General features: G+C 36.1%; 4 protein-coding genes across 4 annotated transcripts; 2 read left to right on the top strand and 2 right to left on the bottom strand.

The window, feature by feature from the left end:
* The first annotated feature begins 1047 nt into the window (after nt 1-1047).
* On the top strand, nt 1048-45835 carry LOC126968889 (thioester-containing protein 1 allele S3-like). The gene is made up of 26 exons (XM_050814026.1): nt 1048-1235; nt 7086-7142; nt 8802-8985; nt 12092-12270; nt 15396-15552; nt 15983-16119; nt 16592-16919; nt 17704-17880; nt 19020-19226; nt 19701-19859; nt 20311-20484; nt 21398-21514; nt 23141-23195; nt 24482-24629; nt 28319-28623; nt 30704-30864; nt 31764-32006; nt 33906-34048; nt 34495-34705; nt 36147-36324; nt 37706-37902; nt 38693-38830; nt 41667-41839; nt 43147-43249; nt 43542-43710; nt 44491-45835. The coding sequence occupies exons 2-26, from the start codon at nt 7090-7092 to the stop codon at nt 44718-44720; spliced, it is 4326 nt and encodes a 1441-aa protein (XP_050669983.1). The 5' UTR covers nt 1048-1235; nt 7086-7089; the 3' UTR covers nt 44721-45835.
* Nucleotides 45836-45848: 13 nt separating this feature from the next.
* LOC126969002 (peptidyl-prolyl cis-trans isomerase, rhodopsin-specific isozyme-like) lies at nt 45849-51296 on the bottom strand. Its single transcript, XM_050814267.1, has 6 exons — nt 51173-51296; nt 50898-51102; nt 50208-50327; nt 48786-48868; nt 47517-47656; nt 45849-45986 (listed from the first exon to the last, which is right to left on the bottom strand). Exons 1-6 carry the CDS (start codon nt 51236-51238, stop codon nt 45890-45892), a joined length of 711 nt encoding a protein of 236 aa, XP_050670224.1. The 5' UTR covers nt 51239-51296; the 3' UTR covers nt 45849-45889.
* A 3262-nt stretch (nt 51297-54558) lies between these two features.
* Nucleotides 54559-55858, top strand: LOC126969022 (enhancer of yellow 2 transcription factor-like). Its single transcript, XM_050814295.1, has 2 exons — nt 54559-54757; nt 54896-55858. The coding sequence occupies exons 1-2, from the start codon at nt 54699-54701 to the stop codon at nt 55116-55118; spliced, it is 282 nt and encodes a 93-aa protein (XP_050670252.1). The 5' UTR covers nt 54559-54698; the 3' UTR covers nt 55119-55858.
* Nucleotides 55847-100054, bottom strand: LOC126968883 (multiple epidermal growth factor-like domains protein 8). Its single transcript, XM_050814013.1, has 21 exons — nt 99592-100054; nt 99306-99497; nt 98241-98467; nt 96716-96907; nt 94694-94793; nt 88546-88985; nt 86740-86904; nt 83942-84312; nt 79336-79472; nt 77487-77709; nt 73208-73746; nt 70332-73053; nt 69828-70262; nt 68154-68318; nt 66932-67545; nt 65029-65277; nt 63576-63853; nt 62204-62451; nt 60631-61271; nt 59696-59829; nt 55847-58604 (listed from the first exon to the last, which is right to left on the bottom strand). Exons 1-21 carry the CDS (start codon nt 99763-99765, stop codon nt 58496-58498), a joined length of 8355 nt encoding a protein of 2784 aa, XP_050669970.1. The 5' UTR covers nt 99766-100054; the 3' UTR covers nt 55847-58495.
* Nucleotides 100055-121896: the final 21842 nt, after the last annotated feature.

Here is a 121896-nt window from a genome sequence, read left to right as displayed (position 1 = left end):
AACAGACGTAATATAAATCTTTAAGTATAGGTTTACTTTTAAGCATTCTATATTTATAGGGCGTTCAGAAATACGAAATAGGTTGAAATGTTGATTCACACCCGGTTTTTAATTCCTCGCCTGTCACGTAAGTGTTTGTAAAAATCAAAACTTCCACGTTTTGTCGCATAAAATCGTATATGACAATTTAATTGATATTTTTCATAATATTACAAAGACTTAACAAAGTCTAGTATACTCCGAGTGGTACCGCCGCTAGAGAACATTGTACTACTTAGTGAAAACAAGTTTGAAGGAATGCACAACGTTCTTGTAGAGTTGCAATTCGTTTGTTTTATTGCTCTTGTCTGGCCGCACCAACCATTGATGGCTCAACGCGATATAAAATCTAGCCATGAATAATATGTGATATATTCACAAATCAGGAACGATTATTTAGTTCCGTACTTCAATACATATTATTATAAAATGAACTCATTCAAAGATTCAAAGATAATATTTATTTTACATGTAGGACACAAAAAAAATCTAAACTTATATCTAATGAGTTTACCTATTCATCGTGTCTATCTGTCCGTTCGCGATAAACTCAATAATTACTGCATTGGTTTTAAAGCAAAAATATTATATTGCAACAAAGCTGTCATATTAGAAGTGAGAATTGGACACATTTTTTTATATACACCCTGCCCATTACAATGCAGTGCCGCTCAGGATTCTTGAAAAACCCAAAAATTCTGAGCGGCGCTACAGTTGCGCTCATCACCTTGAGACATAAGATGTTAAGTCTCATTTGCCCAATAATTTCACTAGCTACGACGCCCTTGCCAATGCTTACACATTACTGATTCATGGCAGAAATAGGCGTCGTTGTTAAATAAAGTTAAAACATATGACACAATATAAACAAGACAAGGTCATCTTTTATGGCCGAATACTGCGACAACGTCACGAGTAATCAAGTAGGTTTTGTATTATGTTATGACGGTGCCTGTTCGCAAGGCTTCTCGGCTCCCCACCTGAGGCTGCGTAGGCGCCTATGCCTTGCGCTCAGTAACGCTATGGTAGAGCCGGTCGTCACGTTACTGCACGACCAACAGATATTCCGAATAACAAATAAATTACGAGCCATATTATTTACATCGAAATACGAATTCTGTGATATAGTTTTAAGTGTTTTTAGAAAGTGAAGGCGCTTCTAAAGTGACAACTTGGATTTTATTAACAGAAATCACGTAAGTGCTTAATGAATCACTTATAAATATACGATTATATTTTTATATATACCAAATCTATTTTCTTTAATCTTAAATGCATTTCGGTGGGAATTTTCAAAGTCACCGTGGCTCAGTATACTAACAATAGTAAGTTTACAAAACCAAATTAATTATGATAATTGACAATTAAATCAGTAACCGTATTTAACGACTAAACATTAGAAGTAACTCTTTCACTATGTTAATTTGATACTAATTTGATGAAATGAATATATGAATTGAAAAATAACTTTAACAGGAGAAAGTACAAACGTCTATACAAATCTTTGTTTTGAGTTCTACTTGGCCTGTCTCACGCGTTTCTTTTTGTATTTCACAAGCCTGTTGAATATATTGACAAATTTCACGTGGGTTTAAGAGCTATCTATATATATTTATAATTGATAATTTACATGTCCATATACAGAAAAAAGGTTGTTCCGCCAACGCAATGCCAATATTGTTTATTCGGTGAGTCAGAACTGTGACACAAGGACAGTGAGCTCAACAATAAGTAGGAAAATAATACATGTTGGTATTGAGTAAAAAGAGAATATAATTATTATAAATGCATTAAATTTGCTAAACATTGCTAGTGAACCTGACACTGCATATAATTGATTAAAGCCAAAAATCAAATCAAATTATTCATGTAGGTCAAGGAAATGACACTTATGAATGTCAAAAAAATTATACATACTACATATTGAATCTACCGCTACTTCGTAAAGGGTTGAGCTAATGAGAAGAAGTAGCAAGAAACTCATTGCCACTCTTTTAAATCCAGATTTACATTTTCATTGATTTACAAATCATTGCAATTACAATATAATATTATTTAAAGTGATTCAACAAACATACTCAAACGTCAAATAGTTAAATAATAGTTATTTTGTAATTCATAAAGTTATCACAAAGACCGGCACCGCTCCTGTGATCACTTCACGATGGTTAGTAAATATTCTTACAATAAAAAGTTTAAGTTACAATACAGGCTAATAATGATTATAAGCAAATTTAAAGCTTCGCCTTTTATATCATATTCAAATTCAAATATTTTTATTCAACTACTTAAAATCACTTATTGAACGTCAAAAACTATAATATTGTGCAATAAAACTGATTACATTATATATATATACTAGCTGACCCAGCAAACGTTTTATTGCCGATATTAAAATCGCGTTACAAAAGTAACTGTTAATCGTAGATGGGTAAAAATTTGAAGTTGTATGTATTTTTAATGCTCATAATCAAACAAATTTAAAAAAAATGTCAAAAAAATAAAAAAAAATTGGCGTGGACCTTAACGTATAGGGGGATGAAAACTAGATGTTTTCCGGTTCTCAGACCTACCCAATATGCACTCAAAACTTCATGAGAATCGGTCAAGCCGTTTCGAAGTAGTTTAACTACAAACACCACGACATGAGAATTTTATGTATTAGATAATATTAGCAGGAAGGGCAGTCATTAAAAAAAGTAATTTAGGGTATAGTACCTTTACCACACAAATGTTTCTTAACGGTTCTTATATGAACATTATCAAGAATATATTGAGATACAATATTTAAAATTTTTACAGTTAATATTAGCTTTTTCCTGCGATTTTATCAGTAAATAAGGGGGGTTGGGGTTGGGTAAAAAAATACGAGTCAATCTGTATTATAAAGTTTGTTTTGTATTAAAAAAATCCGTTCAAATCAGTGGTATCTGCGTTATTAAGTTACAATGATAAAAACCTTTCACATTCGTAAGCACCATCTACCATGTGTGACTTTCATCTATCTTTCATTTCTTAAGAAACTTTCTACCACGTACAATCGAACCGTGACATGAAAGCCTCAAAGATTCATGAAAATAAAGATTTTGAAGATAATTCGCTACTTCAGTAAATATGACCGACTGCAGTTCTTCAAATTATTTTCATATTATCATATTGTATACGAAAACTGTATTTATTTTCGAAAAATCGAACACACATTATTGAACACCTGTTATGCGAAGCCTTGAGGTGCTCTACTCTCACACATGTCAAAAAATGGAGTTTTCTCTAAACTGAAATTGTTTTTTTTTTTATATATATTTTACGCACTTACAGGATAATTTAAGTGGACTTATATCAAGTCACATAATATGAGGTAAATAAAATATATTTCAACAACAAATTATTTTCAAGTATTTTCAAGTAATTAAAAACCGCGTCAGACTGTCATGGCATCTCGTATAACAATTCCGTGTAAAACTGTGTCGTGTATGTTTATAGTATTTAAAGTTACCATATTTTTTTCCGATTAAAAAGAATTTACAGCTTCGTATTCATGCAAAGTTGCGTATTTTTTTTGAAAATTCTCTATTTATTTTGCAAAATCTTGATTCATTACAGAACAGAATTACCAACACAGATTTAATGAAGTCGAAAATACGAAATATTGCATGTAAATGATTCTTAATGAGAAGTAGTTAGGAGACAAGCAACGGTTCAAGTGATTCATCCTGATGGTAGGTGACGACCTGTTCATTACAATGCAGTAACGCTCAGGATACTTGGAAAACCCACGGCTATGAGCGACGATACAATTATTGCGCTCGTGACCTTGAAACAAAATATGTTAAGTCTCACTATCCCAGTAACTGCCCACTTGTGCTAAAAGGTAGCGGCGACAGGGTACAACAACAAAAATATATTTTCAATTGCGTTGGTGTTTACTGTGTACTGTGTACTGATGGATATTTACTGTCATGTGACAAAGTCTATTCTAGCAGAATGTAATTTCGTATAATATCATGACTTACCCCCCCTACAGCCAGCCCCCCCCCCCCTGGCTGTTCATCGCTATGACTTACCAGGTGCATGTGATACTTTTATGATTTGTTTAGTCACCGAGTCGCATATAATGCATTTTATGAATTAAATAAATAATTAATTTCTTTGTTTCTCATATATTTATATTCATTCATTCATTTATTTGCTATTAAACAGGTTAATACAAATTTAGTCTTACAATAGCTTAAAGTATCTCCTATTTAGCCATTACCAATAGCTTGCAAACCTGGTCTTGGGCAAACATTTTATTACAATATAAATTAATTTATTTTATATTACACAAAATTATAATTTTATACAATACAAAAAAAATATTAAAATCAAGATAAGAATAATCCACTTAGAATACAATGTCAAAATCCTTTATGTATATCCTATAGAATTTTAGTTTATTTATATTATTAATTTTAGTTTTTAATTTATTAGAATTGGTCCATAAACTCTTCTATAGAATAAAATGTGTTTTGAAGAAGTCAACTGTAAAAGGATACTTTAAATCTTGAAAAAAGAAACAGATTAAATGAATCAGGGATCTTATTAAAAATTTTCATGCCCAAATGTATAGATCGGGCAGTGTCAATAATTTCAGTGACTTGAAAAAGGGCTTGCATGAAACGTCAGAATTAATACCACAGATTGATCTGATGCACTTTTTCTGTGCATTAAATGCTTTGTTTATCATTGAAGAGTTGCCCCACAGTATGAGACCATATCTTAGTATGGACTCAACGTACGCATGGTAGGTAATTAAGGCCGTTTGCCTCGAACTAACTTTCGTCAACTTATAAAGTGCAAAGGAGAAACTGTTTATTTTGCTACAAACTTTACTTACTTGATGTTTCCAACTTAGATCTCTATAGTCACACCAAGTAAATTTGTACTTTCTACATGGGTTATCATATTTTGGTCAAAATGTATATTCATTGAATCGGAATTGTCAATATCATTATTTTTTTTATTGAAATGTATATATGTCGTCTTATTAAAATTTATCTGTAGATTATTTTGATTAAGCCATAATATGTTTTTTTATTGTGTTATTAAGTTCTGATTCATGGACACGTAATCTATCTCGTTTATCTGTAGTAACAATAACAGATATATCATCCGCAAATAGGACCGCTTTGTGGGATGTTACTTCTGGTAAGACATTAATGTAAATTAAAAAAAGAAGAGGGCCCAGCACACTGCCCTGTGGTACTCCAAATTTATTAACTTTAGATTCTGATTTAAATTTTTCCGGTGCATGATTCTCATTAACTTTATATTTATATTGAGCTCTGTTAGACAAATCTCTAATACATATATAGGATCTTATCCAACTTTGTGCCAAACCTCTGATTCCATTATGTTCTAGCTTAGATATAGCGATCATGATTAATCTTTAGAACTTAAAACAGTGGCCAGCGTCATCACCCTCGTATTATAATGTTTTATAATTGTGGAATAATAGAAAATAAGAATTTATAAATTATTATTATTTTATACTTTAATAAAACGGCGTGAGCCAAATATAATATTAAAGTAAGTAATTAATTACAAACAAACAACATTACATATTACACAAATAATAGTAAATAAATAAAAATTAACTGTGTATTTAATTAATTAAAAAAAAATGTACCAAAATTAAGATACATACAAAGTAATAAAAGTTTACATGATCTTAACCTTAATTGTGAATATTTGAGTATATTGTAGGCTATTTGTACTGAATGGTGGCTCTGCACTAAGCAAGGTGCTTTATGACACAGAAGCCGGAAAGCAAAGTTACTAAAAAAATTTTTACTTCTATTTGACTCACGGAACATAGCACGGAAATAGTAAAAAATAATACTAAATTAGTAAAATAAATGAAATAAAATAAAAACTTCATAACAAACAATAATATGTGTGTGTGTGTGTCTAACTAACAATTAATAGACATCCAAATACCGTTCATCCATTCCTCCCACAAAAACGCAAGCATTGTGTTAAAATCGTCTGCATCCATCCGTAAATATATCACAAGCAGGGTTGGTGAGAAGAGCGTTGAGAGCAGAGAGAGACCTCGGTGTAGGTGAGTTGTTGCGAGCCACAGTACGATGTGTCGGGCTCGCGAACAATATATGCCTGCCCTTCAAACAATAATAACTGTCCGGTACAAAGATTCTACATAGCTCATCATGTAAACTCGGCGCATCTATATTACCTCTTAGAACTTTGCACATAACTGTGAGCTGCTGTCGCTTTCGCTTAAGCTCGAGGGAGTTGTACCCTAATGTACCCAGAAGAAATGATGTGATACATATAGGCGTATTATCCGTGCATACGTTTGTAAAGGTACCTAAGAAATGCTTTTTGTACCTTTTCGAGGAGGACATAAGTACTTTTATGTGGATTCCACACTACTGTTTCTAGCTTGCTGCGCACTAAAGCACCATATAAAAGCCGTATGACATGTTCAGATATGAAATCACCAGATATCCTTAAAACAAAGCCAAAAATTCTATAGGATTCCTTTTGCCAGAGCAGTAGTATGATCACGGAAGGTTAACTTTCGATCGAATGTGGCACCCAGGTCTTCGGTAGACATATCAAATCACCACCTATCTTATAATTGAAATAGTGGGCACCACTTTCGACCGAAAGTAATTTTGTAAGGTTTTAACAGTGGTTATAGTTTTATTTGTTAAAAGTTTATTAATTTATTAAATCTGACTCTTAAATCAAGATATTATGAGCAAACAATGAAAAGAAAATTCAGATATATAATATTCGCATATAAAATACATAAGTATTTAACTTATTTGAATAATTATTAATGTCTTATGTTCAGCTAAATACATCAAAAGAGTATTGTTATATAAAAAAAGCCCGCTGAGTTTCTTGCGCCCGTTCTTCTCAGGTCTGAGGCAGTGCATTTTGAATGGGTGGTAATTTCAACGTTCGTTGAATAAGTCATTTTCATTCCTATTTTGAATAAAAATATTTGAATTTGAATTTTTAATTTTTTGTTACAGTAAGATGTCGCACCTAATAGTCTTCACCATCTTTACCATTTTGGGGGCAGTGCAATCGTAAGTAATATATGTCAAATATTACGAATATATCATATATGTGAATAAAAATTTTATTGTTCATTTTAGGATTATATGAATTCTCATCAAACTTCCACCATAAGCGTGGTAATAAAAGAATTATGATTAAATAATTAAAATGATTGTCATTTTTGAATTTAAAAGTAGCCAAATACTGTTAATTCAAGGTGGTAAAATATTACTAAATATCCATATTAGTAATATTTTACCACCTTGAATTTTTATTTTGAGTAACTAAGTTTCTATTTTATATATTTTGTGATTGGTTTTCCGTTTCCCCGGAATATTCTTACCATTGTTGTTGAGTGTCACAGGCTTAGCGAAACGCATGTAAACGCATGATCTGTTTTGTCCGTGGCTTCGCTAACATCATATATTTATCCGTAATCACTTGATAAATATACAAAATTCGCGATATTCCTATTGAGACATTAATAACCAATACACGCTACGCCAAAACGGCGCCTATTTCTGCCGTGAAGCAGTAATGTGTAAGCATTAATGTGTTTCAGTCTGAAGGGTACCGTAGCTAGTGAAATTACTGGGCAAATGAGACTTGACCACTTATGTCTCAAGGTGACAAGCGCAATTGTTGTAACGCTCAGAATTTTTCGGGTTTTTCAAGAATTCTGAGTTCTGAGTGGCACTTCATTGTAATGTGCAGGGCGTATCAATTACCATCAGCTGAGCGTCCTGATCGTCTCGTCCCTTATTTTCATATATATTCATATAAAAACGCTCATATTTCTTCCTTAATATTTTTAGTCTAGCAATATCTTTTGTATGAGTCTATCCGACCGTGTCGTCACACAGTGTAATCTATGTCGTGACACGTCTATATACACCATAAATGCGATTCCGAAGTATAAATACGATTCACACGAGCAGTAACTTATCTAACTAGGCGTTTAACTTAAATGATAACGACTGAAACTAAAACAAATATTATCACAAAGCAAGCTGATGTATTCGTGCTATTTTATATGTTTGCAATTGTATTGAAATAGGTTCACTTTAAACTGCATTTAAGTTATAATACACTTATATACTTCTTACCTATTTTAATATTTATTAAGTGTAATGGCATTTTTGTCAACTTTTTCCAGTTATCACTTATTATTGCAAAATTAAATAATGAATGTACTCTGCATAGTTATGTAATTAATGTTGGTTCATCTATCATGCTATAAATACACAGAAGTAAAACAACAAGTAAAAAAAGTGTTTTTTTTTTTAAATTAAAATAAGGGTCGAGACGAGCGGGACGTTCAGTTGATGGTTATTGATACGCCTTGCCCATTACAATGCAGTGCCGCTCAGGATTCTTGAAATACCTAAACATTCTGAGCGGCACTACAACTGCGCTCGGCACCTTGAGACACAAGATGTCAAGTCTCATTTGCCCAGTAACTTCACTAGCTACGGCTTTCTTCGGATCGAAACATAGTAATGCATAAACGTTACTGGTTCACGGCAGAAATAGGCGCCGTTGTGGTATCCATAGTCTGTTTTGTATTTGCCTTAATAAAAATATTTTAAATTGAGTATATTTTGCTAACGAGCTGTCCAAGTTTCGCTGTTATGTTATGTTGCAAGATAACATCTCAAAGTAAGACTTGTAACATATTTTTTTTTCAGAGTATCAGTTTTAGGACCGCGAGTACTTCGGCCACATAGTTTGTACAGAGTATCGATAGCTGGAGGGTCGAAGGCACACAACCTGTATGTAGCTGTTGAAGGGAAAAAAGCCACTGGAGAACAGTTTAACCAGGGTAGAGAAGTTCAGGTTCCAGCAGCTAGCTCCAAGCTAATTAATATTGAGGTTAGTGGCCAGAATTATGAGAAATCTATTTGATTTTGTTTTGTGATAAAAGATAATTAGATATGTATGTATGTATAGGTAGTTTTTTAATATTTTATTGGGTAGGTAATATTCTAGGACATTACTGTTATTGTATTTAAATAAATACTAACTAAAATATGAATATGAAAATGTTATGTTTTTAAAGTGATAACCCTCACACAAATATTTGTTAGAGCACAGTCAGATAAAAGCGCTAAACCATTTAGCGGGGATTAATTGAACTTTCACTCCTTACTTATATAGAAAGTAAAAGGTTATGTTAAAAGGGGTAATGATTTAGGACTCCGCGTCCAAAAAAACGGGAGTGCCGGCAGAAGTGAAATCTTGAACATTAATCCTGGCCAAAAATCTGGGGAACAGACAAATCCCAAACGAAGTCGTATGATGACAGAAGTGAAAAGTTTATTTTGTTTTTTTTTGAGGAAAGAACTAGTGCTTAGAGGGGATAAAGGGTTGGATACAACCATAGAATTTACCTTTAGTTTGTTTTGTGGTTTGCCATAAAGCATTCCATGATTCAACCAGAAAGGGCTTAGATATAGCGCGTAGATGTAGCGCGAGCTCGTCGCTCGAGGAAAACAGTAATTAAATTTTAATGCTCCGGACTGAATCGCGTCTTTAGCGCACGAGTCTGTAATTTCATCGCCAGTTATCCCTAGATGGCTAGGTATCCAAGCTAATGCAACTTCTATTCCCATTATGTGACATCTGTACAGGGATGCCCTTGTTTTTAAATTAATTGTGAAGTTGTTTGAAGATTTGAAAGGATTTTTTGTTAGGTCCAACAAGCAGCTTAATGAGTCAGAGAGGATTAAAGCCTTGTTGATCTTATGTGATTCAACATATGACACCACCTCTGACAGGGCAATTGATTCGCCAGTAAAGATGGAATAAAAGTGCTAGCATTTATGTGGTTAAGTATTCATTCATTGCGCTATTATACACAAAAATGACAATTTATATTTCATAAAAAAAATTAAGTACATTTCAGAACTATTATTATTATTTTACATTAAAATGTTTATCTCTCAGAAAAATTGACTTCAATAATCAACGACTGTCTTACGAATTTTCGATCAGGTCACGTGTCCTGACGCGAGTTTAATATTTTATACCCAAGAAAAGTGATCAACGCCGCTAAAGAACTTTTCACTTCAAAAAGATGAAATAGCAAACATAATCAATCTATTCAACGATAAGACTGCCATGGGCATATCTACGCTACTATATTTATTATATTGATAATTCCAACCATATTCTAACATGCATTCAAATGTAATAATGACATCACAGCCCGATGACAAGTGACAAATGACTAACACCTTAATAGCTACGTTTGCCTTACAAACAGCATTCTAGAACAGTCCATATCTTATATCTGTAAACGAGCAATTCTTGTATACATAATTTGAATCTCGGAAACAATAATATTAGAATACAAAGGTAAATTTCGCCACTATTTTTTACCTACAAGACTGTAATAGCTCAGATAGGACATTGGGTGATCCGGAAAACAGAAGACCCCGGTCCGAATCCAGATGTCCAATTAGTTTTTTTTGTTCAAGATTTGTGCATTATTGAAAATCCGAGCAAAGCTCGGTCGTTTCAAAAACATTTCAAACGGTGGCTGGGTAATGCCCTTTTATGCCGTTTTTGTTCAGTTTGACTTAAACTATAAAGCAATCCTTTAGACTAATTATATAAGTCGAATAAGACTAACAAACCATGATCCCGAATAAGGATACAAACGAGCGTAGGGAACAAGTGATGGTAAGAGATCTCGCCGCGTATACTCTCTTCTTCTTCTTCTTCGTCGTTACACTCTTGACAGAGCGGTCGTGGTCATCACGAAGTGAAATCTTTTAGGACAGATGTGATTCGCCCACAAGAATTCGCTACTTTTCCCTGCTGACCGACAGTCTGATGCACTCGTTCAATGGACCGCCCGCAGCAGACTCAATTTGGTCGGTGCATCGCATGGGCGACCTTCCTCGCCCTCTGGTGCCCTCCACTTTGCCCTGCACGAGAAATCGCTGAATGGACTCACTTATATATATCTATACTCTCTAGAGTCTAGAAATACCGGAAGGATCACAGGAGATTTTACAATTAGACATATTATGTATTTTACGGATCGTAATATTCACAACATTGCCCCCCTAAGATAGCTCAGTCAAACAAGTGCTATAAAATCGAATAATTCATAATAACTCACATACGACTTAGGTCACTTTTTGAATTCTAGTTAATTTCCTTTATGCAATACAATATGTCGACTCTTAATTACAAATTATAATTAACTCTAATTGCAAGGAAAAATCAACAAATAATGAACAGAAAGAAGGCGCACATTGCCCTTTTAAAGAGCGGGCGACTGCGCAGACTTTTGAAAAATTTTTGAATTGTATTAATTATAATAATAATTTTTATTTAGAGAGCAACCCTTTGAAATTATAACTATGTAGCAGTATTGACCATTAACCTCATATGCCTTACTATTCTATAAAAATAATAATAACAATGAATTATTTAGGTTTAAAGAGTTTATTTCTCAAAAAGAACAAAAGTTCACTTACATGAGAACAATAATTTAAAACAAATATAAAAGAAAACCATAATTTTTATAGTTACGGTAAGTTTAAACAATAATAAATTCAAAATACGCTTCGTTCTAAGATAACAAACTATTGAGTTTGATAGTTCGTTTTCAATTAAGCTTTAAATTTAGGATAAGATTTTCCCTCAAATATATCTTTCGGCAAGTCATTATATAGTAGGGCTCCCTCAAACTGTTTAGTTTTTGTACCATAATTTGCCCTAGCTTTCGTTAATTGTAGTTTGTTTGTTTTGGGTACCGTGTTTATGTGATTTTATCTTAAAAGTGATTTGTGTATCTACGGAATCTAAGAGCTTTTTACTACTAGTATGCATACTTTGTATTTTTTTAACTGACATATAGTTAGTTGATTAGTTTTCTTATATAGTTCTCTAGTCGGGATGTGATAATCGAGTTGGTACAAAACTCTTACAATATTTAACCCAATAATTTTTTAAATATTTGTAGATAAGTGACCCCGGTCCGGGATCATACAAGCTGGTAGCGAGGTCGACCTCAGGTTCGCAGTTTTCTGCGTCGGCCGCCTTGGTGTATCAACCCAGGAGTTTTTGCATATTTGTACAGACAGACAAACGGGTGTACCAACCGGGTGACACGATCAACTTCAGAATAATTGCGCTGACCAAGTAAGTTTATAAAATACGCACAGAATAATAGATTTTTACCATTTGTCAATGTTTGAACAGGTATATCAAATTCAAACTTGGACTAAGTAAGTTTTAGTTGAATAAATGTCTCTTTTGATTGTGTTCAACATTCAAAGCTGGTCAGGAAACTATGTTACTATGGTATAAGAGGGTCTGCGCTCGATCTTCTGATCTCATATTTAAATAATAGAATTCAGAGGGTCGGTGTAAGCTCCTGGGACTCCTCTTTGTATGGGGGTACCATAAGGGTCTATTTTAGGACCCTTCCTCTATCCATCTACCTAACCTAGAAAAAAACCACAAGGTGGTATTGTTTGCGGATGACACTTCATTCATCCAAACGGGAAACTTACCACTTTATAAATATATCAGCCGTCAAGTTATGATTGCACATTTAAGTCTCAATTTGAGAAACCTTGAGGGGCTTTAATGCTCGACTGGCTTGAGATCAAGCTTTAGGTTAAAAACCATTGAAATTTCTTATCTACGATTCGATTGTTACGTTGCGAATATAAACCAGTTGTTTTTTCTAGTTGTTGTAACTCGCTTCACACCGCAACGATCTTTCCATTTCGCTGCTTCAACGATTACGTAAGGAATTACAACACTATTGCGATTATCATTATCACACGTAGTACTCACCAACTGTATAATATTTTGATGGTAGAGTGGCTACAATGATGCACGGGAAGTTAAGTTCCTGTGAACTGTATTGTCTAGAGGAGAAGAGGGCATCCATAGTACTCCGTCATCTTGTAGGGTCTTCAGTTTCAAGTTTTACTTCGCTTCAGTTCTTCCCAATAGCTTTCGTTTTTTGGGGACTTCAATTTAGAGTTTGCCTAAAAAATTATAGAGATTTACATACATTGGTGCCAAAATGAGAAAATTATGTTGATTTATTCAAAAAATTCATTCATGAATCTTAGATAATGGTATTGTTTTCCTTTGATATGATATAGCATGATAGCGAACCGTCTGGTATCTTATGTTGCAAAAATAGCAAATAGTTTCTACAGATGTTTATGTTATAGATTTACTATCGAACAAACCACTAACATCCAAATCAAGTTTAAGATTATTGATAACAATGTACGTCAGTCTTGATCGAGTTTCCTGGCTATCCGATATAACCGAGCTAAATAATGAATAAGAGAACAATGTAAAGAAAGTAACATATCTACAAAATATTATTGATAGTATTATGTATCTTCATAGGCACATTAGCAAATTTTCTAGAAACTGAAGAAGAAGATCATCATAATGTTAACATCATAAACAAACATAAGCTTGTTATGCCTACCTCTCGTTGAGTTAGTAAGTCTTTTGTTGGGTGAAGTATTGCTGCAAATGTGTTACATAATTTAAAAGATTTTTTGAAAACGTTTATATGGTACGTATTAAATGTTACTATTATTTATATGAGTTCCTAACACTAACTAGCTGACTATTCAAATTAAGAGGAAGCCCGCTAAGTTTCTTGTGCCCGTTCTTCTCAGTTCTGACACATAAATTTTCGACTGGGTTGTTCTTTGACGTTCACTAAGCGATTTCAAATCCTATTGTGAATAAAAATATTTGAATTTGGCGTGAACGTTTTCTGGCAAGCTCTCTTATGATTAGTAAAATAGATGTGGTTTACAATAAGATTGCCTTTCCTAACGCCTCCATCTTTGTTCGCCTACAAATCTGTAAATTTACTTTTAAGCGTCCTTCCTACATCACTAAGCACTCTGCATCTAATAGCATCTTATAAACAGTAGACATCGTAGACTCAACTCCTTCTTTGAGTTCCCTCTTAGGGGGCGAGATACGTCTACTTTGGTGCTTTACGTTTAGATATTCTTACTTAGTTAATTAAATAATTAAGGATTCATATCTATACTTATATTAAAAATGGGAAATTATGTATATTTAATACTATATCCCGCTAAAATGGCTGAACAGTTAATGAAATTTGTCAGATTCCGCCAGTTGCCGAAAGCATCCTTAAAGTTAATGTTTCATTAAATATACTACCAACACTTTATTTTTCATTTTGACAGTCAGAGATAACATGTAATATAACGAAACATTAACTTTTGATATGCTTTCTGCAACTGGCGGTAGATTATGAGCAGCTGATATTGTTAAAGAATATATTTATTAATGTCATGTCACCGCGGCCAAAGTGGCAGATAGCAGCTAGTGTTACAATAATTTCGGAGTGCATTACCAACTTTCGATTTCAAAACGAAGGTTCGCTCGCACGCATCTGATTGCGTATTACGACTATAACGACACGGTCAACGACCTCATCAACTCACTCTTGTAAGCTGTTTGTAGCTAGAAACTGTACCATTATGATACAAAAGCATTTTGTACTACCCACAAAGAACAATGGCGAACCTCCATACAAATTTTTGTTAACTTCTTCTTAAGCGTATTAGTATGAAAAATATGTAATAATATAGAGCTTGTATTGCTGAGTTGATTGACGCTAAGAATAAGACTGTAGCAAGTCTAGAAATAAATATATTTCAGTTTAAACTTTTTGAGGTTATCACTGACCAAAGAGCATCTTATGAAATAAAACAAAATATATACAGTATTTTTACATGTAAAATAATCTATAGAGTTTATAGATGCCACCAGTCGATTTGGAACGCCAAACCTATTTAATAAATCATGTGAGGAATGATCTATTGAAATATTCTTGTCTTAGTATTCTGTAGTCTCTTTTGAAATATCCATTGACCACTTCCACCACCCATCTGCAAATGGTAACACAACGACTTTGATTGGCTTGAGCTGTTGTCGTTTTAACCGTGTTCTTCGGCCTTAAGAATAATTACGTGGCACGGCTGCGTGGGTACATCCAGTCTTATTTTTTCTTATCTTTATTTTTTTTTTCCCAGCAGTCTTATGACCTCTAGTAGACTTTTTGAATATTACACTTAATACTCAAAGGGGAAACATGGAGTCCTTCCTCCTATTATTCAGTAACAGGGGTTGCTAAAAATATAAACATATATTAATAATTATACATTTTATAATAATTTTCTTTGGTACCTACTGAACTCTGAATCAATTAGTTGAACGCTCATAACACTGTTATATTTGGACAGGTACCTCCTGCCACTACCAAACACGATAGATGTTAACTTATTGGATACAGGCGGTTCTCCTGTGAGGCAATGGGCTGGAGAGACCCTTGATCGAGGTGTTTTTAGTACTGAGTTTACATTAGCTGACGAACCTGCACTAGGACATTGGACTATCCAGGTAATTATCGCAAGAGAATAATACTGTGAGGAAACTTTATGCGAAGAGACTGATAGTTTTATGAAGAATGCTGTGGTATGTTACTATTATTATAATTTTACTGCAACTGCAAATAAGGAGTTAATAAAGCATTTGCTCGTATTTACAATAAAACCACAAAATTCATGCTTTTAAATATTTCAACCCAATATCGTCACCTGTACAGAAGCAAGTTTTAAGTGAACATTATTAGTTGATATATAATGCCAAATAAAAATAAAAAAGGTTGTTTAATGAAATTCTCTGAATAATATTTATACTTAATACATAATACCTCTAAGTAAATAACTTTTAAAGTAAAAAGCCAGCTGCGTTCGCCGACGACCTTCCACGATTTTAATTAAAATAATGCAGAAAATGTTTGTGGACATTAATAGCAATCTTGTTATAGGTGGAAGTCCAGGGCCAAATATATTCAAAGACGGTCATGGTCGCAGACTACGTACAACCCAAATTTGAAATGGAGATGGTAATGCCTAAGGAGATACAGTTTAGTGAAAGAAAGTTTAATATCAACATAACCGCCAGGTAAGATATTATCCCTACTAATATTATAAATGTGAATGTTAGTTTATTAGTTACGCTTTTACGCAACTGTACCGATATTGATGAAATTTGGTACAGCGATAGACTAAAGCTTGGGAATGGACATAGGCTACATTTTATCCTGGAAATATTCATGGTTTCCGCGGGATTTGTGAAAAACTGTAATTCACGTCGATGAATCAACTATACCAATAGAAGGGTTACTTTTCCATAGCAATCTTCCTCGAAATAAGATTTATATAATATGTTGGGAACGGGAGCGAAAACTGAACTGGAATAGGACATGAGATAATCTTACATTCCAAACTTGCCTATTATTTTTAAATACCCTTTATCTACGCGGACGAAGTCGCAGGCATCAGCTAGTACTATCATATATTTAATCAACTATTGGTCTATTAATTTTAGCATAAAATATTAATTATTTTCATTAACTAGATCATCATTGTTACAGACATTTCAACGGTCTGCCAGTGGTCGGTGAATTAACAATATCTGCATATGCGGTATTCTTTTCAAATCTGCTTCAACCGGTGTTTTCAACACCTACACGTAAAGTAATTGATTTCAAAGGAACCATAAATGTCCCATTGAACTTGAAAACTGATCTCGACTTAGCTGAAGACGCTGCCCGACCTTTAGTTGTCGAAGCTGTTTTGGAAGAAAAGGACACTTTGATACGACAAAATGTATCGTCGAGGATACTACTGCTCAGAACGCCTTACAGGCTTAAGGTCACAGCGCCCGATTATTTTAAGCCAAGGTTACCTTATAGAGTACAAGTGAGTAGATAATCTGCATTTAAAATTGGATTCATTAAGTGTTATGTAAGAGTAATTACTCGTATGTTAGCTACTAAATTCGAGGTTACAATCTAGATACTGACTGGTAATTAACTTCTTTGATTGCTGCGGGATATTTACATAAAAAATAAATATATAAAATTAAAAGTGAACCAGAATTTTATTAATAGGGTAGGGTAGGGTAATAAGTAAGAACATATTGTTGGTGATTAATATAAGATTAACTGTATACTTTTATCAATTTAAAAAAAAAATAAGAAAAGTATTTTGAAAGTGGCTTTTTCCTCAACTTAAAAAGGAAAATATATTGGTAATAAAGTAGCGAAGTTAGTCAGTCGAAATGTAATAATATGGATACAATAATTACTTTAATTTGTAATGTTTTTTAAAGTGATAACCCTCATTTCTGGGATTAATTACACAAATAACATTTTAAAACAAAATTTTATGAACGATGCGGGACTCGAACCCGCGACTTTTCGACCTAACAAATTGTTTCTATTTGCAAAGCGACATCTCAAGTATTTTTCCTAATATGTAAATATTGAGGTTAAGCAAGTTATCAACTGTCAAGTAGATCCTGTAGATGAAGCCACAACCTGAGAGTTGAACAAAGCATACAAGATTTTATCAACGATACGTCATACGGTTGGCTCAGTTGGCGCGAGAGGTTGCGGGTTCGAGCATCATTGATAAAATTTTGTTTTCAAATTTTATTTGTATGATTAGTTTAGTCAAAATAACTAATGGCATTTGTTACCAGATTGAAGTAGTTAATTCAACGGGTCACATTATGGACATATCTGACGATGTCACAGTGGAGAGGCTGTGGGATGACGGAGCGCCAGTGAACGTCACAACTCTCACATTGAGCGACGGAGTTGCAGAATACTCTATGACACCTGATGTCGCCCACACTAACTCCACTCTTAATTTAGTTGTAAGTATGTGTGGGTAAAATAAGTGTAAAATCTTCTCGTCCCTTATACCACAGTGTCTGAAGACGAAGGTTTTCAACACACTGGTTGTTGCCAGTGATTACTTACGGTACGTAGATTACGGTCGCTAACTATGGGCTCGATGAGAAAGCTCATGGTCACTCAGAGGGCAGTGGAGAGGGCTATGCTCGGAGTTTCCCTGCGAGATCGAATCAGAAATGAGGAGATCCGTAGGAGACCAAAGTCTCCGACATACCCCAAATGATTGCAAAATTGAAGTGGCAGTCGGCAGGGCACATAGTTCGACGGACAGGTGGACGGTGGGGAAGAAAAGTCCTCGATAGGCGGCCACGTGCCGAAAGACGTAGTGTTGATAGGAGTTCCCCCTACAAGATGGACGGACGATCTGGTCCAGATCGCCGGAATACGTTGGATGAGGGCAGCGCAGGACTGAACGTCGCCGTCGAGGAGATCTCTAGAGGAGGCCTTTGTCCAGTGGACGTCTTCAGCAGTGGATGATGATGATGATGCCCATCATCATGATCATATTGGTGTCCCACAACACACTCATCTATTTATTATCACATAATAATATAATCATTATCAAAGGACCTGTTTGGCTGAAAATAATGTTAAAAAATGTCTTAGTGTGTGACATGTACCTACACTCCATAATGGTGTATGATGCGGGTACCGAAAAATCCAATAATACGTATACTACTTACTAATCATAAAACAATGAAATTGGATGGTAAAAATGGTATTACGAATGACAGTGTAATAATCATGTTTAAATGTAAAAATATTCCCATTTTCATTCATACTGCTAAAGAAAATGGTCATGTTCATATTTTAATGTTTATATTATATAATTTATATGTCTAAATAGAGTTTTTTTGCTGTTATACAACAGATAAAAACCAGGAATATTAGTTTAGTGTGCGTGACAAGCAATGACTTACACTCGCGATTTGTATGACTTTTTGTGTTAGTGTGCGTGCATTGTTCAAAATAGAAATTCTAAACTCATTTTTTTACGACATTTTCTCATCTATCATAGTCTATATAGACGTATAAATGATCTAAGTGTTAATGCTGTGATGTATTTATTCTAATGACTTGATTGTTTAATAAATAATAGGTGAAATACAAAGAGGTATCTGAACGCGTAGTAAATGTACAAAAAAGTATATCTCCTGGAGGGCAGTACATAACATTGGAACTATTGACCCGCGACACAGCCGTCGGTGATGTCATCCATGCGAGTATTGTTGCTACTGAGCCAATGGACATTGTACATTATGCTGTTATTGGTCGAGGGGACATATTGGTCGCGAAAACATTAGAAGTAAGATTTTATTAATTGATTTGTGTTTCTTACATAATACTAACTATAACTTCAGTACATAATAAGTATATATTACTAGTGATTCATAATATGACATGCTTTGGCTGTTAAAATGATTTTTTTTTTTAAATATTCAAGTACTTGGGTATTTTTTGATTATATCTTTATTGAATCCTGTAAATTTATCTTAGTAATTTGTTTTTGTCTTCTTTGGAACGATTCTATTCAAATTTAAAAATTATGCTAAACTATCATCCTGTGAATTAAATTAAATTTTAATTCTCAATACTTACCTAAATCAACAAATTCCACCTGAACAAAGTGAGATATTTTGTGGATTCTTATTGATTTAGATGCATAATTTTTTTAAATGGAGATCGTTTTGTTACATAGAGAGAGCAAATTTGCAAAACATTGAAAAATATTGATCCCATTCCATTATAAATATTCTGTAATTTAGTTGTTGTTCTGCAGTTAACACCAGCAGTCCGCAGCACCGATATATCTGTGCCAGTGACGTTTGCTATGTCACCTGGATGTATTCTGATCGCCTGGTACCCTCGGGTAGACCCCACCGACAAACTGCTTGTCGCTGCTGTCTACGTACCCAACGATAAACTATTACAGCATGAGGTAAGTCATATCTTACAACATCTTATATCTAAACGAGCAATTCTTGTATATATACAATCTGAATCTCGGAAACGGCTCCAAAGATTTTAATGAAATTTAGTATACAGGTAGTTTCGGGTTCGAAAAATCGATCTAACTAGGTTACAATTTAAAAAAAATTAGTTTTATCCGTGTTTTAATGAGAAACAGCTACAATAACATTAGAATACAAAGGTAACTTTTGCCACTATATACAAGACTATAATAGCTCAGATGGGACATTGGGATTTGGATGATCCGGAAAGCAGAAGACCCCGGTTCGAATCCAGATGTCCTATTAGTTTTTTTGTTCCAGTTTTGTACATTCTTAAAAATCCGAGCAAGGCTCGGTCGTCCTGTTTAGATACTGTTTTATAAGATAATAAGTGTTTATTTTCTTTTAATATATTATTTAATTATTATATCATTTTAGGTGTCAGTAACACCAGTGTCTTCAGGATCAGTATTTCGTCCAAATGGATTAGTAGAGTTCCGAGTGTCAGGAGAAGCTGGCTCTCAGGCCGGTTTGTTGGGAACTGACGTTGATTCGATATCCAACGGCTTGACCTCGTCTGATGGTCTTGGAAACGGACTCGACTTGAACACGGTAATTGTTGTAAAATGTTTGGTATTTTTAAAACGAAAAGTGACCATATGAATAGGCGATAAAATGTTTGGTTTTGGTGAGTTAAAAAAAAAGTCGCTCTTAGTAATGTTTATTATTAATATTGTATTGCTCCAACACATGTAAAGTTTGGAGGCGATTTCATTTTTTGGAATAAAATCAAAAACGTAACTTAACTTAAAAACACAAAAATACATAAAACACTTTTTGAGCATATTGCGAGCATGGAGTAGTTCTAAATTTCTCATAATAAAACTTTAATAATATAATAAAAAAATGTACAAAAAGATTCATGGACTCTGTTTATTATCAATGCTTTAAATTAAATTAATCTATCCATTTATACATATTTTTGTCATGACAATATCGTTATCCAGGAAACAAAAATATCACAGTACAGAATTCTATACATTATCTTTGCAGCCATTTGACATTAAAAATATGAATGAGGACCATTTGTAAACATAAATTTTACTAAAATTAAGAACTTAAAAGTTTATTTAAAGAGTTAATTATTGAAACAAAACAAATCTTATAACTATATTTCCAATACTATGACTACATAAAATGAAAACTATCATTACGTGGAAGCGTACCAAGAATACTGGCAGCATTTCCGCGTTGGATAGCTAGGCTGAGCCATTGACCGAAATAGGTGCCAGCGCTTGGGTTTCCAGTAGCCTTATTTATTGAGGCTCGAAGATAGTAGATACTTTCTACATTCTCCGCGCCTCTAGACCCCACGGACCAACTGTCTCGACACCAAACGGCAGATAGATGATAACTCACTGAAACCAACATATTTGCGACGCTTGCTGTCTTCGGCAGTCGAAGCAACAGCCCCAGCACCAACTGACGTAACTAAGACTAATAAAAGAGTTTGTATCCATTTCAGATTCGACGAGAAGTTGAAAGCTTCAGCGGTTTGAAACATTCAGTATTTAAAAATGAGGACCACATTGCGGGAATGGGGGTCGACTTAGGAGGGATGACGGCCACAGATGTTTTTAAAGTAAGACCTTTTTGTTTTTGGCTTAAATTTTACACGTACATAAAATCATTTTAAAAACTTGCATTACGGATTGGTCGACGCTGAGCTACAACTAGATACCGCACTAACTAAGAACAATAGCATTTTTATTACGGCTACTATTATATGCTTGTGTGCATCATGACTCAATGGTATCTTTTAAATATTTGTAACATACGCTTCGTGTTATTTTATATTGAAGGTAGTAAAAAGTTTGACAGAACATGACATTGTGACACGTCAACGTCAAACATTAAGAGTTCACCTACGGGCGTACAGTATTAGTTGCCGCACTTTACGACGATGCATATGCTATCTAGTTGGAGCTCAAGGGAGACGAATCATTAATTACTAATGCAATGTAAACAAAACAACTAATGTTACATTACCGAAATATATTTTAAAGTCTAGCTACATTAATACCAACTTTATTCCTCTTATTTTTTTTTAAATGTTTGTGTTAATCAAAGAAAATAGCGAGGTTTAAACTTAAACAACTACGAATAAAGACGAGTTACCTTAGAAATTGAAACTTGTTTTTTCTCTATTATTGATAACAAATTGTCTGAAGCCGGTTCCATGAAATTACATTATCTACATAAGTACATTATTACATCATAATTGCTCTACATCCCCATACTTATTATATTGTTGGTTTGTGTTTAACTTCTTCATAATAGAGGTCGCGATAAAAGGCATAAAAGGCATAAAGGGCATAAAGGCATTTATTTTCTCAAAATTGATTCCTTTAGAATTCTTTTTGATGTCATTTCTTATACTACTAGATACTCCTACCGCTTCGGAAACAAATGGCGCTCTGAGAGAGAAGAAGCTGCGCAAGAAACTCTCCCAAGATTCTTTTTTTTGCGCTCTTTTCAATAAAAATATACAATATTGTACAGTCATTTCTATCGCTATAAAATAATCACAATCTAGTCCCAGGCTGTCCGATCTGTTAGATATTCAGCAGTGGAGTAATAGGATTTACGACAGAGCCATTTTTTATAAAACATTTAAATTTATTTACAAATAATGCCTGAACAGTGGCTGGGACTTTATTGTAGAAGTGTATACAATTACCTTTAAAGCTATTATGTGTCTTATGAAGCCTACTAGAATTAGTTACAAGCAATCCCTTATTTCTAGTGTTATAATAATGAAAATCACTATTAAGAGCAAAATGGTGACGATTATTGTGAACGTATATTAAATTTTCATAAATGTACTGACAATGAACAGTCATGATATTTATTTCTTTAAATTTTTCTTTGAGAGACTGTCTATAACCAAGCTGATATGCACGAACAGCTCTCTTTTGCAGTGCAAACACTATATCAATGTCAGCAGCATGACCCCATAGTAATATACCGAACGTCATGATGCTGTGAAAATAACTAATGTACACTAATCTAGCGGTTGCAACATTCGTGTACTCTCTAATCTTTCTAACTGCATATGCCGCAGAGCTGAGTCTATCTGCTAGATGGGCAATATGTGGACCCCACTGAAGCTTTTTATCTAACGTGATACCCAAGAAGACCATTCCGATATAACTCGATTTATTACATCGATTTCGGTTAAAGATATAATTTACTTTATTATTTTCAGAATGCAGGTGTTGTTATATTAACTGACGGCTTAGAAGCAGCACAAACGGTACCAGGTAATTTGTTTTTAATATCTTCATATATGTATACTTTACATATATACCTTAACAATTTGTTATGTTTTTAAAGTGATAACCCTCACTCCTGGGATTAATACACGAATAAAATATTAAAACAAAATTTTATGAACGATGCGGGTTCGAGCCCGTGACATCTTGCGTTCCGTGCGAGTGTTCTTCCAACTGAGCTAATCGTTCGAGTGACGTATCGTTTATAGAGAGAGTTGAACAAAGCATACAAGATTTTAGTAATCCGTGTAGTGATTTTAGTTTAAGTTCATAAAAATTTGTTTTCAAATTTTATTTGTGTATTATATATATACCTTACATTATATTGAAAAATTCGGCACTCTATTATATATATTATATATCTTGTGTTACCCTATTTCAAAATGCATTTTCCGTTTGAATTTTTGAAGAGCGTTACTAAAAGATTTCAAGTTGAGAATAAATTTATTATTATTGTAAAAAATAATCAAATTAAACATTATTTATTATTCCTTCTAAATACTTCTGAAGATACTGAAGAACTTATAACCAGAAAATAAACACAAAAACTGGACTGACACTTTTGTTGATTAACACAAACAATATAGTATGACATATATATAGTATAACTAGCTGACCCAGCAAACGTTGTATTGCCGATATTAAAATCGTGATACAAAAGTAACTGTTGATCGTAGATGGGTGAAAATTTGAAGTTGTATGTATTTTTAATGCTGTCTCATAATCAAACAAATTTAAAAAAAATACCAAAAAAATTTAAAAAAAAATTGGTGTCACTAAAAAAATTGGTTAACCACCCTTAACATTTAGGGGGATGAAAAATAGATGTTGTCCGATTCTCAGACCTACCCAATATGCACTACAAATTTTCATGAGAATCGGTCAAGCCGTTTCGGAGGAGTTCAATGTGTAACACCATGACACGATAGTTTTATACATTAGATAAAGTATAGTAATATAGTACAAATATATACTAGTAAGTCTAATGATGTTTTATTAAGGTGCGCTTAAAAGACATATATTGCCTTCTGTCGTACTACGTACCTATTATAAAATATATATATTTTCATATATGTTTACAGAAATACGAAATCTTATTTAAGTAAATAATATTTTACATTATAATTTATTATATAAATAAATTGTTTCTACTTTTTTATACCACACACTAACATAATTCTTAAGAAGCTTTATTCATCACTGGCCAATTCATTATAATTTTATAGAGTTCCATAGGGGGCAGAAACTATCTTGTGTTATTTCTGATGTTCTAGATGCATCATCAGAAGTAATGGAGACAGGTACACGTGCTCCTCAAGCTGGCCCGTATGCTTTCAGTCGTCTCCCACCACCAGTGTCACCACGGTTCTACCTCACTACGGCCTCGCACCAGACCTGGATGTTCAACAACTTGACTATTGGGTATTAAATATTTACCGGATATTTTTATCTTGTATGATTATTAGAACAATTTACTTAGAAGTTTAGGGCTTAGATTAAGAATTGGTCTTCGCTGCGGTCCAACTACCTACCGCAGGCGTAGTCGCAAAGTGCGGGACTACGCCCAAGTGGGCGTACTCAAGCCAGTCTCGAAGAATGTGTGACTCCACGTACCACGTGTTAAACTTTGCAAATAATTGAAACTAAATTCCCGGATTGCGTAGTAAATCTTTGTAAAAATAATACAACAAGAAATAAGAAGCACACTGGCATCACAATATATCATCAATAAGTATTTTGAATTTTGAACTGAACTATATAGTGAGAGATCATCATGTAATCATGATGCATCTTTCCTTGTATATGTGAAAAATTATTCAAAATTATTTAAGAAAGTATGTACTATTGCTAAGTCAATGCATATTAGAGAAATAATTAAAAATGCTTCAAATAAAATAAAAATGACTTGGAAAGTTATTAACTGGGAATCTGGAAGAGCGAAAGACTGCAAGTTTGAATATAATCTAATAATAAACAATTCAAAAATCCACTCTGAGCAGGAAGTAGCTTCTGCTTTTGAGAAATTTTTTTCTGACATTCCAGTTTCCATCTCAAGCACCCTTGTCTCCTCCACCAGTGTTGCCGAGTTACTTCTTTTGGAAAATGTTAAGGAATGTAAACAAAATTTCAAATTCAGTGTTGTTAGCCCAGCAGAAATAATTAAAACTTTCAGATCCTTAGAAATGAAAAAAACTGCTGATATATGGGGCATATCTGTAAAAATAATAAGTTCTGTTATTGACGTCATAGCACCATATCTAGCACTAGTTTTTAATAGCTGTATTGAACATGGCGTGTTTCCTGACCTTCTGAAGTATAGTAAAATTACACCAATATTTAAATCGGGACTCACTTCTGACCCGAATAACTATCGCCCTGTTTCGGTGTTGCCGACCCTTAGTAAAATTTTTGAAAAAATTATTTTAAGCCAAATGCTTACTCACTTTAACACTTATAAGTTACTTCATATAAAACAATTTGGCTTTACTAGGGGACGCTCAACTACGGATGCAGGTGTTGAACTCATCAGGAATATTTTTGAGGCCTGGGAGGAATCACAGAATGCACTTGGTATCTTCTGTGATTTATCTAAGGCTTTTGATTGTGTTCAACATTCAACGCTGGTCAGGAAGCTATGCCACTATGGTATAAGAGGATCTGCACTCGATCTTCTGATCTCATATTTAAATAATAGGATTCAGAGGGTCGAGGTGAATGGCAGGAGATCTCCTGGGACTCCTCTCGGTATGGGGGTACCACAAGGGTCTATTCTTGGACCCTTCCTCTTCCTAATTTATATAAATGATCTACCTAACCTTGTAGAAAAAAAACACAAGGTGGTATTGTTTGCGGATGACACTTCACTTATATTCAAAGTGAAACGAAGCCAAGTTTTATATGACGAAGTAAACAATGCTCTATCTGACATCGTGTACTGGTTTAGCGCCAATAACTTATTGTTAAATAATCATAAAACCAAATATATTAAATTCACCGCGCCAAATGTCAAAAATGTAGATGCGAATATTTTATTAAATGGAGAGGTGGTAAAACCAGTGGAATCTGCTATATTTCTTGGCATTACTCTTGATTCCAAATTGCAGTGGGGCCCCCATATTGAAGGATTGGCGAATAGGCTTAGTTCTGCAGCATATGCGGCTAAGAAAATCAGACGGTTAACTGACATAGATACGGCGAGATTAGTATACTTTAGTTATTTTCATAGTATTATGTCCTATGGTATATTGTTATGGGGCAGTGCGGCCGATATTAATACTATCTTTGTGCTGCAGAAGAGGGCTATTCGCGCGATTTATAACCTAGGTCCTAAAGAATCATTAAGAGAAAAATTTAAAGAAATAAACATTTTGACTGTTGCTTCTCAATACATTTTTGGTAATGTTTTGTATGTTCATAAGCACATTGAGGAATTTTCTAGAAACTGTGACATTCATAATGTTAACACGAGGAACAAACATAAACTTGTTATGCCTACTACTCGGTTGGGTCGAGTTAGTAAGTCTTTTGTTGGGCGATGTATATGCTTCTACAATATGATCCCAGAAGATGTACAAAACAAATGTGTTACGAAATTTAAAAGAATTGTTAAAAAACGTTTGTGTGGGAAAGGTATTATAGCATAAACGATTTTCTTAATGACACCACGGACTGGGATTAAAGCGAACACCCTCAGGCTCTTTAATTATTAATGTTTATTGTACGATATTACATTGTAATCCATATTTTATATAAAAAAAAAGCCCGCTGAGTTTCTTGCGCCCATTCTTCTCAGGTCTGAGGCAGTCTTTTTTGAATGGGTGGTAGATTTTGACGTTCAATAAGTGATTATAAATCCTATTTTGAATAAAAATATTTGAATTTGAATTTGAATTTATTAATTTCAATGTAAAATAACGTTTAAAAAAATAAGTTTATATAAGTTGCAAAATTTGAAAGATGCCATTGAATGGATACAAGTATCGAATAGTTGCCGTAGTAGAAAAGCTATAAAAGCTATGTTAGCTAGAAAAGCTATCTTAGGTAGTGCAGTGTCTAGTCGGAGCGCAGCGGAGACCAATCCTTAATCTTATATCCCCTGAAGTATATGGCTGGTTTTTGGATCTCATGTGACACGTGTCAAAATAAAGTCAAACTTTAATGATGGTGTCAATTTCGTGGTTCTCGAGGTTCTTGAATCTGAATATGTGTGTGTGTGTTTTTAACAAAAAACTTTGATCACGGGTGTTGTTTTCGATCTTTATAATTAATCCGAATGTGAAAACAAAATGCACCTTCATTTTGTATCGGTGCCATCTGGCAGAACCTTTGGAAACGATATCCATATATCATCAGCAGCCCCTCGTGACATTTAGAGTTGACAGTTTCTAATAGTCTTCCCATTGTAATTAATTTTTGTATGAAAGGGAATGACTGATAATTATATGACTTTGATTTTGTCGTTATTTTCTTAATTTATAGTGTTGTAAAATACATATAAATAAATAATTCTAATAATAATAAATATTAAATTGTTTCAAATCCTATTCCACTCCGACAACCTTGGAAACGACATTCATATTGTCGTAATAATATATGCTATATTATTTTATCTTCTTTTCGTCACGGTTGTCTGGGGAACTCTTTGGAAGCAAGATAGGCTGTGGATTAAATAGTGAGAGACTGTCTCCGCAATTGAAATCATGTGATTTGTAATCAAACTATTTGTAGAACAAAACTCTGCTCCAATACTGCGCATTCTTTCTATGTTCAGTGCATTGCATGGTTACCAATACTAATTGCGATTTGTTTGAGAATGGATGGAGCGATTTTTTATCGGTTTGGCTTTCCATGAAAATAATCTATTTTAATTTAATAAATTTAAACAATATTTTTTTTTATGAAAATAGGGGTCGAGACGAGCAGGAAGTTCAGCTGATGGTAATTAATACGCCCTGCCCATTACAACGCAGTGCCGCTCAAGATTATTGAAAATCCCAAAAATTTTCGACACCTTGAGACATACGATCTCAAGTCTCATTAGCCCAGTAATTTCACTTGTGAAATAAATCAAGAAATTTAAGTGGTATAAAAATATGGAACTTATTTTACAGGAGTGACGGTAAAGGCACTAGGGAAGGTTGGTCTCCTTTAAGTCCTGGAAGCTGGTCTGTGGGAGCGTTTGCAGTACATCCCACTCTTGGACTCGGAATCGCGTCACCTCAGAGGTTCACCACGAATGTGCCACTTACAATAACTGCAGAGCTCCCGGAAACATTACAAAAGGGTGAAACTCTAGCGGCCGTCATAACGCTAAGGAGTTCTCTGACCGTCGATACAGCCCTCGATGTAACATTCCACAATTCGGACCAATATTTTGAATTTGAACCGTTACAAAACACCGTGGACTCCCCTAAAAGTAAGTTTATTGATTTATATATCAACTAGATGACCCGGAGGAAGTTGTTCTGTTCATTAACAAAAACAGACATAAACTTATGATGCCTACTACTCGGCTAAGTCGAGTTAGGTGGGGCGATATGATTTTACAACAAGATCCCAGAAAATGTCCAAAAGAAAAGCATTACGTTATTCAAAAGAAGTGTAAAGGTTACTATAACATAAATGACATTGACTCTCAGGCTATTAAATAATAAGTTTAATTGAACAATATTACTTTATTAAACATTTTCCGATGAAAAAAAAAGTCGGCTGAGTTTGTTGCGCCCGTTCTTCTCAGGTCGGAGGCATTCATTTTGGAATGGGTGGTAGTTTTTGACTTTCAATAAGTGATGTTACATCCTATTTTGTATAAAAATATTTGAATTTTAATATAAAAAAAAAAACTGTTGTGGGTGGAATTTCGCGAAAGGAATATTCCCACCAAATTCCAAGTCTCTACGCCTTGTAGTTCCAGATATATCATGATGAGTCAATATATATGTGGAAATCTCTTATAATCTATACATAATAGATTCAAGAATTTAATAACTTGAGAGATTCATTTTAAATCATGAAATTCTGTTATTTTGAACTGAACGATTGTTATTATGAATGCCTGATATAATAATTTCTAATGCTGTTTTTTCCAACTGAAATAATAGCTATCTAACGCGAGATGACTTGTCGTATTGTCCAGTTGTTACTGTTGTACTATTTAGAATTGTAACTATGTCGATTGATAACTGTCATATTAAATATCTTTAACAATATTCAATGCCACTCTGAATGCGCGCAAATTGAACAGGCCGCTCTCACAGAACACTTTTTCTCTAACGAGGCCGCTTTAGAGAAATAATATTTATATTATTTTGAGACCCTCTTGACATGAGACCAGAAATAAATGACCAGTCTACAATTGCTAAGAATAAATCTATATCGAGCTTTTATCCTTTTCTATATTCCTTACAACATTTGTGCGAAATTTCTTCATGATTGGTATGAAAAAGAAAATGAAAAAATGTTTATTTCTGTAACTAAAATGGTACAAACATAATAGTGGATGTGACCTTCTATTAAGTGACAAACACCTGTGCCAGAAGGCCACGCTCTTCCATATCAATTAAAATTAACAGTACCAAAAACTAGGCATCACAAATTAAGTCTAAAAATATAATTTAACAAAAGAAAAATATTATACAAACAGGATGTCTGAGTGTGTGTGTGTGTGTGTGTGTGTGTGTGTGTGTATGTGTATTTATGTGAGTATGTGTGTATGAGCATGTGTGCGTGTGCAGACCACACGTGTGTGTCATTGTTAATTTTCGTAAAACACTACTTATTGTACTATCAAGAAGGTATACCTAAAATTTACTCCGTGTAGTTAAATAGCTCTTCCATTTCCGCATAATTCATGGATTTCAACCAAGTGGTTAAACTTCGTCTACATTCCATTTTGTTACGCGTATAGATCTTGAGTATTTCATTAATGAGGTTATAAACATGTTCTGATTGTTTCATAAACTGTCGCATTGCAATAGTGGTCTTTACACTAGTTGGCTTAATAATAACTTGTTTTGTTCTTTTCAAAAGGTAAGAAGGATCAGGGATTAAAGTTTGGTGTCTTTTAAGAGTAACATGAATAACATAAAGTTTTCTAACGGATAGTACGTCGCAGTCTTTATATAATTGTTCAGTACAATAGAGTCTTGGCTTTAGAAATGTCACTTTTGAAAGAGCTCTCTGTGATCTTTCCACAGTTAAGAATTTAGTTTTTGTGGCACCACCCCAGACAGGAATGCAGTAAATTAAAATTGACTGTGCCAGAGAAGTATATATTAACCTAAGCAAAGGCTTAGAAGCAACATGCCTTAGTTTTTTAAATATCCGTTTTATGAGTCACAGATACTCTAAACTCTCACAGATCTCTATGGTATGAGTAGTCAAGCCGTGAAAGTAATAATAAAAGTTACATCCCCACGCTTTGCGATAGGGACAGGTCGCCATATTGGTGACGTCACACGTTTTCCTGTGATATTAATGAGCAATGACTGTTAAAGAAATAGAGCTGTTCCGTCGCGTGCGCGTCGCGGTGCCCGCTCGAGGGTCAGCCAGCACGGCGTTCCTGGTGAGCATGGCACGTGTTGGAGAAGCTCCTGTCATCGTGGAGGCGACGGGAACCGGCGTGTCGTCTTCTCTATTCCGCACTATCGACGTACAGGTAACAACACTCATCCTCCTAGGACCTTTAAAAGAAAAAGACAATCTATCTACATGTATATATAATGAAAATGGTCATTGTTTGAGGCTCTTTCAAGCCTAAGCCACTGATCGTATCCACATGAAACTACCACCATTCGATGCGAAATTCATCCTAGATAGTTAATGGGTAGGTACTTATTTTTCGAATTCCAACGTTCCTTCCTTTTAAAATTCGCACAGCAAAGCGGGCGGGAACGGCTAGTTTTATTATATTAATAAAAATAGTGTTTGGTTGAAAAGATAATGGTTGAAATTTAAAATGATTATCAATTCCTGCTTTACATCCTACTTTTCGACGATAGATGAATAAAATTACATATATTAACAAAAATGTTATTTTACAAATTGAAAAATGGAATAATTTTATCAAATTAATGTATTGTCATCCGTCCTCGATAAATCTACGAAGTTTGAACGAAATCTGGCCGTTTAAATTGGATCAAAATCGCACCCAAATGAGTCAGTTACAAACAAACATACTTACAGGTTAAGCTAATAAAAAGCGTGTAAAAATTAACGAGACCAGCAAGTCATTGCTCTAGTATAGTGGTAAACGACAAAGCATGCCCGTCAATGCAGCGCCACTTAAGATTCTTGAATCATTGGAATTGCTTCCGCGCCCGATGCTTGTAGCAATAAAATATTTAAATGGTACTATACCACAGCATACATACATTACTTTTTATGGTATAAAAACTGCTATCCACAACTTTGTTCCCGTAAAATTTCACTTACGTTAAAGGCATTGAACTGTCAGATTGGCTAAAGGTAAATCAGTCAGACATTTAGTACAAAGCTTGCTATTTTCAGATTAAACATACATCTATTTTCTAATCATATGTATGGATTTTAATATAGGATGGATTCGAAGAAGAAGTCTGGTCATGGGCCCTTCTGGACGCTCGGCGTGGAATAGCCCGCGCTAACGTGACCCTATCCCCAGCGGCAGGTACCAGGGTTGCTGCGGTGTCGCTCGAGGCTGCGGGAGACCTGCTGGCCAACTCCTTCCGGGCTATGAAGGCGCCACCTACCGTCGCTGCAGACGCCTCGTATGCCTTACGCCCGCTCGCCAGGGCTTGTATTCTGTTGGACTACCTTCAGGTATTTATATACTTTATGATTTTTTCATGGAAATAAGTTACGGAATACCTGCCTCGGTTGAGCTTTCTTCGGATCAGGGGCGTGCATATCATATAGACAATTAGGCAGTGCCTACCTCGTTATGAACCTAAATATATGTAGCACTAGTGTTAAAGTTAATTTAATACCTATGGTAGGCAGTCATACACGAAGCAAGCAGCGTTTCATACAACTTATGTTGTACTATCGGAATAAAGCGCAACTATGACAAGTTAGATTCACAGTGCCTACCTTGTTGGAAAACCACGCTTCTGCTTCGGGTCATCTTCCCACAAGAGTGATAATAGCATCAGATAATTATTTGAGCAACACAAGGAACATAAACATCAAAATGAAAAGGACCAATAGGCAAAAGAAAGGTTGGCTGACCAAAAAGACTTATCTATGAATTACTGAATTAATCGTGATGCATTAAGTATTAGCTATAACAATGTGCAGTAATCGCTCCTATAACGTTGTGACATATTACGCGATTTCAAATGCCCGTATAACGCACAGTTACCCACATACATATTTGTGTACTGTGAAATTTATAATTATTTGTACAGTTCATAATTAGCCTCACGTCGCTTCGTTCATAATTTTATGCACGTGTGTCAATTGTGTTATTATAAAATTAAATTATTTTATATAGAATAGCAAAATTGTGCAAACCAATTGTTTGAAATAATTAATATTATTATTTTTAGAATTACGACGTCGTATAAACGCGTTATACGGGAATAACCCCTATAATGCGTATTTTTTTAAATAATTTAAACTAATTAACAATTTATGTAACAAACTAGATTTCCACTTGTAAATAGATGAACTATGAATGTCAGGTACTTCATTTTCGTGTAGTGTACATTGTATTGACGACTAATTCTATTGATAAGGTTGTTTTCAACTTGATTCCCAAAAAAAAAATACCAATCAAATTGAGAACCTTTTTTGAAGTCGGTTAGTTGGTTAATCATTCATTGGTCGAGTTGAATACATGTTTCGTATAAATTTAATTATAACTCATAAAAATAAATATACATAAGTATATGTTTTTCTTTAATTGCGATTAAGTACCTCTTGCTTGTGGCAGACTGTCTAGCGGTTGGCTTCCTATTTCTTGAGTCAAGTACACATCTTGATAATATTTTCATTGGTCTATGGCAAGGGTCTTTATTATTTGAAATAATATTTTAAAGCCAAATATGATAAAGAAAAATAGCTCGCGGTAAGCTCAGTTGGGACAGCACTCGCACGGAACGCGAGAGGTCGTGGGTTCGAATCCCGCATCGTTCATAAAATTTTATTTTCAAATTTTATTTGAATTTGTTGTTTTTCTCGAGAACTAAAATATAAAAAACTGGCTCAAGACCGTCAGTGCAGTTTCTCACATTAATTTTAGTCCTTGTGTGATATAATTCAGAATTTTATTTGAAACCATACAATAAATGGGTAGCACTTAATTATTATAAGTTGTTTTTTATTCTAGACCTCGTTAAATTTTCCCACAGTGTCCGGACTCCACCTAAAACTATTTGCCAACCCTTGGTCTATGATTTATTCTGTGTTTTAACCGACTTCAAAAAAGGAGGGGTTTTGGAGTCAGTGTCATCCAGGACAGGTTTGTAACTACACACATAGTTATGGATGAGATGTGCTTGAGTCGGACGCGCGACGTGAGGAGGCCAGAGGTGACAGCGGGCCGCGGCGGAAGATCACCGATTCCAAAAATAATAATAATCGTAACTAGAATTAGATTGTATAAAAGTACGCAATTATTTTTTAGTTCATATTATATCTATTGTTCTGGTATAGTGTTTTTGAAGTCGGTTGTTTTTTGTTAAGTTTTTTTAATATAGATAGCAATTCGATTTAAAGGTGACGGAACAGGAGGATGAAATAACAATAAGGAAGGAGGCCCAAGCACAAGCGTCCTTCGGCTATCAACGTCTCATGGCTTATCGGAGGAGCGACGGTTCCTTCTCACAAGAAACAGGAGAGGATGCTGAATCTGATGTCTGGTAAATATATTTTGTTTACATATTCAAATTATAACAATTATACAAAATTTTCTATGAAGTTGTATATTTCCTGATCAACTGTTCAAGAATTAATATTTAATGATAAACTTTCGCACAGTTTTTTTTTTTCAATTACCCACAATTCAAGTTTTACATAATATTTAGTGTTATTAGGTAAATACTACACGAAAACAAATGAAAATCTGGATAATTTGTACGCAATTGAAATGTGATAGGTACCATCAAAATCTCTCTATATCCCAACTGAAAGAACTACCATCTGAACTGCCGAGAACTTCATACATTAAAATATCAGAAGTCATGTGAAAAAGTCAATCTATGCAAACAAATGACTTGATTTGATTTAATTTGATTTGATTTGATTTGATTTGATTTGATTTGATTTGATTTAATTTGATTTGATTTGAAAGTATCGTGTGATGTAGGATGACAGCAGTGGCAGCACGGTGGCTATCTCGATCGGGTCGCTATGTGTCTGTCTCTCCTGATGCCGCGACCTCGGCTGCGCGCTGGCTGTCTCGCGCCCAGTCCGCAGACGGTAGCTGGTCCGAGCCGACCAGCAAACTAAATGCTCCGGCAGCGCAGGCGACTCTCTCACTCACTGCGCAAGCACTGCAAGCTCTATTGGACACCAAGGTAGGTCCTGTTTCGGTGACAAGCCACTGTTTAAACACTATCGTCTACTTTTAAATAATGCTGTATTACGAACAAAATAAATAGGAATGAAGGATACGACTCATTGTCACTGAAATATTCAGTCGTTTAATAATTTAATCGGTCTAAGTGCTACGGAACCAGTTGCTGATCGCTGTGACGTCAGTACCTCCTCCTCGCGTCATTTTACTCATTACTGAGGGTCGTGACTCCCCCGCTGCATCAGTTTCTCCCGTACGATTCCCCTCCATCTGCTGCGATCCTTAACCTTATGAAGGGCATCATGGAAGTTAATGTTCAGAGCAGATCGTATTTGATCCGACCATCTCGTGGGACTGTGTCCTCTGGGACGCCTGCCATCTACCTTGCCTGTCACCATTAGCTGTTCCAGATAATGACCCTCTTTACGAGCAATATGTCCAAAGAATTTTTAGCATCCTACGAAGGCATATTGTGGAAAGTCTGTCCATGGCATCTGCAGCATTTTTTTTTGACGTGACGTCAGTAGGTACACTACACTCATTATGGCGAGCATCCTAGCGAAACTCTCTGAGAAAAAAATACCGTGTGGTGTCGTGGGACACCGGATAGGAACGAAGTTCCTAATTATAAAAATGTTAATTTTAAGTTCTATTCGAAGTATAATGAAAATAATTATTCGGGTATACATTTTTTATTATGATTTTTTTATTGATACAAATAAAAATACTACTTTACACGATTACTACATAGACACCGGGAGAACATAATTAGTATGGTAGCGGTGATAGTAATGTCTTTCATAACGGTTGACATCATGTGTCATCCTAGAAACATGTACCAGGGCTTCATATGCAACTTAGAGGTTCATGCACAATGCAGGTTTCACTTCTGACATGTGTACTTTGTACGCACGCAATTTTTTAGTTTTATTTTATTCAGGCCTACTTCTTATAGTTTCTTAACTAGGAAAATTTATTTACGTATATGCCGGCCCTGATATTGAGGTTTTATGCGTATCGGCAAATTATGAAACCTTAACTAATTTTACCAGTGGGCCTCCCACTTTGTACAGGTCCTTTGCACAGGATGCCAGCTAGATTATGTTTACCACAACGGCGCCTATTTTAAGTTAAGCAGAAATGTGTAACTATTATTGTGTTTCGGACTGAAGGGCGCCGTAGCTAGTGAAATTACTGGGCAAATCAGACCAAACATCTTATGTCCCAAGGTGACGAGCGCAATTGAAGTGCCGCTCAGAGTTTTGGCGTTTATCAAGAATCCTGAGCGGCAGTGCATTGTAATGGGCAAGGCGTATCAATTACCATCAGAACATCCTGCTCATCTAGTCCCTTTTGTATGATTGCAATAGTAGCTTACAGCTCCATAGATGCCTCTTTTCATTTGTAAGTCGTCAACTAATTAGCCTAATCGGCTGTAACAGGGCGGTGATGTTCTATACAAGAACACGATAAACAAAGCGGTGAACTACATAGCCCAGCACCTGAGTGCAGACCTCGATGCCTACACCCTCGCTGTGGTCAGCTACGCCCTCACTGCTGCGCGACACCCACAGGCCAGCGAGGCCTTACAGCACCTAGAGAAGAGGGCCAATACCACTGGTAAGAACGGTTATCGAAAATATCAAAACACACTCATAAAATTATTTTACAAGGAAAATACATGATTGCATTTAAAATTTAGAGATCTTATTGAATTTTGGTCAGTTTTAAAATTACTTTTTTTCCACCTCGATGATAAGCTCACCTTTAGTAAGGACTAATTCTAGGACTTTTCTCCTTCGTACTAAGGAGTACGAGGGAGAAAAGTGGCCGTTTCTCTCCCGGAAAGACTACTTTTGTCCCTCGTACCAGGGACTAAAAGAAATCTTTTCATCCAGGTGGGAAAAAAATTATGTACGCACTGTATATAGGCACCACATACGTATCTATAGTAGGACATTGTCAATATTCCGCGGGTGAGAATTTCTCAACATAGAACATTTCTCCCCAGATACGTAATATACTATTTTTAAAATACTAAACGCATACTTACTAATTTAAATAACCAATACTATACGTCTAGATAGTCTTGCTGATAGACAAAGGATCAAAACAGGCCAGGAATATTAGTTTAGTGTGCGTGACAAGCTACGTCTTACACTCGCGATTTGTATGACACTTTGTGTTAGTGACCGTGAATTGCTCAAAATAGAGGTTAGTTCTATATTCTTCTATTTTTTTCAACATTATCACAGCTGTCGTAGTCTATCTAGACGTATGATTGATCTATGACCAATACCTAGCATTCTATTTTCGTCCTTATTGTCAAGACAGCGTCAAATTTTTAGTTTTTTCTACATCTCTCCTTTTATCTGTCAGCCACGATCAGTAATCTTACACTTTATTGAGTCTATACTCTATGGCCTAAAAAGCCTTATTTACTACGGTAAATAATGCTTTTGCCAGTACTTTTAGTGACATAGACAGCTAAATCAAGGTTAGTTATGGTACTTTATAACATACATAATATTTTCATGTATAAATCATCAGACCAAACATTTTAATGTAATGTAAGGAAAAAACCTTGTTAATATAATTTGCCAAGATGCTGCTTGGTATATTTTGTAATTTTCAATTTTCCCGCCTTAGCTGTATGGTACCTTTGCCATTCCTTGAAGGACAAATTATTATATATATATATATATTGTATCGCGAAATGTATATATATATATATATATACATTTCGCGCCCATTTAAGCGGCAACTGGAAAAGTTGTGATATTTGTTGTTTTTGTTGTTTACTTTTTGTTTTATTAACTACCTAGTCGTAACTATTAATAATTGTAAAGAAGAAAGAAAGAAATGTTGAATTCCACACGTTGTATAACTAGGTCAAAAAACGCTCATGGTGTCATTCATTGTCAACCCACGCCACTTGTGTTATTTTGACCCTCATTATACAACTGTTGCATAATATGACCATTGTATTATTTCACCACAGAAACAACCCTATTTTGGTCACGAAAGCTAGAAGGATCCGAGTGGCGTAATCCTTGGTTGAAAGGCAACAGTCTGGAAGCTTCGACCGCGGCGTGGGGTCTCCGCGCCATGCTTAACTCCCGGCTGGTTGAGGAATCTGTTCCTGTTGCTAGATATTTATTGCAGAGCTTAGGGCCTAAAGACCAAGACCCAGATGTGGTGAGTTATGTCATATAATGATTTCATTGTATATATTTATTTCCGTAGGAGAACCAAAGCTACCGACAGTTGGATGTCGATGATGGGCAGTAAAGTCCTCGAATGACAACCACGTACCGGAAGACGCGCTGTTGGTAGGCCCCCCACAAGATAGACCGACGATCTGGTCAAGATCGCCGGAATACGTTGGATGAGGGCAGCGGAGGACCGATCGTCGTGGATATCTTAGGGGGAGGCTTTTGTCCAGCAATGGACGTCCTACGGCTGAAATGATGATGTGTATACATTTATTTTATTTTAGATTAACTCGTTAGTTAAGTATATTTCTGTTTTCTAATATAAGTTAAGGTTTTTTTTTAATGAAAAATAAGGGACGCGACGAGCAAGACGGCTGAAGGTAAATGATACGCCCTACCCACCCAAAAATTCTGAGCGACACTACAATTGCGCTCGTCACCTTGAGATGTTAAGTCTCATTTGCCCAGTAATTTCAGACTGAAACACAGTAATGTTTCACATTACTGCTTCCCGGCAGAAATAGGTGCCGTTGTGGTACCCATAATCTAGCCGGCATCCTCTGCGTGCCTTAATGTGCGATTTTATAGCTGTTAATTGTATACAAAATATAAGTTAGTTGTTCCAAAACATCGCAATATTAAAAGGCATAAAAGGCATAAAAGGCATTTATTTTCTCAAAATTGATTCCTTTAGAATTCTTTTTGATGTCATTTCTTATACTACTAGATACTACTACCGCTTCGGAAACAAATATAATAAACAAATATTTCAGATAGACGCAGTGGCACAGTTTGCGGAGGCTATCAAGACCTCGACCAAGCTGAGAGTGTCCGTGAACGTGAGCGGTTTTGACGAGCCCCGACAGTTCAACATCGACTCCGACAATGCTCTCATCATACAAACACAGCTGGTAGGCATAATATAAATCTATATTTCATAAATTAACACTCGAACCTGCGTCCTCTCGCGAGCGAGCACTCTTCCACTGAGCCAACCGTTCGAGTGACGTCACGTTCATAGATCTTTATATGTCTTGTTCAACTCTCAGATTGTGGCCTCATCATCAAATCTATATTATTAAAAAATATGATTTTAAGTAGAAATCGCTCTTTTATGTTATTTATACTTTAGTACATGTTATTTATAAATCCGAAGTATTATTTTCATCCATCAGATAGGACAAGTTTCACTGTAAGTAATGTAATCTTTAAACCAATATGTATTTATTTTTTGACGATACAGTAATGAATAAAAATTATATTCAAAATGACTACGATTGGCTTCTGACTTGATAGTTGGATACCATTTTTTTATAAAAATAAGGGAAGACATGAGTAGGAATTTCAGCTGATGGTAATTGATACGCCCTGCCCGTGTCAATACAGTGCCGCTCAGGATTCTTGAAAAAGTCAACAATTCTGAACATCACTACAATTGCGCTCGTCACCTTGAGAGATAACATGGTAAGTCTCATTTGCTCAATAATTTCACTTGGCATCCTGGTAAAGGAGCCTTCCACTGGTCTGACCAGCTTAAAGAACCTTCCCAAAAAATTATAGCTAGTGAGCTACGGCGCCCTTCGGACCGAAACACAATATGTCTAAACACTACTGCTTCACGGCAGAAATGGGCGCCGTTGTGGTATTCATAATCTAGCCGGCATCTAGTGCAAAGGAGGCTCCTACTGGTAAAACTGTCCTCTAAAACTTACCATAATCTATAAATCAAAGTGTTCAGATCATATTGTCTTGACAGGGGCCAGGCTTCAGCTCCTATAAAGTGCGAAACGTTCACTTCCAGCCGAGCCTTGGGCAGTTCGTGCCTTGTAATCTAGATATATACCTATCGAAAGTCCAAAGTCCATTTTTAAAAGCGTGTTGCTAAGAGGTTTCACGACACGATCTAAGACAGTTTCTTGATACACTTTCGCTGAAGTTTGTGAAGAAGGTGTGATCCTTAAATTGAATATATGTATCTTAAAGTAAATAGTTACTGGACGACCGAGCCTTGCCCGGATTTTTACGAAGGTACAAAACTTGAACAAAAAAAACTAATAGGACATCTGGATTCGAACCGGGGTCTTCTGCTGTCCGGATCACCCAATGTCCCATCTGAGCTATTATAGTCTTTTATATAGTGGCGAAATTTATCTTTGTTTTCTAATGTTATTATAGCAGTTTCTCATTAAAACACGGATAAAACTACATTTAAAAAAAAATTAAACCTAGCTAGATCGATTGCTCGCCCCTAAAACTACCTGTATACTAAATTTCATTAAAGTCGTTGGAGCCATTTCCGAGATTCAGATTATAAATACAGGGTGGACCAAAAGTCCGTTTATAATTGGAATGATGATTAAAAAAAACTAATTACAGTAGATCAAAACTGTTTATTGTTTTCGATAGTAAACAAAAGGGGAATTAATTTCTTAAAAATCACATCATCCATATGCAATCCTTCATTATTCTGGCATTGCTGCAATCTAGAGCGGAAATTTTCGATGACAGCTTAACATGTTTCTGTTGAGATGTTTTGGATTTCTGTGCGAATACGATCCTTTAATTCGTCAAAAGTTACTGGGTTGGTTGGCTGGAATGCAGGGGTTTTTGATCACCATGACATAGTGTCACTCCAATAACGACAATTTTGTCTATTAACATGCCCATTTAGGTGGAAGTGTGCCTAGTTGAGAAAAAAATGTTTGTAAAACTGGTGCATCGCTCTACCATTTCGTTCGCAAACTGCAACCTAGTGGCATGGTCCTGAGGCCTTAATTCCTGCACCATTTGGATTTTATAGGAATGTAGACTTAAATCTTTCTTGAGAATGCGGTTTAATACATCATTATCTTGGCACGTTAAGGACAGCAGACCGCTTTCGAGTTGATAGTCCAGGTTGGTCACGAACAGACGATTTTACTCGCTCCACGTTTTCGGGGTCCCTCGACGTTCTAGGCCGGCCAGATCGAGGTAAATCCATAGTTGAACCCGTCTTCTCAAACTTGAGCACCCATTATTTAATTAACACACCTGATGGAGCTTGATTTTTGTGTCGTACCTTGTAATGATTGCAAAACTTTCGTTGAGCTAAGGTCGCAGAATCGTTGTTTCGATAGTACTCGCGTACACAAAATGCACGTTGACTACCGCTAAACGACGCCATGGTACTAAATTCCCATTGGCCGTTCTTGCAATGCGTAACCCCTCCACCCCCCTCCGCCGCCGTTGCTAGACGTGGCAACCAAATCAAATGTAAACGGACTTTTGGTCCACCTGTATAAATTGCTTGTTTAGAGATTTAAGATATGTATCTATATTGTAAATGGTCAGTCTCGTTTTCCGTCAGAATATTCGATAGCCATTAGGCAAACAAGTTAGAAATACTATTTTCATGATTTTTTCTACGCGCTTAAGAACGTTAGAAATGAATTTTTATAAAACGTATTATAAGCTCGCATGTTTGTACCAAATAAATGACTCAATTTCTCCCCAATCGCCTCAATAGTCAACACGAAGGTACCTTCCGAGTCGGTGTGCTATAGCTTTTTTGTTAGTGAGTAAGTGAAAATATCTTTAGACACGCTAAGATGTTTATTTGTTGGATATTGAATGAGACTGAACGCTCGGCTTTATTACACTCGTTTGGAAGGAAGATAAGGAAGATTTGTTCGGTGAGCAAGTAAAACTTGTTTCATATAATTCACCTCGTCTTAATTAACACCATTACTTATTTCTTTTCCTTTTCAGATTCGCAATATACGTTCTGCGCTTGCAGTGACCGAAGGGCGAGGTATCGCGATAGTGGGGATGAGTGCTAAAGGCAGCACCAACGTGACGGCTGCCTGGCCCCGATACATCCTCGACCCTCGAGTGGACCAGGTTTCTACTAAAGACCGCCTTCAACTTTCCATTTGTATCGGGTAATGATGTTATAATTTTTTATAAAAATTTTGCAGATCCAGCAATTCGTTAAAATACGCATCTGGTGTTCTTGCAAATAGTGGAATATTTGCACCTACACCTACTTTTACTGTAATAAATTATTAACAATAACAATATATACATTGCAGATGTACCTGAGATTAATGAAGTAGGCACAATAATTTATTTATTAATACGGCTTTACTCATGATTTCTCGGTGACGGTACCGACAAGTTTAGGACCATTCGGAGGTCCTTCATCAGGGTGAGTGTAGTGGGTTCGCGATAACGTCCCGTCTCTTACTGCATACTCGGGCTCGTAGTGCGCGCCGGGACAGAGGGCGCGGGGTGAAGCGGTGGTAATGACGAGCAAGGTATCACTGACACTATGTCACTATTGGTGCCCACTGGTGCACAATATGTAGTTACAATATCCACTATGTGATCATGGGCACTATGGGTCTTATTGCGAGATGCGTTTTGTAACACTGGTTTCCAAGTAGGTGTCAGAGCCTACCCCTTGTCTCTAGAGACAAGGGTTGGGCTTAAAATTATTTTATATATAAAGCCGTATTAATAAATAAGTTAACAATGTCTCACGAAACTTGTAATAATTTCAAGGCATAATAATGTTTTACCATTCTTATAAAAGGCAACGCAAATCAAAATAAAATCAAGGAATTATTTACAAAATTTAATAATTATTACGTAAAAAAGATTCTTGCCACAATTGTGGAAGTACCTACGTTCTTTCTACGATCTTGTTGTGAAAGCAGTTCCAAATGAAGGTTTTATGTATAATATATTTCTATTCATTTTAAGGTTACATAATATTATAGTAAAGCAAAATCAAATCTTATTATAATAGTATATCGAGTAGAACAATCTATTATCAGAGAAAGTCAGTAGCTGGAGTTATTTTTTTCATTGGTACTCCACAAAAATAAATAGAAAATTGTGATACTGTTACCCAAGGTCATATACCTAGTCTATACACTTGTGTCGATGATTTGAGACCTTTTTCATCAAAGTATGGCTCAGCCACTCCTTCATAGCTAATACCCCAAAAAACCATCACTGAAGTGCTACCTACTCGGTGTATTGCAATCACAGCGATTCGGTTCTCTTTATCACCGCACTCCATTTTATTAGCGCAAAATATTGTACAATGTCTTGGCGCCAAAATGAGAAAAGACAATGAACAATCATATAAAAATGACAGATTCCAAATTCAAATGTAATAATTTGTTTATTTTTAATTGTAACAGTATTCATGGCCAGACTAATTATTATTATGTTTGTGCAGGTTCGTGGCGGTGGGCAATGAGACAGAAGGTGGGCTGGCTCTCCTGACAGTGCAGCTGCCGTCGGGATACCTGGCCGACATCAACACCATCACAGAACTAACGGTGAGTGTGTGTGTAAACATTACTGCTTGTTTGTGTGACGTATTAACTAGATCGGACAGCCTGGGACTAGATTATGATTATTTTATAACATTGACAGTACAATTTTGTATATTTAATAAAAAGAGCCCAAAAAAGGAATCTTCTCTCTCAGAGCGCCATTTGTTTCCGTAACGGTAGTAGTATCTAGTATATTATAAATGACATCAACAAAATTTTTAATAATAACTTCCTAAAATTTAAACCCTATCGACAATTTTATCAAAATGATTAACATAACATATGGTCGTGACAGACGGCGCGACACGTGGTAGGCGCGCGACTGACTGCGGGTGGGTCCCGTGTGTTAGCGTGGCTGCGCACCGGACTGACGGAGCGCTGCGCCACCCTGGCCGCGCCACGTGCCTTGCCGGTCGCTCGACAACGATCTGCCTGGGTCACGCTGCTTGATCTCTACGACTCCAGTAAGAGATATTAATTTATACTTTGGTATTTTTATGAAAATTTTTTTCTTAATTTTGTGCCAAATTTGTTCTCCTACAATACCAGAGAAATCAAATTACAATTTTTTTAGAGACTCGTGTTTGGCCAAAATAGTATACGCCAACGATATGCGCCATTTTATGTCCATAACAAAAGATGTGTTTGGTGCAATTATGCAGCGGCTTACTTCTTAACACGTCTAAGAAGATATTATTTTCGAAGTACATCATTTTCATATCCTTTAATGGCAAAAACAGAAAAAAATGTCATGACTAACCCACGTAATTAATTATCCAACTATAATATTGTCATGAAGATGATAACCAATCTAACAAATGTTGTTAGTTTTGTAAGGCGGGTAGGTATTTATGTGGAATACCACATAACAAGGATAAACCAGGATAAACCATATAACAAGGAATTAAACCACTTTCTACAAAATATGTAAGAAGCCGTGAAGTTTATGCTGCTTTTTTCCTCATCCATCACCAGAAACCACCCAGTCCTGAAATTTTCAGATTTAAATGAAATTTCTCTTAAAAAAACTTTACTTAGGCGTTTTTCTGTTTCCTAAGATTTTAGTTTGAGGTTTAGTTCAGGAGCCATTACAATCAACCTGCTGTTAATTGCCACAATGTTGCCAGTATTTCAGTACCCTTCTACACAAAATTGCATTAGGTACTATTTTATCAAACTGAATTTTTTTTTTATTATTTTTACCAATAGTATACACAATATAATATATATTTTAATTCAATCAGGTCATCGAGCGCGTATGTTCTACCGAGCTATTCCGAGCACTGCGTGTGACGTGTGCCGCACGTGGCCATCTTGTGCTACCGCGTGCGGCTCTGCCGCGTCGCAGCTCGCGGACGAGACCGACCGCGCCGCCGACCGAGATAAACAGAAGACAGCGCCTGATTCCGCGCACAGTCACACCACAACCTATGTGACAGTTCTAATAGCTGCATTGATACTTATGTTAAGTTAACTTTAATAAATTGTGTGTTACCCAATTATGAACAAAAGTAATTCTTCTTTTTGGTTTGCTTATATTTCCAACAGTTTAAGAAGAAGTGCACCCCTGCATGAAGACTTTCTCTCTCCCTCTGCAATCGAATGCAAATAATGTTTAAAATAATTTCAAAATGTTTTTTTTCATTTAATAAGAAAAGTATTTAAATTTCGGTCAGATCCGGTACCAAAAGGCCACACAGTAATAATGACATTTATGTTAAAAATATATTATACTAGCTGACCCAGCAAACGTTGTATTCCCATAAAAAGTAATGAGAAAAAAATCAATAATTAAATTAAAGTTTGTTTTTTTATCTCCTGAGAAAGATAGAAAGATATAAAGATTCTAGTTAGTTATTCATTTTAACCTATTCTTTCAATTTGATTTCTGCACGACAGGGGACACATCGGAAAAAGGAAAAACAAAATTGTTGTTTTTATTTAATTTCGAGCATTTTCATATTTATTCACCTTTTAAACCTTCTCTGGACCTCCACAAATAATTCAAGACCAAAATTAGCCAAATCGGTCCAGCCGTTCTCGAGTTTTAGCGAGACTAACGAACAGCAATTCATTTATATATATATATATATATATATATATATATAGATGAAATATTTTATCGATGAGGGGCATTGTGCTTTTTTGGTGATGATTAGTTCATTCACCAATATGTGTAAGTACTTACCTATGAGTAGGTATGATATTGTGTTGGTTTATGACAAGACTTTATATTTTATCGACAAAGACAACATATTAATTTGTACTAATGTTAATAAGTGTCGACTGTCGCTAGTTATTTATTTCTGAGGTTGTGAATAATAAAAGCAAGAATATAAATTAAAAATATCAATTATAGGTATGTATACTTTGAGTCTGAAGTTTATATATTTTATTATTTATATATACGAAGGATAATGTGATTTGAAATATATAAAATTATTAAATTGAACTTTATATATTGTTTACACAATGACATTAGGTATAAGATATAGCTAAAAGCTCATCAACTAATAGATAATGTATATAAATTTAGTTATAAGAAATATATTTTAACATAGAAGTAAATAGTAAATAAAAAAAACCATAACGAAAAATTTTTTTTATTATTTACCAATACGTGGGTTTCAGTAAATAAATATCTCAAATGTTCATTTTGGTTATCAACCAATGAAAGAAGCCAAGAATTGAGAATGACATGGTCAGTGGAACTCCCGCAGCTCTTAGCCAAGACCACAAACTGAAAAATAAACATAAAGTGTTTGAGTAGAGTTTATCAGGAAAAATAAGAAGTGCAACAACTTACCAGTGGGAGACTCCTTTGCACAGGATGCCGGCTAGTTTATGGGTACCACAACGGTGCCTATTTTTGCCGTGAAGCAGTAATGTGTAAGTACAACTGTGTTTCGGTCTGAAGGGCAGCGTAGCTAGTGAAATTAACTACAAGGCAAATGAGACTTAACATCTTATGTCTCAAGGTGACGATCGCAATTGTATTGCCGCTCAGAATTTTTGTGTTTTTCAAGTACCGGCACTACATTGTAATGGGCAGGAAAATAATCAATTACCACCAACAGAACGTCTTGCTCGTCTCGTCCCTTATATTCATTAAAAAAGAAATCTTAGTTTGAAATTTATTGTATGAATTATTTATTTACGGGTTCCACTATGAGTAATTTGTTATATTTACTATTATTAGTAGGTACACCAACCTCACCAAAGGAGTAAAACATGGCTTTAAGACATGGTCACAAAGCCAGTTTTATTAACCGTGCTTGCTCATGATCATAAATTTGCCACGCTAATGAATGTTTTTTATAGTCTGACAAACACCTGTAGATTTGTGGAAGAGGGGGACAAACGATCATATGGGTTATTTGATGTTAAGTGATTCCCTCCACCCACATTCTCACACTCAACAGTACAGGTATCTCTGGAGCTAGCCTTAGGTGTACGCGCTTTTTTTGAAGGTGACAGGTGTGGTGGACACACCGCACAAGGTTTGTGGTATGTGGAAGAAAGTTCCTTGAAAATCGCACTGTGGAGGATCGCCACACATCCAGATGGTGGGGATGATATCCTATTTTGTGAAGTGTCGTTCGAAGGTGGAATTCGACGGCAGGAATCAGGTGAAACTGCTATTCGGATCACTACTCGTGATACATGCGGACGTCTCTACGCAATGCCAAGGGATGCGAGCCGTTCACAGAACTGGGTCCCAACAATTCGAGCTGCTCAGCGTTGCACTCGGTCAATAATATTATACAAGTGGAAGTTTTTAACGTTTCCTTGACTGAGTACTGAAGATAGGAAAATTAACTCAAAAAAATAATTCCATTATTTTAAAATGAAATAAAACTTCTTACTAAAGAGGATGCCAATACTCCGTAATAAGAGGTGGGATTTTTACTGCCTAAGTAAAAATTTAAATTTTGTTTAGTATGAAACGTGTATTCATTTGATATAAGTTTGAAATAGTAGTAAGTAAGAAAGATTGTTATTTTATTATCCGGCTAAGTTTGAAAGCGAGCAGTTGCTTAAAACGTATTGGATTTCGGCTGTCTCCGTTTTTTGCAAGATTATTGCCGTCATCTGTCAATCTACCAAAGACTGCACCTTTCATACAATCGAGTGAATCGCTATTTTCTTAGAGTTTCGCTAGTATTTTGAATAGTTATTAATATAATCATATTATCGTATCTTTAGTGTTGTACACCATTTCAAACACGTAGTTGTTGGCTGTTTATATGTTTAAGAATAAAGTACATACTCGTATGGATCGTCAGTGATATAAAACGGATCCGTTTCCAGCAAGCCACAGTCTGAGATGTAGACCCGCTTGGTCGGGCGATCGTCAACATCGATGGGAGTATGTTCTATCATATGCACCACGTTCTGACCTTCGACAACCTGAAATTATCAACTTAAATAAGTTAAGCTCAATCTTGGGTCCTTTTTTGTTCCTGGTTTACGTTAATGATTTACCATACCTTATTCAAAATAAACATGATATTATACTGTTTGCTGACGATACATCTTTGTAATTTAAAATAAAACGCCAGCAAAAAAAATTCTGTGAGGTTGACGAAGACATTGCCGAAGTAGTAAATTGGTTTAATGTTAATAAATTACTTTTAAACGAAAGGAAAACAAAATGTGTAAGGTTCACACTTCCAAATATAAAGCACCAATCAACACCTCTAAAAATTAATAATGACAAACTTGATGTAGTAGAAACGACAACATTCCTAGGCATTACATTAGACTTGCAGCTACAATGGGGTGCTCATATAAAAGACTTATGTAATCGACTTAGCTCTGCAGTATTTGCGATAAAAAAAATTAGGCAGCTGACAGATGTTGAAACGGCTAGACTTGTATATTTCAGCTACTTTCATAGTGTCATGTCTTACGGAATTATGTTGTGGGGTAGGGCTGCAGATATTGAAAACATATTTATGCTGCAGAAAAGAGCAATTCGAGCAATCTATAAAATGCGTTCAAGGGATTCATTGAGAGAAAAGTTTAGTGAAATTAATATTATGACAGTACACTGCCAGTACATATACGAGAACCTCCTATACGCTCATAAAAATATTAGCCAATTTAAAAAGAATAGTGATGTACACAGTGTCAATACTAGAAACAGACATAAACTCGCAATTCCATCTACTAGGCTCCGTAAAATTGCTAAATCTTTTATAGTGGATTGTGTTTTTTTTTTTAATAAACTTCCAAATAAAATTAAAATATTACCTATTAAAATATTTAAATGTGTCATAAAAAATAAATTAACGTCTAAGGCCTATTATAATGTGAAAGATTATTTGAATGATAAAGATAGTTGGAATTAATGTTCTAAATTTTGTTAATGAATATTGTTATACTCATTAGAATGCTATTATTACTTTTGTATTTCATCCTGACTTGCACTAAATAACTTATAAAATTTTATAGTGAATAAAGATTTTTTGACTTTGACTTTGAATTAATCATTGTAATACATGTACGAGGACACCTGAGCTCATAAAATACGTACTTTTCCAATGACTGTGTGTAGCCCGTCCAACCAAGGTGTTCCTTTCAAGGTTATGATAAACTGACATCCATTCGTGTTCTTTCCTGTAATTATATACATATTATGTTTGAAGTGAAACTTCTTTAGAATCCTTGTGATTTGAAACTCAAAGAAACGAAAAAGCGAGACGATAGAGACAGAAACAGAGAAGGAGATAGAATACGTTACACGTTAAATTAAAATTAATAATAAATAGTGCTTTGGTACCAGGCGATCATAGTTAGAGCCAGTACCTACCTAGAAATGACATAGGCCTGAGACGGACACAGGCAAAAAAAAAAGGCTCGCTTATGGGTGTGGAGTTAAGAGATCCAGGTCACATGAATGGGCTGTATATGTTCAAAAACAGCCAATTATTTTAACATTGTTCTCATTTTCATTCTGTGGTCTGCTAAGTTATTTTTTATCAAAAATATTACTATTATAGTTTCTGCCATGATTGTTATAAGTAATAAGTAATTAATAATCTCATTATTTGATCCGCACTTTATGTACAACTCACACTTCTGCGATATTTTTTCCGTTTAGTTATAGCTTTTTAAGTTTGTTTACCAAATTAAGTTTGAGAGGCTTGTAGATATGTATTATAAATCTCTTTTTAAGATAATATGTTCTTCATTGGTTTATTTATTCCTCTAAGCACACCACATCATATACAATACAATGTTTTAAGTCATATGTTACAATTTGTTGTCCTAAAGTATACGACAACTATGGTGAACACAAAAATTACAAAAAATACACATTAAAAAATAAAACTAATAATATGGCTACAATAAAAAAACTAAATAAGAAATAAAAAAGTAGTAATTTTAAACTTTGCCTATTAATTGAAATAAAAGAGAGAAAAATGAAAAACTATATATTTGAATATGCAGATTGAGTACCAGCTTAGTTAGTAACCAGCACTTATTTAAATCTGACCAGCCCACAACCGAAAATATTAAGGTGTTAATTAGTTTCGTTTAACTTATTGTAACTGGAGTGGCAGTGGGCAGGGCACGTAGCTCGACGGACAGATGGCCGTTGGAGTAAAGTCCTCGAATGGTGACCACGTACCGGAGGACACAGTGTTGGTAGGCCCCCACAAGATGGACCGACGATCTGATCAAGATCGCTGGAATACGTTGGATGAGGGCAGCGCAGGACCGATCGTCGTGGAAATCTTCGGAGTGGTCACCTTCCGGCTGATGATGATGAACTGATGAACTTATTGTACTCGCGAAGAGAAGCGAAAGGCGCCTGAATTCCTATGTTGGTTTTTACCGTCATTCCCTTGATTAATATAGGTATAATTAAAATTACCACTACTTAATGGCCCTTGCGTAACTTGCATTTGGACGATGCGCACCCTTTTAATTGGAGCTACGAACGTGTACGTACCTTTATTAGCCATTGAAACAAAACCAGCAAGAGTGTGTTGGGTGTCCAAATTTTCATCATCGAAATACTTTCCATAAATACTAATCGAACCACTTCCATTGTCAGAAACCACATCACCACCTGAAATAAAAAAACACAATTTTAGCCATACTTATAATGCTCCAAACGATAGCCACTAAGCTAGGATAAATACAGTTAGTTAATTTATGTGTAAAAGCCTATACGCGTTTTCAATTACAAATTAAATATTTATTCATGTTAATTAATTCGGTGTACCAACAATAACTCAACTAAGCCAGTGGGAGGATGCCGGCTAGATTTTGGGTACCACAACGGCACATTAATGTGTTTCGGTGTGAAGAGCACCGTAGCTAGTAAAATTACTGGGCAAATGATATTATCTTATATCTCAACGTGACGAGCGCAATTGTAGTGGCGTTCAGAATTTTTGGGGTTTTTCAATAATCCTGAGCGGCACTGCGTTGTAATGGGCAGGGCTTATCAATTACCATCAGCTGAACGTCCTGCTCGTCTCGTCCCTTATTTTCATAAAAAAACATTTATGTTCACTATCATTCGAAATTTAAGTTGGTTATTTTAAAAATACTCACTGAGCGTGACGCTGCATGACAGATACTACATATTACCACATGGTATCATCACATTAAAAACAACGTATAATAAAGGTACCTTGAACTATAAACCTCTTTAGAATCCGATTGATACATGTTCCTTTATATGACTTCCCTTTTATTCCCTTCGTTGCAAGTACTTTAAAGTTTTTCACTGCTTTGGGCGCTAAATCACCAAATAACCCAATAACAACTCTGCCTAACGCTTTATCTTCGCTTTGAAAGTCGAGAAATACTTTGTCAGTGACTCTAAATTCTCGGGCCTGAGGAAAATAAAATATATTTCACACCACCATTACGTTTAAATATTAAAGAAACTTATAAAACACGTACGTTTATATAAGTAAATAAATTCAAAAGAGCTACTATACTATAAATGCGAAACAAATGTAAATTCATATCTGATATTTATAAGGCTATAAAATCTCAAGCGCGAAGAGTCGCGACATAAATTCTGTATGAATGTTTGTGGCATTTTTGCTTCCTAATTGAATTAAGTATTGAAGAATCCGTAGAAGTGTATGACTTAGTACGTCCATTAAACAGAACCACTAGCGCGACTGGTGTGTTCTTCTTCAGTTGACATTCCAGGGGATATTATGTCCTACCAACTTAATTATACCTTCCTACTCCCCACCAAAATTAGAAAATTTGAGCAATAAGCATATAAAACTCGAAGTTATCTAAAACGGCTTGAACGATTTAGATGAAATGTTGAGTCAATCATAAGATAATCGCTAAATAATCTTGTAATCTTTATAGGGATCGATTCAACGGATTTTTTGTTGTTATTTATTTGCTCGTTAATGGGCCACAGTGAATCATGACCTTAGATATAATATATTTTCGAAAAGATCAAATAATATCATGATAAAATAATGATAGCAGATAAAAGTTTGATACAATTCAATCGGAACCTTACATTCAGTTTATATGAAATTCTTAACATGTATATGTGCTTGTGTCATAACCAAGTTTTTATGAATGCATCTATCATAATAGGCTAATGGAAAATAATATAATAACGTTTAAATTATTACCTACGTACCTTTAATACCTAGTTAAGTATATTTTGTAATAATAATAAGGTCAGTGGTGCTACAATGTGGGAGATAATAGGTTATGTTGGGGAGGAGACTTTGTGCATAGCTGTCTTCATTGTGGGATGAACGTCAGTCTTCTAGCGACCTTAAAATGGAACACTGAATTATTAGGTACTTATTAATATTTTTAAGATTTTATAAAATACAACTTATGCCCTACACCTAGGTACCAACTAAAACATGGAGTCTACAGAGTGGGACGGAGAGGTTTGCACTCCTCCGAAAACAGAGTAGCTGCACTAGGACATATTGTAACACATTAACGGGAAATCAAAACTACTCAACTATCAAAGAACGACTCTTAATATGTCGCAGGGAAATGACAATAACAGAGATTTGGTCAATTCCCTAAGTGATTTGATCAAATCAAGGAGTATGTTTAAAGAACAACACGATTTTATCATTTCTCTAAACAAGTCTAGTGATTTGATCAAATGCCAGTGTTGGTTCCGTGAAATGACAATAAGTGACATCACTAGAAGAACTTAGGATGTAAAAGCGAGCGAAGCGAGCTTCAGATTTGAGTCATACCCCGATCCGGACAGGTTAGGTGGAAAAAAAAACACGAAGGAAGGCTCCTTCGTGTTTTTTTTTATAATATGGGCTTCTACTTGGCCTTTAGAGAAACTTTTATCTGTTCTGTTTGCATAATATATTCAAGGAGCTGTTTTCTACGTACTACAAAGCTGTGGAATGAGCTTTCTTGCACGGTGGTTCGAGGACGCCACGCCATGGGTACCTTCAAAGAAGCGCGTACACCTTCCTTAAAGGCCGGTAACGCTCCTGTGATTCCTCTGGTGTTGCAAGAGAATGTGTGTGATCACTTACACCAGGTGACCCGTACGCTCGTTTGTCCTTCCATAAAAAATATAACTATCAGTTTATAAAAATTCATAACTTTACAAATTCTAAGCACACACGATGGCATTCATCATTATATTTTAATATTTGGCACACATTGTGTGCACTTGGCCGTAAATATCACATCATTATATTCTGAACTAAGGTCCGTATTCTAGAAAGTGTCTCAATACGTAATCAGCGATTCAGCGAAGACGTGTATTTTACCTCTGTCTTAATAATTACTGTGAATCATAATCGGAAAGTCCAGACCCTGTTATTTTATTTGATTTATTTTTTCTCAATATGCAAATTAATAAATTATTTCGAAAGTTTGAAAAATTTACTAACAAATATGGAAGTAATTCAATGTATGGATGAATTCTATCCGATTATTTTTATAAAAGAGACAAAACGCTTGTTTCTTCGATATTTTTACAGTCTTTAATAAATAAGAATATAATATTAATATTCAGATATTCTTAATTCTTATTATATAATTGTGAAAAGGGCTTTTCGCATACCATTGAGAATAATCAATTATATATAAATCAGCTTAGCGAAACTCTATAAGAAAAAAGCGATCCTCTTGATTGTATGAAACGTGCAGGAAACATGGATCATTTATTCTTTAGTTGTCCCTTAATGCAATCTTCTCTGCACAATTATATACCCGCTGAAGTCCCCCGTCCAACCTCCGTTAAATGTCTCCTCTCCCTAGTTTACACTCCTTTTGTAAATATTTTGTGTAAATATATTAAAATAAATAAGATTAAGTTGTAAATATTATTTAGTACTTATATTAATTAATTATTTAAGTATTTCTATTTGTGTATGTCATTTATAGTCTTACAAGCATGTATATTATTTGTTTCAGATATTATTAGAAAATTAAACTTTATGTAATCTGAACACCGATTATTACCGTTAAACTTAGAAGACACATACTCAAAGCTTGGTAGTCTAATCTAACGTGATTCTGGCAAATCTGTGGTATATCTTCCACAGAAGCCACAGTAGGAAGAATAGAATAGAATAGAATGGCCGAAATCCACTACTTTCGCAACTGTTCGCTTTTAAACTTAGCTGGGTTAACTTCGTCGCCAATCGCCATACTGTAATTACCACTATTTCGGACCATTTCCATCACTGCAGGTTTCATACTGGATGCGCCACAATTGTTTATTCTCTTTGTTGCAATTTTTTGTTATGGCAGACTATAGCGCAGATGTCTGAAAAAAATAGAGATATACCTATAGATAACAGACCTATAGGTATCTGATTGGCTAATCCAATGCCAATTGGCTCTCGCTTCGTAATCGAAATTGTCACCGAGCACCGAACAGAGTCGCACGCATTAAGCGTATATTAAAATAATACTTCATCAGTGGTCAACAAACTATTCACATCATCAAGCTTCAAAGTTCTCCGAGCCGACAGGACAGTAACACTCACATTAGCAACAAGAGTTCCTAGAAGATTACCAGCTGCAGACCATTTCTTCCACGAACCTCAGGTACCTATGTCTGACTATTGTTTCGCCATAACATATTTTCATTTTTAATATCATACGTTTGCCCACGCACGCACTAGTACTGTAGTACACAATATACTGAACTAATTTTCAATATTTACTTAGGCAGTCCCGCCTCTACGTAGTTTGGCTTAAGCCAGTGCTGCCAGTGTAATGCTACTGTCACACTTAGGTGTAAATGTCTAAACTCAAATGACAGTAAAAGAATATTTTGTTCATAATTGTCAGATGTCAATTTCAATTGAGTATTTTTAAATGCAAAAGCAAGCACTGAAATTTGAATTAATTCGTATACGGATTTAAATTGAGTACAACAGCTAGACCGTATTAAATCTAAGTGTAAACGAATTATTGATATATTTTAATAAGACTTCTTTGTATTATGACTGTTAACAATACCATTGCTCACCAACGTCTTATTTTAAGCGGAGATCGTGAAAGGTCCTTATTTAGTCCAAACATTTAACTTTCATTGCATTTTAGTATAATTGTATATTATTAATAGAAATGCATATAGAAATAAGAGGTAAGTAAAATTATTATTTTAATTGTTTGCCTTAAAACATGCATTAATTCCAGGTTCAAAGAATTACTAAGAAAACGACTTATAGAATGTGGATGGAGGGATCAAGTGAGAATGTTATGCAGAGAAGTCGTCAAAGAAAATGAGAACATTAATATGACGTTTGACTCACTAGTTACAAGAGTTACACCGAGAGCTAGGGCATTAGTCCCAGACACTGTCAAGAAAGAACTTCTGCAAAAAATTAAGACACATTTACTAACACAGAATGATCAATAGTAAAAACAGATAAGAATCATGCCACCTTGATAGTAGGTTCAACCCTCCGTGCCAGAGATACATACATTTTTAATGTTGACTAACAGACCCTTCAGCTAAGGATTTCTGGGTACAGGAGGCTTTAAGTACAGAATGTATACAATTTTTCATGTACCTTCAACATAGTACATTCACACTAGACATTTACCAGTATGAGGCTCCTTTGCACTGGAGGTTGGCTAGATTTTGGGTACCACAACAGCGGCTATTTCTTCCGTAAAGCAGTAATGTGTACACATTACTGTGTTTTGGTCTGAAGGGTGCCGTAGCTAGTGACATTACCGGGTAAATGAGACTTGACATCTTATGTCTCAAGGTAACAAGTGCAGTATGAGTACCAACTCAGAATTTTTGTGATTTTCAATAATCCTGATAGAAACTGTATTGCAATGGGCAGGGTGTATCAATTACCATCAGCTGAACATCCTGCTCGTCTCTTCTTTATTTTCATTTAAAAAAAAATATGTGCTCAACTATCAAGTCACCAGTTTTCTGGGTTGTTGTGGAAAAACTTCGTGTATATCATTGTACCTAGCTTCAAAATATAAAATATATAAGAAAAATTAGTTTATGAAAGATCATGAGACCCTTCACTTGCCATCATAATTTCTCTAGGTGGCATGTTTCTGATTACACCAAACCCAAATTGTAAACCAAGATACTTTATATTTAAGAAATAAAACTACTAATTTAGCAACCAACTTATATTTTTTTTTATTTTATAAACATTTCAACCAAAAATATATATTGCTTATAATACTGCTGTTAGATCATTACAATTCCTAGGTGAAAAATATAATAGGTACAGCAAAAAGAATTTTTTTGTAGGTATTGTAACATTATTCAAAATAACCCCACACTGATCACAGATTTTTTTTATAATTATGAGCAAGGTCATGTGAAGAGCATTTTATTCAAAACTAGACTTAGGTATTTAATATAAAGTTCTAAATCACAATATGACTGAGGACAGGAATATTACTAATAATGAATCATAATTATATAATGATAAAATTCTGTCTTAGCAAGTGTATACTTACAGACTTATTTTCAAAACAAGACAAATATTCAATTGATAAATAAATTTAAATGCAATCGATAAACATTGATAAAAAATTTAAATAATGAGCAATCAGATTTCTTATTTTAGTAATACTTCAAGCTTTTACTGCCAATATTAATGTCTTGTTTGACTTTAATTAAGTAATAATATATACAGCGGATTACAATAATTTGGAATGTAAATTGGACTGAAAGATCTTTTTAGGGATCCACATATAATGATCACTTAACACATAATAATATCAGTACTATCACCTTAATTATCTAATAGTTTTTACTTATATAACTCTAATGTATTTAATTCTACTTACACTACTTTGACAACAATTATTTCATTTAGAATACTGCCAGTTAATAATGAGCAAATTCACATTCTTTATTGTTTAACATCTATTTACCTTTTAATTTAATTTTTATTGCGAGCATCTTGTGCTGGTTATATCAACATATAAATAATTATAATATACTATTAAATACATAACAAAAATGTATGTTCATGTGCAATACTTGCAAAATAATAGCTTTTTATTATAATTTACAATATTTTCCTATTTCATTATACAAAAACGAAATTTAAACGAAATTCAGCGTCCAGCAAAAGCTGTTGAAGTTATATATTTTAATTAAATATCTACGGAGCTGTCAAAAAATAATACTAAAGAGATTCATGTAATAGGCGCGATATGTAAATTGCATTAACATGGCTAAAATTTACAAATTCATTACTGTTTTTTTTTATGGAATAGGAGGACAAACGAGCGTACGGGTCACCTGTTGTTAAGTGATCACCACCGCCCACAATCTCTTGCAACACCAGAGGAATCACAGGAGCGTTGCCGGCCTTTAAGAAAGGTGTACGCGCTTTTTTTGAAGGTACCCATGTCGTATCGTCCCGGAAACACCGCACAAGGAAGCTCATTCCACAACTTTGTAGTATGTGGAAGAAAGCTCCTTGAAAACCGCACTGTGGAGGACCGCCACACATCCATCCATGTTTAATGTGTGTATACATTTTTTATTTACTTGAGAGGAGAAAAGTCAAATGAACTATTTCACATTTGTGTCAAAAGATGAATGTTGTGTTAAGGGCTATAAATTGCTTCATGCAAATATTTGCTAGTGTATAAGTTCATGTGAGAAATTTCTTCAAGAAGCAGTGCAGTGTTACCAACACAAGCAACAATAAGCTACCATGGGTATACTGTACCCAAAAAACATAGTAAATTTAAAGGTATGATTAAACTTACAAATAACATACACAACATGGCATAATAAACTTTTGAAATAAACAACAGCATTTGCTACAATGGACTATTCACAACCCGCTCAATTTTTGCAAACTATATGTGATTGCTTTGGCTTGGTGGGCATGAAATAGTTCATCTCATGCTACATATTGGATAGTAAACCACAAAATGTGTAACAATGTAAACTGATCATATAAATTATTTATAATAACTACCTACTTAAAAAATTTCTGATTTTTATAGAAACCAATGCGGTTCAAATATAACATACATGAAATTAACTATGCCACAACATTTCATGCGAATTTAATTAATTACGTAGGTTTTATGAGCGCGTTATATCATTATCAACTATTATGTTATAAATATATAATAAAAAAATTCTACTTTACAGTATACTCTCTAATACAGACAATAATAGCTAATGGTTCAAAGCCATGGCAACAAGAAAAGGTACATTTGTACTGCTGTTATTAAAAATAATAAAAGACAGTGCGGCCTTAACATTTGTAAGTAGTGCCAAATAAATCAGATCATATAAAAATCAATCAAATAAAATAACAGAATCATAAAACATGCCCTGTGGAAATTTGATATTGTTTCTTTTTTATATATAAAATAAACTTAATCGGAATGAGTATAAATTATTGTAAAATTCGAATGTACACTATCAATAATTTATAATGCTACAGATTGATGATTATACATTAAAACGAAGCTGCAATATGTTTCTATTAAGAGCATTGAGTAGGTGATATAGATTCTATATCGGAGCAGCCAAAATAGCAGCAGTCAAGTAAATGACACTATAATATTTTCATAATTTAACATACATAGTTTGATAATCCCAATTTTAATATGTATGTTTACATAATCATACATTTGATAGCAATCTAGAGGCCTTGCCGATGAATTTTTTGCCTAGGAAGTATGAAGGCATCGGTTGTAGGACCTCATATATCCCACTATAAATTATAACCTATGTATGAGCTACAATTATTGTGCGTGTGTGCTAGCTCCTTGCGCACATCACGAGAATGTTCTTCTGTGTCGCGGCCGGGTGGGGGGCGCTCGGGTCACCAAAACTAACGCGGACGCGAGAGCCATTCGTACCGGGGCGCGAAGACCTCCGGGTAACCTGTATAGGATGATACATTTTAGAATAAATACATGAATGTTATAGAGAAGTCTAAATGTGGGTATTCTGAGTTTTCAAACTAATTGTCCACATTAAAAAGTTAAATTATACCACTCGATAGCCAAAGAGTCAAGTAAAGTGTTACGTAGAGAATGGACTGTAAATTATAAAGTCAGATGGAGGGGTAGCACCCCCATTTTAAGGTATATACGCTGTATCACACAACTATTGCTTAGAATATTTCCACTGCTAATATATAAGGTAACACTATCCCAGACATAGCTGAAAATGATGATTTATTTCCTGAACCATAGAATAGAAAACAATATGAAATCTATAGGATCGTGTCTGAAACTGTCCAGCCAAATTCTAAGATCTTGAGAGGAAAAATACCTTAAGTTTAGTAGGTTGTTTTCAACTTTTTGATGGTAAACCTAGCGCAAGTACTGCTATAAGTTGGTACGTAGTCATTTCAAATTATTTACTCATGTTATTTATTAAAACATAGTTCTTGCACATGGTTAATAAATATTATATATAAATAGGTGAAGTCCTTCTATCTGCCGCTAAATACCTAACTCTATCTCGACGGTTAGTCGCAGAAAATATAAAAGGGTTACTAACCCTTACGTATATTTAAAGTATAACGCATTTTACTTAAAAACACAATAGGCAGCGAAAGAGAAATTCTCATACTCAGAACACCAAATACGTAAAATTGGTTTCGTGTACGTGAGATGCTTAAATATCAGTATCGGTAGGTATCTAAAATAAAAGTCACGGGAAGCACGTTCTTGTAATATTAGCATTTTCTTTGACACACATTTAAATAAAACATAAATAAATCATTTAAATGAGTCAAGAGAGTATTTGTCATTGTTGCCATTAAAAAATTTAGCGCTATTTCTTGCCTAGCAGGTGGTATTTGCTGTAGATATGGTCTTGAGCAAAATTTAGTGACAGTGTCTGTAAATTTTGACTTATTTCAACAGCACTCAATCCCCCTGAAAAGGTTATCTAAACGGAACTTTTACGCAAAATCCTTTAAAAGGTGTTTTATTTAAATAATGAATGTAACATAAAGGGGGTACCTGACGAGCACGGAGGTGACAGCAGCGCGCTCGTCGGCCGTGGGCTCGATGGCGACGGGGCGAACGTCTCCGCGGCGACCGCCATAGACCGACACCACCACGCCAGCGAACGGCCGCTTGGCCATGTGCAGCATCTGAACCGTACAGGGGAACAATTAATTGGTGATCATAGAGAGGAGGAAAATTTGAGAGTACACAATGGTTAAAATGTTAGATGGATAATCTATTGCATTTTTCGGAAATCCATAATTATCCAAATATTATAGTTTTTCTTCAGTCTCGCTTGAGACTCCCCGAATTCTGGCACAAGACTGTGTAATGAATCTAATCTCGCGGCACACTGCATCAGGGAGTCAGCATCTCCTAAGAATGCCTCGTTAAGAGGTAAAACACTTTTCAAATTGAATGCACATTTTAGGGGTTTAACACTCAAGATGACTAATACATTTGGATTTTTTTTTATTGTAAAGTGTTAAGAAAACTTTGTCTCTACTAACTGCTCGAACTTAGGAATAAGATGCTAAGACAATATACTTGAATAAATTTTTCTACTAGTAGTAAGTCAACCTCCCTTTATATGAGCCCTTGCTAAAGTAAACATATCAATATATTCGTAAATATTTGAACAAGTTACAGCAGCACGCTTGCACTAAAGTACACGCTAACAATCGAGAACAATCGCCTCTCTCGCTTTGCGTCAGTAGACCTGACTTGTCAAGGCAACTTAAGACTTGTCACGTCTACCTGAAAACAACCCGTTATTGACTACATTCCAGTTTTCAGAGTGCATAATCGATTAAGATCCAGGCAGTAGTAGTCGGGTTCGACAGGTCTTCTGAACACTTCCCGTGACATATACCGTAGATAACATACAATTACATATTTCACTACTCCAACTGATTGAAGTGTATAAAATAAGAGTAAACAACACTTACCTCAACAACATGTCTCCGTCTAGCTCGCCTAACATCAGCCGCTTGCTTCGCTTTCCACGCGACCACGCACGCGGCAAGAAATAAAAAGAAACACGAGAAGAAAACCGAGAAGAACACAAAGAGATCGATGTGCAGTTGATCTTGGCGGAAGAACGCCACGCCGAAACTGGCCGAGCCATCTTCTGTGCTCCGCGCGCGGATGATGATGAAGAACTTGGTGTGGGTCAGGTCGTGGATGTTCTGCGGGAGGGTGAGCACGAGCCGGTTGCGGAGGTTTGTGACGCGGAGGAGAACGTTCCGCCTGTCTACGGTCACGTAAGTGGCCAGTTCGTTCGCTGCGTAGTCGGCGAGGGCATAGTCCACTTTGTCGTAATGCCAGGAGACCACGTCGCCGTCGAAGGAGGGCATCTTGCGGAAGGGGTCCCGTTTGTAGTAGCTGCGATCTAGCTCGATGGCGTGCGCGCCAGTAGTCGCGTTCACTGAAACCACGAACGAGCTGTCGTTGGGGCTCATGTACAGGTCCACGGCGCCCTGGGTCACGTCTACGATCACTCGGATGTCGACGTTCATGTAGCGCGGGTTCACGGCCAGGAATACTGTCTGCCCTGCGTACAACGGTCGTGGCTTGATCTTGCATTCATCTGAAAAAGAATAGATTATTTAACAAAAACTTCTTCGTGGGATTTGGGATGCTCGCTATTATAATAAACAGATGCAACAAAACATTAAAGTACTTGCAAACATATTGATTTTTAGCGACATAATATACTGATTCGTTTTAATTTTTTTATTTGGGTACGAAGTATTGGGAAGAATAATTGAAACCTGATCCGACCTGTCTCTTTATTTTGGGATCGGATGGACAAGGGCTGACTTCCATGAGTCCGGGATCACGCCTTTGAGTATGAGTGCCGGAATGAACGCATTAGCACCGGCGTCAACTGTGGAGCGCACGTTCGTAAAACGATGGGAGCTATGCCATCCGGCCCACACGACTTATTTTCGACCAAGGGAAACTGAGTTAGCTAGCTGAGGATAAAAATGTTCGGGAACGTATCCTCCGATTCATGCAGAGCTATTGTACCCTCCTGAGGTAAAATATAAGTACTGCTGTCATCATGCTTTAGAGGGGTTTCTCCAGTTCTCGACACTGAGCTATGTGAAATATAGCGCTAGGCCGCTAATTGACGCCGGTGTTGTATGCTGATATCATAAGACGGCAGCGTGAATTTCCCACATCGATATACAAAAAAACGTTTCTCCGAGGCTCATAATATCATTTTTTTTATGAAAATAAGGGAAGAGACGAGCATGACGTTCAGCTGATGGTAATTGATACTGCTTCACGGCCGAAATAGGCGCCGTTGTGGTACCCATAATCTAGCCGGCATCCTGTGCAAAGGAGCCTATGACGTTTACGTCGTCCCATTTACTATTTTTATCTCAAGTAAGAGATAGACTGAATATTAGGAACGGCCGTAAATCTACCAGGAGAGTTTCATATGTGACTGTAAATGACTGTGTACATATAAAGAAATGATTTGATTTTAGTATTGTTGGATGAGCGGCTCACCAATAGTTTTTCCGTCGAAGCAGATCTTGTTCTCGATGTTGATGGTCTTGTAGCACTGGTGTCCGTTGCGCGGATCGCCCATGTAAAGGTCCCTGCACTTGACGCACTGGTAGCGCCAGCACTCCTGGGCAGAGTTCTTGCTGGAGCTGGCAGTCTGGCACGAGGCGTCGCTCTCTGTGTTGTTGCCGCAGTTGCACTTCTCGCCGGTGACCGGGTCGCAAGTGTCTCCGTGTCCGTGACACTCGCAACTACACAACCAAAACATGATGAGTCACTCGCGTGGACCAAATTTGGCACAAACGTCTCGATACTCTTTTTATTTGGAAACAAATACAGACATACCCTTTAACACAAAATACACACAGTAAGATAGAAATAAGCACATAAGGATGTCGTCTTCTTTAACAGTCTCACTGTGTACACATAAATAATTTAAAAAAAAATATTATTATTAAAATTTACGCTTAAATTACACCTAGTAGCAAACAACTTATAGTTATACAAAATAACTAGCTGACCCGGCAGACGTTGTTCTGTACATAATAAATAATATCTGTTTTTTATGAATTTGTCAATAATGTTTCAAAGATTATTACGTAAAATAGTATAATGAAGTTGTTTTACAGTTCTGCTGTCACACCATGCGGCAGTAAACTCTCTCATAGAATATATTATGTCCATACAAAATAAATATTGGAAATAAAAACAATTATGGGTCCCAAATAGAAATAAAAACTATCCTATCTCTCAAGTTGGACTAAACTGCACTCCATGAAGTTTAGGGGTTCATTGGAAACAAACATCAGGACACTGGATTTATATATATATATAAGGATATATATATTGTATGACAAATTGGTCCTCTATACGTATCGAGACAAATCAACTATATAATTCCGCAGCATAAAAAGTTCAAACTTATTTGCAAACAAAACAAAACAAAAGTTATTTATTCGAATAACTCCATGGTGAACTAAATCTTCTTACTCAACAGAAATTTGTGTCTGTGAGTGCTCATCGTCAATATTCACTCTCATAATTTCTACCCAAACGCGCTAAGAAGAATGTCTTCAAAATTTTAAATAGAAAAACGGCTTTAATTAAACCTTCGCACGACACACCACAAGTTAGGTTATCATCCCCACCGTCTAGATGTGCGGCGGTCGCCCACAGTGCGGTTTTCAAGGAGCTTTCTTGCACGTACTACAAAGCTGTGGAATGGACTTCCTTGTGTAGTGTTTCCGGGACGATACGACATGGGTACCTTCAAAAAAAGCGTGTACACGAATGTGGGCGGCGGTGATCACTTAACACCAGGTGACCCGTACGCTCGTTTGTCCTCCTTTTCTATAAAAAAAAATGGTACACTCACGGTCGACAAGGGTCCCTGAAGTCCTCAGACCCTCTAAAGTACCCCTCGATACATCGCTCGCAGCGCGCTCCGTCCGTGTTGTTGGCACAGCGCACGCAGCGGGCCTTGGCCGCGCCTCCCGCGTCCCTGTAGTACTCCTCGATGTCGGCACTGTTCACGTCGCCCTCCGTCGTACAGATGCTGGTGTGGCTGTGGCAGAACACCGAGCAAGGGATGCACTGCCCGTTGTCTGTCGGGTCACCCACGAAGTTCGGCTTGCACTTCTCGCATTGACTGCCCTGTTATCATTATTTTACTATTAGTATTATCAAACAGCTTTTCTTTGAAGAAGCTAACTGATATAAAAATCTGCAGGAACAAGAACACAGCAATTAGAATAAAAGATGAAACGGGCAGGTGAACCAGAAAAAGTACCAAGGGATTGCAATAAAAGTTTGACAAACAGTTTGTGTAATTGGCACAACAAACGATTGGACTGACGAGGCCATTAGTTAAGTGATATGACACAATAAAGGCTCGCTTCTTCTCCGCCCCTCGTAATAGCGTAGAGGTATAAGGTAACGCCCCCGCTCCATCGCGCCGCTGTTACATTTCTAAAGTTTTCCCCTAATACCGACGACCCAGTTAGCGACCCTGTCTACCGAGCCAGAATTCTCAGGTTCGAAGTCCCGTAGTCATTTATATGATGTTAATATATATGTTATAGTTAGTATATTGTATTAAATACATCGTTGTCTTGTACGCACTATACGTACACGTACGCTATCCCTTGTTAGAGGGAAGATTTTTTATGTGTGTCTTATTACGTTATTATTAGTCGTGTGTCTATATTATTATAAAAATCGGTTTGTTCCGTACTAAACACATGAGCTGTTGTTGAAACATTCATTATTTTTTAAAACGACTAGGCGATTAGCAATTAAATGTCTTTGTTGGATGCAATTACTAATTATGACAGTAATCACGACCATCGTGTTCATTAAGCATTCAGTGAATTTAAGCTCTAAAGGTTGATGCATCCAATATACGATAATTTATATTTATACAGTTAATTATTCATTACTTTTTATGAAATATGTATTTAAAACGCTTTTAACTTTGAACACGACTCATATATTGGATGCATTACAGCCATTGTAAAATTCTCTATTTATTGAAAAGAGTGGCCATTGAGTTCTTATGTTATGTTCATCTTAGGAGCTCTACTTTTTCCGAACATATAGTAGATTCAGTTATTTAAAAAAATCGTAATATCGTCCGTGCAACCAGACAACCGGTTATAACACAGATTATCTAAATCTACCACGAGAATTTCATATGTGATTGAAAATAACTGGTAAATGCACGGACCCCGTTCGGGTAAAAGCCTCCCCTAAAGCATGCCCGATTGATACAAGACAATCGCTTGAATTAATAAAATGAATAAAGAATGTATTGATAAGGTTATACCAACCATAGTGTTGTTGTGACACTCGATACACTTGTCGAGCTTGTCGGGTCCCTCGCAGTGCGCGTGTCCGTTACACTGGCACTGGATGGTGCAGTTGGCGCCCACGTAGCCGAAGTCGCAGCGACACTCATCAGGCTGCACGCACGCACCTCGCACGCAGCCCTGCGAGCACACGGCCGCACAGGCGCCGCCCACATGCTTGTAGCCCCGCCCACACACGCACTCGTACCCGGTGGGCAGGTCGTGGCACACCTGCACAACAACAAGTTCAAGTTTTTATTCGTAAATACTATTACACGTCATCACTGACCTGTATAAATACCACTGGACAAGCTGTTTCATATCTTTGACAGCTAATTTTTTGTGCCTATTTGAAGCGGCACTCGTCAGCGAACAGAGAACTAATTTTGACGTATAATACAAGTGGCTGCGACAGAAGCGAACAGCTCTGAAGTATTTTTTCATTTTCAATTAATATCGTTCGTTTTCCGTATTATTTATACTTCAAGAATTAACATAATAAAGTACACATTTTTTTTGTAAATAGTTTCCCACCATGTATCGATGTTTGCTGAGGTTGTCTACAATAGTTTTAGTACCGCAGTCTCTCGCTACATGGCCAACAGCGCCAAATGGCGAATATCAAACAGGCACAAAAGCACTTTGACAGCCGCCAGTCCAGTGGTATATAGTAGAGGTCAGTGCACGTCATACATACACTTAACATAATAATACAATTAACTTATAAATTCATTATATGAGTAGAACGAGCGCTCAATGAGCCACTTTTTAATATTTCAAAGTGTTAAAATTTGACACGCTTGTGATATAGTCCGGGAGCTTATTATAAACCCGAGGGCTCATAGCGTATATTATGCGGAAAGTTTTTTTCAGGCTATGTGGGACTGCATTTAGGCGATTCGCGTGCCCCAGCTGGTACTGGCTCGTGTCTCCTCTTTTTTTATACTGGTGTAAGTGAGCTCGGGCGTATAAACCTACCTGTATTAGGAGGTACAAGTAAGTGTTAGTAGAGGTAAGGAAGTTAGCAGTTCCTAGCGAGGGTGCAATTTATAATACACCCGAGTAGTGGAGACCCTCTTTCTACCGATAAAATAAAAAGCTTATAATTACACAGAAGTGGAACATTAAAACGAAAATCATCAATATTTTAGCAAATGAACCGCTTGCTTTAATTTGACAAATTAAACGCAGAGAGCTATTTAAAGCCTTTTGGACACTCTTGAAAAACGGATTAAGGCTGACAAGGTTTGTATGTAAATAAAAAAGTACATACTAGCGTGCCAGGGCGAAGAATATCTCTAACGGAGACACAGCGAGATAGGAAATTGAATCTATTATTAACTGTAACCTATTTTGATTGACAACTCATTAAAATTTCGCCTTCTTCCTATTAATAAGTTTAATTTCTTCTTAATTTGTGTTAAAGAGGTTAAGTTATGCCTAAGCCTCCTTTACAACGCCTATATCAAAAGAAATTTAGCGGTAAAATTCCTCAGTTATAAGTACATATTGCCACATTCTACCTACAGTGATTATGTTTAATATAAAATATGTATCAGTGATAATATATGACCAGTGGGAGGCTCCTTTGCACAAGAAGCCGGCTAGATTATGGGTACCACGACAGCGCCCATTTCTGCCGTGAAGCAGTAATGTGTGTGTGTTTCGTTCTGAAAGGCGTCGTAGCCAGTGAAATTACTGGGCAAATGAGACTTAACATCTTATGTCTCAAGGTGACGATCGCAATTGTAGTGCCGCTCTGAATTTTTGGGTTTTTCAAGAATCCTGAGCGGCGCTGCATTGTAATGGGTAGGGCGTATCAATTACCATCAGCTGAACGTCCTGCTCGTCTCGTCCCTTATTTTCGTAAAAAAAAATAATCTACCTCCGAATCCTCCTTGCACTGATGGTGATTATTCTCGCATTCATTCTCCGGTGGACAGCGCGTGTAGTGCCACGAGAACGTCTCGTTGGTGCTATTGGCCTGTTGAACGCTCCCGTAGACAGCGGCGCAGGTGGTCCTAGTGCTGTAGTCCAACGGCGAATCGATCGAGCCCTCCGTACAAACACCTTCCCCGTTCGCTCCGTCGATCGCACACCATCCGCAGTGAGAATGATGAAGACATTCCGAACACTGCTCGAATGTCTCGCAAGGCGCTGGACACTTATTTTTGTCCGCCTTTGTGAGTACCAGTCCGCAGACACCTCCGGCGCAGTACAGCGGTTGATAAGCCGGAGATATGCACGTCCCCAGGTAACTGGCCCAGTGGCACTCCGAGAACCCCCCTTCGCCACCGTCGGAGCCGAGGCACGAGTGACAATCCTGATTCGATTCGCATCTGCTCGGACATTCTTCACTGTTCGCATCGACAAACGGGAACCCGGACTTGAACGATTGTACTCTTATTTCCTGTATGTATTTTAAAATCGGCTCATCTGCGTACGCGCAGGTCCAGTTGAACAGGTCTGTCAGATCGTACGCTAGTCTTGTCATTTGTCCTGTAAAGCAGAGAGTATGCTATTAATAATGTTACATTAAAATTTCTGACTTCAGAATCAGCAATGGATGCTAGTATATTTTGTGGAGGCACATTTTGTCGAGAAAAGATTTCATGTAAAGTGATATGAATAGACTCACAAAATGAATTGTCTTTATTTTATGTTTTATTAAACAATTACGTAAGTATAAATGAAGATGTATTTCCAAACTCTTATAGCCGTTTGGTACATATAGAATATGCTCAGGCGTTTTAACCTACACAAATTGCACCTCCCAGAAAGCAAATATTATCCAGAAAATAACAATGTCAAAGTCTTAGATAATGTCGTTAGAGAAAAAAAAATTCATCAATTCAGCTTGGACAGATAGCGCTACGCTGGCCTGTATATTGCCACACCGTAACAGTGCCGTCCTCCCAGATACTGGTGATTATACCAGTATTTGGGAGGACACGACTCCTTCCTTATAGAAAATTATTAAAACCTTCATCCCATGATCAGTTGATTAGTTTCATGGAAAAGCAGTTGATCTCGGGTGTTGCCATATTACTGATGGACATAATTTACTTAATTACGTATTTCAGGTTAACAAATATGGGGAAAAATACCTTCTCGCTTAATAAGCCTCGTCCACGAGCACTTGTTGAACTCGCACTGCTCACAGTCGGGCGCCACGCACCTCATCTCGGGACACTGGTCCACAATACTTATATACGTGGTGCCAGCGTTACATTTCATGCTCTTACAAGATTCGGCCGTTGGGACACATTCACCTGAAAAAATAGACAAGCTTTTATGCAACTGCAAGCAACTCTGTGATGACACAGACAGTGCTATCACGAATTGAAGGCGCAGTATTGCGCATCTGTACCTCTTACTTGTCAAGGCGCGATTCTTGTCAGGAACACATATTTGACGGAAAATTACGAAGGATGTTGCTTAATATTTACACTCCACATCCAACACCAGAGATATAGAGCGAACGAGCATGTAGCACTACAAGTTACATATACAGACAAGCCCTTTGTTTATATAATAGAGCAAGGGATTGGTGGTTACGATTGGATTATCCCATTAGCAAGTGTATTGTCAATCAACTATGTCGTGTCTAAGGTATTTATGTTTATTTCATAAATCCTAACAGAGCACTAAACCACCACCCATAAATGTCAAGGCCTTAGAAAGCGCATAGTATAGTTTGTGAATTTTATAATAAATAGAATAATCAGTCCTCTAATTGCAATAAAAAAACATTATCGGCAGCGAAATACTATTAATGTAAATGGTAAGGTTTATAAGTTACCATCAAATGAGACCTACGCTCGTTCGATATTGACGAACACAAAAAAATATAGTGAGTACACAGGTTAATCGATAAAATATTTGATAATCACTATTTTAAGACATCAAATACGACTGTTTCCTTGAGCTCTCGTTTGCTGCACTGTTACATCTGGCCCAAACTTTTGCTATACGGATGTGAGGCGTGGACTATTAAAGGGGACCTCAGGAAACGTTTAGAAGTTTTTGAAATGTGGGCATATAGACGTATGTTGGCCTCACACGGTCGCGAATGTGGAGGGAAAAACGCGAACTCATGCAAACCATCAAGATGAAGAAAGTCACATATTTAAATATATAATGGGAAGACTACAATAATTATTGTCTACTCTAAATGTCACGAGGGGCTGCTGAAAACCAGTGGTGTGTTGGTGTCTCAAGCACTCAACACAACTAAGTACTGAGTCAGCTCCTTTTAGCAATAAATGACGCGAAGCACAGTTTCATATGAGTATTGTTATTTTAAATATTATATTGCTATTTTTTATCTCCCTTTAATTAAGTATGTAATGTAATATGTAATTTAAAGATAAGATTAGTGTGTGAAGTTAAATTATTGCTTATAAAGATTTTTCTATTTCTATGCACGAAAGGTGCAAACTCAAACAACCCATCATGATGTGCAAAGTTGCCATAAGAAGAGGCGTAGGTTGCAGAGAAAAGTTTTGGCTGCGCAAAATCCGAGAGTGGACAGGAATCGCATGTGCGGCAGAACTATTTGCCTTGCGAAGAACAAAATCTTAAAATTACAAAGCTGACAACTGAAAACAACTTGATACTAACACATTTTCCAACAAAAAATCAGATGACATAATTATTGTATTATCGAGTGGAATGTCTATCACAATAAGCTGTTTATGGTATACCATGAGGTTCCATGGTAATGGTGTAAGGTACCATGTTACAAGCGGAATATAAAAATATAAAAGTAATTGACTCACCGACGCCGGCAGCGCAAGTTTCACACCACCTACACGAAGGTTTATCTTCAGGGTAGAGAGGCCACGCAGCTAAGCAAGTAGTACATGTTGTGAAATTTTCACAAGGTCTTCGAGCCACCAGCTCCGCATTGCAGGCCGCTCCGGCATTGGTCGAGATCCTATCGCTACCTTCGCACCCGGGCTTATCAACTGAATAACATTTAGTATATTTTCCAGTGCTGCAAAAACTGCAGCCCATATGGCTACGACATTCTATTTTACTCGAGCTCCATAATGAACACAAATCTTCTGGCAGGGTTATTCTTGTTACTTGGCAGTTAGCACTGCCTGTCCAACCACCGACTATGTATATATTCCAATCGTTTTCGGATTCTAAGTCAATCGCCATAGCATGTGCTATCGTTCTTGGTGGCGGGTGGTCTAACACCGAAGGTCCTGTAACATTAACAGCTGCATTAAGTTTCTCTAAAAAAAATACTGAAACGAATTCTCCAGGGAACATACCTTTGGATAGTTTAATCCATTGATTGCAGCCATAAAGATAAGCAATGAGAGAATTTGATCTTTTCTCTGGAATTGTTCTACCCCCAAATACGATCATGTAATCGTTAGTCGTTACAGCTGAATGTAAAAACGTTGGCCGGGGCAAACTTTCAAAAACATTCAAACCCGGTATTGATGGCAACTCGCTCCACTTCTTTGTCGGATAGTGAAACGAGAATAGTTTATCAGATATTATTGTACCGTTGTATGTGTACAGAATCCCTCCATAAACATATAGGCTTTGCGAAGATGCATGATACACTGTACTGTGACTGATGATTCCAGGTGGTTGGGCGCCACTGCTGCTAAGTTTTACCCACTTATCGTTATCCAGATCAAATTCCCACATATCGGTCATAAACCCTTCTTCTAACGAAAACCCACCAATTAATACCAAGCTCTCGTAGTCCTGATATTTCTGTAAGGTCAACGTATGACCTGCCAGTGGTGGGGGTTGTTCTTCTTTATTCCTTATATTGCTCCACCTCTGGTCTTTTAGACTAAATTGCCAGAAGTCCTGCAAAGTTCTATTGTGGCCGGTTTTTTCTTGTAAGCCTAGCCCGCCATAGATGTATATGTTTTGTCTGGAATGGTATATTTCTGCTGCATGGAAGTAGCGACCTTGAGGCATTTTCGCATCAGCAGTAGCCTCGACTGTTACTGGCATCCAAGTATTGTTTTTGGTATCATAAAACCTTATATCATTCAATGGCCCGTGTGACAGTGAGTATCCACCAAACATCCAAAGGCCGCGTCTATCAGCCACTAGACTGTGCCCAAATCTTGGCAGAGTTTTTCTCAAATGGTCGAGACTGTCGGTGAGGAAATCGGAATCGAATAATTCGGTGAACACAAGTAGTGATTTATCAAGCTTCAGAGAACAATCATCACCTCCGTAGCCTTCGTTGCAAAGACATCTTCCATAATTCATATCACAGACGCCCCCATTCAGGTGTCTACTACAATTGTTGCGGCAGATTTCTATATTACAATTCAAACCTCCAAAGCCCTCCCGACAGACGCAATGTCGTTTGTTACAAACTCTTGGCCACGCGCAATGGCCATCACAAGCCAACACATTGAAAACCCCTTCAAATCCCTGGTCTGGCTGACTTTGCTTATAGTGCACGGTTAAATTTCCACTTCGAGCTTCAACAATACCTGAAGATGCACCATTGCAGAACACACCAAGCAACTGACTCTGCTGATTATTACTTAAGTCAGGCACTCCCCCTAAACCATCATAAACATATACGGCATTTTGATCACATGGCACATTTAAAGTGGAAGAATTTACGGTAAATTGGATCGTGGCATCCTTAATATCATCTGCAGAAATGATCCATAAACATTCCTTTGTAGGACCCAAAGTTTTAATATCGGGATCTGTCTTATGTGATCCGATACCTTGGGTTTCGATAGCCTTCAACATTCCTCTTGGCTCGCACTGGTAGTAGCATCTACCGCCATGCCTTGGGTCACCATAAAATTTAGCTTTACAACGTTCACAGTTTTGCCCTTCGGTATTGTCCTTACAAATACATTCACCAGTAGTTACGTCGCAGACACCTCGCGTCTCGTCACCGTGGTCGTTACAATCGCAGCGGCGACAACCTTGACCAGTCGTAGCGTTGCCATGACTCCCAGGTTTACAAGACTCGCAGAATTCACCTTCTGTCCAATCTTGGCACTCATCACAACGTCCGACACCGGTCTTGCAGGTTGAATGATTATGGCATCCGCAGTTAATGGAACAATCTGCCCCCGTCCACCCTAAGTCACAATGACACTTGTATTGCGGGGCTCCCAAGCAGTACCCGTGAATACAATTATTGTAACAAGTTCGTATACAACTCTTGCGTCCATCTCCAATATAGCCTTGTTTGCATTTGCAGGTGTAGGAACCATGGGTATTATTACAAACGGCATTTTCGTGGCAGTCGTGAAGACCTAAGCCACATTCGTCGACATCGGGACACTGAGCATATGCCCAGCCCGCATCTGATGTAGTGACGTTCAATAATGATGCACAGTCCATATGCGAACGGGTGAAGTCACCTTCCGTACATACGCCATTGATGGGATTTTCGAAGGAATGGCACCATCCACACCCCATACTTCTTAGGCACGTAGCACATTGGACATGAGCTTGGCAAGATTTGCACTGTCCAGACTTCTTACTTCCGTCATCAGTGGGCGAGGATGCGCGATCGAGCCATTCACGGCACAGGCCGAATTGGTATTCGCTTGTGTATACACTAAAGCTGAAACATTGTCGGGTAGCTTCACACCAGACGCAGCGGCCTTTTTCATCGAGACAATGTTCACAGTCGAGCCTCATGCGACACGGAGCTGGACATTCGGAGGAATCCACTATGGCGCCACTGGCTCGACCTCGTCTAGAACACCTCGCTTCGTCCGCCCACCATTCACAATAGTTCCCAGCCACGCAGCGTTCGCAAGTGATGTAGTTGGAACAGTTGGGACAGGCTGCCGGCTGCAGTGTCAGGTATCTCCACTCGCCATCAGCTGTACAAGTGACTTCCTCGTCGACGCTTCTAGATTCACAGCGACTAGTGAGCTCACACCAGCCACATGCCGCGTCGGAGAGACATAACATACAGTTGTCATAGTTTGCACACTTTCCTTCTGTATAAGGTTCGAGGAACTCAAACGTAAAAACCTGAAGAGAAAAAAATAATAATATTATTACTTAACCATCACACACCATTTCGAGTTTTAATTTAATTATTCTCACATAAACATTAATTCTCAAAAATTGACTGACGTAATAAAAAAGTTGCCTATCATTATTTAATGCGTCAAAATACACTTACCTTGGCACTTTCTTGCAATTTGTAATGTAGTAATTCCATTTTAGCGTGATAGTGAGACGGATACAGGCCGGTGTGAAGCGAATCGTTCGCGTGCATATCAACGAATAGCTTTCCAGGATTCAATAGTGGCCAATCAACTGGCGAGCACGATGTAGGGTAGCCAGTCACATTAGCGACCGGTTCTGTTTTGTCACCAAGGTTTAACGTTATATTGGCTTGTCCCGCGCAGATTTGTAGGCTTTCAGATGTTCCAAGCCAGTTTATGGGTATGTGCAACCAGCCTTTGAGCCTCGTCTCACTGGCGCCAGTGATAATGCTGTTACTGCCTCCCCCCGCGCCCCAGTCGACTGTAGTTGCGTTCACAATGGAAACGGCGTCCGGGTGGTTCCAGTCGGCAGGTTGTTGGTATCTGAGAAACGTAAGGCCCGGTCTCATGTCTAGGATACGACATTCTTCAGGTGTTGTCACTTCAGTGCCAGTTGTTCCCCACCACCCTGGGTTTTCTGATGGTGTTTCCTCGCCGCAAACACCATAATTATCTGTAAGCAATATCAAATGTTCAAAAATTATGGGAAAATCTTTCTTTAGCATCTGTTAACATTAACATGTACAAAATAAAACCGGTTCTTTCGTGAACGAGTGCTGTTTTCGGTGCCTGCCTGGTCACCCCCACATGTTATTGTGAATAATAATAAATCTTAGTTTCAGATTTCAAATTCAAAATAAATTTATTGTTAATCGACTTCAAAAAGGAGGAGGTTATCAATTCGATCGGTATTTTTTTTTATGTATGTACACCAATTACTCTGAGATTTATGATCCGATTTACGTAATTCTTCTTTTGTTCGATGCGAAATAGATGCCACTTGGTCCCATAAATTTTACATAGTTTGCCCAGTAGTTTTCACTTTATGAACATTTATATGAAAATTTTTGTCTACCTGGATGACATAATTTGTTTCTGTGTACGGCGTTTTTTTTAGTCTGCATTCAGGTTGATTATATATTATAATTAACTGACACTAAATCGTTAAAAATAAAAATAAAACTACGTTTAAAAAAACCGACTTCAAAAACTGAAAAGTATCAAATAACTAAAAATTTTAATTAATACACCTCTTATGCAAACCTTTACCTTTAATATTAATAAAATATTGTTATTTGTATACTACATATTGATAGCTTTGAAGTCGGTGCCAAGCCAAATGTAATAAAGATAGATACCTACACTCGCCACGCGTGACTTTGAGCGGGATAGCTTCGTCTAGAACCAAGCGGACAGGCACGCGTGGCCAGACAACCTAAATAATTACAGTAAGTAAGCTGTTTATAATATTAAGTGTTATTTTGTTTAGGGCTTGGCACTGACTTAAAACCTATCAATATGTAGCACATATTAATAATAGTATTTTATTAATATTAAAGGTAAAGGTTTGCATAAGAAGTGTATTAAATTAAATTTTTCGTTAATTGATACTTTTCAGTTTTTGAAGTCCGTTTTTTTAAACGTAGGATTATTTTTTTCAACATCACATTAACAGTATATTGCAGATTATACTACCAATAAAGCAGTAAAAGTATGGGATAGGCTTCTTAAACGGACAGTAAACAGTAGCACAAAAACGTTCGTTTAAAAACTGTCACTCCTAACCATTTTCTGTCTTTGTATAGATTTGATTTCAAATCTACACTGGCCTTCAAAAGTAAGTATCACACTTTTAAAATTGGGATAACGTTTTAAGTTCACAAGATATACTTTCGAAATAAAAAGGACTCCAAAGAGAATTTAATTTTGTACATAAAAACTTTATAGTCGGTAACCTTCTTTTAAGAATTGGCTGAAAAACAAAACCATTCCTTTTTCAAAGTGGACGTTTCCGAATTACAATATTACCATTCACATTTTTCTTTCTGTTTTAAATTTTTTTCAAGATCGATGGGTCTAATTTTAAAAATTTATGCTAAAAAGCACATAACATTTATTTATCATGCCTCTTTCAGTTGAAGAATGTGCTAGGATCATGGCTTTTCTGGAACTAGGCATCAGTATGCGTCGCACTGCAAGAATGGTGGGTGTGACGGTACGAACGGTTCAGAAGGTAAAGCGAAGGTACGAAGAGACTGGACACCATCTGAGGAGACCTTGTAATGGCAGACCCAGGTGTACCAGTGCCCGAGAAGATCGTTATATTATTTACACTGTGTTAAGAAATCGCCACCAAAATGCAGTTGAAGTCCAGCAACAGCTACTTCAGACCCGGAGGGACTATATTAGTGACATTACAGTGAGAAGAAGACTTGCTGAAGCAAATTTGAAGCATCGAGTAGCGAGACTACGATACGCCCGTAAACACATGCAGTGGGATGAAGAAGAATGGTCAAGAATTTTGTTTGCAGATGAGTCTCGATTATCCCTTTACACTTCTGATGCAAGGCGAAGTGTTTACAGGCGACCTGGTGAGCGATACCTTCAAAAGCCTGCATCTCAGAAAGAGTCCAATACGGTGGAGGCAGTGAACATGTATGGGCTGGCATATCTTCAGAAGGTCGCACAGAGCTAGTAGCCATAGAAATTGGCACCCGCACTGGGCAAAGATATGCTCAAGAGATTCTCAATGAGTATGCAGGGCCGTATTTAACAAATATGGGTGATGGTTCGATGCTGATGCATGATAATGCCCGGCCACACACGGCTCATATCGTACAAGAGTATATTCAGGAGGTCGGTATCAGCGTGATGGCTTGGCCATCGAGAATTCCTGATCTCAACCCGATTGAACACGCCTGGGGTGAGCTTGGGAGGCTAGTCAGAAATCGCAGACCACCACCTACTACCCTCAGGGCACTAAAGCAGGCCCTGGTAGAAGAATGGGAGAATATTCCCCAACATCGGCTCCGAAACCTAGTGTTCAGTATGCCAAACCGGCTCGAAGCTGTAATCAGAGCTCGAGGAGGCAATACCAGTTATTAAAAATTAAATAACATGTAATACATTTTAGTTGATTTTTTTTTTACACTAAACTAAAAATGTCTATGTTCATTGTTTTATCTTTTTTAAGTTTAAAATGTTACTAATGTGTAATTTTAGTTTCTAAGAATTAAATAAAGCTTATAAAATTTGCAACAAAATGTTTTTAATCTTAAATCTCTACCTTCTATAGTTAAGAAAAAAAATTAATTTGAAAAGTGTGATACTTACTTTTGCAGGCCAGTGTAGTTCAGTGTTTTTTGCAATAATATTTCATATAAAGTCTTGTCGTACAGTTAGCAAAATGAGTTAGACTTTGTTTGAATTTATGCCGTTATGTTGGTAGTATATGGAGAACGAAAGGTATATATTCGATTCTTTTGAAAAAGTGGGGGCATTCTGAGCGAGCTTCTGGTCGGAGACAGACGTTGAATATTAAGCTATGCAATTGTTAGTAATTGTGGAAGAATAAACAAGAAACAATAATATACTTGTTTTCACGAAGCAAGCAACTTTATTACACACCAGTAACTTGATTGTGAGAATTCGTCACAACTTGAACAAAGATTATTTAGAATAGAATAGAATAGAAACACACTTTATTAGCAATAAAGTGTGTTTAATAAAAAGTGTGTTTAAATAAAAAATAATATAAATATATTGGTGAACATTAAATAATGATAAAAATACAGAATTGTGTTAATTTATAAGATATATTGCACTTCAAGGATAATTATTATATAATGATTCTAAAATAGTTTTTTTATATTTCAATCTAAAATTTTGGACATTTTTTAATAGTCTTAATGGTGGCGGTAAATTATTCCAGCAGTTAGTAGCACTGTATCGAAAACTACCCCTGAACGCTGTTGAATGATGCCGGGGCACCGCTAATATCTGCGAGGCAGATCTGGTCTTTATATTATTAGCACTGCGTTGCTCTAGCCATTCAAGTTTATTATACAAGTAAAGGTGTACTTTAGTGTGTATGATACCGAAAAGCAACGTTGCTAAATGCAGACACCTCCGACCTTCCATGTTAAGTATATTGGCGTGTTTTAAGTATGGAGTTATGTGTTGCCTGGGCAGAATATTCCAGCAGAATCGGGCGCATGCATTTTGTAATCGTTGGATGGAACATTTTGTTTTGTACAGTAACCTTGGACCATACACCACGTCACAGTAATTAAGCTTTGATAGTACAAGTGCGTCACATAGTGTGACTCGAAGTTCTGTACTTAGATATTTTTGAATTTTGTAGATAACTTTCAGTCTATAAAAACAATTGGAAATAAGTAGTTATTTAAATACCGTCTTTGTGATGACATCTTGCATTCTGAACGCACCAGCTGCACTGATGTAGACCCAGCTTAGTGCTGACGGAGACAAGCGGGGTCCGGGAACTGTTCCTGTCGAGAGCCGGGCCGTGAATGAGGCACGACTGACAGTCCCCGAGAGCCGGACAGATCCCGCCGCAACGGATGGACTGCAGGTTTGTGGTGCAGTTCGACCCTATCGTCCTACCGTAGCAGATCTAAAAAGTATAATTTGAATCATTTAAATATGCATATAAATTAAATTTAACATCCACTAAATAATAGTATTTCCTCCGATTAATGTGTATAGATACCACATTTAAATAAAATACTTTTTAACGGTTTAAATAATGTTATTTTTGAGATTATATACCTACGTTTTGTTGATTGGAGAATAAAGTGTGGGAATTGTACATAATTCCAGGAAAACGTTCCAAACAACAATCATGTCGAAATTGTGTTAAGAACACAAATCTGCCCTACCTTAAAATAATTAAAAACACTTTGAAGTAGAACATACAAGAAAATTTGCAATGTGAATCGATGAAAGAAAACTTGAAGCTCGCGGATGCATGGAATGTGCGAGCCAAAGCATCCAAAAAGGAGTGAAATTAAAAAAAAAAAAACACAAATCTGGTCACATATTAACGGACTGACAAAAAATGGCAGTCCTACTGGCACCTTTTTATATGACATCATGACTTAGTAGCCCAACCCACATGTATGGAATACACTAATTAAACTTTAAACACGAATTCCTTAAATATAATAAATAAATAAATCCTTTATTTCGCTAGAAAACATGTAACAATGGGTGTAAATAGTTTTAATGTATCAATGTTATCGGCCATTTCTGGCATGCAAAATTATTATTAACATAATTCTAGTTATTATTATAATTGATTTAACATTAATAAACTCTATATTTTAAGCACTTAGGTTAATTTAAAATATAATTATTATTTTTAAATGTCATTATTTAAAGACTAGAATTAATATATATTTTAAAGTAAATTTAATTTAACCTAATGTGTCAACATTTCATTTATGGAATAAAAACATTTATCTATAAGCCATGTAAAAAGATCCTTAAAAAATGATGTTTGTGGTTCGGAACGTTTTTGAGGAATTACGTCCAATTATACTAAATAAATAACGTTGAATTAAAGTTACTTACACGAGTTTAAGTTTTGAAAAAGTATATAATTTAATTAGTAGTAAGTTGAATAAAATTAATTTAGTAGCATATAAAAAAATGTATTCGATAAAATACTATTATGAGATAAATGTAGCATTAGCTAGTCTCAAAATATTATTTATAGCGAAATCGCTACAAGTATTAGCTACTTGCTTATGAAATATGGAAGAATCGGCGCCTATAACTTTCAAAACATAATTTTTTTTTCATACAAGTCTAGATAATAATAAGATAAATAAACATTACTTTTATTTTGAACGTAAAACGTCAATCAGTGCAGTAATAGCTATATTAATAATAATAATATTGACACACTTTTACACAAATTATCTTGCCCCAAATTAGGCATATATAGCCTGTGTTATGGGTTGCAAGACAACGATATATTTAATACTTACTTAAACATACATAAATACATATAAACATCCATGACTCGGAAACAAACATCCATATTCATCATATAAATGCTTGCACCTACCGGGATTCGAATCCGGACCTCTTGCTTAGTAGGTAGGATCGCTAACCACTCGGCTATACAGGTCGTCAGCTATAATAAGTTTGTATAGAAGAATGATCGTCTAGCGCAACCTTAAGCTTAATATACAATGCAACTATCGACTACATATATCATCGAGAGATGACTTACATCATCAGCTGAGCACCAGCCACATTCAGGATCCGCCAGACACTCCGGCTGAGTCTTGTGACGAGGGCAGGCGGACTCCGGGTCCTTGCTGGTGACACCGGCGTGCCAGCTCGGAACTACGTACGCTAACAGATCTCCTGTAAGATACGTCATTTATGTTACATAACTGTAGTGTTTTTTTAATACTAATAAGGTGCAAGATGACCAGCAACGTTCAGCTGATGATAATTGATACGCCCTGCCCATTACAATGCAGTGCCGCTCAGGATTCTTGAAAAACCCAAAAATTCTGAGCGGCACTACAATTGCGCTCGTCACCTTGAGATATAAGATGTTAAATCTCAATTGCCCAGTAATTTCATTACCTACGGCGCTCTTCAGAGCGAAACACAATACTGCTTCACGGCAGAAATAGGCGCAGTTGTGGTACCCATAATCTATCCGGCATCCTGTTCAAAGGAGCCTCCCACTGGTGTACCTTAATTAGTCAAATTCAAATGCTTTGAATGGTGTATTACTTTTATTTGAGTACATTTAGGACTGTAGTAATATTAAGTTACTAAATTCCAAACGGGCAAGAACCACCACAAAGTTAGAGGCCTGACAGGATTATATGTATTGGCCTCAGTTTGTGAAACTCAAAAATAAAATAAGATCATCAATGATGATTTAATGTGCGTGGTGATAACTTTCCCTCATGTCTGCCTTATCTGTATGCGCCCCATCTACGATTGAAAAACGAGGGATTCTACCAGTGGGAGGCTCCTTTATACAGGATGCCGGCGAGATTATGGGTACCACAACGGCGCCTTTTTCTGCCGTGAAGCAGTAATGTGTAAACATTATTGTCTTTCAGTCTGAAGGGCGCCGTAGCTAGTGAAATCACTGGGCACATGCGACTTAACATCTTATGTCTCAAGGTGACGAGCGCAATTGTATTGCCGCTCATAATTTAAGAATCTGAGCGGCACTGTATTGTAATGGGTATCTATTTCCATCAACTGAACGTCCTGCTCGTCTCGGCCCTAATTTTCATTCAAAAAAAAACAAATCTGAGACAGATTGATTGATAGTAAATACCCTCATGTATAATTTCTTCGCCTCCTAAACTAAATATAGAAAGACATAGGTGCACTAATTATTTGTACCTAAATCTATGGACGCTGAAATTCGGTTGTCAAATGTCAAACTATAAACGTTAGTGCGCTAATAATTTACGTTTTTTAAATAATTTGCCTGCATTTTTCTGAAAACTAATATATAAACTAAATAGACTAGTATTGGATCTATATGTGTTAATGTTATCTCAATAAATAAGTTGAGATTAGTGTAGTAAAAAGTGATCACAAAGTGTAGTGAGTTCTATTTGTGAAAAGTACATTGAACTTTGTCCGTAAGTGATATGAACAGAACTTAACAAACCTTGACTGTGAATCCATTATATTAGCAATTTTCCGGATTGATAACCCACAAAATATAAAAAGGGAATTCATATTGCATTAAATTTACTTAATATATATTGCATTAATATACAAATTTAAACAATAGTTTCAAATCTGCCATATTTGACAATTGTATGTTTTGGTGTTATTAACTTGTTTTATGGCCCTGGATTCTAGCTCATAATAATTAGTGTAGCCAGCACCGAAACGGGGCTACCAACACAGAAAAATAAATTTTGTAAAACAGATCAATCAATTTAAAATTGGTTTTGCTAAACAGTACAATAAATATACTTGTGCTCCTACAATTTTAAATAGAAAATTTGTCTCAAATCCATCACTGTACCAACAAACCTGGAACTGATTTCTTCCAACTGTTATTCGAACCATTGTTGCAAGTCCAAATAATACACAGAAGGAATACCCTTTCCCGAAGTTAAAATTACCAACAATGAAAAACCAAATGGATTTGCTTCTAGAAAAAATAAAAGAACAGATGTCACTTCAAACAAAACAAATTACAGAATCGGTAACTAAAAGTGTATTGGAAAGTATAGATATGAAATTAGCATCAGTTATAGAAGAAAATGAGATGTTAAAAACAAAAGTTGAAACTCTACTGCACAAAATTGATTACCTGGAAGACAACAAAAGAAGATACAATTTAATATTATTCGGTATAAACGAGACACAGCAACAGGGTTCCTTGCTTGATTACACAAGAACTTTAATCGAAAAAGAATCTAAGATTTCTATACAACCTTACGAAATAAATACAGTGCAAAGGTTAGGGGCCAAAGGCAAAAAAACACGCCCTGTGCTTGTAAGCTTTACTTCAATATGGAAGAGAAATCTAATCCTCAAGAATAAAAACAAAAAGGAAAACCGAACTAAATCAACCATCACAATTAAGGAAGATTTCTCCAAAGAAGTATTACTTAAAAGGAAGGAACTCATGCCCCAACTATTACAAGAGAGGGAGAGAGGCAAGATTGCCTACTTAGTGAAAGATAAATAATAATAATAACAAAATAAAATAATAAACAAAGATAATGATAACAAAAGATCCAAAAGAAACCAACCTTATCAAAAGGAAAAGAGATCCAAAAGAGTCACCTAACGAAAAAACGACCACCAACAGACCTGCTATTAAGAAAACAAACACGAACAACATTTTCGATTACGGAACTCGATCACGATCTTTGTCTTGTTTAGAATCAAAAAACTAACGGCATTGGCATCCGCAATAAGAACATAATACCAAGCAAACAGACCACCAAAAAAGGAATCAGCACCCCAATCCGACTGGTCACCGTGGGGGAAGATGACCACCACCCTCCAACCAAATACAACAACAACAAAAGAACAAATCACAGTACACTAAAAATTTGCACTTTTAATGTAAAATCTTTAGTATCGTTAGAAAGATATATTGAATTAACTCTTGCTCTCAAAAATATCAACTTTGACATAATAGGCCTATCAGAAGTCAGACGAGCAGGCCTAAGCATAGAAGAATACCAGGACTATGTGTTATGTTATATAGGGAAAACAAGAGGTACACATGGAGTAGGATTCCTCGTTAAAAAGGAGCACAAAAACAAAATAACTAAATTCATGGGAATCTCTGAAAGAGTAGCACTCATACAACTGGAATTTGATAACTTTCCAATCTCTCTGATACAGGCTTATGCGCCAACAGAGAAAGCAAACGAGGACGAGATTAGTCAATTTTATGAAGATCTATATCAAGCTCACTCCCAAATAGATGGCAAAGTTCTGGTAATCGGAGACTTTAACGCAAAAATTGGCCGACAACAAAAATCTGATAACAACCAAATCTTAGGTCGATTTAGTCACGGTGAAAGAAACAAAAGAGGCGAGCGGCTAATAGAATATGCCACTGAAGAAGAAATAGAAATAGAACAAAAAATAGAAAAGACACAAAAAGCAATGGGAGAAGCATATTGCGGATCAGAAAACTACAAAAAGTACGTAGTGAGGACATTAGAAAGAAAACCAAGCTTACCGATGCACTAAGACACGCGCTAACATTGAAATGGCAATGGGCTGGCCACATTGCACGCTTCACAGATAGAAGGTGGACAATAGAGACCACCAAATGGAAAGGACCACCAGGTAAAAGATGCACTGGTAGACCAAAGCAGAGATGGGCAGATGACATCGTGCAGTCGGTGGGGAGAAACTGGATCGATCAGGCCAAGGATAGGGAAAAATGGAAAAAGTTGGGGGAGGCCTATACCCAAAATGGGGTCCATAACCAAAGTTATATAGAATAAATAATTAAACTGGTCACTCTAAATAAAATTAACACTAGATTTTAAGAACATTAAATTACTAACATTTGTTTGTATATTATGGGTTATGGAATAAATGGCTTTTTATTATTATTATTATTATATAAATCTATGGACGCACGAGATTCGAAGCCGCGCCTCAAGATATTATGCCTTTATCGCTCTTAGCGCAATGGGCGTTACCGCTTAAATCCGCTAGGGTTCAATCTTGTATGGCTTGAGTCCAATTTCGAAACCCGGATGGAAAATAAAATTTTAATTTGTGATGTGATTGTCTGATGACGCCAAGACTGTAGTTTTCAACAAACATTCCTACCGAGATTTATACGGACGGTTGGCTTAGTGAAAATACCCGTTGGGTTCAGAGCGTTGCACACAGTTATCTCAATAGGAACGGCTTTGAATCCCGTATTGTACATAAATTTTGATTAAAATTTAATTTATAGGTATATGTAATTCAAGTTAACCGATACGACTTAGGTGCTTTCAAGAATATAGCAGAACCTAAAAGACCAGCAACACATCTCTAGACCCCTGGTGTTGTGGATGTTCATAGGTCGTTTCCTTACCACTACCCATACGTAAGCCTTTTGCCCGTTTGCCCCCTGTTATATTAAAAGAGTAGTAAAATAAATTACTCTAAAAAAATTGATAACGGCGCTTTAAGCATAGGGAGCCTTCCAAAGAACTATGTGAAAAACGACAACCTAAAAAACATAAGTAAAGTTCACAAATAAAATTTGAAAACAAAATTTTATGAACTCACAATTTTGTTTTCAAATTTTATTTATGTATAGAAGTGAGGGTTATCACTTTAAAAACATAACAAATTTTAAATAAAGTTACCATTAACATTTCCATGATAGCCGCCGACGATCAGCAAAGTCGAAGGTGGTTTCAACGCAGCAGCGTGTGCGAAAACTCCTTGTTTCTTTGGATAATATTTCCTTGTTTTGCCCAAGACGTCCAAGGGAATCCACGCATGGCAACCGAGGTGATACAGATACATTTGACCGTCGTAGCAAATTTCCTCTCTATTGTGTCTGTGTGAGTAGCCTCCAAACACAACCAGATAGTTTCCTATGACCGTGGCCGTGTGGAACGCCCGCTCGCGCGGCACGTAAGTATCTCGGAGGTGGGCGCGGGGATAGTGTATTTCGCTCCAGTGCTTATAGTCCAGGTCGAAGGCGAACATTCTGTCTGAGAGCTTCGAGAATCTGCAAACATTTATACAATTAGAATACAACATGGATTATATTTATGAAACATGACACGACCGTGCGGAAGGCAGCTGCCATGTGGCAACTCCGTACAATGCTCCCCTTACAATGTACATCAGTATTCACCTTTCTTCTGGTTCGCGTTATTCTACCTGATTTACCCGTGGGAGGCTCATTTGCACAGGATGCCAGCTAGATTATGGGTACCACAACGGCGCCTATTTTTGCCGCGAGGCAGTAATGTGTAGACATTACTGTGTTTCGGTCTGAAGGGCGCCGTAGCTAGTGAAATTATTGGGCAAATGAGACTTAACATCTTATGTCTTAAGGTGATTGTAGTGCGCAATTGTAGTGCCGCTCAGAATTTTTGGGCTTTCCAAGAATCCAGAGCGGCACTGCATTGTAATCGGCAAGTGTATCAATTACCATCAGCTGAACATTCTGCTCGTCTCGAACCGTATTTTCATAAAAAAAGTAGTTTTCGTGTTGTTGTGTTGTACGTTCGATCCTAAGTCTTCTTCTGGAACAGGTAGGTATTTCTCACTTAATAGTAGGTGAAATATGCTGAGTTAAATATCTTTCAACTATCAATTTGTTTGTATCTGGAAGAATGGCAACTTTTATTGAAGTAGGCGTTACTTTGCGGAAATCCATAATTACATAAATGATTTGAGTTTTCTTTAGTGTTAATTCGAATTATTTAAAGACAAATATTGGCGGAATTAACACGTAAGAAAACTCAAATCATTTATATAATGGCAACTTTGTTTACATCAAAATAACTCGGAAGTCTCCGTATACGGTGGCGAGTACAGTATTTGAGTTTATGACGTTTAATGCAATATGGAGGAAAGATTGTTCGCTCTATTCCCACTGATTACCTTTTAGAAGCTTCGTGGTGTAGAGTTCTGCGATTACGTATTTCTGAACACTTATTAATAGTTATTTATGCAACTGTTGTGTAATAAGGGGTATTTAAACACGAATGTGGGTCATAATAGTATCACATTCGTGTTTTAATACCTAATTATCAACAGTTCCATACAAGACTTTATCTACACCCATATTATGAAACCTCTATAAAAGATTCTGAAACAGCTTACTGCAAACATTGAAAAAGCCAGTCCTAGTAACCATAATATCATCCAAAGGAGTGTTATTATGAAAACGGATGATATAATGTTGTACTGAATTTCATTACAACACTCGTTTGGATGATGTAATGGTTATTACGACATTGGGTGTTTTAATGTTGGCAATAAGCTAACTGTTATAGAATCGTTAATAGTGGATTTAAAGCATGGGCGTAGATACACTTATAAACACAATAAGTGAATTTACCGATACAGATAACGTAACGCAAGTACATAGTGCAGCAACATAATGTTGATACACTGACATACTATGTAATTGATATGCAAAGAGTAATTACGTTACATGTGATAACAGACGGGATGTGATTATTCATTCACTAAAGACATTCTTCTTATTGTTCTTTTTTTTATGAAAATAAGTGACGAGAGGAGCAGGACGCTCAGCTGATAGTTATTGATACGCCCTGCCCATCACAATGCAGTGCCGCTCAGAATTCTTGAAAAAACCCAAAAAATTCTGAGTGGCACTACAACTGCGCTCGTCACCTTGAGACATAATATGTTAAGTTTCATTTGCCCTGTAGTTTCACTAGCTACGGCGCCCTTCAGACCGAAACACAGTAATGCTTGCTCATTACTGCTTCACGGCAGAAACAGGCGCCGTTGTGGTACCCATAACCTAGCCGGCGTCCTGTGCAAAGGAGCCTCCCACTGTTCTCAATTGAAAGCATTACTTGACTAAATAAATCCTAAATAATTCAGTTGTTGTATACATTATGATATCATTAAATTAAAACATCTAATCGGGAATCATTGATTTATATCTATTTGAAATGATTGATTTTACTTGATTTTGTTTAAAGCAGCCCAATAAGACTACGGACCATTATAGAAATAGAAATATATTTATTGACCATATACCAGTACCAGTGGGAGACAGACTCCTTTGCATAGGATGCCGGCTAGATTATATCTATTCTTTATTTCTGCCGTGAAGCAGTAATGTGTAAGCATTACTTTGTTTCGGTCTGAAGGGCGCCATAGGTAGTGAAATTACTGGGCAAATGAGCCTTAACATCTTATATCTCAAGGAGACGAGCGCAATTGTAGTGCCGATCAGAATTTTTGGGATGCTCAAGAATCCTAAGCGGCACTACATTGTAATAGCCAGGGCGTATTAATTATTATCAGTTGAACGTACTCGGCTCGTCCCTTACTGTTATAAAAGAAACCTTAATGCCATTTTTCTTTCGATTCCTCGAGGTAAAGTTCATATCACCATACGCTATGGTTGGCTGACATAAGAAATATAATGTTCAAGTTTCCGTACCTGGCCACACTTGCGACCACGCCGCCGTACACCAGAATAGAGTTGGTCCTCTCATGATACACCGCGGTATGCGCCACAACACGCACGTCCAACTCCTTTCCTCCTCTGACTTGCACCTTTTCCCAATTTTCAGTCGCACCGTCCGCCAGTTTTATCTTGTACATACTTGAAATAAATTTAAATCACGTTAATGACATTATTTTATTCTCATCGAAACCAATTAGCATTGTATACCTTCGTCAATAAAACTTTAGTTAAAAATAACACATTGCTGAAATGGAAGAGCGGAGACACCTGAAACAGGCATTATTTGCCTAAAAGGTGCTTCCGCCACTAGCTGCTCTAAAATATGTTTTTAAGAGAATTAAATTATTATATTATACCTAACAAAACGTTTTTACAACATAAGAAGCGGACAGCAAATCTGACTATTAAGGCCGGACCGCACTAGTGCGGCGCTGCGCGTCGCTTCACGTCGCTAGACGGTGCCTATCGCATTACAACTGCAGTAAGCGGCAGTTAGTGTCATTTCTACAGCAGTTCGCGTCCAAGCAACATTACAAGGTGAGCGATAGTGACGAGGATTTGGTCATCATTTCTTTAATGTGCAGAAGAAGAATCAATCATGGAAGAGAAAAAAAAATAAGATGTCAAAGTCAAATAAACTTTATTCAATTTAAACTAAGCGCTAATGAATCTTCACTATAAATATTTCTTTTAAATTACTGAATCCACCATAATATTCGGAAAAAGTAGAGCTCTTGAGAAGAACACACAAGAAACACAACGGCCACTCTTTTCAATCAATAGACTATTTTACAATAGCTGTTATATTCAAAATAAATTAGTTTGTAAGGGTATGCATCCAATATATGAATAAATTTCAAAATATTCTCTCGGAGGCAACTAGGCCGCGACGCATAGTGCAGCACCGCTCTAGTATGACATGTTCTATACAAAATGGTTGAAATAATATTTTGATGCTTAGTGCAGCGCTGCGCAGCGCCGCGCTAATGCGTTCCGGCCTTTAGACTAAATTATTATCTCATCACATTGTTAATTATTTATATCTTAATTTATACAAATCCAGTGTCCTGATGTTTGTTTCCAGTGAACTAATGAACGGATTTTAACGGGGATTATTTCATGGAGTGCAGTTAAGTCCGTTAGTAAGTTTTATATATTATTTACTATTCCCAATTAAGGAATAAACATCGGATGAGCGACGAGGCTATTACGGATATATTTTTGTATTTGTTATTAAAAAAGGTGAATGAAAGTTAACACTTAGTACTTTCTCACTAGCTCTTCCCAGTGAAGATCGATATGGAATAAAGAATTATGATACTAAATTAATTTTAAGCTTACTTGCATTAAGACTTCTTAAAGTAAACATAAAATGTCATAAACAATTTATGTTTTTAAAGTGATAACCCTCACAGCAAGAAAAAAAACAATTGTTCAGATTTGCAAGAGCGACATCTCAAGTTAATTTCCTAATATGCAAAATATTGGGTTGAGCGGGTTATCAACGGTAAAGTAGGTCTTATGGATGAAGCCACAACCCGAGAGTTGTACAAAGCATACAAGATTTTATGACGATACGTCACTCGAACGGTTAGCTCAGTAGGAAGAGCACTCGCACGGAACGAGTCAAGCATTGTTCATAAAATTTTGTTTTCAAATTTTATATGTGTCTAAAATGTCATATTACCACACGGTATAGATGTTTGATTGAGAACTGTATAGATAAATCAGTCGTGTCTTTAAGAACATTCAATTTTGTGATAATGAATATCTCCTCACCTAGATGAAAAGTCTCCCTCCACGGTACTGCCGCCGAACAAATATAACTCATCCTTCACCGCAGTCAGCGTGTGACGGGTCAAGCCGGGTGGAGTATACGAGGAGTTGACAGCTCTCAGCGTCCAAACATTTTCGATAGCATCATAATACCACAGCTCTGATGATAAACTACCATCGGAGAGTTTCCCTCCATATATAATAAAGCCGTTCCCATAAGCGCAAGCCGAATGGCCGTATCGAGGTTCGGGTTTTGAGTAATTCGCCTTCAAACTTACAAACTCAGGTCTGTCCGTGAACTGTATGTAGCTTTCGGAGTAAGGGGTTGGCGAATGAGAATACATAAGAGGTAAAGTAGTTTTGTCATGGTGAGAGAAGGAAGAAAGAATTAAATTAAATAAAGAAGAACTATTTCCTATTGGCCAGTTGCCTTCAATGTTTCCCTGAAAAAGATAATAATTGTTAATTATTTACAATCGATGGTATTAAATCAGTTACAGAACTTCAACATTTATGACACTAATAAATTATAGTTTAAAAAAACTTAAAAGCACGCTTTATATAAAATTCAAGAAAATAAATTTTAATAAATTTAAATTTAAAATAGTGAATCATTTTTTGCTAAATTTTCTATAAAATCGTATTTTTAAAACTATTGAGTACTTTAACATCAATTCCTGCTTTATCGACTACAGATAAAAATTATATAAATTGACAAAAATCTGAGTTTGCAAATTAAATAATGGAAAAATCTTATCAAATTAGTGTACTGTCAATCGGTCCTCGATAAATCTACAAAGTTTGGATGAAATCTGGCCGTTTAAAGTGGGTCAAAATCGCGTCTAAAGGAGTCAGTTACAAACATACAAGTGAAGCTAATATAAATCGTATAAAAAACACTTTTGAAGGCAAGGCGTACCTACTTGTGATTTCCTACTAATATCTTTCCTTTCTTGGTGTGGGTACGTGCAGAATGGGATATCGCTATGCCAAATGAATGGCTGACAGGCAGTATTGAGATAAAACCTTTAGTTGCGAATGCAACGGGCAACTACTAGCATATCCTATTATCCTATTAATATTATAAATGTGAAATGTCTGGATGTATGTTTGAACTTCTTTAACGCAAAAACTACTGAATAGATTTTGATGAAACTTTACAATAATATAGCTTACACACCAGAATAACACATAGGCTATTATTTATAAAACTATCGCGTGAATTATACTTTATATGGCAAAACAACGTTTGCCGGTACAGCTAGTTCTTCCTTATTTTACGTGTTAATTATTTAGATGTTAGCTTGGTTAGACGGTATTAAAATCTTATTACCATATATCATATGACACTATGGCATCTTGTTATACATATTTGTAGTTTGTAATATTAAGGTACCTACTCCGTTACATGGTTCATGGTCACGACAGAACTGCGGTGGCATGGCTTTGAGGAATACAATATCGTGAGTACCCGATGCATTCAAAAATAAATACTAATTATTACATCTATACATATAAATAAAATTGGAGTATCTGTTTGTAATAACAGTTTTTTACTACATGTATATAAATATATATACGGTTAATACACCAAAATATTTTTTTTTTTCAATTTTTGTCTGTATGTCTGTTTGTTCCGCATATCTCTGAAATTGCTGGACCGATTTTGACGGGAATTTTATTGGCAAGCAGCGGATGTAATAAGGAGTAAAGCAGGCTAGGATTATTTTAGAATAAATCTTTTATTTTAGAAAAATAAAGAAATTTTGCAACGTCCAAGAAACGGTCTTACTTTAAAAATAATTTATATGGCAAAACAACGTTTGCCGGGTCAGCTAGTTATATAGCAAATATAAAATTTACACAGTCCCTACACCAGGAGGCCAAATCATAAAATGTTGGCCTTAATGAAACGGCAGATTGTACCTATTTTCATTATAGGGTATACGACATACGGTAGGAACTTTTTATTTAAATTTAATAAACTACGGTTCCGCAAATAAAATATTTGTAAATTGTTGTTCGTCCTTAAAATTAATAAATTAAATATTTATAAAAAATCTACTATGGACTATCTTTATGTAAACACTTTTTTTATCCAAGGCTATTAAACAGTACATTTTATTGTACGATATTACATTGTAACGAAAAAAAAATTATCCCGCTGAGTTTCTCAGGTCTGAGGCATACTTTTTCACTTTCAATAAGTCATTTCATATCGTATTTTGAATAAAAATATTTAAATTTGAATCTTGAATCAACACAACACGGATAAAATTGTTTTTAAGCTACCTACTACAAAACGTTTACAAATCTCGAATGTACGTAATTCATAAGCTGTTCAAGAATAGGTAATAATTACCATGAACAATGAAAGTTTCGAAAAGCTCGCAAAAATTCCCAAACACATGTCATAAAAATTTTATTGACCCAGTGCAGATTAATGGCGAAATTATAAGAGAACTTGGTAACTACGTAAGCATGGCTTACAAACAAGTATTTATGCATACTTTAATCGGCTGAATTCAAGGCGACTATAGCGATATTGAAGGTTAACAAGTATCTGCAAAGATTACGTTCCGGATGAGTGCGGAAGTTGCGAGCGCGGGTCAATATAATAACACAGTCTTGTTCTTGTGACCTTACCACCTTAATACAGGCTCCCTTCGTTAATATTGTCATATACTACTAAATTACATTAAAAATTGAAGCATCAAAATCAAATTATTGATAAACAAACATCAAAGCCTCACTACCTTGAAACAATTTGTGAATATCTTAATATATATAAATCCAGTGTCCTGTTTATATATATTAGTAGTAGATGTCTATTCCCAGTTAACTCCTAAACTAATGTACGAATTTTAATGGGGATTACTTCATACAGTGCATTTTAGTCCAATTTGAGGGATAGGATAGTTATTATTTAGATTTGGGACCCATAATTATTTTTATTTCCAACATTTGTTATATTCTGCTGTGAAACAATTTCATTATAACAACAGGGAGCATATTTTACAAAATAATTCTTGGTGTTATGAAATATTACTGACAAATTCATAAAAAAACAGTATTTTATTTATTATGCACAGAACAACGTCTGTGGGGTCAGCTAGTCTTAATCTATATAAATCCAGTGTCCTGATGTTTGTTCCCAGTAAACTCCTAAACTAATGAAGGGATTTTAATGGGGATTACTTCATGGAGTGCAGTTTAGTCCAACTTTATAGATAGGATAGTTTTTATTTCGATTTGGGACCCATAATTCGTTTTATTTCCAATATTTGTTTTGTATGGACATATTTGCTATGAGAGAATTTATTGACGCACGGTTCGACAGTTCTGCTGTGAAACAATTTCACTATAACAACAGGGAGCATATTTTACGAAATATTTCTTGATGTTATAAAATATTATTGACAAATTTAGAAAGAACAGTATTATATTTATTATGTACAGAATAACGTATTTCGGGTCAGTTAGTATATTGTTTATAGATATATATATATATATATATTTATACTAGCTGCCCCGACAGACGTTGTTCTGTAGATAGTAAAAAACACCTGTTTTATATTTCAAAACATCAAAAATTATTTCGTAAATATGCTCCCTGTTGTTAGAATGAAATTGTTTCACAGCGGAACTGTCAAACCGTGCGTCACTAAATTCTCTCATAGAAAATATGTCCATACAAAACAAATATTGAAAATAAAAATATTTATGGGTCCCAAATCGAAATAAAAACTACCCTATCTCTCAAGTTGGACCAAACTGCACTCCATGAAGTAATCACCATTAAAATCCGTTCATTAGTTTAGGAGTCCATTGAGGACAAACATTGTGACACGAGATTTATATATATTAAGATATACAAATTTAGTACTCAACTATATAATTTTAGATCCCTGCACGGATCAGCATTGAGCGCTGAGCAAAATTAATGCAGAGGACACAGGAATGCATTAAAGTGGACAAAGTAGTCAAACTCGCCACAAGAACCTTCTTGTTGACATTGCGCATTCAATAATAAACCACAAAATCATCTTTGCCATATTATAATATATTCTTTGTCTTTACGAAGCACATACAAAATAAGGCACAATATGAGTGTGATAGCTGATAAAACACTACAACTGAAATAAAAGTAGTTTAAGAAAACTAAAAAACACGCTTTGGTTGAGAAGATAATGGTTAAAATTTAAAATGAACATCAATTCCTGACTTATCGACGATGAATGAAAAAATTATATACGAGGGCTGCACTAAATGTATCGGGAATGGAATATTTCCACTGTTCCTGTCATATTAAAATCTTTTTAATTGAAAACTCCTTGGTTTTAAAAATCGAATACCATTTATATATTTAAAAAAAGATTCTCGGTCTTGTCACAAGGTCTTTTCAAACTTGTTTATTTTAACACAAAAACAGTGTGTTGACCGGATGATTTCTGCATTTGGTAATGAAGCCCCATCTAACAACCCAATATCAACGTGGACGTGTCAAGCTCAGTGATGATCCCCGTCAAGGTCGTCCAAAAACTGCAGTCACCAAAGAAAACGTTGATGCTGTGCGTAAGCTGATTGAGGAAGATCGACATGTGACATACCGCGAAATTCAGGCAACTTTAGACATCGGCATGAGTCAAATACAAATAATCTTGCATGAACAATTAGGTGTAAAAAAGTTGTTCTCGCGATGGATACCGCATTTGCTCTGTGAAGAGCAAAAAGCGGCTCGCGTTACTTGGTGCGTCAGAACTCTCGAAAGATTCCACGCAGGATCCTCAAATGCTGTATATAACATCGTATCAGGTGACGAATCCTGGATATACGCGTACGAACCCGAAACAAAAAACCACTCACGAGTTTGGTTGTTCGAAAATGAGTTAAAGCCAACAAAAATTGTTCGTTCACGGAGTGTTGCAAAAAAATGGTGGCCAAGTTTGTCTCCAAACCGGCCATGTTGCGACTATTCCTCTTGAGGGACAAAGAACGGTTAATGCAGAATGGTATGCTAGCATTTCTTTGCCACAGGTCGTTTCTGAACTCCGTAAAGAGAACTGCAACCGCCGCATCATCCTCCATCACGACAATGCGAGTTCTCACACCACGCACAGAACAAAAGAGTTTTTAGAGCAAGAAAACATAGAATTATTAGACCATCTGCCGTACAGCCCCGACCTAAGCCCTAATAATTTCTATACTTTCCCTAAAATAAAGAATAAATTGCGTGGTTAGAGATTTTCATCACCTGAAGAAGCAGTGGACGCCTACAAAACGGCCATTTTGGAGACACCAACTTCCGAATGGAATGGCTGCTTCAATGATTGGTTCCATCGTATGGAAAAATGTGTCAAATTTCGCGGAGAATACTTCGAAAAGCAATAAATACATTTTTAAATAGTAATGTTGTGTTACTTCCTTGATTCCCGATACTTTTAGTGCAGCCCTCGTAAATTAACAAAAATCTTATTTTACAAATTGAAAAATGGAATAATTTTATCAAATTAATGTATTGTCGTCGGTCCTGATAAATCTACGAAGTTTGAACGAAATCTGGCCGTTTAAAGTGGATTAAAATCGCGCCCAAATGAGTCGGTTACAAACAAACATACATACAGGTGAGGCTAATAAAAAGCGTGTAAAATAGGAATAAGACCCCTTTAATGACATGTATTTTTATTTTTACTGAATTTAAGTGCAAAGGATGTTTACGAAAAATTACTTATACCCATACATTCACAATAGCAGGATTTTTATTCTAAATAGGATTCAAAATCACATCAAAAATTACCACCCATTCAAAATAGACTGCCTCAGTCCTGAGAAGAACGGGCGCAAAAACTCAGCGGGCTTTGTTTTTAATAAAAATATGTATTATAATAAACATTTATAATTAAAGAGCCTGAGGGTGTTCGCTTGATTCCCAGTCTGTGGTATCATTAAGAAAATCGTTTATGATATAGTAACCTTTCCGACACAAACGTTTTTTAACAATTCTTAACAATTAAAGTTTTTCCTTTCAATTAAAGTTGTCAATATAAAATTTTGCCGCTAATTACTCGTAGAGCCCGTTGCACTACAAAAAACTTGAGCACCATATACCTACCTTAGTATTATAAACTCATTTGAACATAAGCTCACTCACCTTTGTAAATAAAGTTAAAAGTGACTTATCAATCTCTTCATTGGTAGGATACCTACGTAACACTTTTCCATTTTCATCATACCATTGACTAGTCGAAAATCTGAAAATTTTAAGGTTTTTATTAAGGGCAAGGAGTTGTCAAATGACACTTGTCACAATCAGAATGCGAGGCAATCAGTCGTAGTATCGTACGATTGACAAGAATCCTCGGAAAGAGCTTTCATTGTAGAGAAAATAAATATTATATTGATGTGAATATCAGTGAAGTGTACGCAACACTTCACTGATATTCAAAGTTACACGAAACCAACTTACGAATGACGTAAACAAACAATGCGAAAGTTGAGCGCTAAAAACCTTATATGTCGAAATTGAATAGCGCACTGCGAGTTTTCATACACAGTGAGGATTTTAAAACATACGGAATTTTTATTTATTTCTAGTAATAAACATTTTAAGTCGATTCTATTTTTCAGTAAGTAGTACCACTAGTTTTAAATTAAGTAGGTACCAAAGAACTAAAGGAGGAACATTTTTCAAAAATCCCGCCCAAAATTATATACATAGGTAATTTCTAATGAAAGAATATCAATGTGAAATCCTACCGATGACGGGGAGTGAGTGGCGCGGGGGGCGGAAGTAACGATTTATGAATAAAATTGTGAATTAAATGAAATTTGTCAATGGCATACTTTTTTGTAGAATTAATTTATTGACATTTCTTTTTTTATATATATTCTAATCTAAATTTATTTAGTAATGGTTATACATAAACCATTTTTCTTTTTAAATACCTACTAATCCGGTAAAAATTAAACTAAGTTTCTAAGTCTCTATGAGACTACTAAATTAAATAGCACAAACTAATTCCTCTCATGTATTTTTGTCGGAATATAACGAAACGACATCATATGCACACCAAGATGACATCGTCTCTAAATACAAATGATGAAGGTACACATATAAAATTTGATAAGGAGTTTTTTGATCTCTTGATAGTTCAGCGACTTTAACTTTATACAATAACACATTATGCATGTATATCATGACAGTTATTAAATCTCAAATACTTTGCTACTTGTTATACCTATTAATACAGTATATCAGTTACAAAATTCTATCAGGCTACTAAGATATAACTAAGTACTATTACAATTACAGATTTACAACAAAAAAAGTGTGTGCGTGTAATCTATACGCGCGATTGAAGTAAAACTTAATAATAATTAACTTAAGGAATAATTATCAGACGCATTAATATATTACATTAAATAAAGCCGTGTTACCAACTAAGCACACACGTATTACTGAAGAGCTAGGAGCATTGTTAGATTTATTGCTAATTTTTTTATCGGAAAAGTTGACGATTTCGAACTTCAACTTTTGAGCAAAGTTTGCATTTATTCTATGTAAAATAAAAAAATGCCTTTATTAATATATTCTATAATTAATATTATTTAATCAAGTGAGATTTTATATATTTAACAAAGAATGATATAATCTTTTTATATTTTGATATTATTATTCATCAGAAAATAAACACTTACACTTTTTACAGGTCAGGTCATTAGATCAGGTTCTTGATTTTCTCTTTTATTCTTATTTATTGATGAAAGAGTTAAATGTTCCTGGGGTTCCGCCATTTTATTGACTGATTATTATTTTCATTATATATTCTATTTATAAATCAGTTCAATGTCCATTCGCACATTTTAAAATTTTCACTCATTAATAAAATAATTGATAATAAGAAATTGAAGGTTATTATTAGCATATAAATATGATGTTATTGAATATTAACAAATACGGCTGAATGGGCTCGAAGCCTTTGCCTATTCTAATAATGGAAACAAATAACAAAAACCAAGAACAAATTAACTAATGTCAGAAAATTTCTGAAAACTTATTTCTCTTATTTTTTAAATATTATTGGCAAATTCCTATAAAACCATATTTTATTTATTATGTACAGAAAATGTCTGTCGGACCGGCTTGTATTTTATAAGATAAATATAAACTTACCTGTATATTTCTAAAAAACCTAATACTCTATTCAGATCATATCCTCCAAACACATATAGAGAGTCCGTGTGATTCACATACACAGCTGTGTGGGCTGCTCGCTTTGTCATTCCACTTTCTGTGTGGGAGAGCCAATGCCAATTGTTGCCATCCTTATCATTACTTTTAAGGGAGCAAGACTCTCCGGAATACCTACATTAAATCTTACATTGAAAAGCGTACACTGATTCAGGCAATAGATTGTAAACATGCAAGATACAGAAATGGTATGTGATGGTTGGACAAAATAATGGTAGACTGTGTCTTCTTTCACCAGGTATGAACACATATGTAAACATTTTTTTGTCATTTGCCATTTGTCATTTGTTATTTGGAACTTGAACGGTTGGCTCAGTTAGAAAGAGTGCTCGCACGGAACGCGCGAGGTCGCGGGTTTGAGTCCCACAACGTTCATAAAATTATGTTTTCAGTTTTATTTGTGTATATAAGATATGTAATATATAATATACGTGATTCTTGGACTACATATTTAAGGTTTGCACTATTACTGAGTAAACAGAATGGTATTTTTTTAAATAATAGCAGAGAAAAATTACATAATATAGCCAATTTATACTAAAACAATATATAAACATAAAATACATTTGAACAACATATATATATTTATATTAAATTAATACAGATGATTTAAGTTATAGTCATGATAAATAAGAAACTTGAAAATTGATAAAAGTATGAAACTGATACAAATATGATAAGGATAAAAATTGTTAAGACATCTTTGTTATAGCCATTAATAATATCTAGGAAGTGCAATAAAAAATGAAATAATCAATAAAATAGCCTGCTACTGCATGGTAGATAGTAAAATTATGCTAATTATGATCATTATAATATATTATATCAAGCATTTGCTATTGTGTGTCACTCCAATACACAATTATTTGAATAAATGTAACAACACAATTTTTTTTACCTAAATCTATTTCTACAAGAGATACCTATTTATGTAAGTGTTCTTTGCAAAATCGGTCTACTTTTTTATTTATTTATTCTGCTACTGCAATTTGTCTCCTATTTTGGGACATCATCAATATGTGGATCAAATCTTGATGGATCTTTTGCCTTTGCAGACACACTTGTTGTTTGTTACTCATTAGAGTCCGGGCAAGGTAGTTTGTGTGCTCTGATATTTATTCTTTGTAGGATTTGGTATAATGTACGATTTCTTGTTTTACTATAGGTATTGGTTATGTTATTAGGTTGTTATGTAGTGGTTCATTAGGTAGGAACCAAGGGGTGATTGTTATCAGTCTACTTAAAAGATAAAAAATTCACCTAATGTCATATCAAGTAAGCTGTTAGTATGTTTATATGAATAATAAATATTTTGTCTTTAGTATATTCAAAATCAGAATAAGTTGGATGAGGGTAGCACAGGCCCGGAGATCTTTGGGGCAGTCCTTTGTCCAGTGGACATCTTTCGGCTGAAATGATTATATTCAAAATTGAGTAAAAAACTTACCCTTTCTTGCAAAGACATCTATCTCCCTTACATTGGCCATTTCCCGAGCACAAGTTTGGACATAACTCAACACTACAATCAGGCCCACCCCAGGTACCTACGCAAAAACATTTGTTGGACATACACAGCCCCCTGCCAGTGCAGTTGTTGGGACAGTTATGAATTGCATATGTAGCACGAAAGCCGTCAAGAACATAATTTGTATCACTATACAACAGTATTAGCATCTGAAAATAATCGGGAATTAATTATCATTGTAAGTATAAAATTGTATTGTACTTATAAAATCCTGTTTCACCTCTAACCTCATACTCAATTAAGCTCACTTGTGATCATTTATAAATGAAGATAATAATAGAAATTAACAAATGATATAAGATGATTCTAGTCCAAAAGATATAAATTTGATAAAACTGATAATACTTACTAGAATACTGTACACCATAGTAAATTCCGATAATTATGAGCATAAGATATATAGGCATTATCAATGTGTACATTCTTGCTACTTCTTCTCATTAGCTCAACCCTTTACGAAATAGCAGTAATTCAATAAGAAAAATATATTTTTTTGGACATTCTAAGTGTCATATCGGTGACATTAATAAAGTTTGATATGATATATATAATATATAAAAAGCAGGACTCAGTTTGTACTGATCACATACATGATTGTGTCTCTGTTTTTAGTAGATTTTTCATTATTTTTACAACAGTAATATATAAAATTATATAAAAATGTTGGAAATTGGTGACATCAAATTTTATGAAGCCTGAATTAGGGTTGGTAGGGTTTTCATTCATCGATAGTTTTTAGATTCAAGTGTTAAATCAAACTCAGTTTCACAGCAAAATGGTGATCTTTGACTAAGATTAAGAATAAGAAACAAACTATCACTGTCTAAGCTACTTTGTAATGAAAAATTGACAATGTAGCTTAGATTGTAAGCTGAACTGAACCAAACATCCATAATATCATTAGAAATATGATTCAATGGCTCATAAAATAGGTGTTTAGTTGTTATGAGGTAGATGTGAAAACAGGATTATAAGTGTCATACTTACAAAGCCGCTGGATGCAGTTACATTTTGAGGTTCTGTTTTGCCACTGAAGCTACCAAGTAGTGGAGCATCAAATGAATCTCCATCATAAACAAACACATAATCATAGGAGCATTCTGTGCCCATTCGAATAAAACTTAGTGTTATGTACTGACTCTTATTATCAGCCTTAATTAACCATTCGCAGTGTGAATCCTGCACAAAGATATTGTGAAAATCAATTTTTAATTAATAAGTGTTTATGTAAGTAATTATAATCCCGATTGCAGTAATGGTGGTAATTACGAACTTGTGTATAATTTGAGTTGCTGGGGCCATCAGTAATGATACCGCTGGATTCAGTGAAGACCCTTCGTGTTTTATCGCAAGGGCCTGTGGACGCGGCACAGAGAACAGCCAGACAAGTCCAGCTCAAAACTACTAAAGATGCACCAGCTTTTTCCCGAATACGTGGATAAAACATGCCTCTTTGATAATTTCGCAAACCATAAGTCAAACATCAGAGCCATATAATCGTGAAAATATATCTAATAGCACTAAATTGTAAAATAAACAACTCATTTATTAAATGACATCTGATTCAAGGCTAACAACTACAGTATGGTTTTAGTTCCACAAATGGCAAACTGGAGTAAACACTGCATGAGAAAGATTAATTTATTTTTTAACATGAGTAACTATTTTTAACGCATATTTACAATGATTTTCTGCACTATTTTACACTTTTTGGTAAAAACAAACAACTTATTCGAAACCTATCACAGTATTTTGATTTTTGACATTTTGCATCAATATGAAGCACGAATAATTTGTCAAAATGACATTGACAATGTAATACTTTGAACTTGACAGTGATAAACCTTTATATTTTTATTATATACACGGTGATTAATAAATTATAAAAAAAATTAATTAATAATTAATTAAAAAATTTATAAATTATAAAATTATAAAAAAAATTATAAATTCATTACAAAAACATAAAAGGAAATAAATAAAACAAGTAATTAACAATAATAACAATATTTATTTTAAAATATACCTATTTTTACACTTTTTTTCGAATGAAAAGTCTGTGTGAAATAAAAAAGAAAGACAATATGAATAATTTATACATGGTCTTATAGCTTGTTTCAATAGCTTTCAGTGACAGTCACTCAAATCACCCTAGTTATAAGCATTTTATAACTACACGTAAAATAATACGCACGGGGAAAACGCTGCGCAAGCGCCGAATCTTGCCGATCTAAGGTGTACATTGAGCGGCGGAGCGCGCCGATCCGGAAAAGTTAACAGACTATCTGGATCTGGTAAAAAACCATTTTTAAGATATTACTTTTATAAGGCTGGATCGAGAAGGCGAAAGAAAGCAAAATAACGATAAAGAGACGAATGAAAAGATTGCTGATTTTCTCGTTCAGTCAAAAAAAACGAAGATCAACCACAGGGCATAGTAGTCGTAGAAGGAAAGGGAAAAATCAATATAAAATTTTCCTATTTCGATTTTTAGTCGTTGATATTTATTTCAGAGTATCACATTAGATATTTTAAGAGCTCTACCATGCCCAATACCTTATCCAAAATTAGAAAAGACTAGATGACTAGGCTTATTATATTTCTCTGGGCACCGTAGTGGGCTAGGTGTTTGAGCGGCTGTTGCAGCCCGAACTACTGCAGAAAGTGTTTATAGATGAGGTACAGTTTGGATTTCGTCCCGGTGTCTCAACAGACTCGGCCATCGTCAGCCTCAAGCACACAATTGGCTACTATGTGAGCCTCACGTCTGTTTATCTTTGCTTTCTGGATCTGAGCCACGCTTTTGATCTAGTGAAATATGAAATCCTCTGGAGCAAATTGCGCGCCTCAGGTGTCCCTGAAACAGGGGTGGAGGTGTTGAGAGACTGGTACGGGGGACAAACGAATCATGTGAGGTGGGGCGACACGACCGCTGATGTCTATAGGTCAGAATGCGGGGTTCGTCAGGGTGGACTAACCTTTCCGGACCTTTTTAATGCGTACGTTAACGACCTGATAGTCGGGCTGACGAGCGCTGGAGTTGGCTACCATATCGATAATGTTTGTTTTAACAACCTGAGATATGCGGACGATATGGTGCTCCTTAGCCAGTTGATCAAAGGTCTCAGAAAGTTACTATCAGTCTGTGAGTGAGGTGAGTTGTGCCAATTCTCAAGGACTGAACTACAATGTCTCGAAGACTAAAACGCTTGTTTTCAAAGCGGGAAAGGGTTCGGAGAGAGTTCCCGAAGTGTATTTTAATGGAACAGCGGTTCCGGTTGTTGAGCAGTTCAAATACCTTGGACACATCGTCATTGACGATCGCAAGGACAATCTCGACAAGGAGCGGGAAAGGCGGGCATTGTCGGTTTGATGCAACATGCTCGCGCGCAGATTTGCTAAATGCCGTGATAAAGTGAAGGGCACCCTCTTCAGGGCATAATGCCAGTGTTTCTATTCCTGCCTATTATGGTACCGATACAAGAGGGCGTCCTTCAGCACCATAAGGGTGCAATATAATGATGCATATCGCATTCTTATGAAGTTTCCGAAGGACTGCAGCGCGTCGAGCATTTTCGCCGAGGTGGGAATGCCCGATTTCATTGCTGTTATCAGAGTTCGTATATCTTCCTTCTTATAAAGATTGCGTAGCTCTGGTAACAGCATCCTCCAGGTGGTGGGTCAGGACCTGCGTAGTCCAATGGTAGCTCATTGGCTCTCAACACATCATCATCATCAGCCGGAAGACGTCCACTGCTGGAGAAAAATCACCCGAAAGATTTCCACGACGATCGGCGCTGCCCTCATCCAACATAATCAGGCGATCATGACCAGATCGTTGGTCCATCTTGAATCTCGACACATCGGGAAGCAAATAGGAAATAGCTTTGCACAAAAAGCTGTTTTCTTTATGCTTTTATTTGATGGAATTGAATAATTGTAAAATTTTTAAAATTGTATTTTATACTATTTTATTTATTTGTACGACTAAATATTGTGTTATGGGATTTTATGCCTGCAATAAAGATTTAATATTATCATCGTATATATTAAACACAAACAAAATTGTATAAAGCCCCACCAGAACAAAGTCGTAGAGAAAACCGTCGTCTAGATACAATTAATTTTCAAGCTGTATTAGAAGAAGCTAATTAGACTGAAGTCTGATGGAGACATGAAAAACTTTTAGTGAACACTGCTACAGCTAAGCTTTGGATCTATCTCCAGTGAGTTTTAGCAGTATCTGGATTAAACCACTACTATAAGGGAAATCCAGTAAGTTTGCGGTAATCGTCGACTTTCACATGGGTGTTCTGGAAATCATGCTTCCAGTGGCATTCTAAAAAATTACTTTGGTAGTGAATCTGGCAATACCGGACAACAGTGGCAGAGTTACGAGGCACATATTTTAAAGTATTGATAAATAAATATAGCAATAAGATTTCCATTCCCAAACAATATTATATGGAACGAGTATGTCGATTTTTAGATGCAGTGTGACCATGACCTCTCAAATTCAAATTCAAATATTTTTATTCGTAATAGAATGTGACATCACTTATTGAAAGTGCAAAAAAACTACCACCCATTCCAAAATGAATGCCTCAGGCCTGAGAAGAATGGGCGCAACAAACTCAGCGGGCTTTTTTTTTTCACCAAAAATATGTTTACAAAGTAATATTGTACAATTAAACTTATTATTTAATAGCCTGAGGGCGGTCGCTCCATTCCCAATCTGTGCTATCATGAAGTAAGTCATTTATGTTATTTACCACACAAACGTTTTTTAACAATTCTTTTGAATAAAGTAATACTTTTGTTTTGAACATTTTCTGGGATCTTGTTGTAAAAGCCTATACATTGCCGAAGAAATGACTCACTAACTCGACCTAGCCGAGTAGTAGGCATTATAAGCTTGTGACTATTCCTGGTGTTAACATTATGGTTATACCAGTTTCTAGCAAATTCACATAAGTGCCTATAAACATACATTACATAATCAAGAATATATGGAGAAGCAACAGTCAAGATGTTAATTTCTTTGAAATTTCCTCTCAATGATTCTTTATGACCTAGGTTATAATAATAATAATATATTTCTGCACCACAAATATTGTATTATTATCGGCAGCAGTTATACTATGTAAATAACTAAAGTATACTAGTCACGCCGTATCTATGTCAGATAATTATTTAATATTTTTAACTGCGTATGCTGCAGAACTCAGTCTGTTCGCCAATGCTTCAATATCGCCCTATTGTAAATTGGAGTCCAGAGTAATGCCAAGAAATATAGCAGATTCCACCGGTTTTATCACCTCTTCGTTTAACAAAACACATGCACAAATCAATATTTTTGACATTTGGTACGATGAATTTTATATATTTCGTTTTTTTGCTATTTAACAATAGATTATTAGCGCTAAACCAGTACACGATGTTAGATAGAATATCGTTCACTTCGTCATACGTCATAGTTTGGTTTCTTTTCACTTCAAATCAGTGAAGTGTCGTCCGCAAACAATGCTACCTGTTTTTTCTCTATAAGATTAGGAAGATCATTTATATAGATAAGGAAGAGGGACGGTCCGAGAATAGACCCTTGTGGTACCCCCATACTGAGAGAAGTCCCAGGAGATCTACTGCCATTCACATCTCTGATAAGGGATATTATAAAATTAAAGTTTAATTACATAAGCGTAGTTATATTTCGTCCCATAGATATATGTCGAACTTGTGTGTTATTTTATCATTATTTTTCTGTTGATTTGTTCAGGTCAAAACTTCTTTAGCAACGTCTTCCTCATGTAGGCGAAACGAACATACAAGTAATGGCAGGCCTGCCTCACTCCCCGTATACTTCACCGGTCAAACCGATATTTTAAAAGTAGATAAACATAAAAAAAAATACAAAACATATTTAAGATTATTGCGATCCAAATTTAAATTTTTTAAGCTTCCTTAAGACGCTGAAAAGTAATCTATTTTAAAGTGGTTATTGTTATTTAAAATTACCCTTCATGATAAGTACCTATTATACTACGTAGGTTTAATGCTTGTATTCCGTTTTTCGCAGAGCTGCTCGAATTGTCGGGGACCCAGTATTCAGTGAACGGCTAGCTAACTTGGAGTTGCATAGGGACGGTCGCTTCATTGTGTGTCTTCTACCGCATTTATATCGGTGAGTGTTCCGAAGAGCTGTTTTGTTTGACTTGACTTTGGTTGGACCACCGAATTCCACCTTCGCACGACACGAGTACCGGATTTCTTTGCGATCATGAAATTGTTTATCTCAATATTCTGGAGCCGATTGCGAGAATCCAAGAATGAGATCCTGAGAACGCTGGCCGGGTGCTGGATTGCTCAATTCACAAGCATTGGCGTTCAGTGCACCAGGAGGCTAATAGGAAATAATTAGACCTGAATACAGAATTGTATTTTAATTTATTAAATTTTTAAATTTAAGTGTACTATATTATTTTACTTTATACATATATTATTGTAATTTTAACTGGGTGGTAACACAATATTTGTGATTATAATTTCATTGTCCATTATTCATTATACTGATTTTTATGCGAATGCTCTTGTATCTCCAACAACTAAACAACTAACAAGGATTTCATATCATTAGCTATACAAGATTTTATATGACTACATGAGAAGCATGGAGGAGAATATAATCAGTAAAAGATTAACGGTCGTACCCAATATTCAGTCTATCTCTTACTTGAGATATAAATCGTAACTATCGTTGACTTTTCTGTCCCGATAAACCGACGGTAACTCACCTTATCCGTACACGCTGTCTGTCAATGGGACGACGTATAGCTTACCAGCGACAGAAGTTTGTATGAAAATTTCAATTCACGCGTCCCAATATAAGGCGATAAGAATGACTTATCGGGTATATTGGGACAGCTTTAGATTATTGGCAGCTAATGCAGTAGAAGGTAGTAATTTATCTCTATCTGTAGATAGTATATTGGGAACGGCCGTAAATGGGGTTATTTTTGGCGTTTATTATCTTCATATTATCTTTATAATTATAAACATATCCTTGAAGTAGGTACTACGTAACACAGTACCACCTTATAACAAGTAATATTTACGCTTTGGCGTCGTGGGTCTGGTCAATCAATGCGAGAATCAAGACCTGGATTAATCTTCGTAAACCATCAGGAAACTGGACTTCATTAATAGCTTAAAAGTCCATGCTTCCCTCAATATCATGTGCCAAAACGTTGTTGGAATTAAAACAAAAACAAAAATTTGGACATCAGCTGATGGTAATTGATACGCCCTGCCCATTATAATGCACTGCCGCTCAGAATTCTTGAAAAGCCCAAAAATTCTGAGCGCCACTACAATTGCGCTCGTCACCTTGAGACATAAGATGTAAGTCTCATTTGCCCAGTAATTTCACTAGCTACGGTTTAAGACCGAAACACAGTAATGCTTACGCATTACTCCTTCACGGCAGAAATAGGCGTCGTTGTGGTACCCATAATCTAGCCGGCATCTTGTGCAAAGGAGCCTCCCACTTGTAAACTATGGACAATGAATCTATTGTTACAAACCTGTAACACACTCGACAATACCATCAAAGACGCAGAAATAGCCAGTGGCAACTGGAGCGTATTGCGTCGTGACAGAGGGTCGCCGTGTGGTGACGTTATGATTGTAGCTAATTCAGGTATTCTTATGCAGCGAAGACGTGAGCTAGAAACGAGCACAGGTGAAGATTTATAGGTTTCTTGTACGATACAGGATCATTATATGCTTATATGTGTCGTTTATATAAAACCAGGTGCCTCCTATGAATACTTCATGAATTTTTTGTGTAAAATAGAAAGTTTTATCCTTGAATTAAAAGGACTTGTGGTAATATTAAGAAATTTAAACTTAAACAGTGCGTCCTCAAACATACTTCGTTATTACTCATATTTCGTATCACTTTATGAACTATCCTAATAATATTGTAAACTCTCATTCTAGATGTAGTACTTGTCCAACAGCGAGTAAAAGCTATAGTCTTTGACACGAAGGGCATGGTCCTACCTTATCTTTATCATCCTCCTATTTACGTCAAAATAGATATTCCGCACAGCCAAACACTTTAACGATTGGAGCCTAGCAACAAACGCTCCTTCATAGTCTGGAATTTTCGAAAATGTAACCAAGAGAATTGCTCATGGTTACATTTTCGAAAATAACTTTAATGTCATCGGTGTCTTGGGATGGTCTTCTGGCTTCTGCAGCTGATGTTTCATTCATTCTGCCATTCAGGAATAACTTATTTCTATAATATCACTAGCTGACCCAGCAAACGTTGTATTGCCATAATATAAAGTAATTAAAAAAAATCTATAATTTAAATTTTTGGGGTATAAAAAATAGTTGCAACTGATTCTCAGACCTACCAAATATATCGTATTCGATTGCCATTGCATCACCCTATAGCGGATTTGTGGATGGAACAGAATAATATAAAAATTGCGAGACAAAAATAGTTGTAAAAGGCCGAAAATTTGAGGTTGTATATATTTTTCAATTTTGAATCATAATAAAAAAAAATTTAGGGGTGGGTCGGGTCACCCTTATCATTTAGGGGTATGAAAAAATAGATGTTGGCCGATTCTCAGACCTATCCCATATGCACACAATATTGCATACAAATCGGCTTAGCCGTTTTGGAGCAGTTTGGTAACAAACACCGGGACACGAGAATTTTATATATTGGATATAATATAATGTTATTGAGTCGTGCGTCCCTAAAAAGAGTATGAAAAAAGGATTAAATGTGTGGTTTACAAGCGATATTATACGCGATACAGAATTGAAATTCAAATTGCATACTAAATGGTTATTTAAAAGCATTTTGTATAAAATTTATTTTTGTTGAATTAATTAAATGGAAATCTAGTTTATATAAATTCCTTAATTAGTTTAAATTATTTAAAAAATTCTTAATATTATTACCATAATTATTCACTTCTATGTGTACAAATATATGTTTTCTCTGTCTTTTTCTTTTATAATATACATTACCTAAAGCTAGTTTTAAAATCGCTATTATTATTGTATTTTAATAGTTATTAATTTATGCTAAACATGCTGTGTACACACCCTCGTGGAGTTGCAGTCTATTAGCTGATAGTTTTTTTTGTTTATTATGTATTTGTTGTAATTCTGTTGTGTGTACCTATTAAATAAAAAAAGCAATTGGGTGAAGGAGGTAACTACATATTCCTCGGAGTAATAATTGTTCCGCGACCTTTTACTATTTATTGACATCTCATCGCGTAATAAGGGCGTTGTAGGAACTGTCTCAGGCACAAAGAGTAGATAAAGTTGACGGCAGTAAGTGTTGGAGGGTTATTATCGAGCAACGGCTCATTATGCAGAGATCCAGCATATTTAGCGGCGGTGGAAATTAATAAATCATTAATGCGTACATGAGTGTCGTCGGAAGCTGTTAAAGATTTTTCATCTGGAATGAAGTGATAACCGCTAATGACGTGTTCAGAATTAATGCTAACTCATTCAACATCAGAGATATTTTATATTTAAATTTCACCATCATCTATTACATGCTCTTTATTGATTATTCATGTTGTTAAACTTTATATATCAGATAAAACATATTGTTGTATTTTACACACATTCAAACACACTATACCATTTCTTTACCAGCGTTATTATTTCATTAATATATATATAAAATAATTTAACCTGTCAAACTTTGTATAAAGGCAATACATGTATATAGTTTATAGTATTAATTTGTAGAATAGAAATACTGTAAAGTTCGCTTAAATAAATAAATATTATCTCTCTATGATAATAATATAAAAACGATGAGCATATTAATGTATGTTGCCTACCGACTGCAAAACAACTAAACCATTTGGACAATATTTTCAGTGATCTCATGGAGTGTGGTTGCGATCAGATTATCATTTTTTAACTCTCTTATTAAAATTTGTAATTAAGAAACTTTCATGGCTGACTGAAATAAATTCAAATCTGCATTATTACAATTATTTATCTAAATAGTGTATTTATCTTTGTGTCCTACTCATAAATGGCTTGACTGTTTAAAGCGCAAATTGTGTATGATAAAAAGTATGTAGGTATTTAAAATATATTTTAAAGCCGATGCTCCTACATCATTTTACCAGTGAGAGGCTCCTTTGCACAGGATGCCGGCTAGATTATGAGGCTGAAGGGCGCCGTAGCTAGTGAAACTACTGGGCAAATGAGATTTAACATCTATTTATCTCAAGGTGACGAGCGCAATTGTAGTACCGCTCAGAATTCTTGGGTCTTTCAGGAACATGCGCGGCACTGCATTGTAATGGACAAGGCGTATCAATTACCATCAACTGAACGTCCGGCTCGTCTTATCCCTTATTTTCATAAAAAAATATTCTTCCATTGTACTCTATGAATCATAATTGGAGGTCATCCTCCCTGTTAATAGGCCTTGGCTTATCTTCGTTGGGTCTACCAATTCTACGGACGATAATAATAATTACTAATATGTCCCACTGTTCGTTGAACCGCCTCTCAATACACTAAATTGCTAAAAGTGATCAATGCTGACTTTTTAAGATCGGTTGAATCCATCTCCTTTTCGCATATATCATTATGTTTATTGTGGGCACATATTTTTCATTGTAAGTATATTATAGGTACTGGGTTGTTTTTTGAGAAGGCCGGTGATGGCCTAGTCAGATACTACGAGACTTAGAGAAAAGTCGTGAAAGGAGTCATGCCCTCGATTTATAAGAAACCAACAACTGCATATTTAGCACTGCACTGAAATATTATTATTAAAGAACTTTTATATTATTTTACTTGCTGCTACGGAACCCTTCATGGGCGAGTCCGACTCACACTTGGCCGCTTTTTTTGATTTTCAATAAGTGACATTATATTATATTTTGAATAAAAATATTTGAATTTCTATTTGATGTGTAGAACGTAGTAACTAGTACGTAACGTAGTACTAAAAATTTTTTTTGTAAATTCATTCGGGTAAATAAAAAATATGCAGTTGTTGGTTTCTTATAAAAGGAGGGCATTATTCCGTTCACGACTTTTCTCTTAGTCTCGTAGTTTCTGACTTGGCCATCAACTCCCTTCTCAAAAAACCACCCTGTATAATACACAAAAGCAGATTAAGTTCATATCGGAAAGAGAAATCCTTGGAGGCAGGTCGTTGGTTCTATATTGAAGTGAAAACTTCTTTTCGTGTACTGAGCATTGTCACAATGAGCCGTCACTCTCGGCTATGTAACGCTCGTTTCTGGCAAAGTGGACTTAAGCCGACTAAGGGACACTCGAGCGGTGAACTCCCGCAAATTATTTCGTTTATTAATATGTAACCGATTATATTTGTTGAAATTAAAAAGTATTTAGGTGTAATAAGCTATTTTTTAGTAAGCCGTCACCGCGGATTGCATCATAAACATGTTAATGATTATTTTTGGGAGCCTTTTTTGTCTCTTAGTCAGTCAGTCTATGACTCTGTTTTTCCCTACTTATTCCTAATTTAAACCTTTTTTACATGCTTTTATTACCTGTATGGATGTTTGTGTGTAACACTTTAAACGGCCAGATTACGTTCAAACTTTGTACATTTATCGAGGACCGATGACAATACATTAATTTGATAAAATTATTTCATTTTTCAATTTGCGAAATAAGATTTTTGTTAATTTACATAATTTTCGTATATCGTCTTTATAGGAGGAATTGGTGTTAAATTTAAATTTCAACCATTATCTTTAACCGATTTTTCTAATTATTAGGAAATTTTCGAATACCAAAAAAATCATATAAAAAGCGTGTTATTTAGTTTTTTTTTAAATACAATTCATTTTTGTATTCTTTAATAAACGCGTTGTTATTCGCGCACGTGACGATACATTCTAAGTATCGTTTACTATGTAAATGAAGTGACCGCGCCACACATTTTTTCAAAACAAACAGCACACATCGTCCGCTGATGTTTACACTTGTCTCGTTTACGTTATAAACCGTGTCACTAAAACGTGTTGGTGTTATTGTCATATGAAATGGATTTACAACTAAGCTTTGTAATCAATGGAGATTATTGGTATCCCCATTCATTTAACTTACCGTGTTAGTGAATACGTTCTACTCATCAGTTCAATTAAAGAATTTAGAATAAAATGCCATATTCATTCATATTAGGAAATTGCCGATTTGTAGTGAAAAAAAAAATTCGTTTTTGTTATAATTGAACATATTTATTTAATCAAAATATTACCATTACTAGCTATACATTGCTGCCATCTAATAGGAAGGTCATTAATACCTTTGCGATAGAACCGTAGCGATCTAGATTCGACAAACTGTATGAATGCATTTTGTACATCCTCCTGAGAAAATTATCCAAATCACGAAAATAATTGTCTGTTGGACTTGCTCCATCTGGCGAATTGTTTCAAATTGCAGTTCTGTAGAGTAAAAATGGTTTTCGTGTTGTATGAGGTCTCGCGTTATCATGAAACAATAATGGTGAAGATCGATTCATTAGTCGGGGCTGTTTCACTGCTAGTTTTGCTATCATTTTTCGGAATTAGGCACAGTAGACATCTGCTGTTATTGCTTGACCAGATCGGAGAAGGCTATAGTGAATAACTGAGACCACCAAACAGTTACCATTTCATTTTTATTCGTAGCTCTGCTTTAGGACACGGCGTTACACCTGGGGTCAGCTATTGCATTTTGTGCTTACGGTTATTGTAAAGAATCCACTTTTCATCGCGTGTCACAATTCACTCCAATATTCCTTCATTTCTGTACAGATTCAACAAGGCAACACAAGTTTCAACACGCGTTTCTTTCTGCAGATGTCAAATCATGAGACACAAATTTTTCCTTGTTACCTTGCCAATATTATTGGTAAGGTAACGTTAAACCATGCCGCTAATTCCTATGTAATTTAGCTAGGATCGGCTTGCACCATCTCTTTCAATTCATTGTTGTTCACATCTGTGGGCGGTATTCCACGTGATTCGTTCTTCAAATCAAAGTTTCCATCACGAAAGCGTTTAAACCTGAATCGCACGGTGCGTTCATTAGCAGTCCCCTCTCCAAACGCAACATTGATATTGCGAGCTGTTTCTGCCGCGTTAGTTCTGCATCGAAACTCATATTCAAATCACTCGAATTTTCGAACTATCCATCTTTCTTGTCTAAGCTGAATAAAAAGAACAACTGAAAGTCGATAAACGAATGTTGCACTTTTTTTTAAAAAGAAGAACTACATAGGTACCATATGAAAGAAGTTTCACTCAAAAATATCAAACCATGGAGGTTCTATGTCAATTCGAAGTACCTATTACAATAAAACGTCAATTTCATACTTTAACCCCTATTACTACAATAGTCTGACTATAATTTATTGGTATTATTAAAAAGACAAAAACAGTTTATAAAATTCTATCTAACACTGTAAGGCTAAAGTCCAATAATTACCAATATATTAACATAAGCGAAGAATAAGTTAAACCGTTGTACCCTGTAAGTAACCGCTGCGATCAGGCACGTATAAGAGTGTGCCCCAGGGACCGGTCAGCTGGCATCATCATACAAATGGCGCATTAACACCGACGCGAGTGGCCGGACGCACCTTATCTGTTTCGACTATATTTGTCCTCCGACGGATTACAAGAGATTTACCACGGTACCCGAACATTAACGCTCGCTTAAGAGCCCCTAGTTACGAAGGGTTTTTGGTTTGAACTTGTTTCGGAGATTAGCGATAATTACGTAAAAAAAATATTCTAAAATTTATAATGTAACAGAAATAGTTGATAATAATAATTATTTATAATTTACTGACCGCAAGTAATGTACTCATAAATATAATAACATTATTGTGTTTCGGTCTGAAGGGCTTTGTAGCTACTGAAATTACTGGGCAAATGAGACTTAACATCTTATGTCTCAAGGTGACGAGCACAATTGTGGTGTCGCTCAGAAGTTTTGGGTTTTTCAAGAATCCTGAGCGGCATTACATTGTAATGGACAGGGCGTATCATTTACAATCAGCTGAACTTCCTGATTGTCCCTAATTGTCATAAAAAAAAACTCAAGGGTCTGGTCCTTAAAAGAAGTACCCAAATGTCCACAGAATACAATCGGTTGGTTTTGAATTCATTTTGGCCATGAAATTAAATGTAGCAAATAGCTGTAAAAGATAAAACTGTATAGATAGAGCTGAGGGTATGTCGTAGGGAGAGACATGAAAAGGAATGCATGGTACGTAGCACGCTACGATAGACTGAAGTCACTAGGACCTCTACGTGCATTACTGTCTTGTCACCAGCTGTCTCATATAACAGAACATTTGTTTAATGTAGCTACTGGTGACAACGTCTTTTTGTAGTCTTATAGATTCGTAGCAAGGGTGTTTAGCAATGGCTTAGGCTACAAACTAGAAATAACCGCATATTTATTCCATTAAATACTTATTTCGCCACACTCAGTTACGTACCCCTAAATCATTTTATAACATAGACTTTAAAGCTATAAATATTATGGTGTAAATTATTAAAAATATTATGTTTTAATGTTCTCAGCAGACTGACCAATCCACAATACATATTCGCTCAACGGGTCCGTCAATATATTAAATATTCGAGCTATATCAGATCAGATTATAGATTCGGGTGGTATCTTAACAGGCTGTTATAAATCAGGTCCTGTCGATGCGGGGCCGCCCTATGCAGCTCGTGGCTTGATTTGTCGCCCGCCCGGTCCACGGTACACATACGATGACAATAACTTAGTGGTGTGCATTAACTATAAAATTTATCGATGTTTATTCGCCAGAAGTGTAATAATTATTAAGAGGCGCTGATATCTTATATTATTAATTGAAATGAAAACTAAAAACGGAATTTTAAATATAGAAGAAATTCAGTAAGCCAAAACGCCAATAAATTGTAACATGTCTTTAAATTTTTTTGTAATATAGTTTTAACTATTATTTCAGATAGTTGGCAGTTGACAATATTCAGTACCGATTACTGTATAAACTAGTTAATGGCCACTGATCCAAAATAACATTTTACTTAAATAGTAGCTATGGTTAAATATTTTTTTTAAGTGTTAACTATTTTTTTTATTTAAAGTTGGTATTTAAACTTATTTGCATACTAATTCAAATTAGCCCAACAGAAGAGATTACTATCAATATATTAAGATCTAGAATGTATAATGTAATCGACGCAATAACTAAATTTCGTTTCAGTACTAAACAATAATGTATTTTTTCTTTGCTTTTGATGAAAAAACTTTACTAACGTTACATATATTAAATATGAATATTAATTATTTGGGCAAACACTAGTGTTATATAGATTTGTCGTATAGGTTTTTGTTTGATATAGATAGATATCTTAAGCTCTTATACCACAAAAAGTAAACAATTATTAAATTAGGTAGGATATTAGCAAGGAGATATTTTTCCTGTTTATAAATAAAAGAAAATGGACTAATTATTTAGACAAGTCCAGACCAGACCCGGAGGATCCTTTGCACAGGATGCCGGCTAGATTATGGGTACCACAATGGCGCCTATTTCTGCCGTGAAGCAGTAATGTGTAAGCATTAATGTGTTTCGGTCTGAAGGGCGCCGTAGCTAGAGAAATTACTAGGCAAATTAGACTTAACATCTTATGTCTCAAGGTGACGAGCGCAGTTGCAGTTCCACTCAAAATTTTTGGGGTTTTTCAAGAATCCTGAGCGGCACTGCATTATAATGGGCAGGGCGTATCAATTACCATCAGCTGAACGTCCTGCTCGTCTCGTTCCTTATTTTCATGAAAAACGGCTTAGCATTTTTTTATAACTATTAATACTAACGAGTGAACTGTCTTTGTAGAGAAATGGCACTGAATTTAAGAAAATATTTAAACAGAAAGTAAGTGGAAAATAAGTAGATTGAAAGACAAGACATATTCTAAGTTCACTTTATGTACTCTAAAATACCTAACTATCTTACTTATTGCTGTACTTTTATTTATGACTTGAAGTATTGTATTATATCTAACTATCGACAATCAGGAATTTTATGTCACTCCCTACTTTGTTACCCATTTATAGTTGTACCTAATAATTTGGCATTCAATAAAATTGACTCGGCGCGGTCAAGAATGCCTCCAGCTATCAAAGAGACCCATACTGCATAATCAGGCCATAAAAAGTTACGTCTATCTCGTGATGTGTTCCATGAACGGTTGCACGAATTAACTAAAATGAGGACTAGAAACTCGAAACGTAATAGTTTTAAGTACTGAATAATATCTAAATCTTAAGATTTGTCAGTAGGACTAATAATTGGACGTAGTTCCTGAAAAACGTTACAAGCCTCAAACCTCACCTTTTAGGGAATTCGTGTTTAAAGTTTAATAAATATTAGTGTATTCCAGACATGTGGGTTGGGCTACTAAGTCATGATGTCTTTAAATAGTGACAGTAGGGCTGCCATTTTTTGTCAGTCCATAAATATGAATCAGGAGACCAGTTTTGTGTTCTTAACTCAATTTCGACGTGATTGTGGTATTTCTGTAATTACGTCCAATTAATATCTAAATCTTAGCTTAACTAGCTGATACCCCGCGACTTCGTCCGTCTACACACAGCACTGAGCACATACTGGCGACATTACTATTATTATTTTTTTTAATAAAATAGCGCTTATGATATACTTGCTGATGCCCACGACATCGTCCGCGTGGATAAAGGGTTCTTAAAAATAATAAACAAGTTTGGAATTGCAGATTATTATTCTCATATCCTATTCCAGTTCCGGTTCCCATTTTCGTTCCCGTTCCCAACATATTATATGAATTATATTTCGAGGAAGATTGCTATGGCAAACTAAACCCTTTATTTATATTTGTATAGTTATAACTCATCGACATGAATTTCACAAATCCCACGGGAACCATGGATTTGTCCGGGATAAAATGTAGCCTATGTCCTTCCCCAAGCTCTAGTCTATCGTTTTATCCAAATTTCATCAAAATCGGTTCAGTACCTCCGGCGTAACCAACAAACTTACATTCACATTTATAATATTAGTTGGGATGTTGACTACGTAATAATAATGCAGACTACAAATCTCAGTAGAAGTAACACGTCTTAAGGTAATTATGTATATCCGCAAAACGCCCAATTCAATAAATTTACCAAAATAATACAGTCGGTATTTGGGAGATTCACTTAGTTGCTCCTGGAAAGAAAGCTACAAACCTACCCAGGAATTATATCTTATCTCAGGTTCAGCAGGATATAAAATTAATCCAGTCTTATTGGTATATGTACCATGTCTATTCGAAAACAGTAAATATATTCTTCGTAAACAAAGACTAATATACTTAAATAGATCTTTATTTCGTTGGGTCTAACATCGTTTTGTAATTAGAAAATTGATATTTTTACGGCCGTTCCCAATATTGAGTCACCTCTTAGCCTCTCTCGTTGACTTTTCTGTCCCAATAAACTTATCGACAATCACTCACCTTATCCGTACACGCTGTCTGTCAACGGGAAGACGTATAGCTTACCAGCGATAGAAGTTTGTATGGAAATTGCAATTCACGCGTCCCAATATAAGGCGATAAGAATGACTTATCAGGTATATTGGGAGGGCTTCAGATTATTGACAGCTAATTACTGACAGTAGAAGGTAGTAATTTATCTCTATCTGTAGATAGTATATTGGGAACAGCCGTTAGTTTTCTAGCTACACTAAAAAAAGTTTGAGAAAAATAAAAAAAAACGCACGAAATGGATTCCGCCTTCTTTTGCAATTGTTCAAAAAAATTCGGCAAAAAAATTTAATGACAATGAAAGTTTTATTGAACTTGGTGTAAGACACTAAAATTGTGATACAAAGTCTTTTACCTACAATATATTGTGATCAGTATAAGACAGTAAATAAAATTTCGTTCTTAGCAAAAATGTGAGAAAGGTGAAATATTTTACAGAAGGTGAGTTTTATAATCATGTTTCTCACAACATCTGTAACGGATGGTAATAATAAAGTTATTACAATTACTTAGGATAGTTGTTGAAATATAAATGTTAGCTTCTAATTTTGAAACCTAATCTAGATACAATTTACTGTTTGATGCTGTTTTGAGACTAAAGAAAATTTTTGATAAAAAACTATAAAAACACTCTTTCACAGCTGAGCTTAAACATAAACGTAAAGGTTTTTATTTTCTCAAAATAAATTCCTTTAGAATTCTTTTGATGTCATTCTTTTGATATACCCCTACCGCTTCGGAAACAAATCGCGCTCTGAGAGAGAAGAAGCGGCGCAAGAAACTCTCCCACCACATTCTTTTTTGTGCTCTTTTAAATAAAATATACAATATTGTACTGTAATAACTATTGCTATAAAATAATCATAATCTAGTCACAGGCTGTTCGATTACTTAGATATGGAGGATCAGCTGTGGAGTAGTAGAATTTACAGCGGGGCCATTTTTTTAAAAAAAATTAAATTTATTTATAGAGAATAAAAGTGCATACATTTACCCTTAAAGCTATTATGTATAAAATAAACCACTGATTTATTTTTTGACATGAATACTTTTTTATTTTTCTAATTTAAGATAATTTACATAGCACGTCTAGTTATCTTAGTGACTTCAAAGAGTAATGATTTTTTACACAAAGAAAGCTAATAGGGCGATGAAGTGTGTATAACCCTAATTGTATATATATTATAATAAGTAAGTATATATTAGGAGTTCATTACAAGTAAAAGTAATTGATTCATTGTTGAAACCATATCATATTAGCAGTCACACTTCTACTACACAGTATACGTTGAAGTTAATGTCGTTCTAGGTATTACTTATATTTTCCTCATAATACCTTCTTAGTATAAAACTACTTCACTGAAAAAATACGTTAGAAGTCCATTAAGTCAAGTTATAAAGTTTAATACAATTCAATGAATAATTGAAATAGGATAAATTATATTTTTGGCGGCCTCTGGTGCACCCGCGTATCAGCTCAATCCATTTGACCGCATGCAACGCAGAGCAGCTAAAATTGTCGGAGCGCTCTGTAAACTGCTGGATCACTTGGCGTTGCATAGAGACGTCGCTTCATTGTGTGTCTTCTACCGCAATTATCACGGGGAGTGTTCCGAAGAGCTGTTCCACCTGATTCCTGCCGCCGAATTCCACCTATGCACGACACGCCACAAATTAGAATATCATCCCCACCATCTGGATGTGTGGCGGTCCTCCACAGTACGATTTTCAAGGAGCTTTCTTGCACGTAATGCAAAGCTGTGGAAAGAGCTTCCTTATACGGTGTATCCGGGACGATGCGACATGGGAACCTTCAAAAAAAGCGCGCACAAAGGTCTTCCTTAAAGGTCGGCAACGTGCATGTGATTCCTCCGGTGTTGCAAGAGAATGTGGGCGGCGGTGATCACTTAACACCAGGTGATCCGTACGCTCGTTTGTCCTCCATTCCCATTAAAAAAAACTTGTTTTATTAAATAACACACAGTTCATAGCAAATGGAAAAACATTTTCTAACTAAACTTGAAGATGAAACTTGTTCGTCTCCAGACATATCTGTGAGTGTAGGTATATGTGTGTATTTATTTGTTGTATTCAGATTTATTATCTGCGCTCGGACGCCGATCGTTTCTTCAATAGAGATAATGAACGGGCGGAACTATAAATTTACTTAGTCGCCAAACTTGGGCAATGAAAATGAATCAACAAAGAGAAATAAACATTGTATCTCTTGCTCGGATAATCGACGATTTTTAAATACTTAGACATGTTGAGAGACAGATTATTTTTTTTTTTTATAATGTTAGTTTTTTTCAAGCTCAGCTATAAAAAGTTTATTGGTTAGTCAAAGACGCTTTTAAAATTTTGGTATAGCAAAAATTGTGGAAATTTAGTCTATTGAAGTGAAAACTTGTTTAGACGCGCTTTATTTTGTGGTTTTTAATGTTTATTTAAGTGTAAAGTCGGCTCGAATCGATTAAGGAAAGTGATTCAGTTTATTATATTCTGAATTTTAAGTTTACCCTTTGAACTAACGTTCTGAACCAACGACGAATTCTGCTAGTTTTTAGTCAGTCCTAAAATGCCAAGGGATTAGATAAGATGGGTTTACAATCATCAAATCAAAGTTTCTAGAAAATTCGCTAATCTGCCTATACATATAACATTATAAAGAATATTTAAGAGGCGAAAGTTAAAATGTTTATTTCTTAAAATATTTCATTACAGATTGAGATTTAATATATATACACTGGCCTTCAAAGGTAAGTATCACACTTTTAAAATTGGGATAACGTTTTAAGTTCACAAGATATACTTTCGAAATAAAAAGGACTCCAAAGATAATTTAATTTTGTACATAAAAAATTTATAGTCGGTAACCTTCTTTTAAGAATTGGCTGAAAAAATTGGACGTTTCCGAATTACAATTTTACCATTCACATTTTTCTTTCTGTTTTAAATTTTTTTCAAGATCGATGGGTCTTGTTTTAAAAATTTATGCTAAAAAGCACATAACTTTTATTTATCATGCCTCTTTCAGTTGAAGAATGTGCTAGGATCATGGCTTTTCTGGAACTAGGCATCAGTATGCATCGCACTGCAAGAATAGTGGGTGTGACGGTACGAACGGTCCAGGAGGTAAAGCGAAGGTACGAAGAAACTGGACACCATCTGAGGATACCTTGTAATGGCAGGCCCGAGAAGATCGTTATATTATTTCCACTGTGTTAAGAAATCGCCACCAAAATGCAGTTGAAGTCCAGCAACAGCTACTTCAGACCCGGAGGGACTACATTAGTGACATTACAGTGAGAAGAAGACTTGCTGAAGCAAATTTGAAACCCCGAAGACCAGCGAGTGGCCCAAAACTCGAGAGACAGCATCGAGTAGCGAGACTGCAATACGCCCGTGAACACATGCAGTGGGATGAAGAAGAATGGTCAAGAATTTTGTTTGCAGATGAGTCTCGATTCTCCCTTTACACTTCTGATGGAAGGCGAAGTGTTTACAGGCGACCTGGTGAGCGATACCTTCAAGCCTGCATCTCAGAAAGAGTCCAATACGGTGGAGGCAGTGTACATGTATGGGCTGGCATATCTTCAGAAGGTCGCACAGAGCTAGTAGCCATAGAAAATGGCACCATCACTGGGCAAAGATATGCTCAAGAGATTCTCAATGAGTATGCAGGGCCGTATTTAGCAAATATGGGTGCTGATGCATGATAATGCCCGGCCACACACGGCTCATATCGTACAAGAGTATATTCAGGAGGTCGGTATCAGCGTGATGGCTTGGCCATCAAGAAGTCCTGATCTCAACCCGATTGAACACGCCTGGGATGAGCATGGGAGGCTAGTCAGAAATCGCAGACCACCACCTACTACCCTCAGCGCACTAAAGCAGGCCCTGGTAGAAGAATGGGAGAATATTTCCCAACATCGGCTCCGAAACCTAGTTTTCAGTATGCCAAACCGGCTCGAAGCTGTAATCAGAGCTCGAGGAGGCAATACCAGTTATTAAAAATTAAATAACATGTAATACATTTTAGATGATTTTTTTTACACTAAACTAAAAATGTCTATTTTCATTGTTTTATCTTTTTTAAGTTAAAAATGTAACTAATGTATAATTTTAGTTTCTAAGAATTAAAGCCTATAAAATTTGCAACAAAACGTTTTTAATCTTCGGCTCTACCAGAGCCGGAGAATCCCTCCCCGAGCACTCTCGCTCGGGCCGCCCTTCGTATTCTGGGGTGGGCACAGAACCGCGCATGACCGAGGACAAACGAGGCAGTAACACCACGGCACCCCGCTCCACGCTCAACGTGGACTTTTGCAATATCAGGGGAATTCACTCCAATTTAATTGCCGTCCACCACCACCTTGAGACGGCGCAGCCGGCCTTGTGTTTCCTTACGGAGACGCAGATATCTCGACCTAGCGATACGTCATATTTAACGTACCCCGGGTACAAAATTGAGCACAACTTTTTGCCTCATGCCGGGGTATGTGTGTACGTTAGGGAGGATATCTGCTGTCGCCGTCTCGGCAATTTTGAGGGTAGGGACCTGTCTACTCTCTGGCTCCGCGTAGATTTAGACGACCGCGTCCGTATCTATGCGTGTGTCTACAGGTCCCATAGTGGTAACGCAGAAACCGATCATCTCATGGGCTGCGTTCAAGCAGCAATTGACGTCGTGCTTGCACAGATCCCCTCCGCTGAAATCGTGGTCTTGGGTGATTTCAACGGGCACAATGCCGAATGGCTTGGATCACGTACCAAAGACTACAGAGGGTGATCTGTGCATAATTTTGCATTGGCGTATGGTCTGTCCCAATAGGTTGAGTCGCCAACGATGTGGATGTGGATAGCCACATGCCGTCCTTATTAGATCTTCTGCTGACTACACATCCCGATGGTTACCAGGTCTTTGTCGACGCCCCTCTCGGAACGTCCGACCATTGCCTGGTCAGGAGTGTAGTGCCTATCCGACGCCAACGTCGCAGACCACCAGCGACCCGCCGCGTTTGGCACTACAAGTCAGCAGATTGGCATAGGATGCGTTTCTTTTTTTGCATCCTACCCTTGGGGTGAGGTTTGTTTCCCTTCGGATGATCCTAGTGCCTGCGCCATTGCAGTAGGCGATGTGATACTGCAGGGCATGGATATTTTTATACCAAGCTCTGTAGTACCGATCGGTGGCAGATCACAGCCCTGGTTCGATGCGTCAGTTAAAGCAGCATCTGACTGCAAAAAACAGGCGTATCGAACTTGGGCTGCGGCGCTGGGCACAAAGGATCCGAACTGCAAAGTTTTTAAGAGGAAATATAACCGTGCCTCCAGATTTTTTAACCGGCAAATCGCCCGTGCGAAGTCTAAGCACGTCGTCAAAATCGGCGAGCAGCTTTCCAGTTACCCGACCGGAACACGCAAGTTCTGGTCGTTGTCGAAAGCTGCTCTTGGTAACTTCAACCAGCCGTTCATGCCGCCGTTGCACATGAGGAATGACACCCTGGGCCATACGGCAAAAGAGAAAGCCGAGCTCCTGTGCGCTCTTTTCCCCTCCAACTCGACTCTTGACGACAACGAAAAAACACCGCCGACCATCTGAAGTACAGTTCAGACAGAAAACTGTTAGGCGAGCTCTGTTTTCGTTGGACGTCAGGAAGTCGAGCGGGCCGGATGGCATTTCTCCAATCGTGCTTAGAACGTGTGCCCCTGAGTTGACGCCGGTGCTAACGCGTTTATTCCGGCACTCTTATTCCAAAGGCGTAGTCCCTGACTCATGGAAGTCAGCCCTTGTCCATCCGATCCAAAAAAAAAAGGAGACAGTTCGGATCCGGCGAACTACAGGCCTATTGCTATCACCTCCCTGCTCTCCAAAATCATGGAAAGCATAATTAGCCACCAGCTTTTAGTATACCTAGAGGGTCACCAGTTGATCAACGACCGACAGTACGGCTTTCGCCATGGACGGTCGG

Source organism: Leptidea sinapis, chromosome 17, assembly GCF_905404315.1.
Source record: "Leptidea sinapis chromosome 17, ilLepSina1.1, whole genome shotgun sequence".
NCBI classification, from domain to species: Eukaryota; Metazoa; Arthropoda; class Insecta; order Lepidoptera; family Pieridae; genus Leptidea; species Leptidea sinapis.
This window is presented reverse-complemented; position numbering and strand designations above follow the sequence as displayed.

Excerpts from the sequence above, each read along its gene's own strand:
- LOC126969002 (XM_050814267.1), bottom strand. The coding sequence starts at position 51,238 with ATGAATTTACATTTGTTTCGCATTTATAGTATAGTAGCTCTTTTGAAT. Across the intron at positions 50,328-50,897 it reads AAAGAGGTTTATAGTTCAAG|GTGGTGATGTGGTTTCTGAC; the intron begins GTACCTTTATTA and ends TTTTTATTTCAG. Across the intron at positions 48,869-50,207 it reads TGTTTCAATGGCTAATAAAG|GAAAGAACACGAATGGATGT; the intron begins GTACGTACACGT and ends ATATAATTACAG.
- LOC126968889 (XM_050814026.1), top strand. The coding sequence starts at position 7,090 with ATGTCGCACCTAATAGTCTTCACCATCTTTACCATTTTGGGGGCAGTG. Across the intron at positions 16,120-16,591 it reads AATATCAACATAACCGCCAG|ACATTTCAACGGTCTGCCAG; the intron begins GTAAGATATTAT and ends TCATTGTTACAG. Across the intron at positions 20,485-21,397 it reads ACGGACTCGACTTGAACACG|ATTCGACGAGAAGTTGAAAG; the intron begins GTAATTGTTGTA and ends TATCCATTTCAG.
- LOC126969022 (XM_050814295.1), top strand. The coding sequence starts at position 54,699 with ATGACTGTTAACAATACCATTGCTCACCAACGTCTTATTTTAAGCGGA. Across the intron at positions 54,758-54,895 it reads TTAAGCGGAGATCGTGAAAG|GTTCAAAGAATTACTAAGAA; the intron begins GTCCTTATTTAG and ends CATTAATTCCAG.
- LOC126968883 (XM_050814013.1), bottom strand. The coding sequence starts at position 99,765 with ATGTTTTATCCACGTATTCGGGAAAAAGCTGGTGCATCTTTAGTAGTT. Across the intron at positions 68,319-69,827 it reads AACTTGCGCTGCCGGCGTCG|GTGAATGTGTCCCAACGGCC; the intron begins GTGAGTCAATTA and ends CTATTTTTTCAG. Across the intron at positions 65,278-66,931 it reads AGTGCAAGGAGGATTCGGAG|GTGTGCCACGACCTGCCCAC; the intron begins GTAGATTATTTT and ends GTTGTTGTGCAG.